The sequence below is a fragment of the Hirundo rustica genome, chromosome 7 (assembly GCF_015227805.2).
Source record: "Hirundo rustica isolate bHirRus1 chromosome 7, bHirRus1.pri.v3, whole genome shotgun sequence".
NCBI lineage: Eukaryota > Metazoa > Chordata > Aves > Passeriformes > Hirundinidae > Hirundo > Hirundo rustica.
Window position 1 is genome coordinate 28,560,082 of NC_053456.1, and position 144,179 is coordinate 28,704,260.

Genomic DNA, 144,179 nt, shown 5'->3' on the forward strand with positions numbered 1-144,179 from the left:
ATTTGGATAAAATCATGTAATTCAGATATTCAGTGCTACTCAGTTACGAAGTATTTTTTTGGAATGTGCTACGTGCTGTCATTGGCAGGAAAAAAAAATCATCTTTTGTGCAAGAGTGTAAATGGCAGAGCAGAAGTTCAGCAGTGTCAGGTTGATTTTGGCTGAACGAGCAGGCATCAGTTTCCAGGAGGTGGCAGTGTCCTTCCACAAATGCAGTGCCTGAGCTTCAGGGCCTGAAAGGATGCTCTTCTCCAGACTCTACGAACGGGTGTTAGCAGAAACCTAATTTGAGTCTGTTCAGGATGATTTTTTTTTTTTTTTTTTTTTTTTTTTTTTGCATTTATATGACATCGTGTAATAAAATTGCTTTATTGGCTTATTTTTTCATTGCAAATTTGAATAATCATACATTATTCTTTCATTATAAATATCTAATTTAAGCAAAGTATGTTGATGAGGTTTAAATTACTTAGTGGTTTAATTTCCACTTCCCATAAATTTTAAGAACGTCTTGGGTGCAGAAGTTTCTCTCTATCTTCCCAGGGAAGAAAGCAGAAGGAAAAAAACCCGCAAGAAAAATCCAGCCAATGTAAAAAATCCCAGGCTGCAATCTGTGATATATCAAAAGTTGTATTTACAAACCAGATTACTGATGGTTTTAACAGGGTACTCAGACTACTTTTGTACACTTGATTTATGTGCTTTTCTTGATACTTTTTCCCCCTGTAATTGACACTGGCAGTGTCACTGACAGAATAAGTTACACTGATGATTTGAATGACTGGGAATGATGCCATTCCCTTTTTTATTTCATACCTTAGTTGTAAATAGGAAACTATGTTGAAGCATAAATTATTTTTTTCCCTAGCTTTTTCTCCGATGAAAGGAAAATACAAGCAGGAAGAATCCCATTTATAGAACTGGCAGCACTGCTTTGATTTGCTTTACCAGTTGCAATTATTCCATTTGCTGTTGATAAATATCCTAAGAAAGGGAACAAAACCCACTTTTCTCATGACAACGTATAGTTATACAATTGTGCATTAAAAACTGTTCTATAAACCCAATTATGAACTGTGCTGGCATGCTGACAACTTGATTGTCTGTGTGTAGATGAAGTTTCTGCAGTTTGCTGTGGTGTGGTGTGGTGTGAGAGGCAGGAGGCACAAGGTGAATGTGTTTCCTGCACAAAGGAGGGCTGTGATTATTGCAGCTGGGGAGCTGCACCCCATCACGATCGCTTAGATCAGCGCACAGGTCTGGGTTTGTCACCGGATGGGAAGGATTTGTGTAACACGAGCAGGGGATTAAACCAAAGCTGAATGCATATTGTGAATGTGCATCAAACATTCAGAGCTTTTGGGCTGAAACTGAACTTGGAATTCACTATCAAATTCTCCTGACTGGAGGTGAGGAGTTGTGGGTCCAGTCTGCCTTGGCTCCCTGTGAGGAGTTTGTTTCTGAGCCACCTTTTGCACCACAGCGGTGCAGCCTCTCTCTCTCTCCTGCACAGCCGAGGAACCCCGGGGTCAGCTGGCATTTCTGTCACCTCTGTTTGCATCTCACCTCCAGCCATCCCAGCACACTCAGGTTCTGGGGAGCAGTGCAGCCTCTCTCCTGCACAGCCGAGGAACCCCGGGGTCAGCTGGCATTTCTGTCACCTCTGTTTGCATCTCACCTCCGGCCATCCCAGCACCGCTCAGGTTCTGGGGAATGCACACTGGTTTGGGTGGGAGAGGAGATGCCTTGGCAGAACCTGTGTTCCCAGGCTTTGGGAAGGGGAGCAGAGGGTTGGTATTAATCAGTCCCCGTTTCCATGCCAGGACTTTGCCCTGGTAGAACATTTTGTATTGCAATCTGAGGGGTTTGCATCAGTTCACAATGTCCTGGCGTGGAGAGGAACTACAATAAATTCAGTCATGGTTTAAATTCAAGCCCATACTGGAACTAAGTAGAAAAAATTGTTTGGTTTGATTTCTTCATTGTAAATCTGCATAATTTCTTACATTTCAGTGTGACTTTGCTCCCCAACCCCATACTTGGCGAGCAAGATTAAAAATTGTGATGATGGTTAGGCTATAAATGAGTCATAAGGCAAACTGAATGACAGAACCTGACGTTCGGAGAACTGTATTTCTTTAAAGATCTTTTTCATACTTTTTTTTTTTTGCATTTCTATTAACTGAGATAACTTTCATCTTATGCAGTAGCTTTTCTAATAATTTACATTAATTTAATTTGAGAGATTAATTTGGAAAGCCCTAGAAAGAATTTGGAAAGCACTCCATATCTTAATGTATATTTTGTCATCTGTACAGTGTACAAATACAGGAAACACAGTATTCAACAATGTGTCTTGACAAGAGTTATTCAAGCGCTGTTCTGAAAAGAAAGAAAAATACAATTTCTTGTCTTCTTAAGACAAGTAGAACTTTGTTTTGAGAACAAAATTCTTTAACCATGTATTTAGTTAGGAAATGTCTTAGGATCAGGGAATACCTTTAGATCATGTTAGTACTGAAGTGTCAGTGTTGCCTGTGTACAACTTTGCCATATTAATACTTGTGTATGTATTTATATCTTTTATATGGAAAGAAGGATTATTCTTTGCATTGAATTCTGATACTTGATTGCTGGTTAAAATGTGTGACTTTGCTGTTATCATAAAACTACACTTTAAAAAATCCATCAAAATGTTTGAATTGTTCGTGTTGCTTAATTGGCACAAGGCAGTTGGATAGCCAGCGTAAATTGTTGTTGCTCCAGCAGAGTGGTGAGATTTGTGCTCTTTGATCAATTGACCCTGTTTGGAAATTATTTCCAGAAATAATAGTTCATGTTTTGAATAATTTCATACGAGCTGCCTGACTACTTCTCCAGTGAGCTCTGGCTCTGAGCTCCAATGAGCAAGGTCAGTAAATTGTAAAAACCTGACAATGTTTTGAATAAAGCAGAATGTGATACGGAGATTCATTTTTGATTAAGACTTCCTGCAGTGCTGTGTGGTGATTCACTTGAAAAGACAGTAGTATTTTATCTGGAATAATTTATTTTCCAGAACAGAACAGACATGGGCTGACAGCAGTGACAACAGACAAGATGCTGGAAAAACTGAGGAAGTGCAATGAATTTCTGGAAATAATTCTCAAGGGGCTTAATGAATACTTAGAGAAAAAGCATCTGGTTTTTCCCAGATTCTTTTTTAAATCTAATGAGGAACTTGAGGTTTTTTCAAAGACCAAAGACCTTACTTGGCATGGAAGTATTTAATAGGGATCTTGTTAAGTAGTGTAACCTTTGCTATAAGGAGAAGAACGGGGTTTGGGTCAGACTTGACAGCGTGCAGTGAATGCAGTGCAGAGTCAGCAAAACCAAGAACAAAAACAAAAACCAAAACGCTAGTTCAGTCCCAGAGAAACATCCCTACAGTGCAAAGAGCAGCACAAGAAATCTTGTGAGGAAAAAAACTCTTCAAGGTGTTGGCTTTGTTTTTTGTTTTTTTTTTAACCACAGAAAACAATTGTTTTAAGGTTGTACCTGGTTGCTCTACTCAATTTCCTTAATGTTTGCTATTGCTGGGAAGGTATCAATAATAAGTTTGTATGTATTGGAGGTGGATTAGCTGTTGAAGAGAGAATTCTTGTTTATCCTTATGTTACAGAGATTGTAAGTAAAGTTTTACATCTTTAAACTGATCTTCAGTAAATACAGTGGGAAGCATCTTGCAGGGGCTAGTACACAAGAATTATTGCTGAGGATAAACTTTTTTAAAATTAATTTTAAATGGTCTTTTAAGTAAATTGTTCAGATGTTTTTCTTAATTATATATTCTGAGGTAGTGTTGGAAAGAGTAAAATGGAAACAGTAAAAGGACACAGATATTTCCTCTTGCAGGAATTAAGTGACGCATGCTGTTTTTTTTTGTGGATATGTGCCATTGATGTTTTATATTTGGGTTTGTAAAGGAAAAAAAACCATCTCAAACCCCTGTTGAGCTACTGGTGAATGAAGGACATTGTACTGGTAATATAGTGAGAAGGAACTATTTAACACATAAATGTAATATAGTAAAAAAAAAAATAAATACAAGAAAACATAATCACATCTAAGACCAGACCTTGGATTTCTTAGCTTTTAAAAATTTTTGCAGGCACCAGAGGATTTTCTGGGCCAAGATAATAGACAGACTGAGGACATTGTCACCTTTGTGTGTGAGGAAAGCTGTCTAAGCAGAATCAAGTGACTCTAGGAGCACTTGTTGAGCTTGATGCTCATGCTGAGGATGTTCTGGCATCTCTAGTAAGCAAAAAAGGCAAAGATGAGAGTGACTTTGAATGGTTAAGTCAGCTTAGGTGCTACTGGGAGGTGAGTGGTATCTCTCAATCCTATTAAAAGGTAACTTCTGTTCACAGTTTTTCAATTTCTGCTTGCTCGCTCCCACAGGGAATGGTTACACTACAGTGAGAATTTCTGCTGATAAGAGAATACCTGGAACAATCATTTTATGGAATGCTAACTAGAGTGGCCAGTAGCCAGACGTAAACAGTTTTTAATTAAAATTACTTCCTTCATCTCTGCTGAGTCTCAGTGCATTTGCTGTATCTGTAGGGAAGGTTACAGACAGAATCTGTTCACTCAAAGACTGTATTTTGGTTTTGTGATGCTGCAGGACGTAGAATGCTATAGGGATGAGAATTGCAGTTAAAGATTTTAATTGACTTATAATGCACACTTTTTGTTTGTTTGTTTGTTTGTTTAAATGGGTCATAACCATGGAGTTTTATGGTATGTAAGTAAGTGTTAAAAAATAGTTAAGTTTCACTAAAGGGATCAGTCTGTCAGTGTAATTCAACACCAAAAGAGAGGTGAAATTACTGGTGGGATACTTATGCAAAAACCCAATAACACAGATCAATTCATGTAAGATCCCTGATAAGGTGTAGTGCCAGATTTTCAGCTGTGAATTTTTCTAAGCAAGCATGGAAGCAGCGTTCTCTTCAGATAGCCACAAAGGTAACATCCTCTTAGAGTGTTGCACAAAATTGGGGCATTCTTGGAACGTCCTTGGAGGTTTCTGGTAGTCACATCAAGCCCACAGGATATTTCTTGGTACGCATTGCCTTTGATACATGGAAGAAGTGTACTTGTGTTTGATGCTGTTTCTAATTTGGAACATCTGGAGCCGACAGCTGAGCAGGAAATCTGCTCTGGGCACTAAGGTCAATGTGGCCCTTGAAAGATGAATCATGGCAGGCTTCTTATTTGGCATGCCTTTATCTGAGAAGGTAAAAGATTGGAAACTGCGTGCTTGGGGCACCTCTCAGTTTGGGAACAGCTACTAATATTGTAACACCTACTGTTAGAAAATGATTTTAAAAGGTGGACATTAAAGGAGAGCTGCAACTTACACCGGTGTGAGAGAGGAATCATTAATCGAGGCTAATACTCGTCAAATTCTGCTTCTGCTGGTCCTAAGGGTATTTTTAGCTTATTTTCATGCTTGTTTTTGGAGTGATGAACATATCTTCAGTACATGTCACAGCCAATATTCTCCTCAGAAAAATATCTGTATAAAAGAGTGAAGTCCTCAAAACTGGAAAACAGATCCTTGGTTGTGAAAAGCTGTTAATATTTTCTTTTATTTTGTGTACATGGTTGGCTGGATATGTGTGTTTAGTGTTACTTAATACATATTATTGTTTGTGTGCTTCTACTGGCACAAATCTATAATGGATTCTAAAATGTGATCAAATGGGACACAGTTTGGAAGTATAAACCTTCTTTGCTTTCAGTCACTATGTGTTATTCCAGTAAAAAAAAAATAGAAACTGTATAAATTAGTAACAGCACAAAAAAAAAAAATGATTAAGTAAAATCCAGTTGTCTTCAGATAAGTTATAAAACAGAATGTTGCATGAGATACAGAGCTGCTGAGGTTTCCCTTCATATTCATGTTCTTTATTTTTAAAAAAATAAAAAAAGACCCTGGAGTGAAGGGTGTATCTTTCAGAGGTTTAATTTATTTTTTGTCTTTATTTACAGTCACACAAACACTGCACCCAAAAAGCTAAAACTGAATCAAGCTCAAGGGAAGTTAAAAGTTTTTATAGATGGTTTAAGAAAGAAACAAACAAACCTGAGGGGGGTTCAAGATAAATTTGCTGTACTCCAGCAGACACTGGAATCCAAGAAACAAGAGAAAGCTGACCTGGAAAATCAAGTGCGTGATGCAAAAGATGAACTATTGTTCTGCTGATAGCCAGAGATGTTATTTGAAATTTGTTTCTTTATCACATGGTATTTCCCTTTTAACTGCCAATATGTGGAGCAAGCTGTACTTTCAGCTAACAATCTATCTACTGTGGTGGAATGGGCTTAAAGTTAGAAGTACGTTAAGGATCAGAAATAAATGCTTTAAAGTAATAGAAAATGTAGATCTTATTAATTTACCAGCTGATGCCCTCTCCTACATCCTCACTCACATCTGCTTTCTTGTGAGGAGATAAATTTTCAATGATTTTACAAAGAATTCAGGTTCATCTCTTAACTTGCTGGTCAATACATGAAAAGTTTTAAAGTTTATTTCTGCCTTCTGTGCTAATGTAGTTTTGAGACTGCTTTTGGTAAATCCTGTCGCTGATTATATGGGCAAAAACTAGGCAACATTTAGAAGGTGATTTTTCTAAGAGTTATGGTGGGTCATCTTGAGCTTCTTTTAGAAAAACAGAAAAGGAATTTGCAATGGACTCTTAAGTGTTGTCTGTAGTTAAAGTCAGCTCTTTGTGTGTTTCTTGTGCACTCTGGTAGGGTTTGGAAGTACAAGGGAGGGCTAAACTACTCAAGAGTTTGTTCCTGTGGTGTACACCAGCTGCTACGGTTACCAGGAGAGAGAGGATGGTAATTGCAGCAAGAGTGGCATCATCTCCCTCCTATCCTATCTGAAATGTGTCTGTACTAGAGAGTGAAGCATTCTAGAAGAGATGGCTTGAATTCCTGTTAAAGCCTATTTTTCGATGGATTATAAACATGCTGGAAAGATGGCTTAGTTAAAACTGACAACATAAATGCTAATTATGGATTGGTAAGGAGCTTTTTTTGCAGAAAAGAACGTACCTACTTTTATGAGACAGTGAGCTCTTTAAGGGGCTTTCGTTGCTCTTGTAGATAATTTCCTTCCCTGTTAATATTTCCTGTATCTCACACAGAGCTATTTCAAATTGCAAGTTTTATACTGATCTTCTTCCTTTACTTGGATGAAAATGTAACTGAATAGACTTTGGTGTGCTGGTCCTGACAGTAGTTTTTGTTCTTTAAAAATTTCCAATAAATAATAAAGTGTTTTCTTTCTATTTGTTGAAATTACTTAAGAAAAAAAATCTGCATAGGAAAATAATCTGTGAATGTTTTAAATGTTTGTAAAATGTCTCTAATACGATCTTGTAATATAATCAGCAATTTTTTCTATTCTGATGTTGACTTACGCAGCAAAAGACTGCAATAAGCAGAACAATTTAGTGGTGGCCTTGAGGGTGAGAAAACTCACAGTCATGAGAGTGCTTTGGAGCTGGGAATGCAGGACATCAACTTGACTGGAATACCCTTGTTCCATCCATCAGGAGTTGTGTCTTACCTAGCAGCCTTTACATCCAGCTAGAGGCAAGTGGTATGTACAGTGATTTTGTCCCTCTGTTTAGTAATCTAAATGTCATAAATTTTTCTTCTGATATAAATATATTTTAATGGCATTTTAGTAGAAATTATAAGTGGAACTGAAACTGTGTTGTTGTAGGCTTTTGGGTTTTGTTTATAAGACTCCTGTGGAATATTCTTTTTTATTCTGCTGTAGGACACTTTCTACTGTGTAAAACATGGATTCCTTTGGTTAATTTTCTTCTCTAAAGCAACAGTAGTTCCAGAACAGCAGATGCTCAATCACTGCAGATACTGAGTTACTGCTCCATCCATGGAAGCAGCCAAGGCCAGGTTGGATGAGGCCCTGAGCAACCTGGGGCCCGTGGCAGTGGTCTGGAACTGGATGATCTTTAAGGTCCTTTCCAATCCAGGCCATTCTGTGATTCGTGATTTGTGCCTATAACTCTTAGAAAAATAAACAGAAATTCAGAATACAGAAAAATGTTGACATGGCAGATAATTTTTATCTGTAAGAGCTTTTGGGTGTCAAGATTACCCTGCTTGAATGCTTTTGAACACTAATACCTGCCACTGAATTCAGCTGAAGAACTTGATGTCTACTTATTTTGAAAATCAGTCCAGGTTAATGAAAATTGCTAAAAATTAAGAGACGAGAACATCAGTGTCATTTGAAGATAGAATTTATCCCTTATTATTCCTTCAATGCACTTTGGCACTAGAAATACTACAGGTATGAGCATTGATTGTACTTCTGGGAGCAAAACTACTTGTTGAAATTAGATGATGTATGCTGGGATTCTGATTGTATATGTATTTTTCTTCCCAAGTAATTACTGTATTAATAATTCAATCACTCAGGCTAAACAGTCGACAAATGTTAATGAATTCAACACTTGTACAGTTCATCCTCCATTTCACTTTTACACAGCTTTGATCAAAATTCTTTTTGAACTAATGGAAAGATAATTAGCGTTTTAAAACTAAATAATGATAGCTTTTAATTTTGAAAGGTGAGACAGAATCTACCTCAAATTGATGGTACATATTATGCCTACAGTTATGAGTTTATGACTGGATATTAAGACCACAGGAACCATATAAAATGCAACTCAAGCTTTTTGTGACAACAAATTTTTTTAAAAAGCAGAATTAGCGAGCAGTTCAATGATAATTTGCAAACAAATACAGTGCCTCCTTATGTATTCCCATCAATGAAGAATGATTTTATGGATGATGAAAGCTGTGTGTGTTTGGCTGGTATTAGAGAACTATGCTTTAATTATTCAAATAGCAAGTCTGAAGTGGGATATGTTGAAAATAATACGTGACTGAAACTCTGAAGTAGGGAAAGAAATAATGCAAGTTTTAGCTGAGTTTTACCCAAATGCTAAATTCCCATTTTAAAATAAGAACGAGCAAAATTATTACGAGCAAATTACATAAATGTGGTCTGGTCTAGACTGTGCTTAACAGGCAGGTTTCCTGTGTTCAGTTTAGTCTGCATTTGCTGGCCTCAGTTTATGTTGAAAATGTAACCTGGCTCCATCTCCCCTGGGTCTCTCTTTGGGCCCTCAGAAGTGACTGAGCCACGCAGGAATTCGGGAGCTCAGCAATTCTTCCAGTACATTTTTGACCCACTGCTGAACGCTGTTACATGCTGTGAGCTTCTGTTTCTACCCCTGCTGATGCTACTGCCTCATCTGACAGATCTTCAGCTTTCCAATCCCTACTGCTTCTCTAGACCGATGAATTTTCCCTTATCTGTGTTGATCAAATTACTCCAAATCCTTGTAACTTTACAAAGTTCCCATGTGATTGTGGGATCGTGCTGTGCTGGTGGGTTACAAATGTATTTCCTGAATCTCTCCATGCATTTTAGCTGTGGAAGTTTTCTTCCATGGTGGGTCCCTTTCAGATGTTTTCCTAAACCATTCTCAAATGGGGAAGAAAGGAATCCTCCTTCAGCTGGTGATTGGTCACTCCCCAGTGCAGTTTCTGATCCAGAACAGAGAAGGTTACTGCCATTCCTGCTACATTTCTCCACCAAAGCTTCCTCTCCAAAATTTGGGGTTTCTTCCACCATATCCATTTTCATTAGTGTAAAATTCCCTTCATTTTCACTTAAATATACTCGCTTATGCATTTAACTGTATTAAAACTGTTCAGAATTTCATAGGTATATTATTATTTTGACTTAAATATAAAATGAAATGTGATTAAGCTTTCTAGTAAGTAAGAACTCTTATTCTAGATACATTCTTTTAAAGAGGAAAATTGGTTTTTGTAAACAACCTTAACACTCATCTATCTCCTCTTAAATTCATCAAGGATTGGGCTGAGTATGTGCCTGCTATGATTTCATACAGATGTGCTTTTGCTGTAATGACAAAAGGGAATAAATTGCCTTAAGAAGCACTTTGAGATAAACATTTGAAGAGCTTGTATTTCAGTTTTGGAAGTTTGTATTTTTCCCTTCGGTAATGCAAGAAGATGGGCTCTGATGATGGCTCCTTAGGGAGCTATCAAACAAACAAATGAATAAAGAACATGGAAAAAGCCAATAGCTTGCATATAATCAAACTCAGCGACCCTCAGTTTATTCCAACACTGGAGATGTGCATTTGGTTTGGCAATGCTGGAAGGTTCATGACTCATGGAATTGTAAATTACAGAAGGACCTGGAGGGGGCACAATTAGCTAAAAAATGAAAGTAGTGAGTATCCAATGTTCTCATGGTTAAGGAAAATACATTTGTATTTTCCCCTTTGTTTTGAATTAAGTGAGTACTATAGTAATTGAAGCTCTCACACCAAGTTATACTTAATACTATACTAAGATACATCTTAGCACAATAAAATACTCTATTTAATTTATATATTTAATTGCTTTTTGAGAATTGCCTTTTTTGCATATTAGATTAACACTTTCTGAAAAGTAATGCATATTTTCATTTGTCTTTTCAAGAGTATAAATACCAGATTTCTAGGCCAAAATCATTACAAATTCTTATGTACACTGTAGCATCTTCATGGCAAGTAGTCTTGTTTCCTCCAGTGAGAAATAAATTAATGAAATACTTAGGTACAACTCCAGCTATTTTTCCAAGGTTAACTGGACTTCCAAGTGAAGTGATGGATTGTTTATTTACCATTATTTCTTTCTTGATTTTGACAATCTTGTGCTTATGTTGAAAATTGAATTTAGTTAAGACTCAGAATTATTTCTGTGGCATTTAGTTTTTTATTTCCCTTTTTAAAAATTGTGGCCTTAAACTACTGGTCTCAGGCATTGGCAGCAGTAATAATGATAGCATTTTAGTTGCTTTTTTGCAAATTTAGAGTAGATAAAAAATTACAAGTACATTTCTTTGACTCATTTTTCAATCAGCTGAATATACTCCTTATCTTTACCCACTGCTCAATATTTTTAGTGTTTGCACATTGTAAACACACATTATCCACACATTTTACAAAGAACAGGCAATCAGCAATATAACTGCCAACAAAATCCTACTAATTCTGATGTTATGCTGGAGTGCTACTAGAAAATACTGGAGAAGAACTTGGTCCTGTCCTAGAGCCACTTTTATCAAACAGACATTTAATCAGTCAGGAGTATCTGCATTTGCCTTGGAGACTCCACTACTGAGTCTCTTCCTGAATTCTGCTTTTATAGTACAACTAAGCTGGGAAATCCACATTATCATGCTGGAACATCTGTTGAGAATTTTGAAAATAAATGTGCAATGCTGTTTTAATTTTAAAATTATTCCTTGGCTAAAACCTGGGAAGAATTCCTGGCATTTGTTTGTTCCTCCTCCCCTGCCAACATTTTTTTTACACTGCTGGGTGACTGGTATCACCTTGCAAGTGTTGACATCTCTCACGTCTAACACTTCCTTCACCTTGCAATTCTGCCATTCTTTCATCCAGCCAAGAATTTATTTAATTCATTACTTTTATCACCCTTTCCAGTCTGGACCTCCTGATGCTATTTAGTCACCTTTTTTTATAAAACTATTTACAGGCCTTAATGAAATAGTCACCTGATGTGGGAAAGCAACATCAGGCTTTATTATTTATTAGCAGAACTGTTACAGGTATTGCCCGTAGTCATTTTATTAAGAGCTTAATATTTTGGGATCATATTTGAATGTACCTTTGAGGTAACCTTTACCACCAAGGCAGTCTGTGTTCTAGAAATCAAACTCTCTGACTTTAAATCTTACTATTTTACATCTCAAAAGATCCCCTGTATCCCTGTGTGCCTAAATTAGAGTATGCAATAAATAAAATTACCTCGCTTTGATTCTGAACCTTTCTATCAGCAGAAATATGAAGATACAGAACCTGAATCCCAGCTGCCAGTGTGGATTACACCAGTCATCCCCAAAGACTGTTTGGGGTAAGCCCCTTTTGATGGTTTTACCCAGTGAAGGCAGAGGTAGGCAGCCCCACAGAAAATTCTGTGAATTAATAATTCACATAGCCCTGTTTGGCTTGGGCTCCCTTCACTGGTCAGACTCTTTTTACAACAGGCTCTGTGCTGACATTTTTTTAACCATTCTTTTCTCATGCAAACCCTGCTACTTTTGTGACTTGCAAAAAGTTTACATGTTGTCCTAAAGTCATCTTTATGTCAGTATTTTGTGCATAAATTGAATGTACATCCATTTCACTGATAAGGAACCATAACTTTGAAAGGACTTAATGCTAATAATAACCCAGTAATGAATACAGTAGTCACATTAAAAATTATCTATTTCTCGTTAGCTGAATGGAAGAAAACAAAAATAGATTGAAACACAAGACTGAAAAGGAGACACACATCAAGCAACATAGCTTGCTCTCATTCTTGATCTTCTTGATCTAAGAAGCTGTCCACTTTTTAATGATAACAGATCACAATTAGATCTCAGAATGATCACCATGCCTGAAACACAGGAATGATCCTCTGAGTAGCTCTCTGCCAAGGGCTTGGTGACCTAGGTGCCTGGGGACAAGCTAGAGCTTTTCCACGTCTTTGTTTCTACCTTGAAAAAAGAATTTGAAGTAGTTTGTGCAAATTCTCACACTGCACTTCAAACCACCTGAATGGACTTCACCTTGTTTTGGCTGAGGTGTTCACGGTATCAGACAAAAGAATTACCTTTCTTACTCTCACTCTTACTCTGTCTTACTCATATCTGACCATAACCACTTTCATGTTCAGGTAACACTTTTGTAATAAGTTAGCCAAGACTCCATTTTCTTCACACAGGAAAAGCCAATTCTTTATTCACAAAACTTACTTTACAGTTTTCACAGACCTCCTGTGCAACACCTATTGGCTGGTAGTTTTCTCACTACTTCAGTTTTTGTCAGGTGATCTGTGTGTACATGCTAAGATTCAGGTTGTTTACATTTTTCCTTTATGGGTTCTCATGGAACACATCTTACTGTTTACATAGATGCAGTTATTTTTCAACCCAAGAATTGGTTGTTATGTTAACGAACCTCTCACACCAAGATTGTTTTCACATGGGAACTGGCAAATTGCTTATCTACACTGAGAAGAGATGACAGGCTAACAATTTAATACAGCAGGCCTGATTTTATGAGGCTTTTCTTTTAAAATTCTTCTACCTGTCACAACACTTTCTAATTAAAGAAATAGCCTAAAGTATGCAGAGAAAGAATGGATTTTGGTTAGAAATGCTCATAAAAGAGTAAAATGAGAGACATTAAAGGAACGAACCAATTCTTGACTCTTCACTTGACCAGATTGCAGAAAATGGTCAAATAATGAAAATAAGGCCTTCTTTGGGCATTTGGGCATTAAAAAAAAAACAAAAAACCACCATATATATATATATATATATATATATAAAAAAAGATACAGCAAGTTGAGGACTTTAGTTCTTTAGGAAATGGGCACTTGGAAAATGAACAGAGAAATGATGACATTGGAAAAAGAGACTGAGAGGGGATTACTTCATTATGGATACTGGGATTATAGCCTTTTTAGTCTATAGTTAAAATAAGTGAAAGGTGCTGACTTTCAGCAGTAAAGACCCAAGAGGTGTGGGACAGCTATGTGTGCATTCACACAGCCAAATTGGAGTAAAGAGAAAGATAAAAGTAAAGATAAAAGGAGATCTATAGACTCACTATCATCTGTTAGCTGCTAAAGACTCCCAAACACTAACACCAAAGCTGAGGGCAAATTTGCATGGCAGATCTAAAGGAATGGCATTACCTGTCACTGTCCTGATGCAGAGAGGGGCTGTACCTTTCACTTGTCAGGTGGAAGCACTTTTTATCACCGCTGTAGCTCTAATAGTCCCACTTTCATGTGAATATTCACAAATACTATGTTGTCAGGCTAAGACAAAGTTAACATCCCAGACACCAACTGCTGCCCCACTCTGGAAGCTGCAATAACACAGTAACAGCTGGGCTGGTCATAGGCCATTTAGAAGCCAAGCTCCCTGCTGCTTTTCTTGAGTTTAATTTTGTCATTCTTGTTTTTCTGCCATCACTTTCTGCATTCAGCTGCAGCCTAACTCAGTTACCTAGTAATGCTGTAGTGTGATTGTTATTGATGACATGGTTTCAGTGTAATGTGAGAGACTGGCCCTAGAACAGAGTTCTACAAAGAGGGAGCTAAAATCCATGCTTGTTTTCCCCCCACATACTTTTTTCACTATCTAGAGAAGAAGTTGAACTTTAAAATTACTCTAAATCTTTCAAAGATGGTAATCCTGTGCTATACAAGATGCTTCTTAGAGTTACATATGTTTAAAGTTTTAAGAAAGCTTTAAGCATGTCAACCTCATTCCTGTAACTTAAGAAAAAAATACTTCATGGATTGATGTGCCAAGTTAAGGGATCATTTATTCTCAAGATAGGGAATTCATAAATGTTTTTAAGAATATTGAAATACATATTTTTAGAATCCCGAGCATGAGGATTTTCCTGCAGAGTGGAAAGACAAGTCAGGGTATTGTACAAAACTCTCACCTTACTGAGAAAGGTTTGTCTGCATCTTAAAAATCAGAAATATTTGCAAGCATGCATTTTTATTCTACAACAGTAGTGTCTCATAAACAAAAATGGGAATTAATAAGATTTTAAGAGAACTCTGGTGAGTTTGAAATTGTAATGAAGAACTTGTAAAAACAGAATAGTAGGGCTTTAGCTTTTGTTGGTTCAGTTGCACACCAAAATCCCTAGCGCTCTTCCTTGAGACTGTCTCACACACCTTGTGTCTACCCTTATTCAGTACACCTGCTGGTTTTGCTGGATGTCATTATCTGTGTCAATTTTGTCTGATCTAGAAAGACAACAGCAGGAGTGCAGTTAATGCAGGTGCTTAAAGCAGTTGCTGCACACACACAGATCCATTTAGTTTGCTGGAACGTGTTTTAAAGCAGAACTGTTCTGATTTGAGTTGGCCTAGGTACAAGGTTTTAACAGATCACAGGAAGTAGTTATTAATCTTTATTAAAAAAAAAAAAGTCAGTTTGCTAAAAAAACAGAATAAGAGTATTTCCTTAGACATTTTTCATACACTGGCAGGGTAGTGGGACTATTCTCATTTCCCCACCCAGCCACACCAAGAAAGCACATCATGAAAGAGGCCCCACCTGCCTGTACTCACTTCCTCGGATCCAGAGAGGCTGAGAGCAATTCTGCACACACACCTCCTCACACACACTTAGATTAGCACACAGATTAAGAGAGGGATGTTTGCACCAAATTAGGAGACACTTTTAGAGTCAGAGTTCACAGTTCACTTGTCCTGGGCTCCTTCTGCCCAGCAGCTGAGCCTCCTGGCTCCTGGGCTGCTGCCTCATCCCCGAGAGGCAGCGGTGCCAGGAGCTGGGGTCTGGAGCCAAAGTAATCCACAAGCCTCTGCCTCGTTGCTGCGACTTCTTCTTGAAAAGAGTTTATTGTGCTCCTCCCAACCTTGCACTTGAATCAAAGCAAGAGATTGAGCCTTTCAACGGAGCAGTTTAACTGCATCGTTCAGCCAAACCCCGATCCCCCCTCCTCAGGCTGCATTTGGGTATCAATGCTTCACGATAGCAATCGTACCCTGGTCAGCCATGTGCAAAGCCCTCCCAGCTATTGGTGCTCCTTGGGGCTAAGTGTCCCCACATGAAGCTTTTATGTACTGTACTTAGAAATGAAGTCATATTATGGCCAAGACCCCTTTTGTACCCTGAAACATTGCTCTAAAACATTCACAGTTCAAGTTAGGTAACACCACCCTCTGACTCTTGGTCCACCTCCTAAGATACCACTGTGCCACATGATCCTACGTTTTTGTACTTTAATCTGTTGCACAGTGGCCTTAAATGCTTAACCTTGGCAGCCACCAGGTATATATTTAATACAGAACCTTAGCAGCAGGGAAAAGATCTTATTTGTGCAAACCCACCAACAAATAATATGCACAGCCTTTTACTGTGCCTCTTCAGGGAACTTGGTTCACTTGATTCTTCCTTATCCACAGCATTAGGGCTCACATATCAGCTGATCTTGATCAACTGAGCAGCTCAGCTGTGTGCTTTTGCACATGCCAACACTATGGCATGAAACCCCAGAAGCAGGGAGGAGTAAAGTATTTGAAATGGGCTTTAAAATTTAACTAGGCAGATTTATATGTAAAACTGGACAAGTAAAGCAGTGATCTGGTCAAATTTTGTCTTTTCACATACGTTGTTCATTCCTCTGGAAAATGATAGAGCTACTCATTGTTGAGTTTTCTGCTTTGATTATTGCACCCTTTTTTTTTTTTTTTAAATGAGTTGTTGGAAAAACACTTCAAAAGGAAACACATTTGCATTCCAACACCAGACAAACTACACTGAGGAGTGCTTAGGTGCAGATTTCTTGGCCAATAATGCACATAAATCATTACTTCAGAATAAGCCATGTTCTAGCCTTAGACAATCATTCCTGGTTGATGCTTGGGAGAGGAATTCTTGTTTACATTCTAGCTTTGAACTTCAGATGACGTGGTTAACACTTACAATGAAGGTCCTCAGCCGTGTCATCTCCAGCATGTAGTACTCCTCCATTGTCAGCTCATCAAAGTGCTTGGGAAGGGATAAAAAGTCACAGGTGTAGCGTTTGGTGTGTTCCTCCCTGCAATATAATCCCAGAATAAGAACAGATGTTAAACCCATGGAAGTTTCATTTTGGGAGATGAAGAGATCTGTACAGGCAGGTCTCTTCAGTACTTGTTCTGTCTATCAGCATAAATGGTATCATACAGAAAAGATGAAATAGATTTTAGTGCATCCCAGATAAACCTGGTTGAACAATTTTACGGTTATCGGGCAAGATCAGCTTCCAGTTTTGTGAACTGTTATGGTGGAAACTGACAGGGACATTAACTCATTGAAAGATTACTAAAGAAATCTGGAGGGATACTTCAAGAGCATTGTTACATCTGTGCTTACCATGGGTCATCATTTGGTTCCCAGCCCGTCAGTTCTAACAAGCAGAAGAAACATTTTGCCACATCTGGTTCATTTGCACTTGGACAGTGGATGAAGCCAGCCTTTGCCATCTGCAGGGGACAGGTCAGAAGTTTAGAGCCTTATCCCACACACTGCTCCTGTTTCCTGCCCCTTTAGAATCATGCCCAGTCAGGACACCAAAAACTAAGTTTGTTTCAGTAACTAAACATCCTCTCAGGTAACTCTTGCGTTGTGACTCATCTGAGATTCAGGCTGGCAGTGTCATGTGTGTGCCGAAGTGGAAGTCAGGTGGATTTTTAATTTAAATAATGTCCATTTCTGAATTTGAAGTAGTGATCATTCCACTACTTTATCCTTCCTGTTGGACCCACACTTGTTTAAAGTAGGCTGCTTTGTCATGAATAGAAATTTGCAATTAGAAAGATTACATAATACAAGAAATCAAATTTTAAATGACAGGAACAAAAAAAAAAAAAAAAAAAAAAAAAGGAGGGGGGAGGGACAAGAACAGTAACTATTAGAATCTGTAGGCAGACTAGTGGACTGAACACAGAAAAACCAGTCAATCCCACTACGATATTTCTGAGCAGGGAACAGAGGAAATCTGAATATTTAACTTTTCATCTTCAGGCTTAGCATGCTCCTCTTAAACCTGAATATACTTAACAATGACTTCACATTCAGGCACAGCATATATAAATTAAGGCAGAGGCAAAACAACCACTTTCTTTAGACTTACATTCTCTGGAGTGCACTTGCAGTTCTCCTGGAAGGGCCACTTGGAGAAGGTTTTTAAACGGGCCTCATATTCATACATCTCCTTAAAGTCAGTTAAGAGCTTGGAAGCTGAGCTGAGCTCTTGCAGGAGCACCTCCATCACGAAGCCTGCAGGCAGTGAGAGGCAGAGCCTCCCTCCTGCTCTCACATTTAAGGCCTTTGCTAATTGGTGACACATTGCACCCGGAGAGCAGGGGAGGGCCTTAAGGAGCTCAGTCCCTTCCTAACACAGGTGAGCTTATGGGCAGGACAGCCAAGGGAAATGAAGCTAAAGGAATTTCTTCTCCTAATGTCACAGTCTGTTCGGGTATTCTGAAAGCAGCTGGGGTCCAGCTGAGGAGCTCTGGCAGAGGGCATTTCCTTCCCTGTTTGCAGAGGTGGGTGTTTTCCACAGAAGCCTCTCAGGAATTTGCCAGCAATGCATGGCACTTCCTCGTGGTCCAGCTTCCTAAGCAGCCCAGCGTGGCTGAAGTCTGTATGTGATTAACAGGCAAGTGATTCAAGCAACTTCACAGAGGTGTTTCTTTCCTGAAGGAGAAGTGAGGGGGGTGTCCTCCTATTGCATGACCAAAGGTTCTGAACAAATTACAAATATAGCTGGGAGGGAACCTTTTTTTTGTCCTGAAAGATAACGATTTGTATGTAGTAAAATTTCTTGGTACTTTTTTGGACTGTTTTGCTTTATCCCACTTCTCAGTGCATTACCCACTCTTGCCTTCCTGCAATTTGTTTTCTGTTATCACTCATAATTTTTTCTTTTTTATGCACCTAAGAGGAGTCCAGCTTTTCCCAACCTCAAGAATTTAAGTAAGTTTAATTTTCTAAAAATATAAGATAAATTAGCAACAAAAATGAGTACCGCTACGGCCTTGTGATAGCGTACGTTTATTTTAGAAAGATGCCAAACAAGTAGAGATAATTTTGGAAAAGTTTTCCATAAACTTGTATCCAGGGAGTTTCAGCTGCATTACTACGGAAATTTTTGGCGTTATTATTCTTCAAAAGCAGCAATGGCTGGGTGACTTGAGGGATGATTATTAAAAAGTATTTGAAGGGCTGGAGATGAAATGGTTCAAGCATGAACTAGCAGAAGTAATTAACAGCTTTTAAACTTTCCAGTGAGAATTCTGGCTGCCTTCCAAGTGATACTGATAGGGCTGCCCAGGGAAGTGCTGGGCTGCTGCTCAGATCAGTATCCTCTTTTCCTGCAGGAGCTGCCAGCTGACGCTCCTCACTGTGACTGGGGAATACAATTATGGTGCCAGAGGCACTGACGACTGGGATTGGCTCTCTAAGTGTTCTGAAGATGTTATTTTCCTCGGAAATCACTGCAAATGTCAATTACATACTTGATCCAAGTGGTGTTTATTTTGCCTCTCCTGAAGATATAAGTTTCTCAGAACAATAAAATTACCAACAGCTTTTTTATTATTATTATTTTTAATAGCTAGATGTATCTTTAGTGAAATTGATGTGTCTCAGTGTTGACTCAGTCACTGTTTGCTTTGGTGGCTTAATCTCACCCTCTATCAGGCCTTGTTTCAGTGACTTCTAAGAAAGGGATGTTATATAAACACCACCCAATTACTGTCATCTAAATTGACTCTGCTCTGTGTGAGTCAGCACTCAGGGGACACTAAGTGAGAAACAGCCTAGTGAAGTTAAAAACATTTTAAAATAGGCATAAGGAAAACAGTCATTATATCTACTGGAGGCAGAAAGGCCACAATAATCAGTTTAATTTATCACACAGGAGTTGTGTCAGTCATCAGCAAAACACCTTCAGGCACTTGGCAGGCAGTGGGGCTACAGCCCCTTACACTTAGTATTGCATTTTAACAGAATTTTTGTCAGCTCCCCAAATTTTTCAGAAATTCTATCTTTATATCTTTTATATCTTAGTTTACACACTTAGTTTACATCACTCTAGGACAGCCTGGAGTGCTTTTGAAGTACAGCTTGTGGCCTCTTGTGGGGTGGTTGGCTGCTTCTGCATCTTCTTTTCAGTCTAGAGGTAATTTTTCCCCACCTCTTTTCAGTGCCAAAGCTATACTGAGTATACAAAGACAATTCCACAGAATCCTTTCACAGAGATCTTTGGAATGACTGAAAATGCTGCTATTACCAAGGATCAGCCAGGAACACAAACTGCTATTTGACAACATTCTTACACAGGTATGCAAAGCCACACACCACCTTACACAAACCTACTGTATGTACATCCATCTTAGTATGTTCACATTCCGAGTTTTTACTGTACCTTATTGTGGTCTACCTCCATTCTGGTGAAATTACTTTTCCACTTAAGAATATTTTAAGGGTTTTTTGCATTTGTATTTTTTTCTGTCTTCCTGAGCAAACATTTTGTGACTGTACAGTCAATTAATGTTACCTCCTACTTCTTCCAGCTTTCAACAATTTTCAATTCCTTGGCCAGTTCTAGTCCAGTTTGTAAGCCAGGTACAGTCTAGTGCTACCATGGTTCAGGAGAAAGAGACAAAGACATGCATGTAGGCAATTGGATTTTGTTAGCTCTAAGCTAGTAACTTTTACTGCAGTAACAGAGGGAATCCTGCTGCTCTACAGGAAGGCACTTGCAGCAATTCTTGCCACAGAACGTGAAACAAGAGTAGTGAGGAGGGTTTACTGTTAGTAAAACTCAGAAGTGCTCTGGGCACACCATGTTCCTGAAGAATGGGAGTGAGAATTTCCCAGGATGGGCAGCTTTCTCCAGAAGAGGCTATGGACCTTTTCCCTGAGCAACCCAATGACTACAGGATCAGCCAGGAGATCACAGTAACTTTCCATGGAATCCCCCAATCCCCAATTCTTGCTTGCAGTATTGCTCCTACCTGATCTAGAAGTTTGTAACATCTGTTGGACAGAGCATTTATGTTGGTTTTTAATTGTTTAAGCAACCCTGTTAAGCAAAGTATTTTGATACCTTCCTTTTCAGAATTTCTTTGAGGGGCTTGTAGTGATGTCTGCTGAACTGAAAGGAATACTAAAACATAAAAGTAATCAAACCTTAAAAAACTCAACAAAAAATCTGCTCCTTGAATAATTTTTTTTTATTTTCTGAAGGCTCCTTATGTATAAGGAACATACATAAAATGAACACAACACTTGACAATGAACAAAACAGCATTTGATAATTTCCAGCTTTATAAAATTTTTAAAAAATGATTTAGTTATAACAAAAAAAAAAAAAAAAAAAAAGCTCAGCAAGTTATCTTATTGGACCATTATCACATTTTAAACCATAGACTCAGTTGTTAATGGGGAGAGGAAAGAAAAAAAAAAACAACCCAATAAAAAAAATAATCACACCGCATCTAGCAACTACAACATTTTCTAAGCATAATCACAGCGGATTGAGTGCAATGTGATTTACATCAGAATTCACATGGGATGTCACACAGTGACAGCATTGTAATATACAAGTAACATTTACGCCCTCCAACAAATACAAGTTAAATGAGACTCTGGATTCAAGCAAAATGGAATGTTGAAGCCAAATAGAAATGTAGTGGAATTCAGATTGTCTGTAACGTGACTCAAAAGTGTACATTAGAATCATCTGGAATTCAATACTGGTGGAAACATAGAGAAGTCACAGCTGTTACACTGCTCTGTCACATCTGCAATAAATACTAGAAAATAAAAGTAAACAATCTATATTCCGTGAAAAATACAGTACCTACCTTCAACGACCACGTTTTTCCCTTGTCTGAAGATGGTCTTGGAAGGAAGTTAACTATTCTCCTACAGAGGCAGTGTATTGAGCTATAACCACATTCCAACTAATACAACATTAAATATACTACTGGAAATACAGAAATCTTCATTTGAAAAGAATTAAGAGAAATAAACCTTAAAAAATGATTTGACAAAAACATCAATTCAGCTGCATAATGACCCCCTTATATTTCAGAATTAACAGAAAAGAAAAAACTTAAGTCAGTCAGTTTAATACAAAAGAAACAGGTTGTTTAAACATAGATCTTCGAAAGGTATCCAGGAAGTTTTGTCTCATTGACCCAACATGGGCACTATGCAAAAATGTCAGGAGTTTTACACACTGCAGAAATTCAGCAATCTGAAGCTAACAACCGTGAGTTTGCTAATTAGGGTTCTAGAGTAAACACGTTTAAAGAGGAAAAAATAAAACCTGAGTTCAGAGCATCAAATGGCTGCGTGCCTGAACTCTGGGCTTTTGGCTTCTTCACTGAAGAAACTGCACCCTTCTTTGAAATGGACCCTTAATACTGTTTCCTGATACTGCATTAGGAACAAATACTGGCAACCAACCGATACCTTTAAAATACACGAGCTGCTCTCAGTAAAAGCTAAACTGACCAATGAAGCTTCCGACGTAAAGGGCCACAGGAAACACAGGAACTTGAAATGGAATGCAGATACCCACTGGCTCTCCTTAAAGGCGTTAGGATTAGTGTTTTTAGCAGCTACACTGGCACCAAGCAGACCGGAACTGGAAAACTTACGGCACATAGTCAAAGTACAGCTTTTACCTGGCATACACAGAAGAGAGACAAACTGGATGTTTTTTTTTAAAAAAAGCTACTACCATGCTTAGGACTGGTACTACAGAATCAACTTGCACTCCCCACAAACTCACCACTTATTTTTTTAAGGAGATGGGTACAAGAAGAACTACCTCATGTCTGGCAATAAATGCCTGTCAGCACAATCTGATCTAGGACAGCTGGTCCCAGCAAGTTAAGGCCCAAATTTTCAGTCTATTCTTCTAAATGACACATACCATGGTTCTACCACATCTGCTTTTTAATAATCTAATTTAAATACCAAAATTGTAAAAAAATATCATAGAAATGAACTCCTTTATACTGGAAGTAGAAATCTTCTTACATATTCTTTACTGCCAGAAATGGCTGGTGTCACAATGTCTGATATCAAGGCATTGTAGAACAGATTTGATGCGCTGTTACAGTATCATAAATACCCTACCAGTACAACATACACAGAGCATAATTTAACCCTTGTGTCCAGCTCCAGGAACTAGCATCTTGCACCTTGGTTTAACACGAAGAGAAGAAAACAGTCCAAAATAATCGATTAAAAAATGGAGCAATTCCTGCATGGATTCTCTTGTTAAAAGTGTTTGCACAAATTCACAGCCACAATTCTTCAGTAGTTTATGCTGCAAGTGGCACACAATACATGTTTAGCGTCTGTAAGAAAGAACCAGAAACAGCTCAATAACTCCAAGGTCAGGGATTTCCCCAAGCTAACACTAATTCTACTGCATTTTTTGTATATATCAAGGAACAAACACTGAATAAATCTCAGCTGGGGGAAAACATCATCAAACTGACCCTCGAGAGAAGTTACCCTTTGCAGAGTACATGGCAACAGCCTGCCTTCTTTGCAACGATGGAGTGCAGCTTAACACAGCTTGTAAGAATTTAAACAGTGTTTAGCCTTGGGGTTTCTTTTTAAAAATTTAAGCCAGCACAGTGGTTTCCAGTCATGTCCTGCTGTAAGACTGAATACTCAAGTCACCACTATGCAGAAAAATCAGCACAGGATTAATATATATATATACAGAGGTGCACACACACACCTGTATGTGTGCATGTCTGTCTATATCTCTAGATATCTATACATACATGGAGACAGCTATGCACTACTCAAGATTCATGTGGCACTAGAAGTTTCCTTGGGTTCCTTGCAGAGGAAGGTTTCAGCTGTAACATCTGGGTTCTGTCCAAGTGCACTAATGGAATGGTATTTTCCCAAATGAGATCACCTTTCCCTGTACTTTTTCTTTCTTAAGCAGGCAGCGCTCCTGATACAGCACCCTGACCTTGGCCATTATTTCTCAGATTTCGGGTTTCCTAAACGTCGCTCACTCGAGTTCAGAACTTGGGGAAGCTCATCTGATGGGGTTAGAGAAAAGCAGAAGCTACTCTAGGCAGAAAGGAATCTCCTGTCCTTGTGTAAGCAGTGCAAGCACCACGTGTCCTCTGAGCAGCGTGCACACAGCCACACAGTGCAGACTCAAAGCCAGACAGCAACAGATCGGAACCACAGTGATTACCAGCATCGGGTCAAAACTGGATGTCAAGCACAATTTTGTCTTCATAGAGGGCAATCACCAGCATGATGGCAAACCCAAGAAGCAGGCCTAGATTCTGAAGAATGAACTGCCCCACAGGACAGTAACCATGCTCTTCATTATCCCCATCTCCATGAAGCATTTCTGGAAGCTAAAAGATACAAAACAATTACGAAGTTATTTCACCTCTATTCCATTTATACAGGGACGAGTTTACAAGATGATATTGACAAGGATAAACACTGCATGGTTCAGATACAAAACCAATACACTAAGACACGACTTGAACTCTACCAAACAACTACATTCAATAAAAACATGATCACCCAATGTATTTACAAAACAAACTAAAAATGCCTTTCCTTGAACTTTCACAGGATCATCCATGTAACTGAACATTAAGGTCCTCAAGACAGGGTGCAGCCCAATATTGAGTTCTGCTCTTTTAATTTTAAAAGAATTCAAGCCATGCTCAAATAAACATATGACTGATTAACTTAGCCATTCATTTGTCATGTGAGACGCTTACACATATTCACACACACATCCCTTTTAAATAATGGGAACCACAGCTACAAGTAATCCATGAGAAATGTTATGGGCAGATAAAAGAACTTAAAGTTCTGGACATTCTCAGCTTTGAGGGGAAAAGTCAGAGTACTGACAAAATCAACTAAAAGTAGTGCTATTGGAAATGTAAAAATAAAATTTAGTGTTTTACAAAACCATCCACATAGAACAGAAATAAAATATTTACAAGGAAATTAATTCAAGCAGGAGGTAAATATTAAGATCTGGTTACTGAGAGATGCCTCTGCCTGAATTAAGGTGCAAATGAGACCATACTCTAAAGGCAAGAGTCAGGATTTTATTCAACAGCAAATATGAGGCAGAGAGAAAGAGAGAGGAGGGAGAGGAGAAAGAAAGAGAGTGAGAGAGAAAGACGAAGCAGAAGACAGTCCCCACCGATGGATCCAGCCGGTGTCCCCCTGGTCCTCCTCACCCTGGCATCCCCAGGGTGCGTGTCCTGAGGTCACTGCAAACTTCTCACCATTTACAATTCTAGCAGAAAAAGGCTCGATGCTCACTGGCTCCGCAGTTCTCTTATTCTACCGGTTAAATGACTCCCTCACTTCCAATGCTAATTAGTCCCATCCTGGTCTCCCTCTGAGCGGTGCCTCTGGTCTGAGTGCTGGCCTGTAGGGCCTCTCCCTGCTGGGCCCAGCCAGAGCTCATTTTCAGCAGAGCTGCTTTGCCTTGGGGGTACATTCTTCTCCCCAGCTTTGTTTGAGTCTGCTTAGGTCTGAGATAACTGGACAATAGTCCCACCTTAACCTTATCTTAAGTCAGGACTGTACTCCGTGGGGTGGGGTTGCATGGTGGCAGAGGAGCAGTTGCTTCTTTGCGCAGTTTGCTACAGTGGGGAAAGTTCTTTGCTGATTTAACAGTGTCTGAGGCAACTTGTGATCTTTAAATCTGTTACAGTAATTCCTTCAAGGAAGGAATTCTTACAGGAATTCCTTCAAGACTCACTTAGTATGATACATGATGATACAACAGAAATGGAAACAATTGTTCTTCATTAGATCAACTAGGACAGTTTTGGTTATTCCAAGAACTTGAATACTGCCCAACAGACAATGACATCAAAGCTGCTAAAACCCCAAATATATTACCCATCTTGTCTTGCATTACTGTATTTCTAAAAGATACATAAACCTGATAATTAATTGATGCAATGAGTATTTAAAAATCATAAAAAAACCCCAACCCCCCCCCCCCCCCCCCCCCCAATACCTCAAAAAACAAAATCCCAAAAGCTCCCCCAGTTGGTGTGAAAAATGTTTAAATGGTTACCACATATACACTAGACCGGGCAGCTCAACAGCAAGCACTATTCCATATTAAAGAGTGCTGTTAAGTCATTAAGAATAAAGGGCTTCACCTCAGCATTACTGTACTGGGCTTTAACACTCTGGATATTTACTATGACAGCATGTCTAAAGATGACTAAACTTTTTGCTTTATTGGCTACTGATGTCACCAGTTGTAGGGACCATATGAGGAATGGTCCTGTCAATTAAAAAACCCTGCCCTCTCAAAGCTGAAAACTTATGATGTCGGTACTGGAGATAAAAGGAACTAAAACTGCAAGAGATCAATTTGTTTCCCAGTAAGATGAAATGATTCAAAAATTCAATATACTCATTCAAACCAAAACAGGAGTGTCAAGAAGGAGGATATTATGATTACTCTTGTAAGTTACTACCAAATGAAATTTCATGAAAGAACAAGGAAAACCTAGAGGATTTTCAAACGCCTGAGTTTAGGTTGTACTAGAGAGGAATATCGTTATCACTGAAACCCATATAATTAGACAAACTTCAGGACAGTCAGTTGCAAAAATACCAAAAGGGTCATTCTCAATGGGCTGGTGTAAGGAATGGATAGAAAACAACACCTCTGCTCACAGCTAGGGAGGAATCAAAATCTATTCTTACTGTGTGCCGGTAATGAGGTCTTTGAGAAGGAGGCTGATTGTGCAAACGTCAAGACAAAACTCTGGCTCAGTTTCAAGTGTCTCTTGCAGAAGCTTTCCTGCTGTTGTTGAGTCAGACCATGGGACTTTGACTATTTGGTTACTACTATGATGGCCAAGGGAAAGAAAAAGGGATGAAGGAATGAAAGTACTCCTTCCTTTATCCATGACATCTTCAAAGGACAGGAAGTAAGTTTCAGACACAGAGCTTACAAGAGAGGGGTATTTCAGGCATTATAGGCTACTACAGAACACCTAAAATTGCAAGAAGGATCACTCTACCCAGATAATTCTATTTAGCAGGTCCTGAAAAGTACTTATTCACCTATGAATAGATTAGAGTGACTTTATAACAACGGTATATTTACAAATTAAAGTCTCCATAATGAAATGGAGAGCATTACAAAGTACCCCAAAAGTGAAAAATGAACTCATCACCTTTGGGCTGGGAAAGATAAGCAGTGAGAAAACTGCCTTATTTAAATGAAGCTTTGAAGCAGCTTAGAGGAGAGAAATCAGGACTCAATAGGGGCTGGTAACGTGTGCACGGCAGTACTGCTGCCTGAAGGGTCTGATCTACGGTGTACACACACTGAGGTTACTGCACCTGTGTGTTCTTGAAGCAGCAGGCAATCCTTTTAAAAGCTACTCACCACAACAGCTCTGGATTACCAGCTGCTCCTAGGAAGAGCTCAGACTAAGCTTTCCAGAAGTGAATGTATGACGAATAAACCCAGAGAGCAGACTGCAGCGCAGCACCCACAGAAGTGCCAGGTGTCCCGCCCAGAACGCCCCAGAGCCCCAGCCAGCCGTACCATGTCGACCAGGGCCACGTAGAGGAACATGCCGGCAGTGACGGCGAAGATCCAGAGCGTGATGTTGTTGGCGTACTGCCCCACGGCCGTGCCGATGAGCATCCCGATGTAGGCCATCATGGCCGACAGCAGGTTGTACACGATGGCCTGCTTCACCGTCATCCCCGCCTTCAGCAGCACCGCAAAGTCACCTGGGGGCAACACGGGCCGGGCGTCAGCAAGCACGCAAAGCCCCTCCCCAAAGGATGCCGCTGCCGTGCGCCGGCGCTTCGCACTAACGGGACGGGACTGCTGCTCCCTGAGCTCTACCGAGACATCAGCCTCCTAACAGGGTGAGACAACTGAAAGATGGCAGCAGCGCACGTCTTGCCAGCAGCAGCCAAGGATCTCGTTGTTACAGGGCATTTCAAAAGTCTTCTAGCCAACAGCATATTGCTAAAGCTTACAAACAATGGTTCTAGCCAATCACTAAAAGCACACGTAACACCTGCTTCAAACAATGCTTGCTTGTATGCTTTCTATTAACAATACACAGTACTCCATTATTAAGTTTAAAACCTTCTACTATCTTGCTAAGCGTATTTTTCTGCAGTCTTAAGGTCTATCTTAGCAAAGCCTAAAACCTCAAACGATTGTTTTGTGTCCTTGCTTACTGTATCATTGTATCTTTTCTTCTTTCAGGCTTTGCAGATGCAGCTAGCTCTAAGTTCTCTGCTCTGTTTCTGAGTCTACTTTCACAGCTTCTAAAAGTCTTCTTACCTTTACCATTCCCCACATTGCAGGGAAGACTGAGCCAGGGAAAACTCAGAGGCAGACTGAGCCACAGGAGTGACCACCTCGGTAGAACTGTACGTACGCACAGCCATCCCTTGATTAAAATATGATTTAAAGGTGCCCGTTCATCACGCTGATTGTCAGAAAGGTAGCAGTGATTAATTGTGAAGGGTCAATGCAGGAGTCTAGGTCTGCTCTTCCCACAGAGAATATATCTGTGTGCACACACCCATCTTTCTCAGAAGTTCCTCATGGCACATAAAACCAGAGGCGTAGTCTGGATCGATACCTGTGAAAATTCCTCTTAGCTATACACATCTCATTATGCAAATCCAGGGAAAGGATAATGAGGCATTTGTCCCCACAGAAGGTGACAATGAATTTGAGCACTAGGGAGAGTTACATTCACAAAGAATGACTTCACATCCACAGTGAACCAGTTTTCTGGTTGAAGACATGCCAGGTTAATGTGTTTTATTCTGAATTCAGGACAGCTCTGCTAAATTAGGTGCTAAATGTAGATATTCTATAAAAATCTAGACTTCAGTCTTGTAATCAGCTCTAAAGAGTTTTACTCCATTCAAACGGAATTCTTGTGATTGTGAGAAGTGTAAGATGACATGAGGGTAATTAACATAATATTCTTATGTCGCACATGCCTGAAATTATTTGCCTAATCTAGAATCAAAACATATCAAAATTTTTAAAACCCAAAAAATTGGTATAAAAAACTACTCACCCCTTATACAAGATTAATTTCATCATGCTATGCTGTCAAGTTCTAAGCACTGTAATACACCTTGCAATCCTTTATATACTGCAGCAGCTTCACTGAACTAATGATTGTAAGCACAGACCACGAACATCTGCTCTATTATTTCCCACCTGTGCCCAGGATTTACCTACAGCTCAGGAGCTGCCTATATAAAATGCTTCCCCTCATCACCTCTAAGGTTTTTGAACTACTTGTTTTACCTCACTTTTGATCAGAGCCAGCAGCTCTTCAAGTGAGCAAGCTGTGAGTACAGACATACCTCAGTCTAGCACAACTTCACATCAGTGGGAAACCAGAACATTCCTCCTCTCTCTGGCTGCTCTTTTTGAACTCTCAGGGTGCAGTAAATTTTCATGCAGTGTGAAAACAACAGGTTTCACCACGGTTAGCTACCTCCAGAAGAAATGCTTCAATTAGGGGGGAAGAATCAATGGCACTGCCAACAGTGCCTACAGGCTTTACCCTACATGGTCACACCTGCTGAGCTCAGCCACAATGGAACAAAAGCTCTTCTGAAGATCTCACATGGAATTTTACTTGCGTAAACCTGTGTTTACTTATGCGACTTAACTTTGTGTAAGACAATGCCACACAGAGTAGTGTGGAAATCTATAAAATACAGAGCTATGTAAAATGTATGATCCTAAGAACATTTTTAAAACATGCTCAGGAAGCTTCACAGAAGTGCTGTAACTAGACACTACCAATATAATCCTGTAGCAGTACCTACTCTGAAGCAGTATTTCTGCCTCACCCTTTGAAGTTCTGGTCACCTCTGCAACTTCTGCGCTGCATTGTGCTTATCACAGTACCACAATAGCTTTTAGATAAGGATTTTGTACAGATGGAGCACAGACTTCTACACTTAGTTACCTAATTCATGGGGAAGCTCGTGACAAAATACTGCTATAGATGTACTAATTCCCCCTGTCAGTCCAGCACTAAAAGCTGCTCCTAGAAAAAAAAAAAAAAAGAAAAAAAATTAAAGTGATATTTCACTATTTTCAGGTCAGTAAATCAATTGACTCTGCAGAGCTGACACCCTTCTGTTAGAACACACACTAAGATTTTTCAGTATGTCTGTGTCTTGTCTGCACATTAATACTGGAAGCACCCTGGATGTGCGTTACCGCTGCATGCTTTATTACTCATTTAGCTGAAAGATAAACTCTGGAGAAGAGAACACAGCTAGCCCAAAATGAGACAAAAAGGTAACAAGCTAATAAACAGCACCACTTTTACACTTTCAGAAACTCTCAAGTACATGAGGGCAGTTAGGAATGCACATGAGCAAGAGTTCAGCCCTCTCCTTTCTGGCTTGGAAATCCAAACTAATATTTAACCCATAACCTCTCTAGCTCCTTTCTACTTATTTTTAGAGTACATATCAACAATATCAGTATGCGAGACCTGGAAAATAATAAGGATAAAAACATCATCATAAGTATGTTTGAGTACTTTTGCACAAGCTAACTGAATCCAATCAACTTTAAGTTCATACCTTAAATAATTCTGAGATGAGAAAACTGGTATTAAATTTCTGTAAAAACTGCAGCAGAGAAAAGCACAAAAAGAGCCTGCAGTGAGCAGTCAAACCAGGCAGCATAAAGCAGAAAGAGAAAAAACAATCTGAAGACAAATGGGAAATTTAAGTTTCCTCTGGATTCCTCATAGCTTGATATATTAAAAAGATGAGCATGCTTTTCTAAAATCTACATTTTACCACAGATTCAGCCGTTTGGGCTTGACCTAGAAATACTTAGAAATGGAGTTTCAATACTTTGAAGTTCTTAACAGAAGCTGTGGCAATTTCTGACCTTAGAAACCACTTTCTAAATGTCTTACCTGTTTAATGTGAAAATGAAGCAACGAGTTATTTTTAAGCAGTTTAGTTTCTTTAGAAGTTGTCAGAAACAAGTGGAGGAACTGCAGTAGATTCCATTGTTAACTAGAGATCCTGACAAATGCTTATCCTTCAAAATGGGGGTGTCCCTTCTGCCATTAGTTCAGAACCCTGCATACTCTTAAGCAGCTACCTTAGTAAAAAATCAGAAGTGTGCACTTCAGTCCTCTCACCATCATGCTAACTTGTATATCCAAATTAATACACTTGACAATTCAAATCGCATTTAGAGCACTGTGTGACTCCAGGTTGATTTAAAAAATCTAATAAAATCTGTTTGGTACTTCAATTTCTTCTGCACTTGGCTAGAAATGAATCTATACTGACCATGAACCAAAACAGTATTTTGCTTAAACAAAAATAAAATTATCCTAAGTAATACTTTTAAAATATTATTTCTGTAACCTCACTCATGGTGTATTTTTATTTGCGAGTACTGTGTAATTCTATTTGTTAGCAGTATATAGAAATAGTATTACTATTATTGTTAATAAATATCATTCTAAATAAAGACTGAAAGGCATTTATTTATAATTCTAAGGCAACTGAGACCCAAACAAGAAACGTGGGTTACTGTGCTCCGTAAATCCCAAGGTTTGTCTGTACCAATCTCTCCTTGGCAGAGATTGTGACTATCGCTGCTACCGATACGATAATTTTAGTGGAAATAGCACAGATTATTAACAAAAGGGAAACTATTACAGTTGGCAGCCTTTTAATTTATGCTCTGCAGGAGACTGAACAATGGCAGTAACCACAGGTGCTAACTGGAAGCCTTACCTGTGATCACTGATAAGTCAAATATTAGCAGAGTTACTAAAGGTAAGGAGAAACTGTTGAGAAATACTCAGTGCTTTTGCTTACCGATTGCTAAGCCATCACTAAAGTTGTGAATGCCATCTCCCATAATTACCATCCAAGCAATATTAGCTATCCCAGTATCTTTCAGGTCTTTTCCAGAATGACAGTGGCCATGGGAATGATGGGAATGTTTGTGATGCCAGTGGTGACTGTGTTTTCTAGCTATCATTTTATCTTCGCCATGGCTGTCATACTCGGAATCGTGCAGCTCGTGCTCTTGGGCGGCGTGGGAGACGTCGTTGTGAGAGTGGCGCAGGTTGTTGTCCTCTTCTACAGACAGGTAGTTTTTGGCAGGGGGCTCCAGCTGCCCATCCAAGTCAGTGAGTTCAGTTTCATTCAGCCGATCCTCGGACAAAACCGAGTCGTCTGCTCCTGCATCGAACCAGTTGGGAAAGACACTGAGTCAGTTCCTGTTTAACCAGCAACCACTGCACCCCTGAGCTAAAGGTTAACTGCTCTGGCAAAGCAAAACAAGTATTTTAACACATTCCAGCCTAGTAGCCTTTTTGTCAGCGTTCAATCCCAAAACAAGGTCTGTCACTGAGACGTTTTTTCACAAATTTGCACGTACAATATACAGAATTCTCCACTACAAGGCAGCAGCACTGCATCCATGGCACTCAAAGGCACTTTCAGCCCAGCCTATGCTCGTGCCTGTCATTTTGCTACTGACAAAGTTTATGGTTCAACACTGGCAAAGGCGAGTTGCCAGAATGATGATAATGTCTTAGAGCTGTAGATGGGATCTGAATGGCTCAGGAAACCCTACCTGGCTCTGCCTGCACATGCCCAGGTCACAGCTCAGCTCCACTGTCACGCAGGCATTTCAAATGTATGTTCCAACCCCTGCCCTGCTGAAAAACTTTCCACATTCTGCGTCAGTGCCCCAAATCCCATTTGAGATTGTTTGAGTGGAGAAGGCTGCAGTCCTAACTCTCCCTTCTACAAACCAATCAAATGAACTAAACCTAATTTGTACAAACATGAATTTGTATAGGTTCGTCATCAACAAATTAATTCTGCAGCCATGCAGGCAACAGAACTGGAAGGTTATGAAGCAAAACCTTTGCTCTTCTCTCCCCCTGTGAGAAGAGGGATAGAACATTTCTTCTGGGTACACACAGCATGAGCATTCACAGGCTGTCATGAAGTTACAGTGTGCAGCAGTTGTTTTGGATACTTCAGGATACTTGGTGGTATTTATGGAAAGAAACAGATTTTATTTATCCATAACTGGTCAGATGCTGGAATCTTCCAAGTCGAACAGATATCTCCATTCATTATGTGGGTGTTCATTTCTGATCTAATTTTTGCCAGGGCTGAGCTACTCAGGCACAAAACACACACTGAAAACAAATCCTGAAAACAAACAAACAAACAAAGACCCACAGCCACCCAAAACACAACTACTTCAGAAGTCTGAGAACCATCTCTATGCCATATTAGGAAATGTTCAGCGCTCTCAGATCTAAGGAAAACAAAAGAAGATTTAATAGGGGAAAGCCTATTAAGTCTTATTAACAATGATCTGCATAATAGCAGCAAAACTGTACAAGAGGTTACATGCTAGACACCATGCCCCAGTAACCTGCTCCTACTATGGATCTCCCAATAAGAGAGAATTCTGACAGTAACTGCCTACCTGCAAGGGGTTTCAGCTGAAGCCAGTCAGCATCTGGTCTGTTATTTAATTTGTGATCAGAAAGTTTCCTTCCAATCGGTGATTCTTCAGTTGGGGTTTTTTTGCACCATTTTTGCTTACTCTGCAACAGAGAACAGGTAGCATCTGATTTGTAAAAGGACACTGATGGAAATAACAGGAACTGAAATGCTGTCCAAAAATCTCTTCTAAATAGACCAAGCTACTCTCTTATGTATGACAGAAATATGTTTCTTCAGAATATTGATCTTTAGAAGGCTCAGCAACAACCCCTTTCCCAGTGGGAGTTCTCAGCCACTTACCACGGAATCTCACTTCCGAACACACACAGAGAGATATTTTACTTTAATAAGGGGGGATATTCTGACAAGGATTGCTCTCACAGCCCAGAAATACTTCCACACAGCTATTAGATTTGTTCAAGAAAGCCAACATGCAGCAAGGACAGCTCCTCTAAATTGTTCAACTTTATTTTTTTGTTTTGCATTCCTATAATTTCCTTGTATAACCCTTTAAGAAAGCAGCAAGCTTTTCTCTATCTGCAGCCCAAACAGCAGACCCCAAGGATTTGCCACAGCAGCCTAGGGGATTTAATTATTTCATTAATCTCAAAGAAGATATGCCTGATGTAACAGTTTGCATCCTTTTATCAGAAGATCTAAGAAATGCCTCCTCCAACAAAGATCTTTTGCTGCCTGTCCAGCTCAGACGGCAAGTCTGATATGAAAAGAGAGAAGGTAAAAAGTTTTCACAGTCATTTTGGGAGAATCCAGATGGAGTTTCACCAAAATAATTTTCTCCTAAAGTTGAATGACAAAGGCAAAGGCTAAAACTGAATTTCCATGCATGCTCACACTCTCCGGAGTACTTGCTCTCCTTTTATACCCCTATCATAAATACAGAATGCCCCCAAGCACAAAAAATCCAGTATTTTTTTCAGAAACAAGTTAAAAATTGACTGCAATTAATAGAAAGCAGGAGGTCTGAAAATTTTAGCATTTTTCTGATGTGGAAAACCTGGATAACTCTGTTACACTGGCATTGTTAGGTAAGAGCAAACTGCTCAATTGCTTGTCAATTGTCTGACAATTGCTGGCTGTATAACCAGATCTTTCTTACGTAATGCTTTCTCCTGTTTTTGCAAAAAAACCTCAGGGAGCTTTAGAGGAAGAGCTGCAAACTCTTTTACTTAGATCTACCTCCAAATGCAGTGGCCAGAAAGCTGTAGCTTCCTCCGTCACATTTCTACAGTTTTCCCAGATTACCTTGTTGAGAAAAGCAATTTCTTTAGGAAAGGGATCCCTCACGTAACGTCAGACAGAATACAGAGCAGCAGCAGCAGCACTTGTTCACAGAGTAAACACAATCCTCAGCACTCACAGGGTAGCTTTAGGTAACGCAGCTTTCAGCAGCACACAATTTCAGTACCTACCTTTTGTTTATTGTAATGTTTGTACATTCTTATACAGTGCTCAATGATGAAGAGAACATAAATGCCTCCAAGTGCCAAGAGCCCTTTGAGCACGGGGTCATTTTCCTCCAGAAAGCCCTCGGCGTGCGCGGCGTGCGCGTGGCCGTGCCGGTGGGAGCGCCTGTGCTCGTGCAAGTGGCCTTGGCCATGGTGGTGGCTGTGGTTGTGGCCTCCGTGGGACTGGCGGGAGAGACAAGAGTGACACCACTGGCGCAGCCAGGACACTGAAATGGCACTGGGCCAGAAAAAACAACATCGACCCCCACCATTTCTTGGCTTTGCCTCTCACCTACACATTTTGCCACGTAAGTTTTCAACAGACTGTTCATCACCATGATCAGTAAAAAAAATTCCTCTGGGAGTTTTTTTGGTTTTTTTGAGGGGGTAGATAATGCAGCTTCAGTTTTTCTCTCACGATGCTGAAGGTGAGACTAACACTCAGAAATGTAACAAGGAATTACCATTCTTACATTCCCATTAGCAACCAAGCCTTATGACTTTTTTAGCTATTACAGTCAATAACAGCCTAAATTCTCATCTGAAATAGGAACTTAAAAAACCCCTAAAACCATGACCAAAAAAGTGTGTTAGAATTGTACAAAGAAAACATGTCAATGTTAGTGTTTGTGCTAAACAACTGAGGTAACAAAATTTTAGAAAACATTTCCCCTTTCAAGAATTTCAGTACACCATCGTGAATTAAAAGCTGCTTACCTTTCCTGGGCAATTGTTCGATTCACTACATTAGAGGTTACTTTCTCCCTCAAATCTAGGCAGGTTAATCCCCAGGAAATACTTTTAGGTGGTACTGATACACAGCTATCAGTAAACAAGAGACAGCAATACTTCTAATTTTCAAATACTTTTGTTGGGCTCATGAGTGTTTTACAATAGCCTGAGATCAGTTCAACAATGAGTACACAACTACTTTTCCCCACCTTTTTGTTTCTGAGAAACACATTTCCTTCCTTTCTGTTAGCAGAAAGCCTCCAGCAGTGTTGGTGCTCCTCACAGTCAAGTCAATCTACAGGTGCATCACTGAACATTTCTTTATTGACACTATCAAACAATTCCTCAAAAATTCTAGACTCATTTACAATTAAAAATGAAAGGTAAGGAGAACATACTTACATGTGGCAAGAGATGGAGCAGTGCATCTCCACTCATTGTTCCTACAGCCAGAGCTACCAAGAAAGTTAGAAGAAATTTGAAGCACCATTGGTTAATGATGGGAACCAAGATCACACCTAGCAAGGAAAGCAGGCTAATGACGGTGATAGAGATGATACCACAAAACCAGGCTGTGGGAAGAAATGAACACAGAAAGGTTATCAGAACTTTTAAGGCTGATTAATGACTTTCAACTATTTCTTAAGAAGGTGACTTTCCTTTAACCTAAGGTGTGTGATTGTTCATTCAAAAGGTGTTGAAAGATATAAAGGCAATACTGAAGTCCACAGTGAAACCAAAAATGCAGCGGCTTATTCACAGCATAGTATAATATAGTGAGATATCAGAAAAAATTAGCTAAAAAGAGCCCAGCAATTCTTTGTGATTGTTAGTTCCAGGCTTAGCTTTGGAGCCCTTCACGAAACAAAAAGCAAAGTTTCATACTGAAACAAAACCATCTCTGCTAACTAATTTACTAGGGCTCTACAAGCACTAGTGTGTATCTGACAGTTGTTTTTAATGCAAAATTTTCCTGGATTCTGTATTTCTCCCCATTTGGAGTCACGTGTTTAGTCTGGCACTATTTATTTCACTTGGTGCTTTGAAACATACACTTATTCATGAGAAGACTCAACCTCTGGCACAGGAACTCTAAAATCAAATGCTACAATGAGAGCTTGAAAAGCTGAAAGCAATTTGCTACCACCAAAGTGCAGCATTTATTTTTTCTGAGAATCTCTACTGCTGTCATTAGAACAAGAAGTGATAATGGGGTGTGGTACACCCAACGTATTCCTGCTAATGAGGGAAGATGTGAAAATTTCTACTTGACATTGAAAAGGAGGAATTACAGAAGAAACAGATCCTATAAACAGAGACATGTCTGTTCCAGTCAGCATCTCACTCTAATAAAATATTTTCTTTAAGTTTTAGCACAAACTTGATTTTCTTCCACAGGGATTTTCCTAGCTCCACTGTTAATCAAAGATGTCTACCACAATTTGCCAAATTTAATGTAAGTTACAGCTCTTGACTCAGAATCATTAACATGTCCACATTTCAGAGCACAATCTGACTTCCCTTGCATCTGTAAGGGTCCACAAGTAGGGGAAAAAAACTTGGAAAATAGGGCAGGGTATGGGTGAGAGGAGAGGAACAAATATGTTGAAGCTGCTCAGTGTCAACATCAGGGTGAAACACCCCAAGAATTCTGTCTGTACCAAATCCCCTAGGGAGCAGATTTATATGGCTTTGCCAACAGAAGTGTGGCCGCTACAGGCTAGGTCTGGTTCAACTCCAAAGCTCACAGCATCTGCTGCTTTAAATTTCATTTTGGGATATTCATTCTTACTAAGTCTGTGGCTGTCATTCCACAACACTGCATAAAAGGAAACAATCTAACTGAAATGCAGGACCACATCCACTGGGAGAAAATGACTGGAAAAAGCTTTTGACAGTATGAGGTGTGCACTGACAGACATGAGTACTGAGACCAGAGAAAAAGAGAATTGGTGATAAGAGGAAGTCTGCAGTCAGATGAGGAACTGAAAAAGCGAGGTTGGAAAATAGGAATACAAAAGAAGGTCTAAAGTTGAGGCAGGACCCTGATGACCAAAATACTGCCACAGCCTTGACTGATCCCCAGAGCACTTTAGCTACGTTCCCTGGACTGACAGGCTCTGCTGGAAACCCAGCATACACGGAGCTGTCCCTCAATGCTCAATCAAGCATGCATGCACATGCAGCCCAGATAAAAATGACACAGCCACTGGGCAGGACTCTGCCCCCAGGCTGGACACACTCCAGGGTTAAGTGATGTGTTAGACGATCAACAGCCTTACATGGAGAAAAATGGAAAGGCTTAAGTTTCATCTGTCACAGCAGGTTTGGCAGATGCACCTCTGAGGGGCTGGAATACTCCTATGGATGATACAGGACCTAAACCCGGCATCACGATTAAGATAAGGCACATGACATTAGAATATGGAATCTGTGCCCCTCGCGGATTGAGCTCCAGGGAGCACTGGCATCTGCACGGGCAGAATTACAACTTGTATCTGATCTGAGAGCTCCTCATCAACAGCTCTAAGCGGTCTCCATCTTTAAACAAAACCTTCCCTGTTTACTTGTATGACTTCTATTGGCTTCATTCATAGCAGGGTGTGCCCTTCCTTTTCAGTTTAGGGGCCGCAGTGGTGACAGTCTCCAGCAGTTACACTGTGAAAGCTCAGTTCTATGGATAAGCCCTTGAAAATCCTCCATTAGAAGGTGTCACAGAACTATCTGTAAATAACATGAAGAAAACCCAACATGGCTTCATAAGCTTTTGGCCATCAGGTAATTAAATTATTTTGCTTTAGAAAACCACAGTAGCAGAGGTAATGGAAACCGCACAGGTTGGTATCAATGAACAGAAGCAACGCTGGCCTGTTAAGATTGTTTGAAAGCTTTAACTAAAACAAAAGTAAACCACAGAATGCTCGTGTTTAAAAGTGACTGCATCCTTCTAACTTTGGTGAGTACTTCTATCTAAAAATGTTTCTATTAGCTCAGGTGTGCACACGCTTTCATTTCAGTACAGTCCTACAACCTATAACGTTAAGTTACTCTATGACTGACATTTGCCCTACACCTCCCACAATCCTCATACTCCCATTAGGATTTTTTTTTTTTTGATTTGCTTCCTTACATAAGAAGGAACAATTATTATTATATCAACTGAAATCTTGCTGTAATTAATACAAGAGAATACAGGAAATTGTTACGAAGAGTGATTTGTTATTATCTAATCACGCTGACCTGCAGGTTACTGCTTGAGAACCAAATCAATGAGTTAGAACCCAAATTTTTACAACTAACTGGCAAAGGTGTTATTTATACTCAAGATATCAGATGCCATAAAACATGTTAAGCATTCACGATAAGCTTCACTAATTTTGCAAATTAAGTCTCTTAAAATGGTAAAGGTCTTCAAGCTGAGTTATTAATGAACTCCTTTTCTCATTACAGAGAAATAAAATGCAGTCTTTTAAAAGAAGCACCCATCTGTAGAAGGTTCCTAATTAAACTGGTTCAAAGCATGTGCAACATGACAGCTTTGTATAGGGTTTTAACATTTTAATTGGCAGAAAATGCTTAGAGCTGCTCTAGCAATGCTCTCGGTAATAAGGCAGGGTCAGCTCTTACTACACTGAGACCACACCACAAAGCAATTTGCTGTTGTACCAAACACCCACTGTATCTGCTTCACAGCAATCTTTTGAGCAGCTAACAAGACAGCAGATGTGTCACTAGAGTAGATTTATCTATAAGAAGTTAATTATTTTAATGACTCTGCAGTTGTTCAGAAAGATTACCAGCAATGCATTCTTCCCAACAGTTATTAACACCTAGGAGAACGCAGTTATTTCAAGCTTTATTTCTAATGATGCTGATATGCACCTAAGTACTAATCAGTATTCCCACTACCAATACTTTTATTTTCAAAATACAAACATTATATCCAAGATTTTTTAGATTTTTAATATTTTAATGTAGCTAAACATCAACAGTTCCATCATAATTTATGAAAGACAGCAGTGGCAAAGATGTATTTGAAAAGTACGTTCAGTTATGAAATCCGAACACTGGATTCTACCCTTAAAGTAACTGCTTTAGCAGTAGGAAAAATACTTTAACTTAGAACTATGATGATAAGAAGTCTACTCAGTTTTACTCAAGGTACACACAAAAAAAATTAAAACCGGCAACAGAGGATTTTGATGGAACACTTTTCATGTACTTAGTGAGAAATAGTCAGAAAAAGAAAGTGTCAGAAATGGCAATTTAAATGCTCTTGTACTTGCTTATGCCTATTTTTTAAGATCACCAAAAATTCTGCATGTCAATTCTACAGACACTCACTGCTAAAATATGAAAATAGCAAGACCTAAAACCTTATCTTCCAGTGAATGAACAGTGATGGAAGTATTGTTCTCTATTCCTGAATTAATAGGTCCAGGTGAAATTTATTAAGAAATTTAGTGCCAAAGTAACACTGCAACTTTCCAGCTTTGAGAAAACATACAGACCACCTCAGTCCCACTAAAAAAAAAAAGACACCTACCTGATGCACCTGTTTTATCTTTATTCTCAATGGATGCATTTTTATTTCTTGTAAGATCATCCAGCTCATCATAATGTACAATACAAAGCCTTCTCTCAATCTGGTAGAGCAGAGCAGGGCACATGTACACGAAGAGCTCAGGAGATATTAGAGAGCTGGCTTCCACACCATAGTACCGTAGCAGCTGCGTAGCATTTAAGCACTGCAAGCAAATTGTACAAACAAATTAAAAATAAAGGCATTTATTTTCACTTATGGAAAATGCAGGATATTATTTGAGAACACAAACAAAGCAGGAACTTTGGTCCAAATGTTTCACCAGCGCTAACACATGTCTTAAACTGATCTAAGTTTATGGGAGAAAGAAACAGTAAAAATATCTGCACCACAAACTCAAGTCACCCAACACCTACACAGCTTTTGATAAATGTCAATGAAAAGCAGTTTCCATAGTCTTTAAACACTATAAGCAATGAAGAAAGAGCAACAGGTGAAGAGTGGAAAAATGTAAATCCGAAATAGGTTTTTCAACACTTCTGTTTACCTACCAACCTTCTGTGTTTTGAGTTTCACTCTTTAATACATTTTGAAACCTTGAACTCGGCACTCCCTCCATCCTTCCAGCTTAAAATTATGACTTTACAAGGTCCTGCATCTGTAGTTAACTGTAAGGGGAAAGGATTTATGGTGCTGGCAGAAATAATGGATGCTGAAGGACAAAACAGAAGAGCTTCCACTGAGCACAGTGCTACTGAAGCTACACATGCAATTGCTTCCTAACTTCCTAGGACAAAGATCAGAAGTGTGCTGAAAGGATGCAGGTGTTTTAGGAAAGTGTCTGTGCAGTTTTCAAAAATGTTAATGAGCTCAGATTCAGAAAGAAGTCCAAAAAAGGTGTGCGTGGTGGCAATATTCAGGAATATCGGGAAAGGAAAAATCTCGCCTGTAAGCAGGCTATCTCAGCAAGCTTTATGGATCAACTTCATACAGATAAACAGGCATGACAACAAGCCGCTGAGGAAAGATAGGTGATGGGCACACAGAAACGATCGTTCAAAGTACGCTCAGAACTGTGGCAGTGACCTCTATTTCTGTCACTCTGCTTACCTGTATTACACCGCAGTCCCAAACGTGCCTCTGTTATTTGTGGGTACACACCTTCAATTATTATGTGACAGCACTGAAAGTCAACTTACCAGCTCTCCATTTCATACCCACCTCTTCATGTTTGTGCTCGTCCTCACTGTGATCCTTGTGACCACGTGCTGCAGGAAGAGCGTGTTTCCTCACGCTGATCTGCTTGTGCGAGGCCTCCCGCTTGCTGGTGTGGCGGTGGCCGGCGGCGCCACCCAAGCTGCCATCCTGGTGCCCGTGGCCGGCAGAGCGGTCACCGCTGTGCTCGTGGTGGTGCACGTGCAAGTGAGAGGCATCATGGACGTGGTCGTGTTTGTGAACACGATTGTGCTCGTACTGATCCCCGGGATCGTGCTCCGGGGCGTAATCCCACGTGGTGTCTCCCGACGTCTCGCTGATCTTCTTCTGCTTCTTCTTCTGTTTCCGCTGTTTCCGTTCTGGCTGATCCTGAGTGGTGTTCGTCTCCGTGGAAGGCTCGTGGCTCTGCTCCGTGTGGTGGCCGTGACTGACGGAATCGTTGCGCGAGTGGCGCGTGCCGTTGTGCTCGTGCCGGTGCGGGCGCGAGTGGTGGTGGTGGTGGTGACGGCGGCTTTGGTTATGAATGTGTTTGCCGTCCTCCTTCACGGGGGGCACCGCCGCGTCTCTCTCAGCGTCACATTTATGATTCCTCTTTGCAGACACACCAACAGTGGTCTGGTTTTCTGAATCTGAGTGGCTGTGAGCATGGTTATGAGGATGAAAATGCTTTCCTTCCTGTACTTCCAAAGCATACAAGTGAGAAACATGATCATGGCCAATATCATCATGATTTATCATCACTACTTTTACCTCTCCCAAACCAAGGCTTATTAACAATTTTTCCAGGCCAAAAAATGATAATCTTCCATTTTCACCGTAGCGGTCAAAAATCTTTTCAATGTAGTATTTTTGTTCATTTTCTGCTTCCAATGTTGAAAATTTACTGGGCATAGATTCTGTTCCTCCGTTCTGGAAGTATGATTCATTTGAGATCTGATAGTCATTATGGTCGTGTACACGATCCTTTTTGGGACCACTGTTATGTCCATCTCCGTGGCAATGATTGCACTGATGAAAAATAAATGTCAGCAAACAAATGATGCAAAATTTTGTGTGCATGTGTACCTTCATCTCTGTTTCCTACAAGAAACACAAAGGGAAGCACTTAGCTGTAAAAGCAATCTCAAGGTCAATTTATATGGCGTTATCAGTTTGGCACTTATGCCAACTGAATCACAAAACGTTTACATATTGGCAATAAAAGAATTGCAATCGCAGTACTTCTACTGCAGAAATCGTATTAATGTACTTTTCTTATCCAACAGTAAGACAGACTGTATTTTAGACATGCAGTTTTACAAACTATACTTACGGGAGGCAATGATAAGAAAAAGATTAACAACATTTACAGTCAGTCACATCAGAATACTTTTGTGCATATTTTCAGAGGCATCTATATTTATGATAACCTATAATATTGAAAATCTTGATAAAACACAAGCTACAGAAGAATAAAAATTATTTTAAAATAACAATGCTATATTTTCCCGTTCACAGGGGTGACAGGCAGGTGATACAGCTGAAAACCCACGCACCATTTGTTCTCTTTCGGGCTGCTGAAGTGCCTCCACTAAACGCACACTGCACACAATTCCCTATTTTGAAATCACCAATTACCAATAAGCTGTCATTAACCAACTTCATTGTATTGCTTCAATGTTCATTTTTTAGTACTTTTCACTTACATGGGTTTACTGACTTCAAAGATCTACATGGACATCCATTTAAAAGCAGGGTTATATGGAAGCACCTGCTTATGCAACTCAAAAAATACTGTTAATGCTGACAGCTGTCGAGCTGAAAGCAGCTAGTGCTGATTTTTAGAAATTACATCAGTGTGGTTTTCAACTTAGTGTTACATGTAAAAAAACTTACAATTCAACACCAGGTTACGAAGGAGACACTGCAAAAGCTTATCTTGTGTTCAGAATTGAAAACAATTCACTACTTTGACCGCAGCAAATGTAAGGGGACAGGAAACAGGCCAGCTGTGCTTTAACACTGTCAGTGTTTTTAGTTCCTGATGTGCACCTTGACTCGAGCTGCCGCTGGCCCTGCATTCCCAGACACGAGTGACCTGCTCAGCGCATCCTGAAGTGCCACTGACTCTCACATGAGACAGCAGAAATTTGGCTGTCCTTCCCAAGCCTCCCACAGCTGCTCACTAAAATGTGCTTTGTGAAACCGGCAGGAAAGTGCTCTGCAGCCAACCAGAAACACCCGAAGTCCATCTTACTTTCCCAAAATACCAGCTTGCTCTTTTGTGCTTTAACATTTGTTACCACATTACTGCACACACACAGCATCTATTGGAAACTCCTATACTTATGTTGGCAAGAAAAGGAAGGAGCTGCCTTCAAAGGACTTTATATGATATGGCAAAACAAATGTGTCAACATAGATGACTGGGGAAAACCCATTATCCTGTTAACCTTTACAAACCCAAAATACAAAAATTCACTTTTCACTGGAGCTTCAAAACCTTACAAATAATTTTTAAAAAAGCACAACTCTTTTGCAATGCTGTCCCATTTAAAAATATAAGCCCAGAAGAGTATCTGTCAAATGGAGGCATCTGCATCAAAATTGATTCTATGTACATCAGACAGGTCAATGGCTACTCATTGTACATTAGTGGTTTACTGTTATAAACAACTATTCAATCATCAGTCTGGAATGACTGTGGTTTGTCTCCAATCCAATCCCCTACATTCCCCTTACTGATTTCAGGGCTGTGACCAACTTTTCAAGTAGTTCAGTATGGTAAGTTCATCCCCAAAATTTACTGAAATATTGTATTCATATATTAATATATATATTAACTATACCTTTTACTTTTTTATAAAGTGTTAATATTAAGACACATTTTCTCCCCCTTTGCCACATAATGGTAATACAGTCAGAACAAGCAAAGTTAAATTATTCTCATTTAAACAAGCATGATCCAGACTAAAATATCTCTACCAGGAAATTCATGACTAAAGCATGCTCATAATCCTTTTCACAACCTCATGATCTTTTCCATGTGACTGTCTCATACAATACTGCTAATACATTACTTGGAAACTTTAGTCATGCATCTCTAATTGTGGTGTTTAGCTTTGAATGGTACCTTTTCTCCATGGCCTAGTGGTTAAAATAGTTTGTAACCTATGACTCTGCTTCACTGCCGAAAAACAAGAGCTGAGCTGTGTCAGACCAGTTTCAAAATCAATTACCTGTCTGTTTTCAGTTAAAACAGTAATAACCCTAGCACACTATTTTTGATCCTGTATTTATAATATTCTGTATCTTCCATTGCACATCTGTTACAGAAAAGAGACTTAAAAAACAAATGTACCCATAATAAAAAGTTTCCGAAAGAACAACCAGAAAGAATGAATTCTTTCTTTTTAAACAAGCTTCATTATTCTCTAGGCTACTGTAAATAGCTGTCATGTTTAACCTGTCAGACAGTTTTCATATGTGTATAATACTGGAAGGCTAAAGTCCAAGTTCTGTACACTTCAGTGGCACAAAATTGTATATAGCTGATCTCACTATAGGAACATTAAGACTCTCAAATCCCCTCAAGAGAATATGCAAGGGCAGCCTGAGGACAAGGCTACACCAAAGTTGAAAAAGATTCTGCCTATTACTGCTGCCAGCCTTTGCCCAATTCTGTTCACTCCTTTGATTCCCTGCTGCCTCCCCAGCTCCCCTCCACAGCTCCTGAAGGGCAGGAACGTGATCCCAAGGAGACAAGAGCTCCAAGCTGTGGGTGGGTAAGAAATTACAGCACCCGTAAAGGGCACGGCTGAAATAACAGCACCCACTGCACTTCCCTGAGCTGCAACAAGAACAAGCAAAGTCCTATCTGACGCCTCAGACAGCAGGACAAGCCCACCACAAGGCAAGCTCCAAAATTAGAACAAGCACGTGTGCAGGGGCAAAGATGAAGTGTGTCCCACCAGAGGGCATTTCAGAAAGGCCCAAGATGCTGCCCAGGACAGCCCATCCCCTCCCCACACTGCAGTGCAAGAGACCATTTGCAGCAAATGGAGAAGTGATTGAACATCCGCACCCACAGAGGCTTCAGCTGAAAGCACCCGGGCAGTGCACAAGCACAGCTGCCTTCTCTGCACATCTCTGCAAACCGTCTGCCTAGGGTGCTTCAGCTACTTAAGCAAAGGAACCGGTGATCAGAGTTGGGTTTGTTTCTTTTTAAAATCTTTTTTTTTCAGTAAATTTCCCCTGGATTTCTGAAATTTATCCACAGTGCTATTACAACTGTTCTTCTTATATAGCACTTTATGCCTTAAAGCCTGGAATACGAACATGATTTGTGGGCACATTTTTGTTAATTTATCACCAACTATTTCACTGAGACTAGAAAACTAGTTCAAACGTTAGGCTTTACTTAAAACAACAAACTTGGATTCAAATAATGTGGTCATAAAAAATTCAAACTCAAATGAAAGCCACATCTGTTATTCCAGCATTTGCAGCCCACGTAGCACAGCATTTTTTCAGAGTACAATGCTGACCAGAATATTTTAAGTGCCCAACTTTCTTCCCCCTAACCTTTCTTCTTGCTACTCCCAACAGTTTTAATAACCTGAAATATTTGTAATATAAATGTACTGATTTCTTCCCTTCCCACGCTCCTTCCCAAGTAATTTCAGTTTCACTTCTTTGTTGTTCAACTTTCTTATCCTTGTTCTCTCTGAAGAACCTTCTGCTCATCCATGAAAAACATCTTTGACTCCTCCAAGTTAACTCCTCTCAGCATGAATGCCACAGAGAGTAAAGTGCCTTAGCAAGATTTCACAGGCAGCTACAAGTTCCACACCAAGCACATGCTGCAGCTAAGGCAAGAGAGAGCTCAGAGACACAGGAGATGCTAAAAATAAGGACAAAGCAATATTCTTACCAAGCTAAGGCATTCTCACTGTGAGGCAGTGCAAGTTCAGCACTTGTGTAATTCAATTCTATTAAGAACTTCTCATAGTAACAGCTCTATGAGAAGTGGCCATTTCTTAAAAAAATATTTCTTAAATAATTATTGACTACACAAAGACAGTTTTTCTTACAAGTCCTAGAAATTTAACTTCTTTTCTGTATTGCAGGTATTTGCTCCAATGTACATGCAGGAAAGTTGTATGCCGCTTCCCCACCACCCTGAACTGTGCAATACTTCATACAAATATCTGAAGAAATAAACGCCAGAATCTGAAAATCAAAATGAACCCACTCTACATTTTTTAAATTTCACGTTTTTAACAAAAACTAGAACACAAAATTCTATTAATCTAGCACACATTTTTAAGGTTAAATATATTTTTAAAAAATAACATGAAATTAATATATTGTTGTTACTAAAAGACATTTTACAAAACCCATAAACCCGTTTTAACTAAATAATAACCTATTTTATCAGTCCTAAGCAGACCTTAGCCTCTGCTAATCGAAACAGGAGAACATGCTACAGATCAATAAAGTTAAAATTAACCATTTCCAACTTTAGTTCTCACCCATCTCCTGTATTTTCTTCCGTCTTCAATTTCAGTGAAACAGGTTTGTGGATTTCAGTAAAACTCATTCATTTGAAAACCTATGGCCCAGTAGGAGGGGCACTTGGTAAGAACAGACCATTAACTAATTGATCCAAGCCCTATTTGCTAAGTTAATACCAGATAAGACTTAAAGAGTACAGAAGGCATTTATGCATAACTGAACACACCATGAATACTTCCTAAAAATCTGAACTGTGAAATATTTGAAAAGCATAATAAAATGATCTTGAACTAATACAGTAGCAATCTACCAGCTCAATTATCCAGAAAGGAGCATTTATTCTGAACATAAAAAAACTGCACAGCCTTTTTCAAAGGGTCAGTTATTTATAAGAAATTGCTGAATTCAGGATCCTTCTCAGAGCTCAAAAGAACAGAAAAACTTCAGAATACTTGAAGTTCTGTAAGTTCTGCTCACCAAGAATTAATTTGCAGTCTTTCATATATAAGTTGGATGTAGTCCTAGAAACACCTATTAATGCACATGAATTTATAGCAGAGCTAATTTGCTTTTGTGCCAATATTCTGTATTGGCTATACTGTTCAATTAGATCCTATTAAGATACCAACCAGTGCTTGTAAGATTGAAATGCTTGAAAAGATGAACCAGTTACAACTGCATTTTAATGTTTAATTTTTCTTTTGAAAGTAAGCAAATTGTTCTGGTTAGAACCAAGCATTTTAAGCTGGTGTTGCACTTAAAGCAGCAGTGCTGCCCTCCCCCACTGCTTCACTCTCTTGCTCCCATTCCCACCAAACCATTTTTGGATACCAGCACATTTGTTTGCTGATCTGTTGTTCACTGTGCAGCTGTACAACTAGATTCTGCTGAAAAACAGCCTAGAAAAAGAAAAAAAAAAGATTATTTTCATGACAGATTACTTTTCCTATCTGGCTCACCACTCAGCTGCACAAACACCACAGTCCACACAAAAAAAGAGCCACCCAGCTTGAGGGGGGAACACCAGTTACTGATCTGGTTGATCTGCAGTCGAAGAGAACATTTTGATAGAGCACAAATAAAACAACTGGCCACCTCACAATGCACTCAAATAACACTAAAACGTATTTCCTATCAAAAGCCATTTTAGAATAATTTCTCCAACTTTCCCCTCAAAAACAGAATAAAACAATATTTCTAATAAAGTGTTAAAAACCAGTTGCAGTACTTCTATTGTTCTTATAACTTACTTAATATTATTGGTGTAATAATATTACACCACTATAACTATTTCATCCCTGCACTACATTGTAGTACTTGTGGTATGTTAGAAGGCATTAAAGGCATTTCTTTGATGAGTGTTTAATATACTGACATCAATAGGTAATCAATCAACGAAACTACTCTGTCCATTAGGGTACAATCCAAAAAGAAATTATGCATGCCTACTGCTAAACCAATGACTTCTCTCACTTGAAAAAACCAGAAAACTAAATTTAGAAAAGCTGTCAATTATGGAAGTCCACTTAAATACAAGACTAAAGCATACTTCTCTTACATGTGCTATGACAAATTACTGCTCGATTGTTAAGGCCATTTCTAGAACGAAGAGGTTTCAAATTATATACTATTGAATCAAATCTGTATTTTTAAATAAGAGATTTAGTTAATGAACCAACACCACAGACTTTTATAAGGTGCTCTGCCAACATGCCACTCAAATTCTACTTAGCAAACTTACTCAGTCAAGAAAACAAACCAGGAGAACGACTCTCAGACAGCAGGCAGCTACTGGAACCAGTGACATCTTGAATTAGTGAGCTCCCAAACATGTCTTTGTTCAGTAATTGTGGGAGACAAAGGAATTTGTGAAGACGTCTTGGCAGATTCAGAAGTAACACTTAACCAGTCTGACACAGAACATAAAATAGCTGTGCATATTTCAACAGGCAAATCCACCAAGAAAATGCCCAGCTGAACCAGTTAGTGTCATTTTCACCACATTCCAGGTGAGATCTCAACAGAACTCATTCCATTTCCCAGCCATCATTTATTTTAACCAAGAAGATTCTGAAAGATCTACCTGGCCACTCATTACAGGTTTGTGTGGTGATGGAGGCAACCGTTCAAACTATCACAAATGGCTTCAAAACTCACTCACCACAAACTATAAACCTTTCTTAGCAAGGTATTAACTCGGAAGGGACACAAGTTTAAGGTGAAATAATGAAATTTCAGTATTTAATATTACTCTTATTATAAAATGTAGTACCCACTATTACTCTTAGTGCAAGATTAGAGACAGAAGAGGGGAAAGGAAGCACCGTATTACTGGTAATATGTGAGGCAGAAATGTTAAGGGTCTGGCATTGCTTATTGTCAAGGGAAGTCAAACTGATGCAAACTGTAACTGCATGTCCAGAATAAAAACTGCAGAGCACGTGAGGCATCGTTTTGGTATTTCACTATTATTCAATCACTGCTTGATTGAATACAAGGAATTCCTGTACGACACATTTCATAGGATATGGACAAAATTCAGCAAAAAAGTGGGGTTTTCCCATTGTTGATACACATTCCTTCTACGTGTAGAACAATGTACTCCTCTAGGTGTTTCACTTTGAGAATCTTTCGTTTATAAAACATAATTAATCCTTTGTTTTTGCTGATTTACTGTTAACTATTAAGCTACAAATAGGGAAAATTCTAGTAAATTAGTATATATTTATAGAACCTCTCAGGATTTTCCACAAATAAGTAGCAATTTGCCTTTTTCAACTTTATTCCTTTTTTAAGAACTCAACAACAGTACAAGACAAGGCAAAATATTGTCCTCAAAGACTGGGAAAGTATTTTACATCACTCAGCATAACTATTTATTGCAATTAATTTGAATCACAAAGCTTGATACAAGGGAAACAATAACAGTTTGCTATACTTGCTGCACTGTTATTAAAGCACCTCATCTTCATCAGTTCTTTTAGGAGTCAGCATTAAAGCCTCACATTCCTCTCCCTATTACTGAACATAAGAGAGTTAGCAAAAGCCAGCATAAGAATTTTTGCCTAGAGCAACCAAAAATGAACTTCTGGGACTCTGCAAAACACAGATGCATAAATTTAGACTACACATTTTACAAAACTCAAATCTCTTATCTGAAGTACAAAGACAGCAACTCAGTGAAAGAATAACTAGTTATGGGCCTACAACAACGAAAAGCAAAATCTTGTATATACATCCTGCTGCAGCTACTGTGTATTTATTTACTGAATGTATGGTCTGGGAACAAGTGGACCCTATTAATATAATGCAATGCCTCTGCTGGACAATTGCCTCAAAGCACAGTTCAGAACAGTAAGGATGGAAATCTATCCTGTTTATGCATTGTAGCAGAGATCAAATAAACAGGAATATTTTATATTTAGCATAAAAACTTAGCATTGCAAGGTGACCACATTATTTGGGCTGCAGCCAAGTAGCATTTCTTAAGTTTTCATGTATGCCAGAACAATTTGAAATCGTACTTTTAGCCTGAGATACTGTCTTCTACAGATGGATGTTCAGGACAGCACAAAGAAATGCTTCTATATCCTGCACACAGCACCAGACAATATGTGTGGCCTATATGGTACCATTTGCATTTCACAAAATGGGAGTGCTTATCAGGGTGGGGGAGCCCTGGTGGAAAGAGGCCTTCCTTGACAGGAATGGTTACAGAAATTGCACACAGCCCTGAGAAGTAAAATAATCCTCCTCTGAAACACAGAGTGCCATCTTCCACTTGACACTGAAGCAGCTTTTCTGGACTGCTCTGTACAAGATGTGAATGAAGCAGGACTGAAGCAGCCCTGGCTCACTGCTCCCACCTGTAGGAACACTCACGTGGGGCACCACTAGTTATTTTGCAAGAGGAACTGAACTCAGCTGCCAGCTGTAGAAATGACAAATGGCTATCATGAACAATGCTAGATGGAATTTAGTGTTACTCAATCCTATTTAAAATGTAAATCAATATTAACAAAGATACTGCTAAAAAAAATTATTAAAAAAAAAAAAAAAATTCCACAAGAATCATCATGTTGAACAATGTCTACTGAAAGAGACTACCTTGAAGATTACATATATTTTTCCTTTGTTTTTCTTTGATGCTCCAATCTCAGTATGACTGCATGCTATTATCAGCAATTAACTTGGTTTTTAAACCGATCTAGCTATTGATAGATATCAAATCACCAGCTGTAAATAATTTATCATTTACGGTTATCTTTGAGAATTCAAGGGGTTTTTTTTGTCCTTTAATAATCACCACCCTCAAGAGCTTTTTATGAAAGTGGTGCAAGTCAGGTAATCTAGAGATCTGCATCTTTATACATAAATTGTATGACAACACCTGTCGGGAATTCATGTTGGATTATAGTGGTCTTTACTAGGAGCTGCAATTGGTAACTATTTCTAAAGCATTTATAACCTACATGCAGAAACACTGCAGAAAGCCTCTGTTTACTGTACTTACAATTTCATGCAAATTTAGCATAAAACTTTTTTCATACATTCTTAACCTGAAGAGCATTTTATCTTATCTAACCAACCACGATGTAGATTGATGACTTTCAGACACGATCAGTTATACATCAACTTCCAGTATTACAAAGACTTTCTCCCAAATCCAGATCGGTTTAGCTACCTCAGTGACTTCAGAACTGTCTTTATCACTTAAGATATTATTCAGACTTATTCACATTTATTCAGAACTGTGCTTATCACTTAAGCACCAAATTGAATGCTTATACCATTTTCTGTACCTATTAGGAGTCCAAAAACTCACTCTCTCTCCAAAGTTTTAAGTCTTCTGTTAATATTCCACATTTTGTATAGACATGCCACTTTGTTTAATGCTGACTTGTGACTGTCAACACAGAACAAAAAGAGGGGCAGGTTTCTCTCAGACTTCATGAGGCTACAGAGAAGGTGACAGCCAGATGAGAATGAAGCTCCTGGGTCAGAGAGAAAGGACAACAGCTGAGTCACTCCTCCTCTGCAGCAATGGAAAAAGCAGCCAGGAAATGGAAAGAGAAGATGAGGCAGCACAATGTGATAGGAGAACATTTCCAATCCAGTGAATCATGTCCCCCAGCATGGGTACAACACCCTACATGTAATTCCAACATGCCCTTCTTCTCAGAAGCTTTTTGAGACTGACATCAGAAAACCATCATCTTCCAAGTCTTTTATACTGCTTTCCAGCTGAGTATTAAAACCTGTACAGACTTTGCACTATCACAAGAGGTAACAAAACTGACTTCAAACAACTATTTTTTAACTTCTTTACTCCTTGGATTTTAATTACATCCAAAAAGCCTGGAGCTATGGCACGGATTCAGCAGCACTAAAATACTGTGAACAGGGGGACTGGTGCAGCACATACCTTTCTCTCCTTTAGGAGGTTACACTGTGGCAGGACATGGTTTCCAGCATTTCAATCAGTTTTTGAAATTTAGAAAAAAAGGGTTTTATTAGCTTTGCCTGATTGGAACGGGTCTCTTTACCAGACCGTATTAGGTGTATTTCAAGTAATACCTCAGCTGTAATTAAAGAATGATGTAAGTGCAATCTTAATTGTTTCTGCATTAAGTGTTACTTCAGGCCTTTATCAGCAAGGCAAAATTACTAGTTTCATTTAAGGTAACTTCAGTAGCCCACCCCCAAAGATAATATTTTTCAGATGATAAAATTGTTTTAAATAATTGCTACCTAAATCAAGCTGGCCTCCCACAGTAAACCAGGAAGTTATACAGATTTTCTTCACATTATAATAGAAATTGCTTCCCGAAAGGCATAAATTCTCAGTATTCACAGAACTCACCCTGCACCTAAAGCTCAATCCTGTGAAAAGCATACCTGCCCAAGGAATAGAACTGCCATTAAACTTTTATTCTTTGAAACATCTCCTGACTTTTTAAAATGTGTTACAAAAAGTCAATATACATTTGACAATTCTGGAAACATCCTAAAAACCAATATGCTATGAAATACCAAGTGTTCTGATATGGTTGATCATCAAACTGAGAAGAAAATGGAATGAAGTTTTTCTCATTCTGGTATAATTTTCATTGCTGACACATGCAGTTGTGTCTGTCCATCCCTCCTACTGTCCAAGAGTTTGTACAGATGCCACCATCCTTCCACTAAATTTCACTACAGTAAAGAACCGAATTGTAACTTACAGGAAAATTTCCATCGAGTTTGGCTTTTAAGTAATGTGTAATTTTAATCAGCAATTCCATCTGATGAAAACACATAAATGTTCTCAATTTGATTTACTTTACCACTGATTTATCAAGTGCCCATCATACATTCAAAACAAAACTTCCACTTCTGTAAAAACTGTGACAGAGACAGGAATAAGTCTTTACAATAGGCGGTCGTGATCAAACGACATTGAAACTGGACAGCCAAGGCAAACAAGTCCAAAGACACTTCCTTTAGGACTATATACAAGCTTGAAGTCCGTGTGATGTGAGCACTACTTAAAAAGTCTCTTCACAGCTGAATCAGCCACTGCTTTGCAGAAAACATATTATGAATAGAAAGAGTCAATTACAGTCACTTGATTTATTGAGGACCAGGAAGGAAACCTATGCCATGTTGGATGTATTAATTTTGTCATATATATATATATATACACAATATCTATTATCTATCTATCTATATCTCACTTGTGCAAGTCAAAGTAATTATGGTCAGCATCTGCTTTTTCATGTCAAGTAAACTTTCTAGAAGTCTGAATTACCCTGATGATCCAATTTCATAAATTCTTCTCTTGCAATGGGAAAAACATCCATTAAGACAAAGCCCGTGAGCACATTTGAATAACTTTAAACCACAACTCTGCTGTAATTTCAGGTTTTATGACCTACTGGATATATGCTACAAACTTAATACCTGGGTCTTATGTACGCCAACCTGGAAAGCACAAGGGCCTACACAAATATTAACTGAAACAAAGCTCATTGCTTTGGAAAATTTCTTCTTTATGTAGCCAGAATCTCGTCATATTGCCTATGGCAGACAGGAAACAGGGTATAACCTCTTCACCCACCCATGGATACTAACATAATGCCCATATGGAACTGCCACCATTAATCTCATCAAACACACACTCCACAGTCTGTCTGTCTGTCTATCTAGGCCTATTCTCCTTCAGAAAGAGATTGCATGGCTGCATACTTTTTTCTCTAAAGCATTAGTTAAAAGCAGTTTAAAATAAAAATGCTGCAGGACACCACCACTAATTCTACTTTAACCATTAATTTAGCACAAGAATTTAGCTGGTAAAGTATAGTGACACTGCTCAATGTTCTTGGGGACCACAGAGCTTTTTCCAGTCATTGTCTTACACAACCATGCCAGACTATTAGCCTACAGAGTAACCATTAGTCTCTCACTTTGGTGTTGCAGAGAGCGCCTCAGCCCAAATTCTTAATTCCCTGCACATCTGAAGCAAAGCACGTTACTCAGTGAAGGAAATCAGAGTGCATTCTCTGTTAAAGCTGAATTAAAGGAATTCCACATAATACCTTTTTAATATAGGAATTTTTCTATTTTAATGTCACTGTGTCAGTTACTACTACCCAAAGGGATACAAGAACATACCCGCTGGAACATTCCAGGAATTACTTTTGTTAACTAGATGACAACTGCTTCCGCTCGTCTGAAAACTACCCAGGTCCTCCAGTGTGCATTTCTCAGTTCTTTATCAGGCTCGAGGTTATCACAGGTTCCCTTGGTGTTACGGTACAAGATCCTACCTTAATAAAAAAAAACACATTATGATTGCTACTTACAGACATACAGTGTTAGGAGTGCTAGAAACCAGAAGTATTTCTACTCAGGCAACTTTTGCTCAGAGAGTTTTAACAGCTAGCAGGCATGAACACTTCTACAGAGTGGCCCAAAAACGACAAAGATAGCTGGAGATTTTAAAGAGCAATTTTATTCCGCAGTTTGAACGTTAAGTATGTATTTCCAAAGGATGCGGCATAAGCAGCAGAGATGGCTGAGGACAGGAAATCAGTTTTTCACTCATCATTTCTGTATCAGTACAGTACAGCGACAAAGCCTCCCGACCCTTCCGCCCTTACCCTTGGTTAAGGTTACACGCAAGTTACAGCCCGAGTGATTTTTCCGCAGCTGTTAACGTTAAATCCCAACCGTAAGCCCTGCAAGATTTAATGGCGTGGCTCGTTCATCATCCACCGCCCCGGCACTGCCCCCAAACACCGCCAAGTCCCGCGGGGGGCCCTGGCGGACCCCGCACGCCCCGCAGCGCCCACGCCGGGCGGGCAGGGCCGGCAGCTTCCACCCGCACCCGCGGCCTCCACGTGGCCGCACCGAGAGCGAGCGAGCGAGCTCGGCAGGGCCGGGGCGCGCCCAAAGCCGCACTCCCGGCAGGAAGGCTGCCAGAGGGAACTGGGAGAGCGGGCACCGGGCACCTCCGTGCGGCTCGAACCCGCCGGGCCACGGGGGCCCGCCGCGCCCCACGACCCCCGCCGCCCCCCCTTTCTGTCTCCGCCCGAGCGGCCCCAGGCAGCCGCAGCCCCGCCGCCAAGTCCCGGGCCCCCCGTTCCGGGCGCGGGGGCGGGGAGGATTTACCTGCCGCATGGTCGCCTCGCGAGCAGAGGAAGAAAGGGGGTGGGGGGACGCGCCAGGGCCGCGGCGGCGCCTCGTGCTCCGCCGCCTGAGGGGAGCCCGGGCCCCCCCCGCCCGCCGCCCCCGGCCCCCCGCGCCCACCCCGCGGCCTCGCGCCCCGCCGCCACGTGATGAGGCGGCCGCGCCGCCGCGCGCCCCTCTCGCCGCTCCGCATCGCGGGCGCGCCGCCGTCCGCTCCCGCTCCGCTCCCGCCGCTCGCTCCCCGCTGCGGCTCCTCGCCCGCACCGCCGCACCCCCCCCCGCCCCGGCGCGGCCCGGGCCGGCCGCCACCCGCTCCGCGGCGCCGGGCGGCTGTGGGGGAGGGCATGTAAACAAATGGGGTTTTATAGCTACCTCACTCGAGTGCCGTGTGCATCTCCCTCTCCGCTCGGTACCAAACCGCCGCGGCGCCTCCTCCTCCTCCTCCTCCCGCCGCTCCGCCGGCGCTATTCACAGACCCGGCTACGCCGCGCTCGCCCTGCACACGCGGCCCCGCAGCCCGCGCTGCCCAATGCGCAGCCATTTCCTCCAGCGCTACGAAAGTGGCGTAGCGGCCCTGCCCGCCCGCCCGCCCCTCGCTGCGGCGGCTCCGCGCACGGCCCGGCCGTGGCCGCGGGGCCCGGGCAGCGCCGGAGGGAGCCCCGCGGGCCCGGGGCAGCGCGGCCGCCGGGCCTGTCCCGGCCGAGGGAGCCCGGGCCGGGCGGCTCGGGGGGAGCCGGGCCCGCGGCGGAGCTGCCGCCTCTGCAGCCGCCCGGGGACAGGGTCCGTCGGCGACAACGGGGCTTTTCGTACCTTCCTATCGAGGTACCTTTCGAGGCCGAGGTGGGCACTGAGCCCCGTTTATTTACTCCAGAAACTCCTGGCAGGCTCGCTCGTGCCACCAAAGCCTGTTCGGGCGATAAACGTCTCCCCGTGCCGAGGTGGAGCCCCTCGTCACCGACACGCTTCATTCCTAGACAACAACTACAGAGCTAAATAAAGCCCCCGAAGCAAACCTTCGGTAAATCAAAACCCTCGCTAGCTCAACGCCGAGGATTAGGGGGCATTTTGGTTTATAACGTAAGACCTACAATATAGTGGAGTCTTTCACAACAAATCTCACTTTAAAATGACCGGCATGTTTTGTAATGGTTATTTATAGAAAGCGTGTTCAAAGGCTGAAGCGCAGTTATAGGAACGTTTGAGATAAGTTTTAGGCTGTTTCATTTTTCCCTTGGGGAAATTTGCATACAATTTTCAGGACGTTTTCCTCCAAAAATAACTAGTGTTTCCATTGCGGGCTTCCATCTAGAAGGCGGCTGCTATGTATTTAGGACATGTATCTAGAATGTATCTAGAAGCAAGACGACCTTCCCTCTATTTGTTAAGGACGTACACATTTTTGGTTTAGATTCTTACATTACTGTATTGAACTAATTATTTCTAAAAATGTTCCTCTGTTAAACTGAATGATTCACACCAGCACTACCTTAAGTCTGCCCTGGCAGAGCCAGAGTCCTTTCCTATCCTGTCCTAGTCTTGTCTGAAGCCCAGGGCATATCTCATGGATATCCACCCCAAAAGCCTCCCAAAGTCACACGATTTTTTGCTTGGTGACACGTAAAGGATTACTTCTGTTTGTTTAGCAACCCAAAGAAAGTTGTTACCTGTAAGAGTCCAAAAACCACATAAGCATTAAACCGAAGTCATAGTGCAAGAGGAAACCAGAGTAAACTTTTCTAGATATGATAAATATTCATTCTAATGCAGGTACTGTAGCAAACAGACATGTAGACATCTCAAATTTCCTAAAACCACATCAGCTGTGTGCATTACACTACACCAATTTTTTGGTACGTGATGATGAATCTTTCCTGAACTTTTCCTATTATTCTGTTATTTACCCATGAGGTTTGTGTCTTCGTGATAGAATTTATAATTTAATATCTCCTCCAACATATTCTTCTCTCTTTAGTATTAATTTTAGTGGAAAAAAAAAATAATCCCTCCCTCTTATTTTTTTTGGCTGTATGTCTTACCAAATCCATCACTAGAATACAAACCATACTAGTCCAAAGTCAGTAGCTCACATCATGTTTTAGGGACTTTTATAAAGTGATTATGAGGTAGTATACCAAACTGTTGCACCAGATCATTTTGTATGCTGATTTGAATATTTTTTACCTTGAAGCAGGTCCCTTATCTCTCAAATTTTAGCACAGCGAATAAAATACAGATCTGATTGTGACATTGGTAATTAGACATTTATCACAATCCCACTGTTGGACACTAGACATGACTGATTTGTATTGCTGTTTGATCTAGAAATAGATCCACTGAGTGGAAAAAAAAATTTAAAAATAAGTTTTCTTCTTCCACCAGAATTTTTTCAGAGGGAATTGCATTCAGTAATAAATAGAGTATATGGGGTTTGTCGGCTTTTTTGAGCAAAATTCAAGTAATGCAAAATCTCCTTAAAAACAACAACAACAGCAACAACAACAACAACAACAACAAAAATCAAGAACTTTAATGAAATGAAATGCTGATGCTACACAGCGACTTTCCAGAAACACACCCAGCCAAGGTGTACCAATAAATAGATCTCTGTTAGTGGCTTCTCCTCCCCTCCGGCTGTTACCCACTCTAACATGTATCTGTTAATTTTAAGGCCAGAAGGGACCATTAGCAGCCCTGCCAGCACTCTGCTAACATTTCCTGCTAGCAAATGAGTCTCATTTGTAGTTTGAGTTAGGTTAGAACCTTCCCAGTCAGTCTGCTCATGGCTTTTTCCTGATACACTGAAAGGCCTGCTTGTATCTAGAATATTTTCCCTGTAGTTGTACATTGTATCTTGCATTTAGGCTTCTTCTCGGTGGTTTTAACCATACATTTTAGTGCAAGGACTACACATCAGTATTTGAGGAAAAGAAAGTAGGACTTTCTATAACATAGGTTCAGAGACCAGAACCAAAAAATTATTAGATCAGGCATTTACCATGAAAAGGAGCTGAGGAGTGTGTTTTGCTGTGAAGCCTGTGGAGCAACTTTCTGTGCTGCAGGGAAGCTGGAACAGCAGAGCAGGGCAGCCAGCGCTGCAAGAGTGCTGAGAGCTTGGGAAAACACAAATGTATGCAACAAACCCAGACTGACTTTTCAAGCTTCAAAAAGAATATGTTACCATACTTCTGGAACAGAACTGGTTTGGGGGTTTTTTTTCCCCTCTTCTCTCACAGGACACTTCCTTGCTGAGTAGCACTGCAGAGCACACACTCATATTTTGGGCTGAGGAAGGGAATATGTATGTATTAAAATATCTATATCTATATACAGATCTCACACATTGATTTCCTGTCCCCCCCTTGCAACAACCCAATTGCAGGTGAGGGGGTAGAAGGTTGACTTGTATGTATATACAAAAGAAGTAGTTTGTTTAGACAAATTATTAAAAAAAAAAAAAACAACAAACCCAAAAAACCCCCCAAAACCCAAAGCTACTCAGTTAGTAATTCTGCACACAGATTTAGTTCTTATATCTTTATAGTGCCTCTGACTGTAAACAGAAGGGTTTTGTGAATATTCCTTGGAGAACTGTAACACTAATGCTGAAAAATATTTTAACTGGGACAAATTAATTTAGAAAGCTGGTTGTTAAAGGTGTACACAAATTTTGTTATATAAGTGGGAGAAAAGTGTCATTACTTGTTGCCAAAATGAAGTTTTGTACCCCTCCGGCTAATTCAGCTTTTTTTCCTTGAAGAGCCCAACATAATTTTCTTACTTTTGAAATATTGGTGTCTCATGAAAAAGCCAAGGAAGTGCCTTGAAACATCAACTTCCTCCTTTTATTTTAACTCATCTTGTCCAAGATTTAATCAGAATTTAAGGCGGTTTGAATGCTGACAATACCTGGGTTTGTGGCACTTGTTACACACGTATTTTCTTTCCTGTTCTTCAAAACATTTTTTTTCTAGTTTCTGTCCCTGCCTTTCATTCATTTTGGAAGGCTGAAACAAACTCAGAAATGCCATTTCTGCTGTGGCAATGACCAACACGTATTGTTCAGTTTGCTAGAGAAATTCAGTGGCAGAATTAACTGTGGGGAGAGAATGGCTAACAGGACACAGCTGTTGTCAAGGCAGACTTGCCAAGCAGAAGGATTTTACCCAGTTCCTCAGGAGTGGAAGAGCTTTGCTACAGGAAACTTCCTCATAAGTACACTCACAAGATCTGTGAAGTGAAATACCAGGGAATCATACAGAAATCATAATTTCCTACCCAGTGTCTTAAATGTGGCCTGCTGACAGTTGTTTCTTCTGCTCTGAATTTACTAATGTGTTTTCTGTCTAACCATCTCTGGTTATGTTGTACAGATTTACTTGTACTTTCACTGCTTACCAGATTGAGCTGTGCTCATCCCCAGACACTGAGATTGGTGCTGAAGCAGCAGAGACTTTGCTGATGGCAAGGACAGAAGGGAAGTGTTTAAGCATCAGGGGGAACTTAAACAAGCAGGTAGTGATTCTGGGATTAAAGCTTGTGCTTGGAAATAGGAAGTGACATCCTCTGGGGGATTTCACTGCCTCAGGACTACTTGGTTTGTTTGCAGTGAATTTAAAGCCCGAGTTTATTTAACTCCATGGCCATATATATAAAAATGGTACTTTTAGTAGAGACTGTATATGCTTTTCTTTCACCTTCCTGCCAAACTGGGTGCTCTCCCTTAAGCCTTCACTTGGCAGGTTTCTTTAATTAGCTCTAATTGGTTTCAACTGTGTGAATTCCAATGGTAAATCAAAGTAGATCTGGCTAGTTTTGCATGAACCAGGAAGTATAATTTGAAAGTTACTTTAGTTGTAAGATGGGGAAGAAAAGGAAAATCCATCTGAGCTTTTTTGTTTTGTTTCTAGAAACCATTCCTACCCTTCTTCTCTTACAACATGTAGATACCCCTCTGTTCAGACAGTATCTAAACATGTGTGAGCATTTGTGCAGGTTTTGAAGCAAAAGTATCAAAATCAGTGATACCATCTGCATAATTATAAATATGGTATCAGTGCAAGTACCGATGGGAAGTCAGTTCAAACAGAAATCTAGGAATTTTTTATTTATTATTTTTTAACATGCCCAAACAAGATACAGGTTTTAAAGGTCTTTGTTTTAGAAGTTTTTGAATTGGTCTCTTTGTGGGAAAGGGCTGGGCTTTTTTTGTTTTGTTTTTAAACAAGGGCTGACAATTTTAGAAAAAATATAAACCCTTCTTCATTGGCTCTAGACTTAAGGTTACATAAACATTAAAGGACATAAGCAGAAGGGTGTGATGCTGCAGCAGCAACTGAAGTCTTTGGTGCACTTGAAGGTTTGTCTGCAATTTGGGAAACAGCCAATATGACCTTTGGATAATTCTGCAAAGCTAGCAAACACTGGTATACTTATCCACAGGAAAACTTGCTGGCAAAATTGACTTTGTTAAATGACTCTCCCTTTGCTTTAAACATAACTGTCTAGTCCTCCTCTCTAAAGCAGTCATAAGCCCTTTCATCTGATCTGAGACAGGCTGGATTTGCTGGTTGCAGGTCTGGGATAAAATTCGACATGGAAGATATTATAAAGTGTGTCACAGCCTTCTTCCTCTCTTGCAGACTCAGGTTTATTTATTTTTCTCCCTTCCTGCCTGCCTGCTGAAAACACCTGTTTACTTGTGGCATCTTGTCTGTAGGCAGTGGTTGCAGGGAGATAACATCTTAACTCCGGAGGATGTGGTGGGTGGGAAAGGCCAGTCAGCTGCTTCCTGCAGCACGAGTGGGGTGAGATTGCAGAGCACAAAGAACCTCTGGTCATGTTCACACAAGACCTCTGTATCAATAAATATGGATATTATCTGTTGGAGCCAGGCAGGGTTCGAAAACATTAAACAAAGCTGTGCTAGCTGGATGGGTGGGGTAGAAATTCCTCTAAAGGCTTTCACTTATAAAAGCAAATGACTGATTCCAGAACTGACCCACCTGACCAAAGAGAAAATATTGGCTTTAATGTAATCTCTGTACATACTGAGGAATTTGTTTTACACCCTCTTTTCAAACAAAAGGGGAAAAAATTAATGAGTCTGGCCCTGACATTATTTGAAGAAATCAATGAGGAGCTTAAAATAAGAAAACAAAGGTCAGCATCTTTTTATTGTCACTCCCTGTCAAATTTTAACCACTAATTTGGTGAATTGGCATTTTTTATATATGACCTAGACTTAGCTGAGTAATGGAAGCATAGCTCTTCTAAAGCTAGATTTTAGTAGGCAGCTGGGGTGAAGTTCCCCATTTCTTTCACCTCTGTTACACATGGAAGTGGAAATGACAGATATTGAACTCCTGCAATTCTGCCATTATCAGCAGGAAGAATCAGGAAGCCAAGACATCCTTTAGCTGCTGCCTGTTTGGGGCACCTCGGGGCCACTGCTCATCTGTGAAATTTTGGCAGTGGAAAGGGAAGCCAATATGAGCTGGAATGAATGGGCAGGGATGTCATCATCCCCTCTTTAACAGAGGTCCAAAACCTCAGAGACACCTACAGAGAACACGGGGGACAAGAACATGCACTGGCAGGGAAAAGAAAGGTATTGTTTGCAGAAATAAAGCAAATTATGAAATGGGTGTTTGGTTTGCTTTTATTTGAATAAACTGTGCCAGTAACAAAATCTAAAGTCAAGAGAAAGGCTCTCAAAATCAAAATTATCAAAGGCTCGCCCGCAGTTTAGGGAAAGAATTAACTTAAGGTCAGCTGTGTTTATCCTTCCATGCCTGGTAATTTATAACTGGGAATTGAAGGGAACAGTAGGATGCTGGCCTTCAGGGCACTGTTAAAACTACACGGCCTTTGATTTGAAATGCTGGAATTCACCTGAAGTTTGATCATTTTCCCCTGTGATTTACGTTTGCAATTTTTACACCTGTATTTCATGATTCCTAGGGGAAATAAATGAAGAGACAGCAGGAAGAGTGTGAATGACATTAGGAAACACCCCAATTTCCAAACCTTTAAGTACAACCATTTGACAGTACTTTTAGGCGTTGCAGCTTTATTTTCCGCATTGCTGCCCCAAGATCCTTAGCACAGTTGGATGATAATTTTTGGTTTTAATGACGCAAGGAGTGTGAATTTAAGCATAAAGAGCTACGAAGAAGGGAGTAAACTTTAGCTGACACACAACAAGATGAATCATGGGGACACCTAAATATGGTCTAAATGACAAGAAATGTGAAAACCAGAGCTGAGTACCAGTGGAATTGCAGGGAGAGGCAGACCGTGGGGATGTTGCACAGTAGAACTGGGAAGAGAGCAAAGAAATGGGGAGGCCTGTTACATGACTATTTCTGATCTGCATGGCTTAGCAACCTCACTTGATACCTCCTTCTGTAAACCAGCTCTGAGAGCAAGTGCAGCAGCGGCAGAATAGACTCTCACAGCCATGAACACTTCCTGTTACTGCTTAGAAAGGAAGAGAAGTTTTGGAGCCTTTTCCCAAGCATGGGACTAAGGAGACTGCACATGACGGGGGGGATGTGTCATGTGTCCTTGCTGACCCATCAGGTGATGGATTTGCCATGTGTTAGACCACTGAGAGCTCTGAGGAGACTCAAGGGAGGCAATGCCAATAAGCAAACAGAGAGAAAATAAAGGATTGGGTTGGACTGCAATGATTGGGTTGGACTAGCTTTGCTGAGGTATCAGACTGACCACCATGGATACTTCATGCAAGAAAATGAACTCACAAGCTCAGGGAAAGAAAACCATTCAGACAAAATCAGTGCCAGTTTTGTCAACACTGAAATTGAAAAAAAAAAAAAGGAGTTACGTTTGAAAATTCTTGATTACACTCACACTGTTAGTGTCTTTCCACTCCTCTCAGATAACCTTGCCTTGTATTTCTTACCTCTCTCCTCATAAATGCAAATAAAAATCATTCCCATATACACAGGGGGTGAATTCTTAATGATCCTCTATAGTAGTTCTGATGAAATTATTGTGCACTTCTCCAAAAAAGCACAAGTGCATGTCTTTTCTTGGTTAAAGAGAGCATCCCAAGAATGTTCAAAATAAAATGTTGAACAGCAAATGCAGTTTGTTCTTTATAACAGATTTACATTATTGAGTGTATACCAAAATACACCACAAGTGTACAGTGGTGTAATTTGAGGCAAAAATTAATGGGAAAAACCCGCAAATACTACTGCCTTTTGGAAAGATAGGGGCAAAATTAAAGGAGTTGTGAGTGAACTGATAATTATTTTTTCATTTAATTGTGGTGCCATCTCTCAGCAACTATGTCTGCTCATGGAACTGAGCAGGTTCCAACGGGTGGCTTTCTTTAAACGTATGAAGAGTGTATCTCTATGATTTTTGAAGAGTTTTTCTCTCCTGCTGAGGTTTGCTAATTATTTCTCAGAAGAAAAAAACTACCCATGAAAGTGCTTCTCCCTGTTAATCCGTTAAAGTGAGTGTGTGGTGGCTCCCACTGAAAGCAGTCTCAGAGCAGCTTTTGGCTGTCAGGCCACTTACAGCCAAGGTAGTTACCTACACCCAGTACCTGAAAACAGTTCATAGAATCATGACCTTACTTTGAACAGTATTTACTTAAGAGAATCACCTTTCTCTGTTTTTTTGTAGGCAGTTTAGTACAAATCTTTGCAGCTGAGCAAACATAATTTCATTTACATTTCCAAATTATTTTTTTTATTAATTGTTTGGATTAATTGAAAGTGCAATCTGAAGTTTGAAAGCCTATAATCTGTCAGATTTCTAGTTTACTAAAGTTCTGAGAATAAGTCTCTAAAGCACGACATAATATCCTTTGGCAAATCAATACACATAATGGAAAGAAGGAATTGGTACACTGGAGCTTCAAGACATTGCTTCTTAAAGATAAACAGAAGCTAAAATGAGAGTCAGTACTTACTAATGATTTGCGATGAAGCTTGAATTGAGAATATTTTAGTTAAGCCAGGTACTTGAAAAGAGATTGCTTGGGGCTCTCCAGCTCACATGTACCTGAGTGGAGCTGGCTCATTGCCAGATCCTAGGAAATACTCAATCCAAAACCAGATCACAGAGTTTTACTTAAGTTCATCTCAGGTGACAGAAAAGTACTGAGTTTGGACAGTGTGATTCTGGGATAAAATTATTTATATTACAGGATGTATCAAATTCATAGTGTAAAAATGACAAGAATTTGTTCCTGTTTTTCCAAGGGGCTTTGGTTTTTTAAGGTAATGTTCTCTTCTTACCCTCAGAGAAGTTTACAAGTTTTGGCCCCGTTATATCAGAAGGTAATAACAATATCATAGCTATCACTAATTAGATGAAAAATAGACTGGGTATGCAGCTTTTAAAAACAGTGAATTAGAAAATGAACTGCCTGCCAGCCTGGAAGTCCTGCAGGCACCCCCTTGTTGAGAGCAGCATGCACACATTACAGATCACATCAGGCCACTTACACGATGCTGGGTGCCAGCTCCATCATTCAGGACAGCAGTGTCTGATTCTTGTCGCTTCTCTTTCTCCTCTTCCTCATTTACGGGAGGGAGAGACTTGCATGGCCTTTAGTCATTTCCCTAAACAGCAAGAGTTGCTGTCTATGCAGTTTCTTTTTTAGACTACTGTATTTTTAAGGAGCTGTTTAAAGAGGGTTTTGCTATTTATTATTGTATTGAAAATGAACCTTGAGCTAGTAAAAGCAATATTATGGTAGTGCTCTGGTTATAAAACTAGAGCTGCTGTTTTCACAAGAAGTCACTTCAAATTGCTGCACAAAACCTTTGACTATCAAGCACTGAGAGGTTTGCAGTGTACAAGCCCCAGTTACTGTGAACAGCCAAGCAGCAATAAACAGTTTTTCAGAGGTTATTGCTGGTAGTTTAATTGTAATCTGAAACATAGAAAAAAGTGATTTTTTTAGGGGAGGGTGGGATGGATCAATATTACTGGGATGCTTTCCATTTTTTAACGCCACTTGTACTGCAATACAGCACAGAAACCTCATTTGTTTCAAAAATCAGTGATCTCCTGAAGCCAAAGGACAGAGTCACTCTTCATTTTAATATAACCTGATCAGCAACCATTGAGAAAGCTGAGGGAGGAGGAAAGAGCAGAACTTCAAGAGTTTGGCAGAGGCAAGTGGGATTGTCCCCCAGACATCCCTGTCTACTCATTGCACCGTAACAGTTGCATCTTCCTGACATATCCCAGAGCTTTCTGTCAGGTTATGGCTCATGTTTAGCCCTTTGGCTGGAACCACCAGTGAAGTCACCCAGCCAATTGTGGATTATAGGGTATGATGCTGTCTAAAGACAGCACACAGCTCTGCTCTCTCGTCCTCAGAAAATCTGCTTTCCTGAAGTGTCACAGCTATAGTGAAAATTGCCACAGAAAGCTTTTCAGAGATGATAGAATCATAGAATCGCCAGAGTTGGAAGAGGCTTTTGAGATCATCCAGTCCAAGCATCAACCTTGTACTGCCACTAAGCATGAGATGATTCAGTCTTTAGAAGGCAGTTTGTATTTTCAAGAATCTGAAAAAGCAACCGACCTTCTTTTTGCTGACATGACTTAAGTGTATGGTCTAACCTGGGCAGAGGCCCCCAAGGGACTTTCTGGCTTCCAGCTGTAGGAAACAGGCCAGCAGTTCTGTTTCTTCTGGGGGCAGTACTTCCATGTCCTTTTCTGACAGGGTATTTTTCAAAGGAACATAATCTACCGGTCAGTCAGTCTCACCTGAGTGCCTGGCTAGATCCTGGAGCAGATTCTCCTGGGAACTGTGCTAAGGCATATGGAAAATAAGGAGGAGAGCGATGACAGCCTGAGGGCCCCTTCACTGAGGGCACGTCACGCCTGACGAATGTGGTGGCCTGCTGGGATGGGGTTACAGTTGGTGATGGATAAGAGAAGAGCAACTGGCATCATCTGCCCGGAGCTGTGCAAAGCACTTGACACTGTCCCTCACAGCAGCCTTGTCTCTAAAGCTGGGAGACGTGGATTTGGTGGATGGATACTTGGTGGGTAAGGGATTCATTAGATGGTCACACTCAGAGTGAACAGCTCAATGTCCAGGTGGAGACCAGTGATGAGCGATGTTCCTCAGGGGCTGATGTTGGGATTGGCACTTTGTAACATCAGTGACACGAACAGTGGGATTGAGTGCACCCTCAGCAAATTTGCCAACAACACCGAGCTGTGCGGTGCGCTTGACGCGTTGGAGGGAAGGGATGTCATCCAGAGGGACCTGGACGGGATGGAGAGCTTGGCCCATGGCAACTTCACGAGGCTCTACAAGGCCAAGTGCAAGGTTGTTTGAAGGATTTTTGAAGGACTGGAACCAGAGTACCTAAACTGGTGCTGATGGCTCCTCTGTGGCAGCCCTTGCCAAGGTGGAATTAGAACAGGTTCAGAGGGATGAATAAGAAAAATCTTTTGCTGATAAAGGCTCAGATATGAGACTTCAGGTAACTATTTCTCCTCACTGCCCAGTTGCTCTTGTCACTGCAGGCCCTTGAAGTCTCTCACCAGTGACTACTGTCACACAATATTTCTCTCAGCCAGCCAAGCCCTGGTGACACAGAGGACATGCTATATATCTATATCTATATATGCATTTGGTCCTGAGATACTGGTGAAGAATAATCTTCCCAAAATGAAGTTTTATCCTTCAATTACCATGCAGGAAGAGACAGCTTGAGAACACTTTCCCATTTGACATTTGCATAGTGAACCTACACCAGAGCACCACTGAAGTTAATGCCTTAATAAAAACAACTTCCCCTCAAAGAACTTTGTTTGCTTTAGCCTGACCTTATTTTCAGGGGATTAAAATTTAGCAATAATATTTTTGTGGTCTCTTCTGTTTTTGGAAAAAAAAAAAATCACCTTGTTAGGTTCAGAAAGGAGGCAATTTTTTTTTCCTTTAGTTTCACTTTGTCACATTCTAGGAGGAGCAAAACTACACACCAGAAGTCTCAACACCACCCCCCCCCCCCAAAAAAAAAAAAAAAAAAAAAAAAAAAAGCTGACTGATAGAGAACTCATTTCCACACTGATTCTGATTTTTAAATATATATACATTAAAAGTGATGTACACCATTTTGATACCTATAGCTCTACTACTTTGTTGAGATGTTTGAAGCTAACATTTAGTACAATTTAGTTTAAAATACTATAAAAGCATCCACAAACTACTGGGGAGGAATGGTTTCTGAAATACCTAAAAAGCAAATGAGCCATCTGTGAGTAACAAAGTTTTAATCTTTACCCACACCCTCCAAACACGTACATTATCTTTGGCAGAAAGACAAAGCTGTTCGGAAAAATTGACACTGATGTTCAGTAGGGAACAGGGAGTCCTGTGGAGACAATGGGATGTAAGACTTTCCTCCCCTCCACCCCCCATTGTGCTTGTGGCTGGTGAAGTTCCAAGAGAACGTGGAAAAAAGATTTCTAAAGGTTTCTATTATCCTGAAGCAACCATTTTCTGTAGTCACCTAATGAGCCCAAAGGAAGTCCACTTGGTTTAATTTTTTCCCTGAAAACGGTCATAAAGCCAGTTTATAAAAGAATGTGGTACTTACCCTTTATCAGGCTCTGATTCAAGAGTTTAAAGCATTTTGCTGGCTTTACACAGGCAAGTATTTACCTCGCTCAGTTGCTTAGTAGCTCCTTTCAAATCAATAGGAATGTAAATGTGCTACTAGTGAGGCACAAGCTTTACTCCTGCTGAATCATGTCCTTTGCATGTCACAGTCATTACTGAAAAATGTGGCTGGGACCTACACCAAATTTGTTACGGAGGGCAGAGCGTGCCATGATATCAGGCTGGTGTGTGTGAGATGGGGTAGAAGGGAGATGATGAATTTTTTCAGCGGTGAGACTACTAACTATTTAGATATTTAGCAAATTCTGCCATTTCCAGAAAAATCCTAGATCCTAGAATCCAAGCATTTTGAAAGCCACATTATTTATTTAGGTACACTGCATACACGTTAAAAAAAAAAAAAACAAAAAAACCCAACAATAAACCAAAACAACACTTTGATTTCTGCCAGGTATCTGGCACAATAACAACCACCATAACAACATAACAATTCTATTTTTTTTAAAGAAAGGCTTCATACACACTCAATTCAGTGTGGAGCAAGATGACAGTGTTTACTTCTCTCTTTGACAGCAACATTTAGAACCCTCTGGTATGCAGAGAAATATAATCCTAAATATTACATGGCTGAATGAGAAATGTTGTATACCAAGAGGCTGATAGAAAAATCTATGAAAATCAATATGCTCGCTTCAGTCAGCTCTGAAATAAACTTCAATGTTAGTTCTGTTTATCAAGGTGCAGTTTCAACAGAGATTTTTTTTGGCTGAAAATGGCAGAGAAAAATATAAAAGATGAGTCAAATATCTACAATGAAGCAGTAATTTTCAGCTGTCATTAAATCTTGCTTTCTTTCACATAGAAATCTTTGCACAGGAAGAAAACTTCCCTTCCCTCTCACTCCTTCATGAAAACTGTATTAGATTTTAGTTTCTTGAAGCCATCACAGAAGATTTCTGACTTTGTTGTAAGCAGCAAGGTGTTTGTGTTTGATTGCTTCCAAGTACCAGCAGCTGTTGCAGAAAAGCCTGTAGCATTGCTATTCCAGAAATTATGTACTGCCTGCCTTGCTGCATTGCCTCTTTGCTTTACCTTCTTTTGCTTATGTTCATGTGATATAGTCCTACATATATCATATGTTCACACATATATCTCTCCCTATCTAGTCTACATCTGTGTATCTATCTTCGCAGATATGCCCAAATCTAAAGAAAACATTTAATGCAGAGATGGAGCAGGGTGAGGGGTCTTGCAGAGGAATGAAGGAAGCGTTTTGCTACTAAGAATATAAAATATTTATTGAGGTCAGAGGTGGAAGTTTACAAGATTAAGGCAGCACAGTGGGAATAGAAAACCAGTTGTGCCCTGAGGATGGGTTTGTAGCTGAAGCAGGGGAAGATATGTTGAGAGTGCAGGTAGCTCAGCCAAGCCTAATTGGGTACACAGCACTCAGCCTGTTCATAGACTCTGTCTCCAATGGTTGACCTTCTCTTATGATCAGGTTGTTCTTATTAGAAGGTTGGGGGTTTACGATGATTTTAATGATCAATAAGTAAATAACAATAAGAAAATAAATGACAGGCTCATGATTTACCTGGTATAAATCTGGCAAATACACGCATTGTGCTTTGTATTGTCAGGCATAAATTACCATGTTCTTTCCAGAGTGTGATATCTGTTGTGGGAGTAACTGTTTTGTTTTAGGATTCCTCATGTTAGATAAAATTAATGATGATATTTTCTTCTATTTCCTTATTCGGAACATTTATTCGTACAATCAACTCTAAGCTTGGAGTTTTCCAGGCGAAATTTTGGTCACAGAATGAAATACAGGAACAATAAAAACCCTTTCAGGCAGTAAAGCTGCATTTTTAATCCCAGCAGTGATCTGTCATTCTCTGTTAAAGAGAAGATGCTGGATGTATTTTTAGACCAGCTTAATTCCACTATCTGCATGAGGTTTCTCCTTGCAGTACCAGGGTAGTGCTTTGCTCTGGAGAGGTGACACATCTGTGCAGAGGCAAGGTGCTTTCTTTATTCTGTGAGAGGACGGTTTGAGGTTAAACCAATAATTATGCCCAAGCTACATGGACTGAAATGGACTTAGAACAGCATTGCAGGGAACACCTGCAAGTCCTTCATCTGAGGAGACAGCCAGAGATTTGCTTCTCTTGAGCTATAGTTTTTCTTCTGTTATCCCTTCTGGTTACTGAAGACTTAATCACGTGCAGATTTACTGGAGGTGAAGGTGAGAGTGGGCTAATTTAACTCTCCAGTTAGTCCTGCCTCGTGCTGTTTTCCTCAGAGTTAGCAACCAGTGATAAGAAATCAGAGAAGGGTATGGGAGTGCATACCAGTAGAGATAACAGTGAACAAACTGAGGAGGTGGTAAGCATCTTTTATGCACATGGAATTACAATAGTGATTTTTCTTGGCCAAGACAAGTCAGATACAGTCATAAAAATCCACGAGTTTTGAAATTCTGATAATCTAATTGCTCTTTTGAAGGCACAAAGTGAACAACTAATGTTCCTAACCAGATGCCTTGCCCTTAATTCTCTCCTGAGAGGATCGAAGGGGTAACTCCACCAGCTACTCCACATCTGAGCTAGAACTGGGTTCTGACTGATTGGAGGTACTGCTCCACTGGGGTGGGAGGTGTGAGCGTGGGTGTGTTAACTACATACCTCACTTTTGGGATGCAGTTCAAATGTAGCTGAAGACTGGACAGCAGGAGTCCTCAAACTGAAAAATACAATTAAGATGTGCAGCATGGGTCTGCTTCATAGAGGGTTTTAACATGTAGTTCAATATCATCTCAGGGTAATTAAAATCAAAGGGTCAGAGTCAGTTTCAGAAAAAAATTAATGAGGTAGAAAACGTGCGTAATTCTATGTTCAGTGCTTTAATGGAAGAAAATAAAAGGTTTGACCTGAAATGGAAAATGGAAACTAATTTGCAATATACACGTGTCACTGAGTCAGATACCTAAAGGGACTGGCAGTGTCAGAAAGCTTTCTGCTCCCACCTTCCCCTTTGCAAAGGTGGATGGCTGATGCACTGAAGTAGTATGTTAGGAAAAACTCAAAAGCCATTCCTGGCCTGGAAGAATGCCTGAAAGGAAATGTTTAAGAATATTAAAATATACCTTCTAACATACTTAACCAATTTTCCAAGGGACACAGGTTATGAGAGGTTTTTTCCCCTTCAGTTTCAGCAATTTCCAGGCAGTATACTGTCCCTGAAGCTCTTGGAAAGCAGTTCTAATTATTTGTCATTCATAAACCCCTCTTCCCACATCCAGGCTTTGAGTGGATTAAGATTCCAGACTAGATTTCTCTCACTGGTACATCTCCGGGGAAAAGTCTAAGAAGTTCCTTTAGCAAGAGAGAGTTACCTCAGCAATGACAAACTCTCTAGCAGCCTTAAAATTCAAGTGTGACATACTTGGAGACCTCAGTGAATATCTACTGGTGTGAGATGATCTGGCCAGTGACCCTTTTATGCTTCCCAGGAATCTAGAGAATCCTAGATAGAATCTTTTTTGAGAGAATGAATGCTTTGGCATGTTGGTCCCATTCTCAGTGAAAGCCTTTTGACTCCTCACAAGCAGTTATTGCAGATTCATGCACTTGTACCAGGGTTTTCACACAGGATTGGCTTTTATCTGGAAATCTGTGATCTGTTACTGCAGCTTACATGCAGGAAGTTGATGTTCCCTGCATTTGTCACATTTATTATGTACATAGAAAGGGTGCCCTTGCAAAGTCATAGCTTTGAGCAGACAGGCCCTTCAACCTGCATAAAACCTCAGAAATGTCTTTTCACCTTAACTAGAATGGAAAACTGAGCCTTAACTGACAAGGACATAGAGGACAAATATTATTCTAGAGCTCTCTTTCAATGATGTCTAAAGGGTCATGTTCTGGACATAAACTTGACGTTTCAATTTAACATTAACTGTATTATAAATGATGACGTAAAAAAAAGAATGTCACACTGTCATTCCTGGTGCTACTCAAACCCTATGCAGAGGGACTAAAAGTGACTTAAAACTAGTGATGAGAAATGCAAAGCCTAGAAGTCATTTAATATCTCTGGTATTCAAAAAAAAAAATTACTGTCTTTGGTTTTTAGTAGTTTTCCTGTATGGACTGAAAAGCCCACTTAGTGTTTCAGGTAAACACAATTAGTTAGCAATATAATTTCTACTGATCTCGGGAACAAGGCTTGTAAATGAATACAAATAATTAAACTATGCTAGGAAGAATTAAGCATTGCAATGCCTAAGCTTGGAGCTTGAAATTAGAAGCACAAGAAAATCCCAGTAAGATAGACACCAGGAGAGATGCACAACTGGAAGCACAATATGGAGTTTTTGACAGTCAGTTGCACCCTGGCTCTGCGCCAGTAAAGAAGGAAGGAGAACAACTCATGGCTTTACTTTGAAAGAATTTAACAGCCAGTACTTCTTTAACACCTGGAATGAGGTCTTAGTGTTGAAATGAGAGCTTAATAGAACTAGTCAGAGGGAATAATGAGAATATACCAAATTATGTGAGAGAAAATAATAATCCGAAATACTAAAAAATTCCTCAAACCAACCAACCCAACACACCCCCCCTCTCCCCACCCCTCCAACACCACAGCCGCCTCAAATATGTCTCTTGGACCAAGTAAGAAATCATAAGGGCGCTGGATATAGGAACAAATGATAGAGTGATAGGTTAAGCAGCACTTAAAATCTTAAGAAATCTGAACAGGCAAGACACTCCTTAAAATTTATCAGCATTGATTATTTTGTAATATTCATTTAGTCCCAAATAACTTCAGAATTCCTTCCTCCTTCCACTGATCACTCCTTTATTCTTGCAAAACGTTCATTTCCTTTAGGCCTATCCAGCAGCAATCATCACCTGCCTAGACTGTAATCAGATTATGCTGATGGTGCTCCAGAAGCCCAACTCAAGTTTTAAGCTGCTGTGATGTAAAACACCCTTTCTTTTCCAGCAATTCAAGACCCAGTCTGATGCTGTTTTTACACAGCTTGTCATGCAAACTGATACTTCATGTGCAAATGCAACCTGCCAGTCTGATTTACCTGCAGTTTATCTAAGCTCAGACTTTACATAAAATCAAACACTGCGTTTTGTAGAAGTGCATTTGTGAAGATTATCACTTCTGCTCCCTGAACCCTTGCCCTCCGGGAATTGTTTTTGGTGGTCACTATGATATTGCCACCCCTAGATTTGGTATCTGACTGGAGATGGCAGCTTGATTTTAGCTACAGATGATGCATCACCGGCCAATTTAAGTTTTTAATTATATCACATTTCTCAATCTAACAACAACAACAAAAACATCACTTTTATGCACACTTAATAACGTTCCTTGCCTCACAGAATGTAACCAATTTATAATAATTCTTTTTAAAGGCAGGTGTTGGATGAATCCATTTGGACAACAGCAACCTCCTGCTCTACCACTTTCACATTACTGCTAATGTGTTTAATGTCTAAACCAACCGTAGAGAACAGTTCAAGAGGAAGTGATGTAATTTTCTTGTTTCTTTTGGAGCTGCTTCTGAGCACATGCCATTACCACTTTATCCATGAGTGATGGGAAACAGTCGTGGTGTGTCATTAAAGGCTGGTGATGAACACACTGACAGCCCATTTCTCTCATTCACTGCTGCTCAAACAATACAGCTGATCCAGCTACATTCTTCTCTATTTCCATACATGCCTACTCTTTTTTATTATTTTTTTGCAATCATCCAGCAGGTCTTTACTTATCAAGCTCCCTATTTGCAAAGTAAATGGCAGATACTGGGAGCCAGCCTTGTGCTGTTCATCCAGCTGCTAAGTGCATTTAGTGTGCAGCATGCTTTCACCTCATAAAGCTCTGCTTAGAGCTGTAACACCCAAGCCTCCCAAGTGAAGATGTTGCAAAACTTACAGCACTTTTGAATTAATACAATAGATGGTCCCATATTGCATTATTACATCTGATAGCATGTTTCCCACTCGTGAAGCAATACTTTTCTAGAAGAGTATTTTATGCCCACAACAAATTTTAATCTAGGAGTATGAGCCTGTATTTTCATGTTTATTGCTTCTCTTTAAAAGCTGAAGGATTACTTCTCTCTCTTTGCTCTCCCTGATATTTCACAATCTGTGGGACAGGACAAGCTAATTGATATTTCTTGTAACTCCTGATTTACGTAGTAAGCCAGTTTTTAATCCTTGGCTTTACACATGCATCCCTGGAGTTAAGCAAAGTTTTGGAGCAAACTCAAATTTGCATCTGCAGCTTTCTTAGGATTTCTGTAGAAGTTTATTATGTTTCACCATTTCATTTTCTGGTAACATACCATCTGCTCAGCAAGGGTAACAGAAAGAAATTAGATATCCCACTATACTTACTGCCTGTCCCGGAGATGACCGGACTCTGTCTTCACAGGGAGAGAAAAGAGACTAGAAATTTTACTCAAAAAAATGTAAAGCATTCCCTAAGCCTCTCCATCCACAGAAGTGCCACAGAAGACTGCTGGGAGAACATTTTATGGAGAAGGAGGTCTAAAACACGTGGAGGATGTTTACATGATACTGCTACCAGGAACTGACCATGAAACAGAGCACTTTTGGGAAAAAGCTTATCATGAAAACGACGTAAAATTCCTGCCTCTGACTGCCAGTAGTGGCTTAGTGGATTCCCCTGAGATGATTTACGAACAAAGGGCACCAAAGTGTGCAAAGGACATGGTTATGTAATTGCGAGGCAACTTCTACGCTACAGAAATAAGATTATAGTAGTAATAAATTATTTCCTTTTTTTTTTCTCACATCAGACAATAGAACATCAACTATCAAAGAATTACGAGAGTTAATTTCTTTCCTGTTGCTTTTACGTCAGTTTTGAGAGGAAGTAATTACAGGTGGTTTGCTCAGACATGATATTAATATTCTTTGTGTATCTGCTGGAAAAACTGCACATTTAACCAAATAGAATTAGTGTTATAAATGTAATAGAATTAGTGTGATGAACGTATCTGAGATACTAAATATCCATCAAATATCTGTCTAAATAAGGTGCTTCAACACTGCAAGCCAAGTTTAGACACGTGCATTTTGCTGTGTTAAATATAGACATTATTCAAACCAAGGCAACTGATCTGTAGATTAGAATTATTTGTACAGGTAACTGAGACAAATTAAATGCTCCCCATTACAAACCCGTATTTGAGTGCTCAGTATGTAATCATTCAGCTGGGCTAGAGTTACATACTTAGATAAAATGCTAGAAATCTGATGCAACTGTTTGTGAAGACTTATTTTCAAGACTTAATTTTCAAGACTTAATATAGATGGTCGAGGTTACCTTTCATTTTTGCAGTAGTGCATTCTCTGTATAATATAATGCTTTGCCATGAACGTCTTATTTTATTACACAAAATCATATTTATGTGTGGAAAGATTTTTAAATTGTGTGAAAAAACAATGTGAAATACCTACATAGAGAATATTTTAGTACTCTGAGAAGTAAAAAAATCATGATTACAGAGCAGTTAGCAGAACTACTCAAAGATTATCTCTCAAGTAGATTTCTAGGACAGAAGATAAAAACAAGTAGCTTGCTAAAAATTAATATTTAAATATGAACTAATATATGCTGGACTTTCATTACAGGGTTAAGGCTAATACAGTCCAGGCTTGTAGACCTGTGAGTTTTCTATCTAAATAATTCTCAAAGTTCTTACAAAATAGTCAGAAAACTTTTATTTCTTGCACAAAGAACAAACAAACAAACAAACAAACAAAACCCAAACAATAAACTCCCCACTCCCATCAAGTTTGGAAACAGAATGTTCTGAATACAACTGTCAAACTCAAGGACATCAAACACTATCTCATTGCAGAAATTGAGTGAACTAAAAAATAATTAAGGGATACGAATTCATATATCTGCTATAAATGAAATGTAATTTTATTTTTAGGTGATGCAATAAGCAGAAAGAATAACACTGCTACAGGAGATACAGGAGACTTTAATTGATGTACAAACCCTGAGTTAATGAGTGACACACATTTTAATGCAGATAGATGTAAAAGAGTTAGATAGGACCAATGAATAGATATTTGCTGATAAGAAAGCAACAGATGTGAGTGCAGGGCAAGTAAAAATAGACACATCTTCTGTTAAAGAGACACCTAAAGCGCCAAAGTAATTTGGGAAAACATCACTATGTAATGAGGGTGGATTCCAGCAGAGAAATACCCAAATTGCCTCTCACATAATAAACATAAGCAGTGCTTTTATAATTTTTTAGATCTCCCTTGATACAACCCTTTTTCTGAAATACACCACAAACCAGACTTGAGACACGAATATATTTCAGAATGCTCAGGAAGAAAAACAGGAGCTGTGCAAGGAATCCTTTAAAACAAAAGCAAAGCTTTTACTTAAGGCCTGAATACTGAAGACACACTGTAGTTAATTTTTGCTGTAATTTTCCCCACTCATTTCAATGCCTTGACTTGTTGAATCTGTCCCTTCACTGCTGTCACTCAGTTGCCCTTGTAACTCACCTTGCATTTACCAGCTGAGTTCTGTAAAGGCTGTTTAACAAAACCTCACTTACCCTAAGAGTACAGTCCTGGAAGCCTTTTTTTTATCTGGAGAACCTCCAGTTTCTACATGCTCTCAGACAAGAAGTAGGAAGAGAATTAATTTGTTTTCATGAAGGTAAGATTTGGATTAATTAGGATTTGACACATAACATGTCGCTGAAACAATGGGAGCTCCAAACAGAGCTATCCATTAAGGAAATTAATACCAAAGCAAACTTTGTTGCAATCATTTCAGATTTGCTTGGGAAGCAAGGGGAATGATGGTTAGGATCTGCCATGGAACATCCTTTCTTGGAGAATGGAGGATTATCATCTGGTTTTGGAATGCATTCAAAAACCCTGAGGGTCTTTGGTGATCAATAAAATCCAAACCTCTTAGATTTTGTAGATTAAGTAGGTAGGTTTAAGCCAAGCAGAGGGGGAGGGCTAGCAGCAGAGAGCACCATGAGGTTTATTCTGTGCCATTATTAAACCAGTGCCTATGCTGGCTGTGGCGATTTCAGCTACTGGCTTGAGGTTTCTTTTCTTGGAATCGAGATCAAAGCTCTGATTATATAGTGGGATTAACAATTTAATTTTTTTTTTTTTTTTTTACAAGAGAGGGCGTGTTACTGTTTGCGATGTTCATCCTGCCAAAATCCAGTTTGGGCTTTTGAACGCTCCCTATCCAGAGCAATCTGGTTTTGTTGCCGCCTGTTTTATTGGAAAGAACATCATGCTGCAGGGTATGCATTTAATAGTTAATATACTTATTATCAAGTGCAGCTCTTGCCATCCCGTGTCTTTCACAACCAGGTAGTCTGGTGTTGAAGGATAACAAAATTGTGAGTGTTCTCTGTTTTTTTTCACGTGGATACCCACCAGGTGAAGAAGTGGGATTGAGCAAGATCCCAAGCTGTTACAACACTCTCTCAAGGTCACTATCAATGGCCACCTGAAGCCACACAGTGGCTTTAGCTCACTCACACAGTCTGATTAAAATCTGGACTATTTTCTGAGGGCAAAGTCATCTCCACAGAGTCTATACCTGGAGCTGCTTCACTCAGCAGCATTGCATATGACTTTGGCTAATTAGCATTGAAGGAAGGTAACTGAGGAAGCAATTGCATATAGAGGAGTCAAAGCAGCATGCTGATGCCCAGCAGGAGCAGCACCACGCTGAAATCTGGGGCTTTGGCAGATTCTCAGGGAGAGCAGGATGCCACCTCCTCTCATCCAGCAGCTCTCTGGTTTGAGCTGACTGACAGTCCGTAGCTGTCTCTGTTACAGTCAACTTTTTGACAGAGAGGCGCCCAATGTGCAAGGCTATTGATGGTTTGAAGAAATGTGTTTTCTGAATTGTGTAGATGTTAATTCCAATATATTTACCTCCCTCTCTAGACCAGACACACTTCCCCACTATAGTGCAAAGCCTATTTCACTCCTATTCAGAGAGCAGCAACATGAATATCACAACTCCATGCTAGCAGTGTATTTGAAGCCTAGGCTTTTGTGAGCAAGGAAACAACTCACATAAATGTTTGTTTTCCTGTGTGGCATTCCCCCAAGCATTTACCTATTACAGCCACTTACCTATTTTACCAATAGCTAAAGAGTGATGGTAGATAACAAATATTTAGTAGCCAAGGATGCATCTTTTTGCTTTACCCAGAATTCTGAGGGCACCCAGCATCCAGTTCCCAGTGAGCCTGGAAGTCAACAGGAACCCAAGAGCTGAGCTTAGCCTGCCTTTTGGCAAGAAAAGCACCACCTGGTGAACCACTTTGAAAGGCTGCAAGAAGTAAACTGGTTTGCAAACACGTAGTGAAGCCCTTTGTTCTCACAAAGAATGAGGTGGAGACACTTCCCTGCAGTGACACCAATTAGAGAGAGCCTGAGGATGGCACAAAGGGCAGGATAAAAGGAAGGGATGGTGTTCATGGTACAATGCCCAGCTCCATGTGCTTCCTAGCCAGGTTCTCAGGTACTGAAAAATTATTTGTTTGAAGGTCACCCATTCTTCTGTGCTTAAATAAAATTTTTGGTAAAGTGTGAGTCATTCGCAGAAGAATTAAACCATCAGGGCCGTAGTTTCGTGCCAAGAAATCATAATATGGTTACTCTGGGCCCAAGTCCAAAGTAAAAGTAGTTTGTGAAGCCTAATTCTTGTATAGTTTAGGAATTTTTTAGGCTCTCTTCCATCCTTAAAATCTACACCAATGCATACACAATTTAAGGATTATCTGTCTGTTTAAATGCTCTTTAATCAGCTGAATTAAAAAGCATTCCTGCAAACTGCATGTGTTCATAAGGAGTTTATGGAGGTCACTAGATTTAGTGGTGCTGTATATCACCTTATCTTGTCCTTTTCTGAAGGTATGTATTCCTGACAATGTTTCCAACTTTTGAGTTAGGAAAAAAGGGGCCAGGGAAACAAACATGTGGGACAAAGCAATCAATGATCCTAAATTGGAAAAGCCTCCCCTTTAAGATGAGGCAGCGTGATGATTTGCTGCCTTATCTATGTCATATACTGGAACATAGTGCAGAGATCCTGAGGGCAATGCTGGAGTTGCAGGCAGAGCTGCTGAGCAAATGTGGCTCTGTAGGAATGGTCATAGTTGCTGTTCCTCATTGCCTTTGGTTGTGGCTGGATGTAGGGGACAGAGAGGATGATGCAGGCAACAGATTTGAGTTGTGCCTATTCTGCTTAAAGGTTGGGAAGAGTTAGGTAATTTCTGGTAAAAAGTGAAAGTATCTTCCAGTAGAAAAGATATTTTCTTCCACTCACTTAGAAACCTTTTATTATCCCCCCCCAGCTGTTTCCCCAAGTTTATGATTATCATCTTTATTTTATGAAGTATGTCTTTTCTTATATTAAGCACCAATATCTGCCAATAAGAGGGTCTTATGGTCCTGTCATGCTAAACCAGCTGGAGCTAAATCAGAGTCATGGTCCCAGAAAGGCAGTTTCAGGGGTAGTAGAAGTGCCTTGTTGGAGCACAGAAAATTATGCTGACGGTTCTGCAGAAATGCAACCTCTTTAGGCTCTCAATCTCCTTCTAGCATGTCCAAAACAGAAAGAAGACAGAATAAATACTAGCTCTGCTGCAGACTGGATGGAGCTCTAGGAAGCTTGTCTGCAGTTTCCAAAGTTATCCTGTGCTTTAGGAAAGGACTGTTTTGGAAAGTTTCAAAGAAAGAGAATCAATGGATTCTCTTTTAAAGGCTTTTAGAGCTGTTGTTCAATTTATATGTTTTAGACTTTCACCACTACAGACTAGAATTATTTTGATAAAAGCGGTCTCCTGATCAGCCTTCGCTCTTCTCTTTAGCTCCTAAATTGAACTCTGCTGAAGTGTCCTTAATCTTTGCTGCATGGGCCTCCAAAGCCCTCTGTACCTTTCAGTGAATCCAAAAGCACACGTTTGGGATTGTAAGCAAGAAACAAAGAATGAAGGAAAGGCGGGAAGTCATCAATCTAGGAAAAAAGTAAAAGTTTTAACTATGGCTCCTCCCAACAACCGATTAAAGGCTAACACAGCAGCTTGGCTGGAAAGACTGCTTCCCTCCTGAGCCCCAAGGTAAGCAAGCATTGTAAATGCTCTGGGGGAGTGGCAGCAGAAAAAAGGTGGGAAATTTCTCTGAGCATGGACTTTTTTGAGATGGCCCCAAACAAAATCTGAGCAACTCTTCAGCTATGAGATATGCTGATCTTAGCTATGGACTGGAGCTGTGCAGCTCATGACCACTGTTAGGTGAGAGTTTTATGTGGAATGTTTAAACATAAAACCTGTTGTAGTATGGCATATGGATGTGTTTGCCAGACAGCAAACAAGTGGTGGCCACACACAAACATGCACAGGGTTTCTTTTGATGCCGGGAGCTTTACCATTCAAAACAAATGATGGGTTGAAGATAAGCGTTCAGCTTAGAACTGGGCACCATTAACCGTGGAGAGTGCCTGCGAGTTGGACCCAAATGCATTATTGAGGTATTGCATTAACTCTCTGCTTCAGTGATTGTAAGTGGGAAAACTACCAGCTTATAGTGATGTTGAACTGAAAGGAAGAGTAAAGTAAGAGCACAGAAATAGCTTCACCAACATTCAGTGGTTGTCACGTGTACCAGCATCATCTGGATTTAACAACAACAGATTTGCAGGATCATTAAAAAAAATCCAAACAAACAGGACGGGAACGCAACCGAAACCAAAAACCCAACTCAAAACCTCCAAGCCACGCCCCCAAAATTACAACTATTTTCATTGGAGTGTCTAGAAGAAGATGTGAGTGGGCTGTATTGCTAGGTTTACTCAATATATATTATGTATAATTATTAAGTGACATATATATGAACTAATTTACGAGAAGCTATTAGGAGAGGCAAGGATAGAATGCTTTGAATTATGATGCCAAGAGTCCAAGCTAACTGTAGGTCCATATAAAGCTACTGAAAATCTATAGCTAATTACAGGCCATAAATGAAGCTGAGAGCAAGCCAGCACCACGAAGTGGGGGGCGGGGGGGAATTAACCCCAAAAAACTCCACCACAGAATAAGTAGGAATGGCAGAATAAGTTATGAAGTAAAAGGCATCAATATCACAGCACCAGCATCACACAGTAACTCCAAAACAGAGACCGGATAAAGTCTAGGAAAGTGAGTTAATGACATGACTGAGGTGTTCCAACACTGACTAACCATGGTTATCCATTCTCTGCAGTACCAATAACACACCTGACCACCAAGCTGAATCCAAAAATCCCATCCCAACCCAAAAACCCCAACCCTCGGCAGGCCTAGATAGAAATATTGTGCAACAGGAGTTATTCTGAGGCTGAATATGGAAAGCTGCCCCCTGCCAAGTCCACTGCAGTTTGAGAAGAGCTTAATAACCTCAGTTGCAGGGAGCTGGGCTGAAGGCTGGAGGTGCCACTCTCTGCATTGATCCTTCTGGCTCTTTTCAGGAGCTGCAGCAGATAAGGGTGGAGGTTGGGGGGATAAGAGGAACATCAAGATGTCAGGAAGATGCAATGCTGGCAATAAATTATTGAGTTCTATTTTAAACATCACAGCTTCCTGTCATTGCAGTTACAGCCACAGTAAAGTCAAAATGTGTCTTTAATTGAAAGTACTGGAAAACAGCATGCTGGGCTAGGCCTTTTGTAAAAGTCTGTTTGTTTCAACTAGATTTCAGTAGACATTGGACACCTGGGCTTTACTGGACACGAATCTCAGCCTTAATTTTTTGCTATAGAGGTTTAAGGGAGAATTTTTTGCATGTTATTGAGAGTAAAGTTAAGTGGATTTCTGAGAGAAACTTTCCAGAAATCAGCACTAATTATGTTACTTTGGTAGTGAGAGATCAAAAAAGTCATTACCAGATTAAACATACTTTGCATTTTTTTGAGGCTTTGCTAGATCTCATGGCTCAGGTAGTTAATTTAAAACTGGCCTCTTTGAATTTCTCACTTTGCTGTACAGATAATGAGCAATTCTAAACACCATTGGTCATTATATTTTTGTAAACTATTTGATCTCTTAACTTTTCTTGATAAAACATTATTTGTGAAACAGAGAAATGAACCAAACATTATGGAGCATTTTAATACTTAGAACAACAAAAAACTCATAAAACCCTTACTATCTGTCACTAGTTAAGTTTGAAAAGTCAGTTCCTTCAATTAAATTTTTCTGCCTGACACTTAAAGTTACTTTTACTTTTCAGCCCGTATCCATAAAGTATTGCTACTCATAAAACAAAAACAATTTACATATAATAGATACAGAAAGAGACAAGAGCAGAAAGGAAAAGCAACGCCTGGTTACCAGTGCCATTTCCAGTGAGAGATGAATTTCAAGAAGGTATAATTAATTATCAGTATTAAGAGTTGAATTATAATTACAGAGGTTCTAAATAGAGCCATCACGTTTGGCTTCCTTAATGCTGACAACAGCTGGGAACATGGACAGTAAGGCTGAAGGAATGGTAATAGCTACTGGCACTTAACATGACCAAGTGACAAAACAGGATGTGGCTGTTGTTGTTTCCTTGCTTCAAGTCCTCTGGAATCAAAAAGCTAGAAGGCATTTAAAGGTTTCTTTCTTTCCAAGCTCATACCTTATTCATCCTGATGTTCTAAACTCACACTTCACTTGCTAAAATTCTTTAACATCTAGAGGATGACAAATGTTTTATAAGTTTAATATAAAAATTGTCCCTTTATGGCATGGCAGAAGCACGGAGATGGGCATGGAATTCAGTTTCAAGCAATCACAATGCCAACACAATCGAGAACCCCAGGTCTGGCTGGGGTTGGTTGTATGCTTGTCACGAGATCAGCAGTGAATGCATTTTAGACTGCTGACAGTGGAATCCTAGGCAATTTCTTTTCCTTCATGCAACATTTGTTAACCTCAGTTAATATTCTAAAGAAGTAACACGATCCAGGTTTATTTATGTATATAATCTTTTCCAGCAGTCTGTTAAATCATATGTTTACATTTTGAGTAAAGACCCAACTACTAAACTTTATTCACCTCTTCCAGTGCAACTTTAGCAAGATTACTGCTGATAGTACCTCATGATATTTTAAAATACACTACAGTTAGGTTTCACACCAGAGTAAGATCAATCTGCCATTACCAAAGACACACAATATTTATTGCAACTTGACTGTGAAAACTCCCGTTTATGAAATCTTTTAACCTGTAGATCAGCAGCTCATTTCTCCACATTTGTGTGTGCTTACCATTAGGTCAGCAATAAAATGTTCTCAGAAGTGGATAAATGCTTTGGAACGCTCACAGGGATGCAACACTGTCACATAACAATGCTCATACACACAGAGGATTAAAGGCAGTGATACACGCTTGCAGGCAGCTTTGCTCTACAACAGGGGCAGGACAGCCCCTGCAGGATCAGCAGAAGGCATTTTACTTGCACACACAGTCTTTACATATGAGGTACTCAGTGAAGAAAACAAGATTATTTATCTGCATAAAATAAGCATGCATGGAAGTCCTCAAAGCCTATGGACTCAAGTTTCTGCCCACCTGTTCCCCAGCTAAACGTGTTGGATTTTCACTACCCAGTCCCTTGCACACTCCATTTCTCTAAAGGCCCCAAATTTCTAACATGGAGTGTAAAATGGTGTGTGCCTTGTTCACTGGAGAGAGAAGCACTGAAATGAACTTCATCTAGTTAGGAGTTTTTAGCTCAAGAGATGACTTTCAGTTCTCCCTGTACACATCTTCTGACCCTTAAATTCATACTGTATCTCAGGAAATATGAGAGCCTGTGCTTGAGGTGCTGCCACAATACATCCTGGGTTTCAGTAAGAAAAACCCACCAGAATATATTTCCCTAATGCTCTAAGGCTTTCTGTTGTCATTTGAGTTTTACATTGAAGAGTCAATAAAATGATTTGTCAATTCAGTTTCCTTGATGCTATCAGTGTTTCTAAATGGAAGCAGGTTTCTTCCAAGACACAGTATGTTTTTTTCCCCACAGATTCTGTCTAAGCTGCATTACCTGACTGCAGGGCCAGATAAAGAGTGTCAATGTAGATATTACTGTGAGTCATTTGGCAGACAGCTGTTTGTAAAAGACTGTAATTTTACTGTGTGCTGAAACCACAGTTCAGCCAGTCTGCGAACAAAGACCTGCTTTCTCGTATTTCAGATTTTCAACTTGCAGCCTGGTCTCCAACACACTGTTCATTAAGGGCTGATTGTCTTTAATCTTCACATTGCAAAGGTTTTACGGTCTTGCTTTGTGTAGAGCATAGTATTTAGAGAAACAGTGAGCTGACCTCAGCTGGATTGTCTGGAAGCTAATGATGTAAATATACATCTCTGGAGAGGAATTTGTTCTCCTCAGTTCCACTGACACTGACTCAAAAGTCATATGCATCAGTGTTCAGAGCAGGCTGAATATTTTGGGTTGAACTGAGCAGAACTAATGTGAGATAGGATAATCTGCGTGTGCCTTTTATTAAAAAAAAACCTAAAAAGCCAAGCCCATAAAAAACCCCAAACTCCCCAAACAATGACAAGAAAAAGCCCGACACATATGATATCCTGCCATATTATCATTTCTTAGCTGCAAGATTAAAAGAAGATCAGATCATGAGAGAATTGGTACTAATGAAACTTGACTAATCATTTGTGACCACAGAGGAATTCTACTGGGAAGGGGAGAGAGGGCCAGCAAAACAAGGAGAAAAGGAATTTGACTGACGAGGGTGGAAAATGAAGGAACAATTCAAGATTTCACACATGCCAACCCATCACTTTCAACTGCTCGGTTTTTTGCAGTTGTTTCAGGCTCTGACTAAGACTTTTGCTCCTTCAGTGGGGCAATGGTAGGATTTCTTTCACACCTAGAGTGCTACTTTTACCTTCATCAGGTCACTTACACGTGTGATCTCTCCTTTTTTTGTCATGCTTTGCTCTCTGTCCTTTTCTTGACCATGAGTGCCACCCCTGAAGATCTTGATTCCCCTCCTGCTGCAGAAATCTGTTTTCTCTCTGAACTATGACAGTGTTACTACACCTTTTGTGAGCGTCATGTTAGTAGATCATACCTAGCTGAAGTAATAGCAAGGTTCAAGCCACCTGTAGGTCAAGGAAGTCAAATACTCCTCCATGTCCATTTCCATTACTTCACTGGAACAGAAAGAGCCCCAAGATCTTCAAGGTATTTTCCTGCTCTGCATGAGATTCCTGGAATGTTGCTGTGACTTCCATACTCTCTTTTTTACTAGCCCAATGTTGTCTTCATTCTCCACTATCCTTGATTTATTTCCCTAAGACTTGTGAATTGAAAGATTATTGACTCCAGCCTTCTAATTCGCTTACACCAACATTAAACTGAACATCTGTGGCTCAGCTGTAATGTTAATAAATATTTGAACACAGGAAATGGGATGCTGTACTGCTAGAGATAATACGTATGTTCACTCAGTTCTTACAATAAACGTCTCTTCCTCGTCTTTCCTCCCCACTGCATCTGCCATGATAGATAACCCCTCAAAGCTTTGCCCTCCTACAGAGAAACTGGAAAGAGAAAGGGGAGCTCACTGCTCCATCTATCAAGCTTCCCTCTGGCCCAAAGCTGTGTACACTCCCACAGGGGATCTTCAGTGCAAAGACATTTTGTCCTGCAGGACATGTGCTAGTTTACATCCTGTTTTAATTTCTGCAGAAAATTCAATTCCTAATCAGTAAAGGGGAGAGTTTCTGTAATCTCTTGATTGGCCAGGCTATGTAGGGAGCCATCTTCTCTGAGCAACACAAAAACCTGGAGGCTTGAAATCAGCACAAGGTGCTTTGGCCCTCTTGGACTCACTGTTACCATGCACAGAGTGTTGTGCAGACCAGCAGGATTACCTCTGGAGACTTTATTAGGAAAACCAATTATTGATTAACCTGCACAGAAATATATACCCAATACGGTGCATCCAGCGGATTCTTGCCCTTTGCCTCTGTGCTATCACTTCTAAAACACAAAGAAATTATACCTTACTAATGTCTAATTATTCACCATCTCCACTACCTTTGCACCATTTGGTGCAGCCATTTCCAGCAGCACCAGTCAATAGCAATACCACATTTCACAGTATCTGGTACTCCATCTCATCTTTCTTTCACCTTTATATTCAGCTCACTCATTTGATAAATGCTGTGGCCTGGTAGATTAATAGCTTCCTTCACTAATGCAAAAATTTTTTGCTACTTTTTATATTTTCATCTCTAAAAGTCCAGCCAAGAGTATGCTGAAAACTTGCTTTTTCCTAGGTCTTCATTAGTTAAAAAAAAAAAAAAAACCAAAAAAACCCCAAACAAATGAAAAAAAAAAAAACCCTGGAGGATAATTACTTATTTTTAGCCAGTAGCAACTCTGTAAGTTATTTTTCAATTATCATTGAAAATCTAGTTTGACCTACGTACATTTTATTAATGATGATGAACCAAAATGAAGGAAAGAAAGCCTTATTATTACTATTTCACAATATGAAAAATATTTGCTATGAAGTTACAAGCAGATATAGTGTTTTGTACTGTTTTCCAGTATGTACTAAACACTCTTCAAAAGCATCCTGCATTTCAGATGTTAAGAGGTAAGCCCTCCAAGAATAAAATCTCATTTGTCTTTCTCACTTTACCAGTCTCATAACAGGTAAATGAACACAAGAGATAAAGCATAATCTGACATGGCTAATGTCGAAGCTTGTAATATTGAAATGAATTAATATGTATGCTCATCACTCCTTTCTCACAAGGCACATAATTGTTTATCATTTGGGCTTAGATATTACATGCGCATGGCTGAGTCTGGATTTCTTTTTTTAAGTGAGTATGGATGTAAAGCTCTGCCAGTTCTAGCTTTTTACCGAGAATTATGGTAACGATTTTCTATGTCTCACAGTGCAGACTGTATGTATAAAACAAAATGAGAGAGTGATAGGAACACATGTCAAGGAGGGATGCTCTGCTGTTTCAAGAGAAAAAAAAAAATCCATCCAAGTTTCGCCAAGTTAAAAGCTTTTGATAGAAGCTCATAAATGCCATTTGAGCCCTCCTGCCCCAGCATCTAAGTATCTGACTGTGGTATAGGTTTACACTTGCTGATTGTGCCCAGCTTCCTTAGAGTTCCTAGCACTTATTGGCTCTATTTACAGCTCTTCAAACTAGAAAGTGGAAAAGATGGACATTCCTGCTGGAGCTAATTTTGGATCAGGGCAGGCACTGAATGCAGGAGCAGCTGTTTTTCCTAAATTCTTGAACATTATTTTTCTGTGGTTGGACTTGATGATCTTAAAAGTTTTTTCCTACCTTAACAATATTGTAATGCTCCATGACATTCGGGAAGAGTAGGAAAAAGATTTTTGTTTTTAAAACAGAAGGTCAGAAAGTATTTTGAAGAGGAGTCAAGTCAAGTGAAATGAAAGTTAAGGTATTTTACTTAGAATTTTGGGAACAACTCTTGTACTAGCTAGGTCCCATGCAAAACTGCGTAGAAAATGAGTGCAAGCTCCCCTGTTTATTTTATTTTATTATTTTTTTTTTTTGTGCAAAATCTTATTTCCCTGATGTTAATGACTTAAAAATACATGTGTGACCTCTAGACTCATCAAGATGATGCAAAATGATATCTGCCTTTCAACCCCAGCATCCTTCTTGCTCTGCAGGTTAACAGAGAACAGCACAATTGGGGGTTGTACAGATTTTTATCTTCTAAATCTTATCCTAATATCAACAATATGCAAATGGGTGCCTAATTTTAAAGTTGAACATAGTAATTCAATCTATCCTGTCCCAAGTCAATATTTCAATTGTGGTCTTCATGGCTTCTTGTAGCTTGTTGTGCTTACCTGGTACCTCTATTACAGTCCCTTTTCTGATCTTTGGCCTTCAACAACTCACCAAAGTTGTGAGAGCTATAGAAATAAAGCTGACTCTTCATTTACTGTTCTCTTGCCCCCTGTCAAATCCCATCAAACAAGGGGAAACAGCAGAGTTCACTTCATCACAGGATCCCGGTTTTAAATCCAGAATTAGGGAGAGGAGTTGTGGGATTCCTTAGCTGTATGCCCGTTATTGGTGCATCTAGCATTGGATTTGGTGTGGCATGTTACTCACTCTAGCCCTGACTTCCTTGTGACCCCCAGTGTGCACACAGCAGCAGTCCTGCCTTTTGGGCAGCAGGGAAAAGCCCAGACTGCATCTCATCTAGGTAGGAGGATAGGCAAAGCTGCTTGAACTGCACTGCTTTGTTTGCCGCATTGTTGGGTTTTTCCCTGGCTGTATTGAATCTTATTTTGTTTTAGCCATTGTTCAGGTCTTGGCTGTACAGGACTTATGTTCTGGACCTCTGTTTTTTCCTGTAATTTATTTGCCTTATCAGTAAAGATGGTTCCCAGTGGAACAGCTATATTTAGCTGATTTTGGATTCAGTTTTAGTCTTATAGTGACAGCTGCACCCTCAAAAGCAGCTTGTAAACAGTTCCATGGAAAGGCATAAAGCACTCCAGGGGCTCACCAGAAGAGGAAATGGGGCCACAAGTGTAGGACAGATAAGATTTAACTACAGAGACCAATCATTTCAAATAAATGAGATTATGATAATAGGTAATGTGAAGGTAGGCAAGGGGTTCTGGGGAGCCACATGGGTGAGCTTTGGGTGACGTGTATTAAAGAAGAAAGCTGTGCTGCAGACAGACTATAAGAAAGCCAGGTCCATTGCTTCATACAGAAGAAGAAAAGTGAGATTTCCACTTTATTAAATAGTAGTGGAACAGTTAGGAGGGGAGAACAGTTTTTTAGTGAGCTGTTGCAAAAAGTTGGTTTAAAAATGACTTCATTAGCAGCACAGAACAAGGAGAGAAGCCATATTCTTGCCCTCAGACTCACATCCTTAGCTACTCCTACACTACTTTCCCATGCTTCTTGTGGCACACTGTGCTTGTTGGGAGAAGCCTCTGCAGCTCTTCTCAAACCTCATCAGGATCAGCCTGGGCAACATCAAACATACCCATAGGCAACTTCTCTAGCTCTCCCTATAGGAACTCTCTTCCCTGCTTATACAACGGCTCTCATAAAACTTTGGGGAACTTCACTAAATTTAAAAGCTCTCTGCCAAATTGGTCAGAAGTGTCCAACATCTCAAAAGCTGTGAAAAATGAGGCAATATAATTCTAAAAACATTGGTTATTTTAGGTCCTTTTCTTTGCATACTAATGAAGCGTGCAAAGGCTGTAGTGAAATCATTTACCTTCTGCACACCTGTTATAAACACCAGAAGTATTTGGCTGGTGGTTCTTTCCTCCCAGTCTCTTTGATTTCCTCTACAAAGATTTGAAAGCATGCCTCATGACAGGAAATCCAAAAACATCTGATACCTTCTCTGCAAAAACTATTTTATCTGGATTCAATTTACACTTCTGATAACACTCTGCTAAGATTTCTCTGAACTATCACAATTAAGAAATGTCGCAGTAATAACAAGGGTATTGTTCAAACATTTTCTGCCTTAATTCCCACAATTTTCTCAGAAGAAAAACCCAATCCCCCAAAAGAGTAACTCTTCAATCCCTTATGAGTTTGAAATCTGTCCCTAGACAGATGGAAAGAGAATATGTGAGAGCTGTACTTGCACTGAAGGAACAGGGATATTTTTAAAGCAACCTGTATCATCAAAACCTTTGTTTGCTTCAAGTAATTTGGTGATCTGTTGTTTTATATGTTGTCACACAGAGTTCATCTTGGTTTTCAGCAAGGAATGGCATCGGGCAGAAAGGAAAACTTTACCAGAGCTGCTGCGTGGCCACCCAGCCTTGGCTTTTTACACTGGTAAATAATAATAAAAATATCACCTTGTTTTCTTTCTCTGTTGTTTCCCAGTGAGTTTGTTCCATTTTGCAGCATGAAAAAAACCCCCCAGCATTCCAGTGCTTTAACTCTGCACACTGCTATGGCTCACCAAATGTTCCCAGCACTGCAGGTGCTCTGTGGCTTTCTATACCCACTAAAGGGACCATCACTTTCAGTGTGGATGGCCATAGGCTGTACCGCCCTTTCTTATTCAGCATTCACTGGAGGCAGTTTAATTCATCATTAAGGCACCAGTTTCAAAGACAACTTTTCAGCTGAGGCATGTCTATCAAACATTCTCAAATGGAGCAGAATATCTTAATGGAAAACAAAAAAGTAGTTCTCAGAAAGATGCTAAAAAACCACACATGTAAGGACTGTAGACAACTTGTATGAGAGCTTTTGTTTCACTTATCAAATGGTTTACCTGTGCTTGAGAATACCCAGAACCCAGTAAAATCTTGCAAAAGCTAAGTTTAGCCTCTTCTTACAGAAGCATTTTGTCATATAATTATTGTTTATAAATATTCTGTTATTCTTTCATTCAAATTCCTCATTTCCAATGAAAGTTTTTCTCAAACAAATGTAAGCCACATCTGAGAAGTTGTTTTGTTTTGCCATGCATAAGACCTTGAGATTAATTGCTTAATGCTTGGTCTGGGTAAAAGTAAACCACGGAAACCTGGCAACAACATTTGAGTCACTAATGCTCTTTTTCAAGCTATGTATTAATGCCAAATAATCTTCAAATCTGCACAGATTAAAAAGAAATCATAAACCATACTAACATTTAGTGAAGCACACTGACATTTCTGTTGATGGATAAAAACTACAGCAACTCCACCTGAATTGTGCTGAAGCTGAGTGTGAATAAGCAATATTCATCAATAGGAAGATCCAACACAGACCACAGTGTTCCAAAGGCACTTCCAAAGAGTTTGAGAGATTAAAGTTTCTAGCACAGTGTGGCTCTGATCCTATAAATCACACTGGCTACATCACACACGTGGAATTTTATGGTTAGCTGAAAGAGAAAGTGAGTAAAGAAAGTTTACAGGGTTAAACTTTTATCTTGATAAAGAGAAAGGGTTGTAGCAGCTTTATACAAGTGCCCAAGTAAAGGAGAGAAGGAATCTATTGAATTTTTTCAAAATTTAAATGTTTTTCTTGAGTATGACAGAGGTCTTACAGAGAATACAATTAGTTTTTTCTCAGTTTTCCTAGGCCTTCAGGGCAATTACCCAGCTGCATTTGAAGTCAGTTCTAAGAGCATAAAGAAACCCTGCCCCCTGAACAAGATTGTCACCTAAGCTGTACTTTATTTCTGGCTTATTGGGAATTTATTTGGCACAGCCAGAATTCATACTTTAGATTTGATTATTTTTAGTCCTTGTGGCACCATTTTCCCCTCTCCTGTTACCCAGGAGACAGCTATCTATTGTTTTCTTTTGAAGAAAACCCAAAGCTGTGCAAAGGTATACGAAGCTGTGCCTCCTGGTGCTGTGTATTCCACACCCGATAACACCCAGTTTTGGCTTGTTCTTCAAACACGCCGTTCCTGTACAAAATAGGTTTGCCTCCCTCCATAACCCCATATATATTTCCTGTCTTCTTTCATCAGTTTTTGAGGCTAGGAACATACGTAGTTTTCCACTGATATCTTACATATTTTCCTTTGCCTTACAGAGGCTCAGTGAGCAGCAGCAACAGCAGACATTGCTCTGTTCTAGCAATGTTCCTGATTTCGTGCACCTTCCTAATGGTGCTTTTCCTTCTTCCATCCAAGAAATTTTCATAGCTAAAAACCACTGCTGTATTTAATTTCATTTTTTTAAGGATTAAACAGGGTACGAAAATCCAGCAGAGGATGCACTGAGCCTTCTCTGGTAACCATGCTGCCATTGCCTGATCTTCCAGACGTGCTGTGATCGTGGCCAATTGCGTAGCTAGATAAGAATGACATCTTTATAGAAGCGTCTAGATAATCTTCTAGAGTAACTCAGGTTGGAAAAGACATTTAAGATTGAATTCTTTAAGACTGAACCACAATTCATTAAGATTGAACCACAAACCTAATGCTGCCAGGTTCACCAGAAGTGATGGGATGAGCAAATATCCTTTTCCAGGTGCTCTCCAGAGTGCAGCTGGTGGTGATGATAGTGAAGATAAGGATTACAATTTCTGCTGTGCCTCTTCTCTAGTAAAACAGACATTTCATTATGGACCTCCCCAAACTCCCCTGTGTACTGTTCTCACCTGCTATGCCACTAGAACCGACTGGAGTGTGGTTGGACAACAATTGGAAGTGTTCAAACTGACTGTTAAGCTTCCTGTGTGATTATTACTGAGTGATCTTCCACTATCACAGAAAGTTATCCCCTCCCCTGAAGGCCTTACAGACAAGGAGTGCAAAGCACCCAAGTCTCAGGTTTCCCACTGCCCTTCCTGCCTCAGTATAGGCTGGTTCAGACGGATGATTCACAGATCCATCTATTTCCAGCATGACTTCTTGGCCTTTTAGGACATGGCACTACTTTTGTTATCTGAGACAGATGTGATCTTCTCATTTGAGTGCAGCCCGTTCACATTACAGAATGCGTGTTCTCTACAGCACGTAGCCTGGTGGGAGGTCTCCTATAGGTTTGAGGAGCTGCTGATTCTGTTTGATCTGGAGAACAGTCACAGCAACAAGATACGCACAGTGTCCCCAAGTCAAGACAGAGGACACCCAGCTTTTGAAGAAAGTGAAAGATTTTGGCCAACCTCCACTGTCCAGTCCCATGACAAGAACTGCTCCACACAGCAATCTGACTTTAGGCACAAAGAGCTTTTAAAGAGATTTTGTTGAAGTGTAAATTCCTCAGAAAATCTTGGTAGAGGTTGGTAGATAGTTATGATCAGCTCCAAATCAATTCTCTGAACACCACTGAGTCTTAAATGCAAATAGTACAGAAAATAAGCTGAGAAGAGGTTATTTAGAGAGATCTATGTGTTTCTCAGCACTAGGACCACCACAGCTGTCAGGCAAAAATGATGTGAATAAAAACCCAGTAATCCTGAAATAGGCAGTGTCTAGGCAGACATCAGACAACTGGATGAGTATGAAATATTCTGGAGCCACACCTACCCTGGGAACTGACCAGCAGATTTCCCTGGTTATTGAAGACCTATACAATGCAACATATACAAAGAACCTATACAAAACCCCTTTACACAAACCTCTGCGCTCTGTCTATAATGTATATTTTGAAGATATTGCTTGTATAAAGTTATAGTATTATTCAATCACACTGTGAGCAATGCTATCAGCATCACATAAAATACTTCATATATTGCAAGTTTGTAATCAAAAATGACTAACTTTTTTTGATGCTCAGTCCTACAAGAGAAATATGACCTTGATCTTCTATTTACAGAATAAGCCTATTACATTAGATTTTTCAAAAAGGACCTGTAGAGATCCCATAGAAGTCATTGGCCTGAACTAGCCAAGCATTTAGTCTTCTAGTGGAATCCTAAAAGAAGGATTACAGTACTAGCACACCCCTATTAAAAGGATAATTATGCTGAAGAAATTAAACAACCTACACATGATGCCTCAAGCTGTTTTACAGTTTTCTTGCAGTATGCTTTAAAAGGCCATTGGCTGCGTCCACTTTTTTCCCATATGCAGGGAAATACCTTCCTTTGAGACAGTGCCAATCTAAACTACAGAGTTAGTCATAGACCATAATGGCTTAAAATTTAGAACAACTTCAAGATGAGAGCTCCGAGCTCATGTTCAGGCTGGAACTGTGACCCTGGCTGTTTCAAGTCCAAAGACAGCCTACAGCCAGACTCAGTTCTTACATAATGTGGTAACACATTTCTAAGAGTCTCCCTCTTAAGCTTTTAGCAAGAAGTGCTTCTTATCCCCGAGTTATGGGACATAACCGGGCAGCACAGGAGAGCTGTGCCAACTGACAGTACTTAACAAGGGCAGAGCTCTAGCTTTTCATCAAGAAAAAACTTTTAAATAACAAGTCCCCTTCTGCTGCGGCTGGCAAGCTGAGCCTGAAACTTACCTCCCCAGCTCTCCCTCTGCAGCAGGCTGCATGTAACATTACAGAGAAAATAACAATTAGAGCAACTTCAAAGGTGTTTGGGTTTTTTTTGTTTACTTTTTGTTTTTTTAATTAAGACACCAACTATTGTAGCTGTTTTAATCATCAGGAACCAATACCAACAAAGCCTTCATTTTTGTTGGAGATATGCAATAAGGAAACATAGCACTAAGATTTTCAAGGTGTCCCTTTTCCTATAAAGATTAGGCTCAAAATGTCAGTCTAAACCAAACAAACCCCACCCCCCTTCCTCCCTCCCAACCTCCACACCACAAAACCCAAACCTTCTGAGACAGAAACAAAAGCCAGAAGTCCCTGGAGACTGTCTGTTGTTTCTGGAGGTGGGTCAGCTGGACATTGCCTTAGTTCTGTTTCCAGTTAGCTGATATTTTTAGGCTATTCCCACTTTGTGCATACTCTCTGCTGAAAAGAACATGAAGCTGCAGTAATATCTTATTGTCTAAGTCTCTCCTAAAGCCCCTCAAACCCTGACAGAAAAAATGAATAGAATGAGTTCCGTTCTATACTGTTACTTTGAGTCACAAACTAACTTCTATGATTTATCGATAATTACATTATTAATACATAACAACAACAACAAATTTGCATGTTCTGCTTATATCTGACAGTTTTCCACTTGACTCAAGGACCAGTCCTTAAGTAACACCTGCTTGTTCATAGGAATCCGACTTCAAAACCCAGAGAGCGCGCGGGCCCAAACCCATCATTACAGCCAAGTGCAGTTTGTAATACTGTGGGTAGTTCTATTACACCACTGGTGAGGTTTGGCACAACTGAGCCTCCCGAGACAAAGGCAGACAATGAATCAAAGTAGATCCTCTGTAAGGAGCTTAACATTTCAAGCGTAAAAAGCAAATCATTGGCCTTAAAGTGCATCTCCTGCAGTCCCAAAGCCCGTGCTCAGTCTCAGCACTCTGCTCACCTTTTCCTCAGCTGCTGCTCAGAAAGCAGAGCAGTGCAAACACACTTACCTGGCTGTCCGTGGGCTACAGAGGTCCTGGCACAGGCTGCATCCCCTTTATACGGCAGGCCTTCCACTGCTCCCTGTTCCCAATGTTCAAGTAAAGGAGAACTGTTTATGCTACTGCGCTGATAAAAATCACCTCAGAGGGGCCCAGAGCTGCCCTCATAGCTCATAAATTATATAGTTTTACTCTGCTTGGCACAGGCTTGAACTCTGTTATAATTTAGGTTAAAAGACAACACAAAGTTTCTGCCTTTTCAGAGCCCTTCGGCAGTTTTGCTGCAAACCACAGGGTCTGGTCAGGCCTCTACAGGTGTTCTTAATTAGGAGAGAATCCACGGAAGGTACAAGCCTTAAAGATATATGGCTTTTAAGCACAAGCCTTCAAAACTCAGCCGTATCATACCGTCATCTTCACTGAGTTATGCTTACAAAGAGCACAGATAAAACAGTGTTTAATCAGAACTGCTGCTTCCCTTTGCAAGCAAAAGATAATGGAATAGCTATCCTGCAGTATGAAAGCATGGGGTTATCTCATCCTAATGTGAGTGCATGGTTGATTCACCTTCCTGTCTTTGGCTTGCTTTAACACTTGGATTTAAAAGTACTTCTGTCCTTAGAGGTAAGAGTCGTGTATAAGAAAACAGCACGGAGACTTCTTGCAGGATGTGATTATTTTGGGGAACAAATCACCTGGTCCCTTATTCACATTTTCAAGAGAAGGCTGAATGACTTTAGAAAGCAAAGACTTCAGAGAGACAGCGTGAAACCGTTCATGGAAGTAAATATGCAGCTGTGGCCTGGATGGTCATTAATGATGCACAGCTTGTGAGGATGTATGGAAGTAACATTCTTCATTTTGAAAGAGTCAGACGGAAAAAAGTCACATGCAATTATGCCACAGAGTGCCATGAAATATATATGACCCTTTCTTAATGCTGGATAAAATGAGGCAGGCTTACAAAAGCATTGTCACTGTCATACCCCAAAGGATTCTCCAAAATAAGAGCCCTGGCTTTCCAAGCACCAAATTTCCAGAGCAGTCTATCAAGGAATCTATTATATAAAGCAACCAGAAGGTCTTGGACCATAGACATTTGTCTTTTAAAAGGTCATAAAATGTTGTCAGGGAGCATTTTCCCGCTCCCTTGAATTATGAACAGCAGACCTGTTCTGTGGCTGAGTGGGTTGGACCTTAATTTTTGTTTGTTGAGGGAGTGAGGATCATTTATGGCCTGTGGAAATTCCCTACCTGGTTCTCTGCAGTGAGACTGTGCTCCTGGGGGTTCCTGCTGCAAACCACTCTGAAGATGTTGCAATGTTTGAGGACTCTTCAGATCACCAACTCCAGAGGAATTTCAGAAAGGTGTCAGGATTGAAGGGGCCAGGTCAGGATTCCACCTGTGCAAAAGTAACATAAGTCAGTTATGAAAGGCCTATGCTACTGTATTTGGATTGCTGTTGTAGTACCTGGGGCACCTCTGAAAGTTCAGCGATAACAAAAGGCCTCTGTCTTTCTTGAGTATTGGACTGCGCCATCTAAATAAAATTCAGAGAGTCATGACTGAACCATGTCCCATAACTGTCCCCACTCTCTGTTAATGTTTATAGAAAGCCTAAGAATATTAGCTTTTACCTTTGGGCTTCTCATCAAGATGTCTAAAGTATGCAAATAACTTTATAGGATCAACAACTGAGCTGTGAGGAAATTTGGACCACCTGATAAAGTCCCAAAATAAAGTGATGCAATTTTTGTAGTGGATTCAGCAGATCTAAACATGAAATGCATTCATAGGCAAAGTCTTCCCAGAGAGAATCTCTAGGTTAGATTTTGATTGAATTTATCTTGCCTAATTTACAGGTCAATTTCAGAAGGGTGGTTTTACTGTCTTTGTACTCCCACACATCCATGGCTATTTTCAGAACTAGCCAGGATGCATTTTCATTGATTACAATGCCCAAACAGGAGCCTGCCTTGATACTAATGCAGAGCAGCTGTTTTTCAGGACCTTTACACACATTGCTACAACAGCAGCCTGAGCTGCAGCTGCCCTGCGGCAAATGCTGGAAACGATGTTTTGATTTCCTGATTCTGGCCAGTGGACGTTGTAAAATAGAATTTATGGGATATATAATGAACAGCATGCCCCTCAAACTGAGCTGAAATAGGTAGGTTTCAGCAGCAGATACTCAGAATTGCCTACAGGATGCATTTGGCTATGATTATACAGCCACAGTGTGGGTTCAGGCAAGGTCAGAATGGATCAGTGCACATCCCCATCGGTGTCCCATAATATCAATACTGTAACACAATAATATTTTTATTCAGTAGGTGATGTTTCTGAGGGCTTCTAAATGCTTGCTGAACCTTCTTTCCCATCTTTTATTCTAGAAACCCTCGGCGTTCCCAGCCTCCAGTTTAACAGAACCTGACTACCTCCCCTGAATTCAGAAGTCCCCTGGAAGGACTTGCTGGCTTAGTGTTGGTCTGTGTCACCAGCTGAATTAGGAACCTTCATATGGCAGTGGAACTGCTTTTCAGTGCCTCTTCTGGAAGTGTATTTTTAGTTCTGGATGTCCAGAAAGTCCTCAGCATCACCTTAGAAATGTGCCAAATCAACATTAATTTCCAAAAAGTTTGAATATGAGAAGCAATTATGTCAAATAAGATTCTTGGCTGAGAGAAACTGATGTTATCATTTAAAAAAAGATCTGGCAAGGCCACAGTGGTAATGATATGAAAAGTAAATAAGCACAGGAGATAATACAAAGATGCTGAGTTGGGCAGGAAATGATTTCTAATATGAAGTAAGTCTCTCTTTTATAATACTCATTCCACCAAAATGGATGCATTTAAATTGCTGTTTAGGTGCCCTTATTCATTGCTATTTACAGAATATTAGTTTAAATGTAGAATTCATTTAATTCTGGCCAGGTCAGTAATTGTGGTAATGAACAAGGTATAGCCTCTACCATTTTCTTGAAGAGGAATAAATGCTCATTTACAAAATAAAATTACTTTATTTTTGTGATGTCACAAATCATGACCCTGTGCAGGCTCAAGTGAAAAGTTAGATTCCGTGAAAGTTTAATTTAGTCATGACAGTTCCTTATGTGCTATAAAATCTGTGACTGCCACGAAACCAGACCCTGTTTAATACCTACACACTTCAATTCTCAGCAATAAAGGTTTCAGATGAAAAAAAATTTTTTTGATTAATTGGTAAAATGTGGTGGTATAAATAATTCAGATAATTTCCTTTTCCACTGATAAATTCTTGATAAAGTTTCTTTAGTACCAATTGTCTAGAAATAGTTTTCGATTATGGCCTCAGTATAAACTCAAATGATGACTGATTATGATTTTCAGTCAGTGGTTCTACTTTGAATTGCTGTACAATGAATAAATATGATTTTAAACTTGCAGTGAGAATGTCACATATATAAACAACTGTTTAATTCACAAAATAGATGATGAAGCCGGCTAGGGGTGTCATAGTTCAGCTTTGTAAAGTGGTTAACTTGCTCTTCTCGCCTTCACAAACAGAGGAACGGCTGCTTGATTTATCTTTTTTTTTAAAATAAATATCTTCAACATATTTTGTAATATAACCCAAAGTTAAAAGAATTCTTCTTTAAATCTGCTAGCTTATAATATCATGTGATCCAATTACATCCATTCTCAAGGGGCTCGATTCCCAGCTTTGAAACTAATACCAATCAGTTTCTTCATTATTTCTTAATAAATCACAGTGTGATCAGTGAGTTCCGTGAGACTCTTCTGTGTCTTCTGCATGCTCTGTAGAGAGTGCACTGGAAGCCAGGTCGATGTCTAATTTGGGGCATGGCATGACAAGTTAATGCAGACAAGAAAACCACAGAGATGAAACTCAACTGTTGTATGGAAAAGGAGGGAGTGGATTTAGGAGTATCGTTTTGCAGGAGAGCTTCCATTTAGGGGCAGTGGTGCCAGTGTGCTCACTGAGTGACTTGAACCCTGGCAGAGAATCTGACACCTCTGCCTGGCCATGGGGAATGAGAGAAAGTCCTCCCAAAACTGTTCTTCAGATCTCTCACTGAGGAAGTGGTATGTTTAATTCTGCAAGAGTATGCTATATTTACAATTGTCATAAAGTTCTTTCAGTTTTGTAAAAGAGAAGAAAAATATTCAAGTTAAGGCTTTGTCCAGTAAGGCAGTAGACCTCTTTTCTGGTTTTAGTGATGCATACTTTAAAGGTGCACAAGTAAACCAGCAAATTATTTATTACCTGTGCCAATCTCTCAGCTATAAAATGAGTTTAGTAGTGCAGGCAGCACAACAAAATGGTACATTTACCAGTATCTATTTTATGGTGATGGTGAAAAGAAACAGGAAACAAAATGAACTGTGATATGCAAGTAAAGACTCAAAGAACGTCACTGGAGGTACTACAGTGGAAAAAGACAAGCAATTGGAGAAAAGAACATGAAGGAAGAGAAATATGATGCAAAAGGAACAAGAAGCACATGGGAAACAACCTGGTACTTTGATACAGATAATAATTTAGAATAAAAGTAAGTATGAAGTCTTATTAAACACATAACTATAATACAAAGGAATACTCTCACAAAACTTTTTTTTTTTTTTTTTTTTTTTTTTCCAGATGCCTGTGCTCCTGAGTCCCCTAAAATGTAGTTAAGTTGTATCTCCATTTTAAGGTCAGAAGGGCTCTCTTAGTCTGACTTCTCTCCCATGTACAGCGTACATCTCATCCAGCATTCACTGTGTGGAGCACAGTACCCTGGCATTTTTAAAGAATCTACATTTCTCCCATATTCTCTGTGCCTTCTTGGAATATCCAAAGCTTCAATTTATTGAAGGCACTAAGTATAGATTCTTCTTTCATGTGGGCAGAGATCAGTCAATGTGTCCTTAGAAGAGTTGCCAAGGAGACTGACTTGCTACAGTTTTCAGTTTAAGCTCAAAACCTTTGTAGCTGTTATTTTCTTCACACAAGCATTCAGTGATAACCTGTGAGTCCAATTACGTCTTACTCAGAGGTTTTTGGTTTTCTTAATTTCTTCGTAACCGACAAAAATGTTCCCTTTAAAAATGTAAAATACCTTTTAATTTATGAATTCATTTGAAGAGACGCCATCATTCCACTTACTACCCTTCTGTTAAATTAGTACTTTTCAATTCTTAGACTTCACCAGTGAGCCTCAAGGACTTTGTTCCTTCCCTGCACATAATAGGACTTCCCCTTTCTATCCTAAATAGAAAAGTGAAATCATTGCCAATGTTTAGGCTCTAGGCAGTTTTTGGCCTCAAGTTTTATTCCCACAGTTTTTTCTCCCCCCAGTGCAGAGGCAGTGATTATGCCCGTGGTGATCTGACGTGTTGGTGCCGGTGTGTGCAGGAACCTCTCCTTGCCAGGGAGGCTGTGCCTGGGCACCAAGCACAGCAGTGTTGATCACGCTATGAGCTGAGTATGAACCCAGTACCACAGGGCAGTGTTCCTCCTCCTGCATAACCACCCTGAACAACGGCGTTCCCATCATCCATGGATTTTTATCATTGTTTAACCCCCAGGCTTCTTAAAGTTGGAAGAAGGGAATTCACTAGTGGGTGACAGTACTGTGTCCTCAGTCTACTTTGGGACATAGAACCAAGTTCTGAGGTTTGAAAATGAGCCTTCATCCCTCAGGTTTCCTTCCTGTTGCTCTTACTCCTTTTGCTCCTTCAGCTGCAGAAGCCAGAGTAGTTTACTTCCTATAGTCTTCTTGGAATTACGATATTGCCCCCCCAAAACGAATTTATATTGGTTAAAATTATAGAAGCCAATGGATTGCATGTCACCAGACATTCAACTTTTGACCTGTTTTCATTGACATCAGTCTCTGATATTCTGACTTACAATATTATAGTTCAGTTGAAGTTAAGAGTAGTTTATTTATTGAAACCTACTCCAGATTGGTGGATCACTATAAAGGGAAAAATACTCACCTGCATTTAGAAACACAAGTATATACCTCTTCTGCTTATGTTCCAGTGAGGATGGTGAAGAACACTCAGGACTGGAAGAATCAAATAGGAGCCTACAAATCCCAAGAACTTACTATATTTTTATTTATAAAATCCTACAAGCTAAGAGGGGATCCAAAATGCTCCACTGATTTCTAGGGGCATGCATTAAGTGTTTAGCAGATATTTCATTCAGAGCACTTTCTTGTGTAAAAAGGATTCTTTTGTTTGTGAAATTTTTCAGCTATTAGGTGAATCTTTATAACATGCCCTTCTCTGGTGCCTGAAACAGTTGTTGGAACTTGCATTCATTCTCATATTCAAAATGATGTAATGAGAAAACAGCTAATGTGCTTAGCTTTTTTTAAGGAACTAACATGGAAAGCCTTGGAACACAATTCCATAATTGGTAATTAACATGTTTGCTGACAAAAGCTATTTATGTGTCAATGGCAAGCTGCTTCTGTACTGTATTTTATGTGCAGATGAAACTGCGTGTAGGTACCTTCAGAGCTGAAACGTGCCTGATACCAAGCACCTTTCCTATCTTTTGGTAGAGTGCCTGAAGGGCAGGATTGAGGAGAAATTGCTTGGGTAGGGATACCAACCTTCAAGGGTAAATCTCAACTGCAAGGATAATTTATACCCTCTTTTAGGAGACTGTGCTGTGAGTCATTTCTATTGCAGGGTAATGTGATGGAGCACAATGCTGCTGCTGAAGCTGAGATATCCCTTAGGTGTCTATTGAATCCATTAGGCTCTGAAAATTGCAGCTCTCTGATTATTGACTTACTCTGCAACAGTTTAGTGTGTGTGTGGAGCTTTCGCTATCAAAAAGCTCTGGCGATTCCACATTAGAAAGAAATTTTCCATATGGCTTACTGGGAATTTAGGCACATAAACAGATACTCAGCAGTGATAATTATTGTAGTTTATTGAACAGGTTTCAGATTAGGGACATAACTTTCAGAACTTTGTCAGTTTCTGTCTGAACATAGTGTTTATGTGCCTGGGAATTTGACTTTTCCTCTTGTATTTTATTTTCCTTTGTTCGCCGTTTCGATGATAAAAGGTAAATGCAAAGGTGGGGTTGTGCTGATGCGGTGGAGACATACTTCATTGCAGTTTATAGACAGAACCTCTGCAAGAAATAATGTTTATGTGATCATCTCATCTTGCTGCAGATGTTTTAGATTAAGCTTCTTCCTACACAGTCTGCACAAAATACATGAGCAGATACTAGAATATGTTGCATAGAAAATTGATGTGGAATAGAAACTGATGTGAAATTACAATGAGCAATTTAAGTGCAGACGTGGCGGTACCCAGTTGTTTGCGCTGAAATGTTTATGAGCAGAGGAGGAACTGGGAACAACAAGGACCTGCTCCATAAGCGCGTCTGCTGGGTGTCCTAAGTGGATATAAATATAAACAGAAACATATGGGGTATGGATTCATTTGTACTCTAAACAGTTTTGCAACATCTTTCTTTTGATAGAAAGAAAACAACCAAGCACAGTAAGCTTATGATACTGTGCAAATCTGTCACAGGAGAGGAAAACACAGCCCCAGGCTCATCTGTTCCAAGCCTCCTCCAAACGGAGAGGGGGAGAGCCTGCTTGGGAACTGCAGCCCTGCACATCCTGTCCAGCATCCTCAGGGAACTCTGAGTCTGTGCTCCAATCCCTCGGTGCACTGGGCACCTCCTGAGCCGGCACCCAGCTGACCAGGAGCGTGGCTCTGTCCCTGATGTCACCTCTGGGGAACAGCCTGTCACGTCACAGCTGGGAATTTTGTCCTGAGTTTGGCCTTCAAGAATTATTTGGGTTTGGAAATTTGTGTTTTTCCTCCCCGGTAGATTTTCTCTCTCCTTTTCTTTAGTTGTGGTGTTTGTTTTCTTTTGTTTTTTGCGCTTTTAGGTAAAATCTGGCACTTGAAGTTAATATTTCTTAGTAATTGGGTATGTTTCTCTGGTTAATGAAGGTCATGGCTAATGTTCCAGGATTAGGAATTGTTAAAAGCTGCTCTGCCAAGTTCCTCATAAATAAATCCCAGCAGATTTCTCTTCTAGTGTTTGTCATGCTAACATAATTTCAATTCAGAATAAAAGACAAATGTTATCTGGACTCAATGGAGCAAATGTAGGAAAGGATCATTTAACATAACTGTGATAAAATTGGCAGTAGATTACAGGAAATTTCTTGTCCAAGCTATGCAAATGTTGTAAGTGTCTGCATTTATGAAATTTTCTTTTAAATATGAAGATTTGGTGTGTTAGTTTTATGGGTAGACAGATTTTTGTCGGCTTTTTTTTTCCCAACTTAGTGTAACATTCCTCAAAAGAGAAATGCTCTTTTATGTATAGATTTTGCAGCCTGATTATGAACTAATAGCATTTTTTATATATAATTCATAACAACAGAGAGAGAATTTTGAAGAGATTTGAACACTTAAGAGATTATATACCACTGTAACTTCATAATGCTATGGTAATTTGTAAAGCTTGTTGTGGGCTCAAGCTAATAAACACTTCTTCACCTAAGATTCCTAATATAGGCAGAGAGTCTGGTAACACACAATCTGCATTTCAGTGACTAATATCATCCAAACTCTTCAGTGACTACTCTCGTCCAAAAAGGTCTGTTCTTTGAAGTCAGCAGATACTGGATCAGACTTTAAAGGGAACTCATACATAATTATGTTATAAAAAGCTGAGGCTCCTTTTAATTTTTCATATGAATACCTCAATGACCAATGTCATGGATTCCTTTTATTGTTTCTTTGGGTTGGGGTGGGGCAGGGGGAAAGAAAAAAAGATAAAAGTATAACTAGTGGGTGAAAAGGATTCCTATCGTATAAAACACTTCAAGGTTTCTACATCCCTTTTAAATATGAACCAGTGTGAAGAAATTTGGATTTTTGGTATCTGAAATGCAATTCAGAAAATGCTCTCAAGCTTGAAACAGCTAATTTAAGAAACTCTAATGACTTTTTTTTTTTTTTTTTTTTTTGACTCTACTTTAATATGAAGTGTATTTCAACTTTTTATTTTACTCTGTTAAATCCTAGGACTTGGTCTGTATCAAAAGAGATATAAGCATGCCTTTGAAGTAGAACTTTATAGTTTTTCTTATGACAGATCTGGCTTTCTCAGTAGCAGCTTGTGCTATCACATTCTAGTTAAGCTGACACAGAGAAACATAAAGACACCTCTCATAAGAGCAAGAAGTTCTTCTAGTGCTCCTGAATTATCTCATCTTGAATGCAATTTTTAGAGGAGCCATACAACAACTGACACTGCTCCTTCACCTCGTCAGACAGGACACCTCAGCTCCTGTGAAGCAGCCTGTAAAAGCCTGTGAGTATTATGGGGCAGGATGCAGATGCTGCTCTTTCATGGAAAAATTTATGCAGGCAGAACTCACTTGGACACCTTTGAAGAAAAGCAGCTGGAAAAACAAGGCGTCTAGGTGAATTCTTGAATTTCTTCCAGAGACAGAGTGACCCAGACTGATAATCCGTACATTCCTACAGCGGCAGGAAAATGCATACATATATCCCAGCAGTAATTCCCTCTCCCAGCTTTACATATTTTTTCCTTCAATTCAGACTCATGGGTGATGCTGTTAAACAGGCACAAGACTTTGATCTTTCCCAGAGTCTGAAGGTTTCAAACTATAAATCCTAAGAATGCTGCAAAAGTCATTAAATGCAATACTGAAGAGGTTCTGCAAATCAAAAGATTTTGAGGTTCTACTTTAATGAATTCACAAGCTGTTATCACTTGCACATAACCCTTTTTAATTGTCCTTCCAATTGCTTGTGAAAATTCAAATTCAGAACAGGTATTTTTGGCCTCACCCAGCTTTAACTGTTCCCTTAGTAATATCTATGCAAAGTATTAATTACTAAATTAAACTTGCAAACATTTAAAAAATGGTTTCCTTCTCTCTTTGAAAGCATTGAATTCACAGCACAATTTCATTCATCAAAAGTATTGAAGCATCTCAGGATACCTGCATATTTCTTTTTTCCCTTGGCCCCCAGCTGAGACACTAAATCTTATGCTTTCTTTTCAGATTTTTTGCTGCTCCATGGAGCAGCCAGGTTGAGAATCCTCTGCAGTCCTCTGGGGTTAAGGAAGATGGTGAGAAAAAGAAGCCGCAGAAGGAACACCTGTGCAGCTAGCAGGAGGAAATATTGTTTTGGGAGCAGGAGAATTAATTGCTGGATGTTGTGGCTGTGTGGAAAATTAGGTCATCCTAATTTTTCATACTATTTTAAGACCAGGTAACTAATCACAAACCAGTAGTGTAATAAGGTCATGGAGTTTTTATGAGGCTGTTAGACAAGCCGTAGACACCTGTACAAGATGGAGAGCTCCCAGGATGTGTGAGCTCAGCAAGGAGGAGCTCAGCAAGGTTTTTGCTGGATATCCTACCATATAAATTCTTAATTTTGTGCATTTTGTGATTAATCATAAAATCTCATCCAGCTGACTTCCAAAGCCAACTCGATCAGGTTGTCTTCTGTTCCTTAGACACAGAGCCTCTCCCTGTCCCTCTCCGATGGAAATTCTCCGGGAAATGTCTGATGTAAATCATGCCAAGGGGCCAGCAGGCTGAATTTCTTGCTAGAATTTTAGTATTTCTCTGGATTTAACTTGTTCCTTATGATGGCAATTTGGTTATGCAAAACCTCGGCCCTACCTTTTCTCCTTGCCCTGTAGAAGTTTGAACACATACCATATCTTACTGGATTATTTTCCACTTCAAGGAGTTTCCCACTCTGCAAGTAATGCTGCAGAAGAAACACTCAAGTAAAAGCAGCACAGCATTGCAGAAAATCCAGGTGGGATGTTTAACAAACCTTCCAGTTTTATGAAGTGGGGGAATTCCATTAGGAGTGTGGACTATTTGCTTTAACACAATCATTCATGGAGAAAAGAGAGGTAGAACTTGCTCTGTAGGTTTGTAATTGCTGAAATTAATAAGTGTGGCTCATCACTCTCTGCAGTACTATACCAATTTACTGTGCTCTTTTATCTCAATTACTTTCTGTGTGTGTCTTATATTTCTCTATTAAACTTCAGTAATTGTAGCACTGTGGTAATAACATTGACATACTGAGTTGTATTATATGATGGGCTATTTTACATTACTCTGACTGCCTTATTTACATTATAATTATTAGTGTCTATATAAATGTGATTCATTGAACTAATAAAGTTTTCAGACAACTACCATAGCTCATTGATTTTTTTCTGTGCAGAAATTTACCTTGCACTCTTAGTTGGATTTTCCCTTCACTTTCAAGGCTGGCATTTGGACAATAAGGGCCTTCCACTTTAGCCCCATAGAAATGATACTTAATACCTCATTTTATCTTGATTTCATTAGGCTGACAAAGCAAAAGGGAAGTACCAAAGTCGTATTTTCTCAACTGATGTGTTTTTTTGTTCAGAAGCACTGCCAAAAGCACCCTTCTCACTCATCCTGCAGAACTGATAACCAAGTCGTGATTTTTTGAGGTTGAGCAGTTAGCGCTGTGAAATCTTCGCGTGGTTCATTTGCCATGCAGTTCTCCCCCAAGAGGAATATGGGCAATGCCTTTTGAATGGCACAGTTGCTTCAGCCTTCCTCTATCTGCAGAGCTGAACAGAGTTCATGCCTCACGCACTGTGTACCCTGTGTGTTCTGCGGGACCAAGTCTGCAGCCAGTCCCTACCACAAGTTAAAAGTCAGTTAAAAGTGTGGTAAATGAAGATAAAATGTAATCCAGAAAAAGGCACGACTGATTATAACCTCATGCTGTTCAGGTCTTCTTCATTGTCTGGGGTTTTAACAAACCCTTCAAACAGCATCTAGCACACCACCAGCTTCTAACTTTTAAAACTACACATAGTATATTTAGTGACAATAGGAAGATTGAGATGAATAACAATTATCAAAGAAATAGGTAAATATGGGCTGGAAAAAGTTTAATCTATTTATGGTTCTCCTCCCGTACCCTGATCTAATACAATTTTGTTGTCAGCCATTTCGTAGGAGATCAGTATTTCTCCCTGGTGGAATGCAGCTGTTTCCAGTTGCTTTTCTTCCCAAACAACTGTGATAAGAGGGATTTCACACCATCGCTTGTTTCCCTGAGCATTTGTTGACAGTAAGCTGTGCAAAGCTCTGTGGGTTGGGATAATAGCATGTTATATTGTGTGTTGGCCCTTTGTTCTTGGCATACACTGATTTTCTTTTTCCTGAGGTGACCTTCATATTCCCACTGTGTTGAGCATGGAAGGTATTTATTTCAGACTCCTTCTCCTTGCATGCTTAGCTAAGTCCTGCTGATGCTACCAGAAATTACAGAAGAACCACTGTGTCAGGCGATCCCAAATTGTGACGTCCATGGGTCAGAGATCCCAGTGCTGCGATTCCAAGTGGTGTTAGAACCCACTTTTGAAGCTTCTAGTCTTCCAGTGTCTGACTTACATTTCAGGTATTTATTTCAGCTGCTGGAAACAACGCATAGCCTGTGACACCACCTGCTGGGTTACACCTCTGTGAAAGGCTTATCTCACTGTAATCATAAGTGTTTACAAGGGATAAAAGACGACAAAATTTAAATGAGGAATAGAATTTAGAACCATCAAAGGTCTGTGTTAAGTTTTTGCTCTTTTGGGGGGTTGATACTTTGTCATTAGTGGCACATATTCCCTGCTCTGTTTATTGGTGCAATACACATGCAATTACACTCCCTGTGGCTTCTTCTAACTAACCGCGTGGGTCGAACCTGCAAACAGGATCTTGGCACAGATGGTGACTGGTTGACTGGTAGACTTTACTGTAGCAGAGATTATGCCCAGCTATAGTAATATCGAGATGCAAAGCCTTGTTATTAATGCAGACAGTTCTGAATGTAGGAGCAAACAGCAAGAAAAATTGCTCTAAAGGCAATTATTTTGCAGACCAAGGAATAACTGTGGTATACAAAGCCGATTTATCTCTGTTTCTTTTTTGTCCACAGCACATTAATTCAGTACTTTTACTATCTTCTCAGTGCAAAGAAAAATAGACAAAATAAGAAGTTAGTCAAACAGTAGCCATAGGGAACTGGTACCTAGGTCTGGAACTCTAATTATGCTCTAGGCTTAAATGATTTGCACTTTTACTGCAAAATAGGTTGTGTAGATTATGAATAAAAGGTTAAAGCCTAGACTAAATCTGAAGTAATACTGACCCTCTTTTTCAGGCTTTGATTTGAGAATTGGTGTTTGTGGCTCTGTAAGGACTGCATAGTTATTCCCAGGCTACATTGGAAAGGAATGGGAAGCAATATAGCTCCTGAAATTTTGGCTTCTGGATAGGAAAGTGCCACAGATCTTCAGTTAAATCAAAGAGGAGAACCATGATTCAACCCCTTTTTGCAGAAGCCCAAAGGTACAGTACAACCATGTTAATATTATGAACAGAAGACTCTCCAAAGGTCTGGAGTGTTTGAAAGGCCAGTAACCAGGGAGCTGGTAAAAACCACCACAGGATATTAATCAGATTTCTAATGCTTCTTGCTACCATCTGGCCAGAAAATAGGTATGATTCTGATGGAAATGCTGTCTATTCTTGGGCCTGCTGCTCCATGAAAAAGAAGCTATAGATTACTCAGTAATTCAACTCAAAGTTGCTTCTATTTCTCCCAGGTGATTCAAACATAGTGGAATAAATCTGCCCCTCTTGCAACCAAAGAGATTTGTTGTGCACTATAAATGGTCGTGAAGCTCTCCAGAAGAGAATGCATAAAGCAAATCTGTAGAAAAGCTAGTGCTCCCCAAGGATTTATTCTCTCCAAATTTAAATATCCTCTTTTCATAGTGCTATCAAGTGCAATATGCAGCCCACCCATGAGTAAATATCAGGCTGTTGCACCAAGACCTGTCATTTCTAGAGTCCCAAAAGCTGCTGCTTTCAAGGCTTCTCCATTACTGTCCATCCTGAGCTATAAATCAAGAAAGGTGCACATCCCACTTCTTCACAAGGTCAGATAAGGAAATCAATTTTACTTCATGAAGGACAAAACTACTGGTCTGGAAGATTAATGAATAATTCCAATCATTCTGTAGCAAAAGAGTCTCAGTGATTGATCCCAAACCAGACAAAAGCCTTATCCCGAATCACAAAGCTGGGATTCTGTACAAAGGGAAAGGGAGAAGGATATGTAATTTGTGCATATCACAAAAGTGCTACACATCCAATATAAGTAGCAGTTTATGCAGGAACGGTCCAGAAATAGAAACAACCAGTCTCTGGTGAAGTGGAGGATAAAAGCTGGAATGCTTATCCAGTGCAAGGATCTTACTTGCTTCACTTCCTTAATCTTTCACAAACATTAAACCAAGCCCTAAACAAACATTTACCACATTTGAGCAAGACACTTAAGTAGATTCTCTGATTATATCTGACAATTATGTTTATCTAGACTATTTTTCTGTGAATATAAACTGCACTTACCTGCAAAATTTAAAATACATTGACAATGTAATTATATTACAGATATTTCTGCAGTGTTGATATTGTCCTTCTGAACAAGATCTTTCAGGACTGTTCATTTGAATGTCTATTTTAAATAAAATAATTAAATAAATGGATGCAAAACAATAATTTAAATAAACATTTTACAGAAATGCCATTGTGTTGTCAGCTTCATGTTTAAAAATATGCGTTAAAGCCAGAACATCAGAGTAATGCAATTAAGATATGGCTAGCAAACAGAGCATCTATAAGTCATATTTCAGAAAAAAAAAAAAACAAAAACCTGAAGAAGAGCCTTTAATTTGCACTAGGAGTAAGCCTTAGCTGTTGTTTGCCTGTGCTAATTTGGTTTGTTGGTGTTTACTTAAGTCTGAAGTGTTCAGATCCAAATCCTAACTGCTCCACAATTCAGTGTATTGCTTTGTTCTTGTGCTTTTCATGTATTTGCCACATCAGTCAGTTTTTCTTTGAAGTTTCCTCCTGCTAAACTCATCCTGTGAAGACAGTTTCGCCCTCTATCACCCTGTGAATCTCACAGGCAAAATTTTTGGCATCATCTTGAAATGCCAGCAAATGTTGAAGGCATGGAAAAAAATCTTTGGGTAAGAGGATGTGCTGGAGAACTCCATTCTCATGTAAAAAAAGACGCTATGGTTTATTGTAGATGTACCATACCTGTAAGTCATAACTGGTAATAAAATTTTGCTTTTGTTCCTGTGAAAAATAGTTTGATTCTGTTAATTCTGTGTGTATCGTGGGTCGGTTGTCTTGTAAGTGCTGAAAAGGCTGCATAGGACCGATAGACCCGTCACGTTTAGGTGGTTTAAAGACCATTCATCACTTAGAGCCACTGCTCTGATGCTGCTGCAGCTCTAATAAATGGTAGGATGGCCAGGGAAGAGAGGAAAATAAAGGCACTGTGGTTGATCTGACTCAAGTACACCTAAGGTGAAACAAAAGTCCAGTACCTGGGAGGACACCTTAGGCCATGTTTTGCCTGGGGCATGCCAGACAGCTGAGGAACCAGATACAATCTAAAAAGCCATGCCAGGGTTCCTACAGGTGTCCAGCATGCTTGGGGATCCATTTTCCACAAACTGTTTTTAGCTTTAATGGCTTAAATAGCAACGTGTTTGAAATCTCAGTGGGCTGTAGGGTTTCGAAAGCAAAATACCAGAGGAAAGAGAGAAACAGGGAGGGTTCTCCTTCTACTCCTGTGCTTGTTGCTGTGTCTGAGCAATTTTAGGTCTCAGCTCTAAAACCTCACTGATGCTTTGCTGAAGGATTGTTTACTTGTTGAAGGATTGCTTGTTAAATATAATCACTGATACATATCAAGAAGCATTTTCATTAATTGCATGGGAAAACACACATTTCAATATTTTAGAAACTGGGCTTTCCACATGAAATGTCTAGCTATGTATGAAAAATTACAAGAATAAGAATTGATTTGGAAGCTGAATCAGTATGTGTGAGAAGTGAATGGATGATGGGCTTCTAGTGTGTTGTCTCACATGAAACATCTGGGGTTTGCAATCCTCCTGTTGGCACGGAGTTATTATCCCTAGCAGCTCTTTCTGTCAGGATGTCTTATGGTAATGCAAGCTGAGAAAGCTGACTTAGCAGTTATATCATGTATACTATATATAGCTGTGGTATATAATTGTGACAGAGACTCTTGAGTGAAGAAGTTAAAAACAACAGAAACAAAAAAAAAATTATTGTTAAATGGCTTACAAATATCAATTACATACACACTCTGGTAACTTTGCCTTTGCTAAGGAATTCAGATTTTACAGGCAGTATGATTTGACCTCATTTCAGAAGAAAGAGAACATATTTTAGCAGATGTTAAGTTAACTTGATTGTCAGCTAATGACATGGAAGGTGCTGTAATCCTAGTTATATATACAGCACATTGTGTTGAATGTAAAATACCTAAGCTTTTTTCAGTATTGATTACAATACCATGGTAATTAAGAACGGGTGCATATAAATTACAAGTGAGGCATTCTAATTGTAACTAATGAAATCCTTTACAATAATAACTTTACATAATGAAATGCATAATTAAACATTAATGACCGAGATCATTAGTGGCAATTTCATTTCACTTACACATGATTTTGGCCTTAGGTGAAGCCTAATGTTTTAGTAAAGCTGTCATTCATGCTGCTTCTCCTCTGTTTGCTTTACAACTACATCATATTCTACCCTTGACAAGCCTTCTGGATATTGATTTCTTTTATGGATTTAAAGGAACACTGCTTTCATATTAACAACATAGGTGGCAAACCTAATGAATTACCCCAGGTATCATGCTGAACCAGGAAATTTTGTGGCCAAGCATCTCCAGAGAGCATTCAGCAGGAAATCCAGCCAACCAGGTAAGTCTGCATGTTTTAAAATACACTTTGATTTTCTCTAGTGGCTTGAGGTAACACTTGGTACTTCTCAGCTTTCTTTTCAAGTGCCTGTTGTCACTGCATGCAGCATTGCACACCTTTTTCCCTTCTGTGTCAGCCACTGAGGAAGACATTAATGAAACACCCGTTTTTCCACAGCTGCAGGCTTACCCCTCAAGCTACAGCCTAACCTAGCCTTGTATTATTATTGCCTCAACACAGTATCGTTTGGGAATAAACTGCACAAGACTTTGCCAGGATGCTGCACTAGATCTGGCCTAGCTATTCCTAGAACTGGGCCAAACTGCAAAAGAGGCTTTTAACCTACTTGTATGTGATAGTTCCTGTCCAGCTGAAGAAGAGAGCTAGCACATATTTCACTTCAGCATCTGTACGTGCATTTAAGTAGCTGAGGAGGTTGGGGTCACAGTAACATTTCTACTGGATTACTGATTCAAAATCTTTGCTCCAAGAAATGCCAACTGCACAGTGAAAAGCAGACAATATTCCTGGAACTGTGTGTGTCCAAGCTTTGTGATAGGGAGTTGCCTTTAATGGCTGCAATTCCAAGGAGTTTTTTACAGTGCACTTATTACCTGTAAAAATTCAGTAATAACTCTAAAAAAGATCTCTTTTCACGCCCTTTGCTTGTTTTCTACAATTGTCTACAATATTAAAAGGTTGAGTTTAATATATTAAAGCTTATTTCTTCCACAACCAGTATAACAATTAGAAGACTTTCCAAGGCTTGGGGTAACAATCTAAAGCTCAGTAGCTGTGGAGTGAGTAAAGTGACACAGGGCATTCACCAAATTTCCAGTGTTTCTTCCTATAATGTGATCAAAATATGTTTTTTCTTACCAGATTCTTGCTTAACTATTTCTGCTAATGCTTAAAAAAGAAGTTGAACCAAACAGTGATTTATACCTACTCCTCTTGTAATGCTACATAAACTGTGTTCTCTGTTTATCAATAAATCAGTCAGAATCTGTTGAATTTTTTTTTTTTTTTTTTTTTTTTTTTTTTTTTTTTTTTTTTTTTTTTTTTTTTTTTTTTTTGGTGCGTCTGCATGATCTGTATCTATTTCATGAAATGAAACACACTGTTTTCATTGCCCTGCACTTCTGTTATGGCTTTCCCCCCTATTTTCTTCTATACAATACTTCCTATCTGTCCTGAGATGCATAATTTGCAAAACCACAGCCAGAATTACAAAAATCTTACAAGACGGAGCAACTGGGAAAATAAAATGGAAGGTGAAATTGAATAGAGAATAATTAAACAAACAGTGCACAGCAATTGTGCATGAAATGATGAGTTCCAAGCTGAACATGATGACTCAGAAATCTTGGTGTTGTGACAGTTGTGTGAAAAAGACAACTTTGTGCCCAGTGACAGTCAGAAAGACAAATGGAATGAGGCACACTTCTAGTGCCTGCATCTCAAAATAGAGAACTCTAGAAGTGGGAAATATTTGCCAAAACTATGCTGATCTCAAAATGTCCCAGGAGTGCAGATGACTGCAGGCTGGGAAATCGTATTTGCACACATACATAAACTCTGCCTACTCCTGCATTCTTCCCTTGGCATCGCAGATGGAAATCACCTTTGCAGTCCTGCTTTAAGCAATACATTGAGAGATGATATTTGTGTATGGGTAGTATAAAGACCAGTGATAGAACTATGATGGAAATCCTTGCTTAGTTACTAACAAACTAGGGTTTGGAGCATCTGTACCCAATGCTTACCTGACTCTTGCTCTGGCTTTGGCCTGGCTGAATTGTGTGTGTAACCAGGATCAGTATATTCACTGCCGTCCTTTTCTAGGAAAGTATTTGAGAATTGTCAGAGACCTTCCAGTCCTTAAGAAAGATAACCTGTATGAGACTGCAGCATGAAGGAAACAAATGGCAGTTTTGATCCCTGTTTGGCTTGCTACAGACCAGGTGACCCTCAGTGCTAGTTTTACAGTACTAATATAGTCCCATGCTAACACCTACATCTACATCTTCTTACATCTTCTCCTATGTTTGTTTGGCAAGAACAATGGCTACTCGTTCATAGACATTTACTAAAAAAATGATATATAAGAAAAGCCTACTAAGAGCAAAAGCAGGGCCAATCCCTTCAGGAAGTTCCTAAGGAAAAGATTATAGTGAGCTGGGAAAAGATACAGAAATTTTCCCTGTATTCCTACCTGGTTTCAGTGTTCTTGCCTGGACGTCTGCCTTCAGCTATTATCAGAGACTTTTGGTCCATTGTCAGCAAGTTCAATCTCAGGAGTCTCTGATCATGGCATTTATGTTTATATAGAAACAGCGGCAAGCTACACTTTCACAGTCTTTTAAGAACCCAGATATCATAAGACACTCTTTTCAGATAAAAGTATTGACATATAATAATAATTTAGATAATAAATACAAAGGCCTCCCTTCTATTTCAGCATCTAAATTAACTAAATATTATTCTCCAGAAGAGAGAGATTGGGAATCTGATCATCCTGCGTGCATGCAAATCACCCTCATTTCAGTGGGCAATTTAATAGACAAAGAATCCAGGAGCTGGCTTGGAAAACTGCTGGGGAGAGCCCATCTGTGAGGGAGTGGTCATCTCCTTCTCCAGGAGTGAATCCTCACCCGATGCCCAGCAGCTGGTGCCAGCCCAGGCTCCAGTCAGTGCCAGTTTCAGGGATGGCTCTGATTAGGCAGCCCACTCCCTCTGGGAAGATGAGAGCCTGGAACTGGACTGGGGATTCTGCAGGGATCCAGGGCGGGGAATAGAGGCAAAGTTGACAGCAGGGAACTGGCAGCTCTGGCTGCTGAGCCAGTGGGTGGATACAACTGGAGCTGTCTCAAGGCAAATGGCTTCACCCCTTGCTCAAATGGATTGCAATAATCAAGCCTAGAAGTCGTGTGTGTGCATTCCCATTGCCAAATTAGAGTTTAATAAGAAAGGTCAGTTTTCTGGTGCTGCAGGGAGAAGGTGACATTTTAGCAGCCACCACTAAGGATATTAAGATGTAGCAGAAACTTGCAGAGAGCGTATTTTTTATGTGAACAGAGGCCACTGCCTCTGGTATGGTGACTTAGCTGCCTTTATGTTAATTTTCTACCACAGCTTTCTTTTTCTTTTCACATTCAGTCATTTTCTTGAATAGAGTTCTAATAAATTTCAATTTGCCAGTAGCATTTTAAAATTATACTCTTTCCTTGTGCTTTGTTGCTCCTGCATTGCTGTCATTTACAGAGCATAATTTCCACTAACAGCTCCATGCAGGTGAATTAGAGAAAGGAAAGAAACTGCACCTCTCTGGACCTCCTTTGTGAAGGGCTGGGGGCAACAGCTGGATTTCTCAGTGATTTCTGCTCAAAGATGAAATATTTGAGCTATTTATTTTTTTCCTCTGGCTTACAAAAGTCTGTGGTTCATCTGCTGGTGAATGGTGTTGGACACAAGACGCATCAAAATAAAAATGATGCAGTAACTTGTTCTCGCTGAAAAACTGAGTTTAAAATGATGTTGACTTTTTGCATGTCTTGAAAGTCTATATACATAGAAAACAAATTTAAAGGAATGTTACTTTGATATGCTTGTGTAAAGCAGCTAGAGGAAGATGTGCTACAGCAGGGTGCCTCCTCTCATATAAAATCCTCAGACTTTAATTTTATTCTGGAAAGAAGGTCATTCCAGAAGAATTTTCACCAGTAATCCCACTTCAGAGCTTCTTGTGCCTCTAGGAGTTATAGATTAAAGTTTTATCCAAAAGGAAATTAAAATCAAAACCCCAGCAATTTCGCCCCTGAGAAGAAAAGCAGTGACATGCTTTAAACAAAAATGTATATACCACAGGCAATTTGCTGGGGAAAAGCACATTTTAAACTTGAGGGGGAAAAAGCACCTTCAACAATGTCATATGTATCAGAGTGTGTGTATATCTTCCAAGTCAAATCTGCCTAATCTCATAATAAAAGAAGGTTTTAGTCTTATCAGCAAATGGAAAGATGACGTTAATACAGACAATAAAGACAGCATATTCTGATCATGCCTTAGCCACCATAAAGCTATTAACTCTGATAATGGAATTTTTAATGTTGATCATTACATAATAAAAACATATCTAGACCTGCAGCTTGCCAGTGTTCAGTAGCACAAAAAAAAAAAAAAAAAAAAAAAAAAAAAAAAAAAAAAAAAAAAATCTTCTGCAAACTATGGGTTTATGCAAATTTTCTGTATCACTGAAGGTCTTATTTCTCTCTCATTCTCCCAAGTTACTGATATTCAGTACTACTAAATGATCACACTTCAGTGGTCTTGGATGCCTGCACAGTTCAGTGTCATGAGGTAAAAGCAAGGAATGCCCTAGCTATCAAACTGTAACTTTTTTTGTGGTTTTTTTTATGTGCCTGCATTCTGTTTTTAGCCATATGAAGCCAATCCCATTTAGCTGTCTAAACCAAAGGCGTGCTAATTATGAGCTGAGGCACTGTTTGAGTAAAATGAACCACAATATTTTGCTACCCTCTGACTCATTAAAGCAGCACTTTGTGTACTGATTCTGAAAAAATATTTCAGATACACTGACCTTTATTTAGGAAATAATATACTTCAATGGCAAGAGCACTATATCTATTACTATTATTATTATTTACAGTCATAGGAATAAGTAGACTTGGAAAAAACAGTTCTGGAGCAATTATGCTTTGAAGTTTCTGGGATTTTTATATTTGAAAATTTCCCTTGCTCAGGAAAGCTGCTTTTACAGCATTTACAGCACTTCTCATCCTCCCCTTCAGCTTTACTGCAACGTGAGAGAGCAACAGAGTGCATCAGGATTTGGAAACATCAGAGACTGATTTCCTGTCTATTCTATATATATTTTCTAGGCAATGTGGGCCTGCTCCTGCTTTCATTGGGCTTTATTTGTAAACTTTCATCTGAGGCACACAAGTGATTTAACCTGGGCAATACCAAGCCGAAATGATAATGCTGGAAAATTAAAAGACCTTTCCACTCTGAAGAGGAGCAATGCCTTTCATAGCAACAAACCCATCTGCAGAAGCCTTGTTCAGAGAGATGGGAAAATGATCAGCTCTACTTGCTCTTATTCTGTGTCACTCCTGTCTGTCACCTTCTACATTGTTAAAGATTTTCTTACTGTGGAATCATCCTTAGTTGTGGGTGGTGTGCCACTGATGATGCACTGGAGTATCTGCATCTGATAGGTGACTTAAGCCATGTCTGATCTTCAGGTTTTTGTTTGTTTGTTTTTTATTTTTATTTTTTAAATACCCCCCAATCTCATGTAATGGCCATTTTTGAACATGCCCTCCTGTGCTGTAGCTCTCTGTCCAACCAGAGCAGACTAAACACAGCAATCTCTGCTAGCCTGTGCTGGACTGTAGGCTGAGTTTGCCCAGTTCTCCTCTTTGCAAAACAACAAAAGTTCCCTCTTTCTATTCCTTTTGAAAGTTCCTTCTGACCTGGAACTACCTTTTAGCTCTGTGTTACTTCAGCCTGAGACAGTGACAAAATCGTATTTCTATCTCCATTTTCAGGTTCAACATTGGCTTCAAAGGGAGGAGTACTTGTCTTCCTCTAATTGGCTTACACCACTTTTCTGGATGGAACTGAGACAGAACAGCAACTCTGTTAGACTCTGGATAAATTACTTTAGGTAATAAATTTCCTTAAAAAAAAAATTAGACCAATACAACAACCTGATCAGTTTGTGTGGTTGGACACCACATTGACAGCATTTTTACAGACTCTCCCAGCTTTCAGGAAGCCACAGGAATCTATAAATTATTTTAGAGAGAGAAGGTATCTTAGACAAACAATGAAGATTAAATGTGGAGCTGACAGACAAATAGCAAGATCCTGCCAGATATTATGTCTGTTTGCATGGCTAGCTGTTTGAGAAGTAGAAAAATGAGGCTGTCAGTTTTGTTACTGACAAGTACATAATTCACCTCCTAAGTAAACTCAGTTAAAGGCATAGCTATGAATGGGGAAAGGCCTAAAGCTAGATTATAGTCTATAAAAGGATTAGAGCCCGATAATTGTATAATGGAGAGTAAGCAGCCACTTCTGTTATCAGGAGTAGCAAGAAGTGCTTAGTAAAGCAGTTATTCAACGTTAATCGTGGAGTACCTTTGTGACAGAGCATTGCTTTCCATGATTTATCCAACCCAAGCGCAAATGTTGTTAAATAATTGTAATGAGTTGAAGAAATATATGCAGCTTGTCACTGTTTAATTTAAATCCAGGCTCTGCCATATAGCTGGAATAATCTTCTCTATTTTCATAGCCTGCTTTAAAGAGAAACCTACAATTTCTTTTCATAGCTGTCTGGCAGAATTCCATAGTGCTTTACAACAGCAGAATGTCAAGGAGCTGTATTTCCAATCCCAAGCTGCATTTCCTATGAGACCATGTCTCTCGTGTCACGGTGAAGTTCAGAACCGCCCCAAGAACTTTTCCAGGATAGCTGCTCGTTTGACCTTCAGCAAAGGGTTGGAGCAGCTTGGCTCCATTTTCTGTGGGCAAGTCTTGCACTGGTGCTGATGGGCAGCAACCTGCAGTGCCACATCCTCTCTAAATAAATGATGTGACCGTGCTCAGTGTGCGATGCCCAGGGGTACAACAAGCCAAGAAACAAAGAACAAAGGAAACGTGGAGGGGAGCAGGAGCGCTCTGCTCTCAACGTCTTGCAGGAGCACGGAACTGGTCATGAACTTGGGTGAGATCTGAGCAAGGACCAGGGACAGAGAAGCCAGGCTGGCAGGGGAGACAGGCTGGGAATGGGGAAGGGGCAGGTGAGTTTGCAGCTGCTGGGGCATTGCAGCTCCCACTGCCTCGAGCTGAACTGGTGACGGGAGCTGAGCGTTGCGCCTCTTCCTGTTCTCATGGTCAGAGAGAGGTTCCTGTGCTGGAAACACGTTCCTTCTTACAGGACACAAAATCCAGATTATACTGGCAGACTAGCAAATATAAATATTTCTCATTTTACCTTCAAAGAACAAAGATGAGATATTTGTAAAGCAAATCTGGCTAAATCCCAGTTGATTTGGATTTGCTGTACAAGGATTTACATAACTTTTGAGGAAAAAATTACTTTTGAAAACCATGATTTATAGCTCAAAAAAATGGAATACAGATTGTTTATTTCAATGCAATTGCTCAAAGAAGCAATTTGACCACAGGACAGAATTTCAAAGTTGGACTTTTAAATTCAAATATAAAGAAAGGCTCTGAAAATTAACGGCACTGGGTACTATCTGTTATTAATATTTACTTTAAAATATCATCCTTTTTTTTTTTTTTTTTGCAGATTTGAGATTGATCCACCAAGGATAGACTATACTATGAATAGAAATATGAAAATTAGATCTGGGTCTAAACTAAGATTAGATCTGAGTTCTGATGCAGCTCTTTATAGAAATAACACTCAGTTGAGAAGCTGTAATTTAAACGTACCAGATTTTCATGACATATTTCATCAGATGAGTTTCTTCATGGCATTAATGTTTCAGGAATAAAGGACCTGAGTAAACTAGATCTATGTCTATATGCAATATACTTCCCAAAATACTTGCAAGTCACATCAGTTTACTAGCTTAAAAAGATTCTCGTAGTCTTGAGTTCTGGCCATAGAATTTATCATTGGTTCACTCAGGAAATATTAAGGATCCACTTAGGGATCACAGCACCAAATTTCAAAATACTAGTGAATCAGAATTACAAAAAACTGCTTATTTTGATATTTTCTTAAAGTTTTTTATTTCTGTCACACTTTTAGAAATCTCAGATACTCTTTTACTTCCTGTTCAACACTAATACACTAGGGATTAAAATGTCTGCCACAAAATGCATTTAAATGTCTGTATCCTATTTTTACCCTATATTTAAACAACAATCTTGTTAAAAAAAAATACAGCAGTTAAAATATTCACCTCAGCATTTTGCAGAATGCTGGTCTGAAAAATGTTGATATACTGTTTCTCTTCAATTAGAATTAAAATAACAGACCCAAAAACCCCAAAATTCAGCCAACGCCAAAAATGCCTTATGAGATGCACTCTTTGCCAAATGAAGATAGGATTTGTAATTCTTACAGGAAATTCAAGTAATTTTCCACTCTATACACAGAAGGTGGTGAAAAGGTGGGAGAAGAAACACAACCCAGATTTTGAATGAACTCAGAAAAAGAAGACTTGATTCCCACTCATCCCTTACTCCCAGTTATCTCCCAGTCTGTAGTCCAACTGCTTTGCCAGCTCCTCGCTAGACTTCCTAAAGGCCAGCTGGCAACTCCTCCATTATTATCACCTCTGTGAAAATAAGTTTTGCTGTTCCTTCTAATCAAAGGTCAGGGCTCCATATCCTGTTTGTCCTCCAAAATGTGGCAGGGATGTTTTTCCCACCTCTGATCTCACCCAGCTGCTTTCCCTCTTTATCCATGTCATAAATTAGTAACCTGGAACCACCAGAGCCTGAAGGTTTTACTGACGGATCAGGTCCTGGGGAGCAGCCCCTCTCTATCAGAGCCCTTATCTGACTGCTGTCTGAACACAGCGCAGAAATGGAAGCATTTTGTCTCTGCCACTCACAGTGGAAAGGGATGCAATGAGCTGGCAGTGGGAGACACTAACACTGCCTCTCCAGACACTAAATCAGAGCAAGGAAACCTTCTGCCTGCCTCCCAGATTTAACATCTTACAGAAAGACTAAAAATCACCCACTGAAAAAAAAAATAAAATTCAAAACATGAAACTGTTTTAAAATGCCAGTTCTAGCATTTAAACTGTATTTTTATATTATGGACTGAAATAATGAGAAAGAAAACATAAACAAAATGTTAATTTTAATAACTAAGAATTCCTGGCTATGTTTTTATTTCTGAATTATAAGCAATGTATATGTATATCCATATATATATATATATGAATAGTAAATAGGGAGCAAGTTAATAAAAACCTAAGAGAATTAATGACCAATCCAGGATGAGTGACAGGGCACAGGTGTTTCTCTTACAAGTTACAGCTGACAGGTGTTTTAATTAAAAATAACATTGACTAGAAAACCACCTCTGCTCCTGGCCTGAAGGCTCCCTCTATCTCTCACCTTATTAAAAAAAAAAAAAAAAAAAAAAAATAATTAGTGCTGCTGTTTCTATGTAGATCTAGCAATAATGTAAGCTTCTTTTCTGCCTACACATTAACTGGAATTGTGTGCTTTCGCTGCTAAAAATGGGTCTAAATGTACGAAAAGTGCATGGAGTAACAGAAGTGCATAGGAAACAGGCTGTAATAAAATAACCAACTCTGTGGATCAGACAATGAATGTGTCACTGTGTTGAAATTCAATTCAAATTGAGGCTTTACCAATTTTTATTGATTTTATTTATCAAATATCTTGTTTCTATATAAAAATTAGTCTAATGACAACATGATGTAATTTATTGCCTATGAAAGAATGCATAAAAATTCTCAAGAATTCATCTGGAAAAAATGAGTTTAAGTGTAACAGCTTCAATACCACATAATTTTTCCTTTTCATATTATTGTAAAAGCATTATGTGTACTGCTGGGCCTTGTTTTCTATATTTGGTAAGTCTCTCCTAGAGAAGATATTTATCTTTGATGGTTGAGGAGATTCCTGTGAGAATGTATTTTTTGACTCTCTTTTGGGTGCTGTATAGTGTAACCAACTTGTAGGATTCTCCGGTGAAAGATGGTCTGACAAGAAACGTTAGAGACAACTACTGTTAGTAGACAATGAGGATCAACTGTAGCTGAGTGAGACAGAATTCTGGTGGAAAGCAAAACACCGGCATAAAACACCTTTGCTTAGTGGAATATAGATAAAATCACCATGCATTGACATTCACCAGGGAGTAGCTAACTCTTACAAAATTCACACCACAGGAAGCCCTGAGCTATTCTGCTCTTACAACCCAGCACAAAACATGTTCAGAGCATAGCGATATGGAAAGCATGGAGAAAAACCTACACATGCACAGGACTGATTTGTGTTCTCTTGCTGTTTTTACCTGAATTACAGAATGCATTGTTGTTCTGAGCAAGATATTTACCAAATTGAGAACTGATCATTGGGGAAGTTATATGGAAGAAGAGTACTGCTGGTAGAGGATACTTTAAAATATTCATAAGGCTATTGAAGAATGCCAAGTAAAAGTTTCATGAGGATGAAGTGTTCATTGGAAAAAGAACCTGTGTTCTTAAGCCAGCAGCTAGAGTGAACAGCATACAGCTGCTCCCAATACAGACCACACTTTATATATCGTGTTTTAAAATAATCTGTAAAATTCTGATATTCCCTAAAGGAGTTCTTGTCTGTATGTGCGTGTCCCTGACTGAAATGAGCAGGCAATTTTGTAGGTTGTCATTCTGTGTGGAGGACAAGTGTAAGGCTGGAATAAGAGATTCTTGCAGGACATAGAAAAGTCTCCGACAGAGGTCACTCTCAAATCTCCACCTGCATAATACTCACTTGAGGAAAAGGAAAATAAGAAGAGAGATAACCAAGCTGGAGTTTGGTGACAAGTGCAGATTGAGCCTGTGCATGCCTCTATTTTCAACAACAGTGATACTGAGGAGTGTCTCTTTGAAGGCAGAGAGTAGGCAGAGGACTTTTCAAGTACAGAAGTAACAGATGGAAGAAGTGGATTGAGATAGCATGGATGGGGTTGTTGGGGGTAGCAAAGAGCAACAAATCTCCCTGGTCTGGATGGCAGGAGGCAAGTGACACAAGAATCTGTGAGGAGAATGCTGGGTTGCAGCTACCTTGGAGGTTGAGAGGCATTTGGAAAAGCAGCAGCAGGAGTCACAGGCTGGATGGCATCAGAAAGGGCTGGATGTTTTAAAGAGCCTCACCTGCATCTGCTCAGCAACAAGCTCTCTTATGGGCATCAAAGAAGATCAACTGCACAGTGGCTGAAAGGATGCAGATCTGCAAGAAATCAGAAAGCACAGAGAGTAGCACTGCTCAATTGGTGGGGATGTTTCCACCCCTGTGGCTTTCCTGTCTGTCCTGAGCTTTGGGAATTTCTTTGCAAATTGACACAAAGCACAGGCAGCTCTCTCCAGCTCTTCAGGCTCTCAAGATGCCCTATTTCAAAAGGTGGTGGACACTAGAAAGCTTTTAGTTTCTGATTTTAGAGGTGCTCAGTCCTCAAACCTCCCTCAGGCTCAAAGGGCATTGCAAAAAAGTATTCCTAAAACTTGTATTTTTGTGAGAAGAATTTAATTACCTTTCCATTGCAAAACTAAAATTGCTTATTTTTCATTGCAGGCTGACAGATTCTTTCATTCTTTGACATTAAGAATTCATCTCAGTAATATTATTGTTTTACCTTTGAGTCATAAAAAGTCATGAAACAACAGAAAAGAAAATCCCACTTCCAAGAAAACAGAAGTAATTTGTTTATTTTCTTTCTGTTTGTTTATTTTGGGGGCTTTGTGAATTCAAACTTTCAGTTATACAATAAGAAATCCTAGTTCTGCAATTTCCTTGCAGGCAGGTTAATTCATCTGACATGAACACTATCAGAAGGCTAAATCTTAGTCATCAAAGCTGTGAATTCTATGTGAGTAAGCTCCTAATGTTGCTTGGTGCAGATACAGGGCTTTCCTCTCAGGAGAAATATGAAGAGGAAATATTGCCAGTTTAGAGAAAACCTGAGAATTGGAACAATAGCTTTAAAAAGATTAACCAAGAACCCTAAATAGAACAAGATATTTTAATTTAGATGTTAAATGAAATCTAATTTAACTTTCATGTGTGGGGAATTATGAGTAGGTACTAGAAGAGTTTGCATTTTGGAGCACAGGACCTCCAGAGACTGCAAACAGAAGGATGGCAGTTCTCTTTCCAATTCTGACACAGACTTTTCCAAACCTTCAGATCCAAAATGTTGTGCAGAAGGAGAGCGCTATTTGTAACGATCCTGAGAGCTACAAATAAACTGCATTCACAGTTTTTCTCAGCTTTTGAGAGGGAAAAATCAGAAGTATGGGCAATCGAGATGCTTTCCATCCTTTGCTACTAAATAAATTTTAAGGGCTATATCTCTGACTAAACTCTCAGTTAAATGTCAGAACACATTCCTGCTTCAAAGCGGAGTTTAAAATGTGTGTAAAGGCTCCTTCTTAGCCTGTCTGCATGCCTTCTCTTTAGTAAAAACATACAAGTGACACAGCTTTAAAATCACCATGTGAACCAATCACCTGGGCATCCCAGAAGTCCTTCGAATGGAGACTTGATCAAAATCCTCACAAAGGTAGGGATTAAAACCACTTAACTGAGGCATTAGCGAGAACACGCATATTTGTCAGGTCACTGTGTCTGTGACAGAGTTCACTTGAATGCCTCAAACTTTCCCTGTGCCTACCAAGTGCTTTGCTCTGCTCTGTGCATTGAAACACTCCTTTGACACAAAGGACTCCGAATATTGTGGTGGCAGAAGGCTCAGGGTAATCATATGAGTGCCGCTGATACCTTTCACACAGCTGTTTTCCTCTATCAAGTGAAAGTGTAAAGGGAAAGTGGCTGAGGAAGAGAGTTTGAAATATATAGCATATATATAAAAATAAAGTTATACAGCATATATATATATATATAAAAAGTTCCTCTTGCAAGATCATGGTTCTTCTCCAGTTAGTATTGGTATATTTAGAGGAAATTACTATTGAGTGCTAGTTCTGGAGGAAAATGAGAGTAGGTACTGGCTTCATTTTTCCTTTGAAAATACTTTTATCTTACTTTTCTTGTAGCCATTTTTAGATTATTGAATGAAAATAGGTCATCATCTACTAGGTTTGGTTGATTTGGCAGGTACTGGTCCATATAACAGAATGTCCAGCTGATCTGCCAGGCCATTAATGGGTCCAGCATTCCAACAAGTACTGGAATGACAGTCTTTATGGAAATCACTGGCTGATATTTGAAGTCAAGTGTAAATGGGTGTTGGTATAGCACAGGTGATGATGCCCGGGGGAGTGAAAAAATTTCATCAGAGGGCAGGAAATAGTCAAAAAGTCCTGTTTTATAAAACACCCTGGGTTGTGACTGACATGAAACATAACCTCTGCAGGCTTTTCATGTTTCCTTGTTCCAAGGGAGGACCACTGGGGTCTGGAAAAGGCAGATGGACAAATACAAGTGAAATCCAGGTTGACATCAATCCCTTCAGGGTTCATTATTAAGCTGCAGGGCAATGGGGATTTTCCATGTCTTTGTAGCATTAGAAATCTCAAACCCAATGATTCTTTTGGAAAAGGGAAAGACCAAAGATTCAGTCAGCTAATGAGAACATAAACTGCTGAGATCAAAGTGTCAGTACAAGAAATTGGTCTGAAATATGGGTTCCTAATCACTGGAACTGATGGATAAGAAGAGAACCATTTCACATCTGACAAAGCAAAATGTAATTATTATGGAAGTGGTGATAGGGCAGGTAAATGACTTGCCCCCAAATTTAAAAAGTCAAACCTAGTTAATTTTATCTCAGCTAATGAAAACAGCAGTGATAAGACCGTTACAGATTGGTGAAAAATTAATGAAGTCTTTAATGAACTTTACGGCAAATTACATAAATCAGACTTAACGTAATAAAAGCCCAGAAGATTTTTAGTAGTGATTAGATTTTTCAATTGTTGAATGATAAAGAAAATCACTCCAGTAAAATACTCTCTGCCCTACTGGAAGATTCTGAAAGATTTAAAGGAGAGGAACCATTGACAATTAACTGTAGTTTCAACAGAGAGATCATTAAATATGCTTGGAGTTTTATTTTGAAACGATCATTTGCAGAGCTGACCACAGGATGTTTTGAAAACCCCTCATAGCAAACAACAAAGTCAATGTTTCTTTTTGGATGAACATGAGGAGAGAGCTGTGCATGCTGTGCAGACACATAGATAACAACAGGTTTCACACAGTGAAGGGTTTGGTTTGGCTGGAGCTGGGGTAAGTGATAAAAAGCCTTCGTTTGTAATGTTTCAAATATTAGTTAAAGAAACCCTGAAGAGGAACAAAAGACAAACTTAAACAGAGAAAAAGTGGATTCCAAGGGTTTTCCTAAGATCAGGGTTCCTCATAGCAGTTAAGTGAGATATATTTGCCTTAAATGCTTAAGTGTTTGGATGCAGATATATTTATAAATAGGCAGAAATTTCAACAGGGATATTTAGTAATAGACAGAGACAGCCCTTGGGCCTGATTTCTATTACATCTCAGTATGTTTGGAAACTTAATTTTCCTTCTTGCCTCTGAGATGTACTTGCAATTAAACCATCAATAATCATATGTTGAAAACTTATTTCAGATTCAGAGGAGAGTCCATACTTCGTCCAGGTTTTTCTAATTTATGTTGCTTATCAGGGACCAGCGAGGGGAAAAAAAGAAAAAAGATTGTGCCTTGTCTCCTAAATCATGCCAAGAAGCCTTGGTCAAAATTAGGCACATGAGAATTACAGGCAGAGTCATTAAAAAGGCTGGCTTATCTTAGAATTTATCAAACTTGTGGAAGACAATTGTCCTTCCTCTTTCTCAGAGTTGTATCAGAATTAATATTCAAATCAGCTATGTCTGAGCCTATACAAATTGAGAAGTCCATTAGAGGAGTTAAAGATATCACAGAAGGGTGAATGAAGAAGAGGATTAGTGGCTTGCTTCCAGCAGGATGGCACTGAACAACTGGCAGACCATCAGATAACTTATATATATGCAATAACCTTATATAAATGCAATAACCTTATATTAACTTTTACAAGAACACTCCACCACTCCAATAAATGTTGCCACTGTATACCCTGTACGGCACCAGAGATCCTCCTCACACTTTCCATATTTCAAAAAAACAACCCAACAAACCTGTTCTCTGGCTACCTGGAGTCAGTCCATTGCAGACAGGCGTAATGAAAACTTGTCGACTGACTCCATTCCTTGTGGCTTGCTGGCAGTGGAATTCATGGAACAAAAGTCAAACAAAATATTTTCCCACAGTATTGCAAGCAGTTACTGAAAATAACATGTGAGAGTTGTCAGCTTAATACTTCCTAAACAAAGATATTCTACCTTTTCCTTTTTTTTTTAAACCTTGTTTTCAATTTCTCCTTGGAATCATAAGGTAAAATTATGGGAAATTTCCTATTTGAACCTCAAATTATAGTACGAAGCCTTCACCCAAACTAATCCTCAGGACTTTAACATGGACCTATTAAAAAAGACTTGTCCAGACACTGGCAACCATGAAGGCTGTTCAATAAAACTAGATAGATGGGTGTTCAGAAGTGAAATTTTACTTCAAACATTGACGACTCATCCAGTACCCACACTGAAAAGCAAGATGACCTCTGATCTCCAGGCACTTTGTGACATGAGATTATACAGGAGCCACCACTCTCTTCAGTGACTATGGCACGCTCTGATGCAACCAGAGCAATGAAATGCAGCAGAGTAATAAAGAAAAAACTTGTTTGATAACACCTGCTCAGCAGGACAACTGAGCACTCAGCAAACATTTGTCTTTACACAAGGATTCTTTTGAAATTACCTTTGAGCACCACTCCAGGAAAGGGGAGCAGAGTGAACTGTTTGCACCTCACAGTGTGAGCAGGAACGTGAAAAGGGAGGCTCACTGCAGGCCTGGAGTGCAAAGCTGACTGAGGAGCAGTCAGTGAGGTCTTTCTTGTAAAAGACTGCAGAAAAGTGCTTTCTACCCCAGCCACGGGAAGGAAGGAGGAAGAGTTTTCCAAGGGGCATTACCTTCTCTGTGGCCCAGGAAAAGCTGTGCTGGTTCCAGCCTTGTGGTTTTCCAAAATTCATGTGGGTATGGCCCTAGGTAACCTGGTCTTATCAGAAAGCTGGCTCTGCTGTGATTAGAGACCTCCTGAGGCCCACCCGAGTCTGAAATATCTGATGATTCTGAGTGCAGCTGGACCATCACTGCACTCAGGCACAAATACAGAATTTTCCTTCATGGCTATCCTTGTAGCTCTCATTTCAAAAGAAGCTGAAAAAATGTGCCCAAACTATTTGTATATAAATGTATAACAATTTGTGATGAAAGTGTGCTCCATGCAGAATTGTGCTGTAACCATGGCAACTTTCATTGAGAGAGACATCCATTGTAAATCTATAAGGATCTCATTTAGAAAAGATTTAGTTGTACTACTCACTCCATTTATGAATATTCCAATCATGTAAAAAACACCCCACTTTCCTACAGAATTGTTTTTAAACAGTGCAGCTGTGTGATTAAGAATGCTGTCAGAAGCATTTACATTGAACAGTTTTAAAATTTTATTTTATGATTCTTCTGCAACTTAGATATTTTGGAGACTAACTTGGAATCCTTTGCTATAAAATCATTGTGAATTTATTTAGTCTAGCTTCTAATATTTCACTCTTCTTTGCCTGATTATATTTTTTCACATCTAGGCTACTGGGAAATATGCTTTAAAATACCCAGCTTCTTGTATGAGGGTAAATTCATAAATAAAGCAAGGTTCACCCCTCTTAGTACCTTAACTGTGAGTCCTCTTTAAAAATCCTCAGCTCTCTGTTGCCTCTCGCATAAGCAAAATACTTCCCTGTTGTTTCTGCCCATCTTGTAACCTTTCTCAGTGCAACATTGGCCTTTATTTCTCACTAACCTTTATAAATTCTCAGATGGTGGTCTTGTCTCTAAGGTATCAAACTTCGTGTTGAAATTTGGGATAGTTGTTTTGTGTCTTGCTGACAGGCTGATTTATCTACTTACAACCACAATTTAGGATACACAGAAATATGTCCTTAGAGGAGACCTTAAACATTGGCAGGGAACATTAAGGTTACAGTTTTTATTTATATATATATATTACTGTTGGTTTACTCGTGCAGTCAGATGAAGAAAGAGAGTGAATTGTGAATCATCTAAGCTCTGCCTGATTTTCTTAACACTATAGCAGAACAAATCTCATTCAAGGTATATTTCTTTGCATGGGAAGGCATCAGCCAGACATCAATAAAGTCGATATGTGCCAAATAGCATTTTAGAAATTCAGAGCAGCCTCCTCAAAAGAGCACAGCTCTGGGGACAGAACAGCACTGGTGATATTGGATAACAGCCTATTCATCAAGCAAAGATGCATGTAAAGTAGCTAAATATATTGGAAGTAATTTTAATTTTTTGGGAGGTGTCTTTTTTTTTTTTTTTTTTTTTTGCATATTGCTCTGATCCCATTTATTTAGGGAATAAAATCAGCATCTACAGATGCCCAAGGGCCTTCTAACAAACTCTGCCTGATGACTGACTGTGCAGAGATATGAGACGCCTTGGGGAACCTCCGATTACATGCATCCAAGCTTGTTCAGGCCACCTGGTTTTTGTACTGACAGCATAATTTCTGCAGATTTTAAAAGGGAAGTAATAACTTTTCCTGGGAGAAAGACCTCCTGAAACAGCTTGGGAAAAAGTTAGCAAGTCCATTACTAAAGCCCATCTGAAATGCTTAAAGCAGACTTGGTCTTTAATATAGATGTGTCTTAATAAATGAAATCTAATATGCTGTTGAGGAAAAAAAAAATACTTCCACTACTCTCCTGATAAATTTATCTAATGGAAGAATACTTAACTTGTAAGGGATGTTTAAATTTTCAGGACCTCTTATGAACAATATCAAGCACACTGCTACAATTACTCAGTTCCACAGTTTCCTTCTCAACGAGAGCAAAAAGAAGCGCTGTTTCTACATACGGAACACTGCAGCCAAAGTCCCTATTCCATTACTCCAGCTCTGATACACTCAACTATTTATGCATGTCTTGACCATTTTTTAAATCTTTTTACAAATCAGAGCTGTCTTAGGGAAGTTTCACTTTATCAGCAATACTGCATCCTGCTACAGAGATAACATAGCTCACCTGGTAGCATTGCCTGTAGGTTACAATTCTCTTGGATAACTTCACAGGAAAGGAAGAAACGTCACCGGTTTTGGAGGCAGCTATTTTCTTCAGCTTGCCAGAGAGTTAAAAGCAATTACTCATAAAAATAGCAGTCTTTTACAGAGTAAACACTTGTCCTGTTTTATCACTTATCTTCCATTTAGCACAGTGGTTCAGGATTGTGCTTTAGAATTTAAGATTTGATCCACACCTCATTTTTAAATTCAAACCAGTCCTCCCCCGCTGTGATCCCACTTTTCTAAACAGCTCCCTCTCTCATTTTTGAAAGACAGCAGGATGTGACAGAGCATTTCTCTCACTCCACAGGGGCACATGGGAAGGGGAAGATGTTTAACAGTTTAACAGTTCAAAGAATGAGTGAACCAAACGCACCTGTGGCTCTGGCTTCTGTCAGGTCTCATTAAGACCTGTAGCAGTAAACTTTCAAAACTGTTTGCAAACCACAGTTTGCCACCTTACAGGGTTGAAATCAACACAGTCGGAGTCCTTCCCATAGGATTTCTGCCTCCTCTGGAGAGCAGCCACTGAAACAAAGGCTGGAGCTGGTCTTTCTCATCAATGCAGCCAAAAGGAGGAGAAGGACTCTTGTGTACATAAGCATGGTTGGATGGATGTGTCTGGTTTAAGGTACATATTAGATTCACATGTGCTTTTAGTCAGTGCCTTTGGAACTTTCAGCCTGGTTCTGAGTGTCCCAGTAATAAAGGAAGGTCTTTTTTTATCATGTCAGTCCTTCCTCCTTTGTTGGAAGTGGAACAGTGAAAGGGACACTAAGCTTGTGGCATGAATGTGTTAAAAAAGCTTTCTTTTAAATATAATTACTGTGACATGCAGTAGTTATGAATTGAAATTTCCCCATATTCCCTAAACTTGGATCTGAAGTTTCTAAGAGCAGCTGTTCTTACATGGAGGCAAGAATTATTTTGCTCTGACTGTGGTTCACAGCACTCACACTTGTGACACTTCCTCATGGGAACCTCAGCTTTTGTTTTTTTCACAGTGTTAACAAAAGCCAGATCAAAAATCTGTGGTTGCCCTTTCTTATGGAAAACCCAACCGTGCTGCTGCAGCTGGCTGACCACGTGCTAAAGCCTAGGGACAGGAATTATTCTCTGTGCTCTCTTCTGCCACCCACCAACCCAAGGGAGTGCAAAACTATCTTCTGAAGAGTTCTGAACTGTCCTTTAAAAAACCTTCCGCTGGTCAAAGCCCATCCTTTCGGTCTGATTTCCACTTCCAGTTCCTCTGCATGAGTATGCTCAGATAGGAGCATCAGCTTTCTGTAGAGCACCCAACCACCATAAACCTTCCATATCTCATATCCGTGGGGAGTGGAAGGAGCTGATCTGATTGCACACAAGTTTCATGTGGCTGCTCCTCTGTAGAATGCAAATAACTGTAGCAGACAGTTGCATGAAATACCTGTTTGGATAACTTGGCTATTGTCAGAGCCAGATTGGGAGGAAAGTACAACATAGCCAGGTTTCAAAGCCAGCACCTACAGCCAATAACATGATTACATGAGGATATCATGTTTGTTAATAGAAAAATGAGACTATTTCTAGCCCTTAATTTTGTGGGGGGAAAAAAAATTAAAAAAATATATTAACAAAAAAACCAAAAAAGAAATCCGGAAAGCCTGGAGGTGTCTCTCTCATGGTACTGAAATATGCTAAAATCCCCAGGCTGCCTTAATTCAGGTTTGGGACTTATGCCCATCTTTACTACCTAATTAATTATAAAGATGAACTTGCAGGAAGCACAATTATCTAATTTTTCTGCTGAGTTTCAAAGTAGGCAAGGAGATGGGCAAAACCTTTTATTTGTTGAGCAGGAAATTTGTCACTCATTATTATTTCAGGAAGCTAAAAGTATTTGAAAATTCAGCAAATAATTTCAGTCAAAGGAGGGAATTTGACAAAAAATGTTTCCATTTTGAATACAGATTTGTTCAAAATAGCATTTTTCATTTTACAGTAGATCATTAAAAAGAAACAAAATAATTAGAACAAACCTTTTGAAAAAGAACACTTAATTTGCTTGAAAATATAACATTTTGTGTTCTGGCAAAAAAATCATGAAATATTTTGTCTCTTTGAAATCAAAAATCCTTTTCTCTATCAGCAATTTTCATACAGGACAGAAAATTCGCATCCCATTACCCCACCAGTGCCCTGGAGTCCATCATGGCTCATTCCTGGCACAACGGCCCCTTGCCTATTAGATTTCCAAATCTATTGTGGGCAGTCCCAAGCCACGAAGATGTTCAAATGCAATCTTGTTGAGAACACTTTCCATGACAGGTATTCTTCAATTTCTAGCCAAAACCCTTCTAAACTAGGAAACCCCCACCATTTTAAATATTTGTCAAAAAAGGTTTGTTTTGAGCTGTTTTTAGAAACCAGTGTCAAGCCTCTGTGCCGTGGTGCTAACAGCAATCAGAAAAGCAACAAACTGCAGTTGCTGAAAGCAAATTCTGTACATAGAGATGGATTTACTTCTCTGGAAGGAATGAATATAGTACAGCAGCTATTGTAGAAAATAACAAACAAGGCTTAAAAATGCCTGATTAGTCATTTGGGGCCACGATTATGGGAAGTTTTGGAAAAAGTTTAAAATAAACACAAAACTTGCCCAGACAAATTTGACTGTTCTGATCTTATCACTGCTTTAGTATAAATGTTGGGGCTATATAGGTAAAAATAGAGGATTGGTATTGTCTTGAATATCATGGCTTAAAAGTCCTCAAGTTTGGAGTCCTGCTGTCACTCCTGCTGGCTGAGAGGATCCTGCTATCCTGCTGATCTTTTTGTTGTTGTTATTGCTGTGCAGTAAGCAGTCATTTGATTTTGGTCTTAATTCTGATATCTGAAATCAGCATTGTTTGCCCCTAATCTCTCCCCAAAGAAGCTTCCCTGAATTGGCCTTGTCTTCCAGTTGTTACTGAGTGTATAGATGTTTACAGGGACAAGGATGGAAATTATTTTAGATGACTGTTGCAATGTTTGTTCATTAGCTCAGTTTTAAGAATGCCTGCCAATGCTGAAGGAAACATAACGCTAATGAAGTACTTACAAAATGTCAGAGAAAATCTAAATTAGTCTCTGAGGTTTTCAAAATATTCATTAAAATATATCAGAATGCAGAATGTTTTTCAACCGCAAAGACAACCCTATTACTGCAAATTTCAGTATGCATCTCAGTTGAAATAGTCCTATAACATTTAACATAAAGCAATAAACCTGATGCTATTTTGGTCCAATCTGCATAATTTGAAAGAATGGTAAGGGATTTATTTTCTAAAATATTAATAATCAAACAGAAAGAATGATAATCCATATTTGGGCAAGTTCTATGTAATTACATTTAATTCATTTCAGAATGTATGGAACAGTTTCATAGCTGAGAAAAATATTCACTAGGTTCAAGATTTTTCCAAAATATTTCCACTTACATTTCCACTAAAATTAACAGAAGAATTCAGGGTACACTGAACAATAATTTTCCTTAATGGAGCATGACCATGAAAAAAGTACAAGACTGATTCTTCTACTCTGAGATAGAGGAATTATCAAAATGCCTGTTCTTTCAGTTTTCTCTTTATACCAATCACCAAACTGGTCTCTTTTTATGAAAAATGCAAGTGAAATCTTTGTTGGGTTTCTTGGCAAATATAAGCAGAAGTAAAAAGTGGTAAAATAACTTGATTGAGATATATGAAAAATGGTGAAGTAAAATTTGGCAAACTCATTTTCCCTAAAAATTATAATCTGCAGAAACAATTTAATCCTTCCCCGAAGAAATTTGGGTAAATGTGGTCCAAGCCCAAAGTTACCACTGATTTTCAAGCCTTGAAAAGTGTAAGAACCTAAGAAGCAGGAGAAAACATGCAGAAGCCACTTATGAAGAGGGCAAGATTGTTGATGAGTTGTACTTTTTAGTGTGGCAAACAAGTAGAAAATCTAGAATAGGAAAGGCTTAGGTTCTCCTGGTGATTTATACAAGGCAAGTTAATTCTGACAGAAAAAGGTGTCAATATTTTTAATTTTTGGTACTTCATTACTGACTCTTTTTCTTTTGTTTTCTGCCCTGTGTGAATAGGGTATTACGCTAAAGTTAACATGCACGGCATGATGATTTTATTGAATGATTTGCTAAGACTTCATGCATCATTGCCTCACTGAAATATAATGAATAATAATTTATGACTTGTCAGTTAATAATGTGCAATAATAAGGGCTGATAGAGGTTTAAACCCACACCTGAGGAGGTGAATGCAACATGGGAAAAGCAACTGAAGTACCCAGGCCATTCTTAAAGAAACCACTTCGGCAACTGCACCTTTACTAGATGAGAATTCCTAACAGAGAATTTAGTCTCTTGTCATATATCAACTGTATATCATGAAGAGATACAAATCCAGGTTTTATTTTGTATATGGATATGCATTCGCCAGCAGATTTCTCTGTGCTCAGCTGCTTTTAGGTTCCTTAAGACATTTCCCCTGAAGTTCTTCTAAATAGCAGAATTCTGTGGTAACAGTAAGAGTTTATTTATCCTGGGACAGAGGTGAGAGTATTGTATTGGTACAGAGAGGATGGATTGTTTTTCTTTTGTATTGTGACCAAAATCTGTTAAGATTATGGTAATGAGTTGTCAACAGATAAGTCTATAGAAGATTTTGAAAACCTCAACAAATCATTTAAAATAAAGGGATCAAAGAACAAAAGGATATACTCAGTCTCAGAAAAAAAAGCCATATCAATACTATAAAAATAGCACCTAGAGAAGCTTCTTGAAACTAAGAAAGCCAAGAATTCACCTTACTTACATCCAGCTAACATTGACCACATCGACTCAATTCTTGCTGTAAAAACTAGTCCTACCCATGGCCTTTGAAAGCACAAAATGTATAAAATAGTTTCTGAGTTTTCCTTGAAAGTCTGGTGCTTCACTACTCTAGTACCAGGCAGAAAAATTACCAGAATTGTCACGCATCATATCCATTTTGCTGGGGTCAACAGAGAGCTTGCCAGAAATACTTATTTGATTTGCATTAAAAAAAGTGACAGTTCTAAAGTGTTCTTGATAATACTGCAAAATTTCATGGTCACTTTGTTACAGCAGATTTGATTGGCACCTCAAGGGGGGCCAGTAAATATTAAACAGCTCTCAGCCTTTTTTTGCTGTCAGTAGAGATTCAAAATGATTTTGATGGATTCAGAGACTGTTTCATATGATATTTTATTAACTCCTGCAAACTGTATGAAAACAATTCAAAATATCTCTTAGATAAAACAGCTTTAGCAAGAGCTAAATTGAGTCCCACGATTCAGCAGTATTCCATATGGCGCCTCATATGTCACAAAACCTGCCTGGATCTTGAGAGTGAAGGTGATTTTTTTTTCCACGTAGGAGTTCAATCGACATTGGAACAAAGCAAACACAAGTATGCTCTCCCTCCTGGATCTCCATCTTGGAAAAATGCTGCTCTATGCTTACATCACCCTGCAATAAGTTGAATATTTATCTTCCAAAGACTACTGCTTGGGGTCTTGAAACTCTCTTGATATTTGCCGGCATGAACCACTGAAGAACTTGGCTTATTAATAATTAAATTAATACAAAGCTGTTGCAAATGGAGACAAACATCATCCTCTCCAAACACCTGCTGATACAATTTCCCAAGGTGGCTTCAGGTGTGAGATACAGATTTCAAATTAAACATTTGGCACCGTCCTAGTTTGCCACTGATTGACAACAATAATTTTGTTTTTTTCATTTTGTTTATTCTCTGTGCTATCTTTGATGCCCTTTTGCAAAAGAATATGGCAACTTAACTCTCAACTGGCTAAAGCATGAATGAAGTAGCAAAATGATTTTTAATGTGGGAAATGTGAAGCCATATGGAATTCCTTTTATGGCATAAGCAGTCCTTTTTTGCAGTTTCTCATTAGGTAACTTTCAATACATAATGAGAGAAAATGAGATTTCTAGGGAAATCAGGCAATTCTGGCACTAAAACAGCTGCCCCATCCCTGAATGGTGAGCACTGAGAGGCATGGCCAGAAATGGCTGGGCATTGCCTTTGGTGGCACTTCACACCTAAACCAGTCTCCTGAGACAAATGCCTTGCACTCAAGAATTTTTACCTGTCATTTGAAACTCAAAAGTGTTTAAAATCCCTATGTACAAACCCAGTTATATTTATAAATGAAGGAAAAAAAAAAAGTCACAAAAGCAACTAATACCAACAAACTTGATTTTGTGTCTTAAAAAATTTGACTGATAATGATATCACACAAAAAAAGTGGCTGTTGAGCCATCAAGTGGAAAAATGGAACATATGAAGAAGAGGTTGCCAAAGCAACGACAGTTAATAGGCACACAGAGGAATTAGTGAAGAGCTTCACACTTTCTGTATAAAACACATACATGGAATAAGAAATACTAGTTTTTAAACTGCAAAATTGAAGAACACACTATTAGCAGATTCTGATTGTCAAGAAGCAAAAATATAACAGAATTTACTGAAACACAGAATTTACTGAAACAAAAACAAAACAAAACAAGGTAAAAATTTTGAAATTAACTGAAACATCAACAGCAGACATTAATATAAAGTGGCTATAGTTCGTTTATGGTGATCCTGCTCTTACATTTCCACAAAACACAGTGGGACCCCTTGCAGTTTTTTCTCACTCCATCCTGACACATCAAGCAGCAGTAGAATTACTTGAATTCTCACAACTCGACCAGCAAACTGTATTTTACTGCACTAGTTTGTTACCCTGGCAAGGGATGTGATAATTACTGAGATCACAAGGGCGCCATCTAAACATTGTCACCTTCCAACTCAGTGGCACAAAAACACTTGTCCTACATGAACAGCAGAGAGCTTACTATTGATGCCAAAATTCACTTATGGGAACAATTTTGTGCCTGCAGTTAAAATAGCTGCCTTTTTTTTTTTTTTTTTTTTTTTTTTTAAAGGTCTGTTACTTAATTATTACATTTTTAGAAAACATAGCAGATTGATCCAAGTAATTATTTTTTTAATCCACAGACCTCTAATTGGTCTGTCTTCGCTGTATTTTTTAATGCAAGCAACTCCAAAGCTACCATTTTCCATGTGGGTAGCAGGACTGGCCACTCAGAGACGTTCCAAAGACTGCTATTCTATCTTATGTTCATTCTGCAATATCACTGTTCTTCCCTCCAGGGCTCCCGTTGTTGGGCTTGTCCTCCAGATCGGTTACAGGCTTTCTCTCTCTGTCATTTGCCCAAGTGCTCTTTAACACTGATTCCCTTTCCTTTGTGTTTCTGACCGCAGAAGTGAAAGCACTGGACTTCTGTGCACTGTAAGCTTTGGCAAGGATAATCAGGTTACTTGTAAAAAAATCTGCTTTGACTTAGTCTGCCTACTTGCCACACAAAGGAACACCTCAGGCAAGCAGATCATTTCTTTCTGGAAGATCAGTGGTCACACCTAATTCCAGAAAAATGGCTGCTCACAAAGCTACCTAGAATCACAGCTCGATTGATAAGGCTATTATTTTGCTGATTATATGAATAAGGCCATCATTTAAAGAGCTTTCTGGCAGCAGGCTCTAATTCAAGGCTTCTGTCAATTTTGGTTTTCTCAGGAGGGTTGCAGGTGGGCTGCCTCTCACCTGTCCTTCACAGAGCTCTGCTGAGGAAGAAAACAGGTGAACAGTTTGCCAGTAGGCATCTACCATTTAAAAGGAAGCATGGGAAAAAGAAATGTGCATTATTCCAGCATGACTGCCCTGAAGATTCCTTACCCAGAGGCACATTTTGCTGCTTATTCTTTTTACTGTTCTACAGTCAAATAATTATAGTGCAGTTGCTGCTTTCCTATTCCTCTTTGAAAACAGTTCCACATGTTTCTCAACACATACCTCATTAAAACCCAGAAATTGCCTTTTTCTGGAGGAAAGAAATTTTATGCAAATTGTATTATATGGAGAAAAAGAATTGGAGCATAAATTTGTGGATGATTTGCTTATAAAACAAGTGAGAGCCTGTGTCTGTTTATTTAAAGAAAAAATATTCAGTGACATAATCAGGACTGTTTAGAAGAAAAAACCTCAAGATATTTCAATATCAAGGATAAACGAGAAAGAGACTTTGAAAAAATCGCCTCTAAATACAATGCTTAACCACTTGGTGTCACTCTTAACTCGTGCTCGAGTCAGCTCTGCACCATCTATGCCAGCAGGAAACACAGCTGTAATAAAGAAAAGTGACAGGCTGGGCACGGTTTCACTAGCTGTACTTTGGAAAGAAAATTCAGGTGTTCAGGGATTCAAGCAGACTGACCTAACTATTCTGTAGAGGTTGCACGGTGGAGACATGTTTCACAAATTGCTGTCTGAGATAGACCAGTCATAGTCCCTGTCATCGGCAAAAAGTTCATCTATTAAATCCAACTGTTCGATTTATCATCTCCTCTCTGCCTCTTAACATGGATTGCAGAATGAAGTGTCCCACAGCTTCTACCTTTGTGCACTGTTGTCGATGGAAATGAACTTTGAGAAATGGCACCAGACCCTTGTCTTGGTAACTGTGGTTAGTGAGTAACTCTGAATAACTATGGTGAGTGAATATCTTGCCTTAGTTGCAGGATTGGACTTAAATGAGCAACCTGAAAAACATCAATTTAAAACTTTTTAAAGTAGTAGCCTTAGAAGCCCAACTGGTATTTGGCTTCTACTCTCCTGTAGGCCGCATTGCAAAAATAAATGGAATAGATCAATGCTGGCAAGTACAACCATCCCTCCAGTCCATGCCAACATGCATCACGGAAAATAACCCCAGACCCTCGGGGCTCACGTTCAGCCCTTGCACAGGATGTTTGTTGCCTTACAATGCATTCAGACCCACCGTGGATATGTTTTTTCCCCAGCTTTATGTGAGCAACAACATTTGGCTGCCATTAGCATCACTGGCAGTTACTGGGACTGAGGCAATTTTATTTCTCAGCAGAAGTGTCACTGACAACGCACCCTTCTCTTGGCTTTGCCAGTGGGATGGAGAGAGAATAATGGATGAAGACTTGAAAAGTAGTAGCTCAGGAGACAGACACCGCTGTTACATAATAGCTTCCTAATTCTGCTAGTTTCCAGGGAGTTGACTTCCATATTTATTGCTCAAAGGGAATTTAGAATAGCAGTATTTATAAAACAGCATACTCATATTTATAGTGTGGCTTATTAATGAGAATTTAGGAACAACATGCTCTGGGATTTAAAATACTTGAGTGATAACAAGAGAAAAAGGTAGTAAGAAAGCAATAAAGGTCTCCTCTGCTGACTTCCTTGCAATACTCCTGTGTTGGATATTTGGAAAACATATCAGGATTTTTTTTAAAAAATGCAAGATCTTCCTACTCATTCTTCTTGTTTTCTACTGCAAAAGGTATTACGTGAAAGCAGCTTACCTCTCCTCTCTTCTTTCCCCATCCCACCATCTTGCTTAATGCTCAATTCCATCTTCCTGCCACAGGGTGGTTCTGGGCACCACAGGCTGTCATTTTCCCTGGTTCTGACGGCAGAAAAGCAAATATGCTGCCAGTGCCTCAGACCTGCCTGCTGATCCCTCACTCAGTGAGAAGTGCAGGAAAGGACCTGCCATCCTCATCCCCTGCTCAGTGGGCACTGCCTCCCTCAGTAGTACCTCTGCTCTCTATTCCCTGCAATAGCTTGTAAATTCTCCTTTTTTGCCACCTTTCTTCTTTCTGGATAATATCTAAGTTAACCTACTTCAGATTTACTCTTGCGTGCCTAAAGTTTTATTTTAATTTCGCAAAGGGGGTGTGCAGGCAAAATTGCTTAGTTCAGACTTATAGAAGCACTCTTTGGATTAGCAAAGAAATGAATGGAAGCCCACGGAACAGCAGGCTACAGTAACACAGCCTTCCTATCTTCATTGGCTACCTCAGACTCCTGTTTGGATTTTCATATTTCAGGTTTCACATTTCCGATTCTGACAATGAACTGGGGTAAAATCAGTTGAGAGCTGCGATCAAGCACTCACATTTCTGGACTCAACAAGGATGAAATTTGCTCCCTACAAAGCACTGAGCTGCTGGACTGTACTGATCTTCAGATGGTAACAATGCCCAGTTTCCTGTTCACGCCTTGCTTCTGGATTTACTGCAATGTAATGTTACAGAAAGCTGGTCTGAAGCATGACATTAGTTTTAAAACTGCTAAGCAGCAAGTGACTCAGGACTCTACCAGAAAAGGTAAACGATGAGAAATGGTGTTTCACAGCAAAGGTAACTTCTACCAGCACTTGCTAAAACAAAGCAATAGTTTTTTCAGCTCATTAACAAGCCTGTCACGATATTGATGCATCAAGCCACTGTTTTTATTCACTCAGAATGTATCTGAATGAAAAGAACCCCAGCAAACACACGATTAACAACACAGGTTACATCAGGTGCAGCAAGGCAGGAAACCTTCAAGAAGGCTGCTAAGAGCTAGAATCACCGCTTGACTGCCCATTTCTGGCTGCTCTGTCACAAACCTGGCATTGTTCCCAAGATTCGTGACACAGCCCATAAGCCACCAGCTGAGACTGACAAAATACCACCATCTACTGGTCTTCCCATGGCATAGGCTTTCAGCCCTTCAGCAGCAGCACAGAGGCTCAAAGTTTTCCAGTTTAGCACTGGATTTCATGAATAAGGACATCATCCCTCAGAATCCCCTGCAGCAGTGCCTGCTGTTACTCTGCCCTCTCTGCAAACGTGGCTCAGCTAATGATGCACAGGTCCTGGACAAAAATTATCAGTGCTCATCTCAAATCAGCTTTTAATCTCATTGGTATAAACCCTGCTTTCATCTACAGGTGCCTGTAATCACTGAGTTTTCTGTCACCCTCCCCTCATTTTTTCCAGTGGGTTGCCTATTTCTCTTAGAAAACAAGGAGAACCAACATTGTTGACTCAGCTGGATTGTGGTGAAGCAGAAGATGCAAAATCCCATCAGAGTCTAAATATTTTACATTGTATGGAACCTAGACAAGCACTTGGTGAGTGGCAGTAAGTTTCACGGTAATGTTACATGTTCAGTTAAAGACATTAAACAGTTATTCTCAAGACAGGGGGTTTTAAATAAATTATAAAAATCAAATTATAGGAAAATTTTAAGAATTTGATACACTTCAAGAGTATTTGGAAATGTGAGTGAAAGCAAAATCTTGCAACTCCTCTGTCCAGTCATCATTATGAAAGCCCAGGACAGAGGGGCTGACTGAAAATACATTGTTCCAGATCTGAATCCACAAGACCTACAGAAACACTAGGACCCTTCCCTGCACCTTTTTTTTTTTTTTTTTTTCTTTTTCTTTTTCACCGAAAGCTACTGGAAGCCTACAAACCTCCATGTAGGACAAAGAGGAGAAATTTATATTTCTTCTTTTTAGTTCCAGCCACACTCTAGCTGTTATGTATTTTATATCAATTATTAAGCATGCAGTCATGCATTTATTATACTTTTAGGTGTTGAAGCAACATCCCATGATTAGTTTTTAATATTATTTTGTGATTGAATACTTGAAGTCATTGATAGCCTTGTTCTACTCATGTAATTTCTTTTATTGCATTGTGTTCCCATATAATGTAGAAGGTTCATTAGGAAAGCAGCAAGCTGAAGGATATTACTGAAAGCACATACTTAAAGGAAAAGTACATAGTCAATACAAACATATTAATTGGTGTGCATCACACAGCAATGATTCTTTCACCAATATGTTCAAGTTTTATGAGCCATTTTCTTTCTGCTTCTGTGGAAAAGCATTAATAATCAGCCAGTTGATCTAGGGTACACCTATACCATGTACCTTGTGTATTGACTGCCTGGGTCTAAGGATATCAGCAGAGCAGGAGATATTTATAGCTTTGCATGCTCCAGACTACCAAACATTGCTAAAAGTAACTCTAAAACAAGGTGAGATAATTAGATTTATTGTGAGGTTGAAAGCATAAAGAGAGGGACCATATATATTAGATATTGTCTCCTTTACAAAGGAAAGGTGGATTAATAAAAGCTATTAAAAACTTGAATTAATGCATATTTTATAGACTCTACAGCATTAAGGGGAAGATTAAACTTAAAGGTGGCCATTTCAGGCTTTACCAGCATTTTATAAATTTGTTTCCAGCCCTTGAAGTAGTGTGGCTGTAATGCCAGCAGACCAATTATGTTACCAGAATGAAGTAACCATCTAGAGAAGCTTTGCTTGAGATGCAAAACTGCAGAGACACCTTCACATTCAAATTCACTGTTTTTACACCATACATAGAAAAGTATATCTTTTTATAGGAGATACTTTTTGTTTTCATTAAGTTTTTTCCATTTTAGTAGATATCAGGAGGCATTTAAAATTCTCAAAGTATTATCAAGATTGAGGGAATAAGAGGATTAGTTACTATAATTCGATGGAGTGAATTTGAAAGACTCAGACTATAATACAAAACCTACTTAAGCTAAATGAAAGCGTTGCACTGTCTGAAAAATGTAACTTTATGTAAAAATCACTCAAATTCATAGAACTAAAGCCTGTTCCCATATTTCTGAGCCTTGGGATCCCGTGTGTTCTGCATTTGAAAGTAGAATCTGTACTGACAAGTAACCAGAAACAGTATGGGAGAGTCAAGGGATCCTGAAGGGCAGAGAACCCAAGTCAGCTCCAGAAGCTTCTTGTTGGAAAATCAAGGACAGAGTGAAAGAAACAAAACTGAAGAAAACAAATTGAGGAGGAATGTTGTAAAGAAGACCACCACTTTAAGTGATACACAGAAAGAGAAGTATTAATGAATTTGCATTCAATATACTTGGCAGATCACACCAAAGAGAGCCAAGAGATTTGATCTCTCAGTTTTCTATTTCCAAATGAGAACTACATGAAAATGGTTAATCAGTTATCAGTTTATCATAAGAAGGGATCTTTCCTTTTATTATGGAAACTTATTTAGAAGGTGCATTCTGTTTGTAGGTGAACGAAATTGGTTACAATAGTTAAAAGCTTATAGGCTGGGAGAAAGTGCATGTTAATTACTAAATGGTTTTAGAAAGAAAACTAAGTTGGTACAGCTGAAAAATTAAATCAGTGATATAATTTGGAACATGGTGTTTAGATTTTTTTTTTTAAAATTGTATTTCTACACAAATATAGGCAAGATAGGCATAAAACAGGAAGACCAAAGCCAGTGATGAACTTGCTAGCAGCATAAATTCTAAAACTGTCTTCTTTCAAACATGCCATTGGTAGGGCCAATACATGTTTACAGTAAGAAAGATGTCCAAAAGAATGAATTTTTTTCTCCTACACTTCTTGAAAATGAATTCAGTTAAGCTATACCACAAATGTCCTTTATGATGGCTGTGTCAGACAGACCATCTCAAATCCAAGTATTGGTAGCATAGAACTAAACACAGATTGGTAAAATAAATAATCAGCAAATCCCCAAGACCAAGCAATGTTCAGTGAGATGTTCTAGAGGCAGTCAAGTATGAAATTACTATAATGTGGTAATATGTGATCTTTTGCTTATAAGTACCTTGGTGCCAGAAAAATAGAGGGTTCTGATGTAATACCAATATTTCAAGACAGTTCTTAGGGGATTTGGGGGATACTACAGACTAGTGACCAAGCTACAAGGACTTTTAGAACAATCTCAGGGCACCAAAGGATAAAGTTCTAAAAGGCCACATAAAATTTAATGCAAAAACATCTAAAGTGGTGTAAATTGGAAAACAATTGCAACTTTAGACAGAGTTAAGCCTTTGATCTTGCATTACATTTTTCATGCCTACTTTTGGTGGAGATTTCAGAAAGCTTTCATTCTACTTCTGACGCTAACCATGGTTTTTGAAACTGAGAAATTAACCATAGGTTTTTAGCAGTCCCTACTCATTCACAGATACGTGCTGCATAAGCCCCAAATTTGGAAAAAAAATTTAGAGAAAACCTGTCCAATATGGAAATAAAAAAGAATATTTCCATTTCTATCCTTATTTGAATTCCAATAAATTTTAGCCGACTAAGAAAAAAAATAATCACTGGATCTTTATGCATTTGACTAAATAA

General features: G+C 39.5%; 2 protein-coding genes across 12 annotated transcripts; both read right to left on the minus strand.

The window, feature by feature from the left end:
* Positions 1–14,508: 14,508 nt before the first annotated feature.
* On the minus strand, positions 14,509–18,093 carry LOC120755093 (baculoviral IAP repeat-containing protein 5.1-like). The gene is made up of 4 exons (XM_040069669.2): positions 17,865–18,093; positions 17,105–17,214; positions 16,673–16,787; positions 14,509–15,608 (listed from the first exon to the last, which is right to left on the minus strand). The coding sequence occupies exons 1-4, from the start codon at positions 18,078–18,080 to the stop codon at positions 15,420–15,422; spliced, it is 630 nt and encodes a 209-aa protein (XP_039925603.1). The 5' UTR covers positions 18,081–18,093; the 3' UTR covers positions 14,509–15,419.
* A 2,862-nt stretch (positions 18,094–20,955) lies between these two features.
* Positions 20,956–74,597, minus strand: SLC39A10 (solute carrier family 39 member 10). 11 transcript variants are annotated; one of them, XM_040069273.2, is made up of 12 exons: positions 74,510–74,596; positions 70,772–70,829; positions 41,294–42,367; positions 40,076–40,277; positions 35,932–36,101; positions 34,762–34,980; positions 33,312–33,432; positions 31,673–32,041; positions 29,779–29,859; positions 27,357–27,547; positions 23,985–24,153; positions 20,956–23,115 (listed from the first exon to the last, which is right to left on the minus strand). In XM_040069273.2, exons 1-11 carry the CDS (start codon positions 74,590–74,592, stop codon positions 23,995–23,997), a joined length of 2,727 nt encoding a protein of 908 aa, XP_039925207.1. In that variant the 5' UTR covers positions 74,593–74,596; the 3' UTR covers positions 20,956–23,115; positions 23,985–23,994. The 11 variants fall into 11 exon arrangements, with proteins under 11 accessions (XP_039925207.1, XP_039925209.1, XP_039925206.1 ...); XM_040069275.2 differs by lacking the exons at positions 70,772–70,829; positions 74,510–74,596 and adding exons at positions 54,437–54,591; positions 55,826–55,911; XM_040069272.2 differs by having other exon boundaries at positions 20,956–24,153; positions 74,510–74,597.
* Between the last annotated feature and the right edge of the window lie 69,582 nt (positions 74,598–144,179).

Bases quoted from the DNA above. Each gene is read 5' to 3' on its own strand.
- SLC39A10 (XM_040069272.2), bottom strand. From the start codon at position 74,592: ATGCTTTACATTTTTTTGAGTAAAATTTCTAGTCTCTTTTCTCTCCCT. The intron at 40,278-41,293 runs GTGGGTATGAAA...ATTTGCTTGCAG, and splicing joins ACGAGCACAAACATGAAGAG to TGCTTAAATGCTACGCAGCT. The intron at 29,860-31,672 runs GTAAGCAAAAGC...TTTTTTTTCTAG, and splicing joins TAGTGATGGCTTAGCAATCG to GAGCAGCTTTTAGTGCTGGA.
- LOC120755093 (XM_040069669.2), bottom strand. From the start codon at position 18,080: ATGTGTCACCAATTAGCAAAGGCCTTAAATGTGAGAGCAGGAGGGAGG. The intron at 16,788-17,104 runs GTAAGCACAGAT...ATTATATTGCAG, and splicing joins GAACCAAATGATGACCCATG to GGAGGAACACACCAAACGCT. The intron at 15,609-16,672 runs GTAAGTGTTAAC...CTTTGATTCAAG, and splicing joins CACGGCTGAGGACCTTCATT to TGCAAGGTTGGGAGGAGCAC.